The following is a 144,179-nucleotide window of genomic DNA, read 5'->3' on the forward strand; positions in this document are numbered from 1 at the left end:
GTTGGAGGGTCAGCCAAGGTCAAACTATGTGATAGATGCCAAGAAAGATAGGTGAAGCTATCCTGAAACAAGTGCCACTGAAAAGTTAAAATGTCAATGTCAGAATTCCAGCTGCAAGAGCAGAAGAGCAGATGGCAAATTGTCTGTGAGATCATATTAAGAGTAGTTTGTAAATCATTCCAACAATAAACAAACCAACAGAGAATTTTTTTCTTTGCAATTTCTCGTGTTCTCGTGTTCAAATTGAGAGACTATGACAAAGAAATTCCTGTAGGGAATTTCTCGAGGGCAAGAAATACACATAAGATAAATAGAGGTAGACCATGACATTTTCTGTGTCTCTTCATAACTTCTGTATATCATGTTTCTCATATAAAAGGCAGGATAAGGACCTGGAGAGTGCTCAGTGACAGAATGCCTGTCTTTCAGACTTAAGGCCGAGTGTTCCTTTGCTGTACTGACTTCACAAGCTGTGAATAATCATGGTGAGTGATATTTGTGATCCCTGACCGCACAACAAAATGTATGTTCTCCAGCAAACACGGTAATTAATTATGCAAGAAAATGCAACCAAAATGCAGCCCCCTGAAAGTTCTGCAGCTAAAAAGTAAACAAGTACCACAACTAAGTGTATGCAACAACCAAAGGGAAAAGAAGAAAAGAAAAATAAAGGTGGGGAGGAAGGTAAGAGACTGGAAAGGAAGGGAATGAGAGGGAAGGGCAGGGTCGGTAAGGGGAAGAAAAAGGAGGGTAAGGGTAGGGAAAGGAGATAAGATAAAGGGCTATGGGAAGGGGAGGAAAAAGGAAGGAAGGGAGGGAGGGAGGGAGGGAGGGAGGGAGGATACTTCAAGGGACTAGGGCATATGCTTTGCATGCATAAGCCCTGGTTTTTGTCCCCCAAAATAATACCCCAATATCTACACAATACCCCAATAACTGCATAATACCCCAATATCTGAACCAGGAGTAACCTCCAAGTGCCAACAGGTATGGCCCCAAGACACATCAAAAATAAATCATTGACTCCCCCCACACACACACTCTGCATCAAATCATTATTGTTTGCTCCTCTGATGCAGAGGTGACTTCCAAGGCCTCTTTATAACTCTGAATTCCTCCATCGCCTCCTTGGACACACTTGGAAAGAATAAAGTAAACTTGGCTCTGTTCCTTCCATTTTCTTTCTTTCTTTTTTTTTTTTTTTTTTTTTTTGGTGGGGCGAGGGAGGTGGTTCCAGAGGAGCAGGGCAAGAGGGGTTGGACAATGCTCAGGGGCTCTTCTCTGCTTGATTCTAGGGGTCATTCTGGGAAGTAGTCAGGGGACCATTCAGTGTTGGACCAAACTTGGGCCTCCTGCATGCAAAGCATGTGCTTCTGTCCTTTGAACAATCTCTCCAACCCATTCCTTCCATTTTCTTGCAAGTAGATAAGCCATAGAATCATTGGTTCCAAGAGTCTTACCTGGCATTTCTCACCTAAACTGGCCACCCCCCAGACAGAGGTAGCCAGGGCTGAGGGGTGTATCTGCCTTTTCAAGTTCTGCACCAGGCTCACTGGGAGCTGATATTTAGACATCAACTCACATTTGATCTCTAATAAAAGTTATATCTTTATTTCCCATATGTGTTTGATTCTTTACCTTTTTCTTGACTCATTTAGAACCTAGAAAGAGAAAAAGAAAGACTGAGTATTGTGTTCCTTGGATTTCTAAGATATTATAAATGTGTACATTCATGTTATATGTGAGGCTGGGGAGATAGCTTGGAGGTCTGTAGCACCTGTCTTAAATAAGGGAGTCCCAGGTTCAGTCCCTCACACTATGTGGGCTTATGTGTTTTTGGCGTGTGTTTGTAGCCACTCCAAATCTTCTGCTAATCAACTCTAAACCTGTGCTTTGGGAAAGCCCTCCTAGCAGCTGTGTCCTCACTGCCAGGGCAGGTACCACAGAAGGCCCGGTGCTCTCTCCACTCTGCGTCTGTGATGTAAGAGTCAGAGGTTTCTTCCAGTTAGTGAATACAGTTATCCACAAGCACTTCTCCAGAAAGTGAAGAAATGTAACTCAAAATGCAAAAACTTTATTTTTGATTAGTCAGTTTTCTTTTTCTGCTATATCTTTGGTAGCTTCATAAAGTATAACTGGTATGCAATAAAAAGCAGAGCTAAAATTAAGTGTCTTTGTAAAGAGAAAAAGAAATAAATGATATTGGGTCTTGAGAGAGAAAATGAGTAATTGGATCTGAAATATGATAGGAATGATAAAGAGGATCTGGAGCAATAGCACAGTGGGTAGGGCATTTGCCTTGCACATGGCTGACCCAGGTTCAATTCCCATCATCCCATATGGTCCCCCGAACACCACTGGGAGTGATTTCTAATTGCAGAACCAGGAGTAACCCCTGTGCATCGTCAGGTGTGACCCAAAAAGAAAAAAAAGGAAATAATAAAGAAACACTTTATAAATTAGCATTTTGGTTTTGAATTTCAGTTTTAGTTTGGCTTGATTAAAACAATGTTGGTTCACAAGATTGCATATGTTTGTTGGGTATAGTTTCATGCCTATTCAAATGTATGTGACCATACTACACCCACCACCGAAATACCGATATTCCTCAAACACAGTCCACTGGACTCCCACTACCCTTTGTTTCCTACCTGCCTCCTCTCTGGTAACCTCAGTTTTGTGGCCAGAATCCAAGAATTTGTTTTCATTTGTCTTTGTCTGTTTCTTTGCTTAGATTTTTTTATTTCTCACAAATGAATGAAATCATTCTTTGTCTTTCTCATACTTCACTTAGAATGACCCTCTCTTGCCTTGTGTTGTTGCAGACTGCAAGATTTCACCTTTTTGTATAGCTTACTACTATTCCGTTGCATAAAGACCATTCTTTTTTTTAAATGTAGGACTACTGTTATTTATTCAGCCATTGTTTAAACTGAACTAAGACCATGCTTTCTTTATTAAATCATTATTGGGCACATGGTATGTTTACATATCTTGGTTATTGTAAGTGCAGCAACCAACATAAGTGTGCATATATCTTTTAGATTAATACTTTTGTGCTCCATAGGTAGATATCTCAGAGTGAAATTGCTGGGTTATATCATAGTTAAATTTTTTATGTTTGGGAAAATCATACTGTATGATATAGATTTTGGACAAGCTTACTCTGTGTATTTTAAATCATGAGAATGTATTAATTATTCAAATTTGTATAAAAATATTTACCATTTTAAAAATATTGTTTATTATTTTTATTGTGATTATACTTATTCAAATTCTACCTTTTAAATTTTTACTTTGTTCCAATTATAACTCAGTTAATCTACAGATTATAATAACTAAAGGATTGACTATTCAATAAATAATATTGGAATATTAGGTTGTCATTCCAGGAAAATTAATTTAGATTCCTGGGATGAGGAGAAAACTTAAAACTCTAGAGAATATGTTTTGTATGTACGTAGACTGGATTCAATTCCCAAAACTCTATGGTCCCCCAAGAACTACCAGGAATAATTCCCAAACATATCAGGAGTAATCCCCCCAAAAAAGCAAACCAAAAAAGATTAGATTCCTATATCACAGCAGATATTAAAAATAAAATTTTACTTGAATTAGGGCTAGATAAAGCAAAAACTCTGAAAGAAAGCAATAGTGAAGTGCTTTTTTAACTTTAGAATGGGAAAGAATATTTCAAGAAATATTCAAAACTGGAAATAATGGAGTAAATATGACAATAGGACCAAGGAGTTGACTTAAAAGACCAGAATATATGTGTCATGCATAGAACAATGGGTTCCATCACTGACACCCCATGGCCTCCTTAGAAATACTGGGTGCACCCCAGTGGTCCTGAGCACTGCTCCCTAGGCCCCCTGAAACAAACAAAAGAAAAATAGAGTGAGGGGCTGGAGCAATAGCAGAGCGGGTAGGGCATTTGCCTTACAAGCAGCCAACCCAGGTTTGATTCCCAGCATCCATATGGCCCCCCCAACCACCACCAGGAGTAATTCCTGAGTGCAGAGCCAGGAGTAACCCCTGTGCATCACCAGGTGTGACCCATAGAGCAAAAATTAAAAAATAGAGTAAGAGCAGCCCTCACTGCCTGAAATGCAGAACCTCAATAAGAAAAGGCACCAAGAACAAAGATTATAGGAGGAGTCTTCTATAGCCTGAGCTGAAAACTAGGATAAGGGCTTTGGACTTCTAGGAGAAAGGAGGGGACTCATAGGAAGGGCAAAGCTTTACTCAGTTGTGGAGGACCTGCTTGCCATGAAGATTGGCTTCTCTGCAGGAAGACTTTTCTGGTCAAAATGCTTGTTCTGGAGTAGGATTCCCCAAAACCTCTCACCGATTTTTCTAGGGACTGAAAAAAGTAGTAAAAGTTCCTACTGAGCCTGCAAGGCCTTGAGTGACCTCAGCTTGAAATCATCTACCTGTTTTGCTAAGGTCTGTTCTGGGCATCTCGAGGAGGCATCTCTGAACATTTGAGAGAAACCAATCCTTGCTTACAATCATGAGTGAAGAAAGCACAAATTTCATTGACAGGTTAATGAAGATTAAGTCGCAATGTTATTTTTTCCTGGCATATTCACAGATTCCTGCGTTTTCCTGATCCAAACTTTAGGGAAATGCTTTTGCACAGCCTCCATAGGCAAAGTGCAAAATGCAAAGTCAAATCAAGCACTGTAATTCCTGTGAGGTAGTTTTAAGGCTCCAGTCTGATTTGGAAGTCAGATAAAGAATCTCAGCTCCAGGGAGCTGAGTTCTGTTACCACCCAGTCCACCACACAGCCCATTTCTGGCAGAGAGACTGAGCAGTTCAGCAGCATATTTCCCGGAAATTCTGAACTAGGGTTGGGAGGAACCTTCCAAAAGCCAGGACTCTGAATATGCCTGGAGAGAAAACATCATGAGTTGGTTTTCATTAACCCTTCACTGAAGTTCCGTGACTTCTTCCATTAGAAATGTAGGCAAGGACGGGCCTCCCCAGACTATAAGAGTAGCTTCCCCAGCTCATTATCTCCCATCTCCAAAGGAAACCTCCATGTGTGGAGTTTTCCTCAGTGCAGGGACAGCAGCCAGGCCTCAGTTCTGCTGTGGCACATCAATATGGCCACCACAATCTCTGACCAAGGGTCCACACAAGATTACTGGCAACATATAACTGAAAACTTAAAATATTCCTGGGGAAAGCAACCTCAAAATAACTTGAAAGATCGAATTATTTTCCCAGCAAGAATATATCTATCTCGGGGAAATACAAACCCTATGCTTGTGTGTGTGTGTGTGTGTATACATATATATATATATATATATATATATATATATATACACACAAAGTGGTGTGATGATCTGCTCTGTTAAGTACTTAGAATTTGAAGATAATGTTATATTTTAGACAATACTGTTTCTTCCTACCTCAGTTCATTATTTTCCAATTCCTCCATATTTTCTCCTTCCCTGGACTTGGGAGCAGTCCCTGACTATTCATTCATAAAGACTTTTTCTGTATCTACGCTCACCCAAGGAGAGGAAATTTGCCTCTTTAATATTAAGCTGCACAATAGCCCAAGCACTGCCTAGATGCTGATAGTACCAAATCTAATTTCAAACCACTCTTTCCTGAATTCATTCTCATATATCTTACTGCTTGTTCAACATCTCCACTTCATTATCACAAGTTTTGATTTCCTGCCCTGACCACACCCTACAGAAATCTGTTCTGGGTTGTCCCCAAATCAGTAAATCACAACTACATTCTTCCAGTATTGCAAGCCAAAAACCTCAGTGTCATCCTTTGTTTGTGCCAAGAAATGCTTATAAAAACTTAGCTAGCAATCTGAAGCAGAATAGCAGAGACTCCATTCAAAGTAATTTCAGTCTTTGATGTATTAATAAATTTTAATTATTGGATTCCATCCCAGATATGGAATCTTCTGTCTTTATCTACCCTCAAGTATCACCTTGGCACACTCACACATGCACACAGAACCACAGCTTTCAGTGTCATATGTATAATGGCAAGTCTCGAGTGTGGAATTCTAGCTTCATTTCTCTGGAAGTCTATTGCTACCTGGCCATCTCCAGAGGAATAGTGGAGACAATGCAAAACTGAACACTACCTTCCCCTCATCTAACCTAAACCCTGGACTCTCTTGCCTTATTTCAGATTAATTCTACTCAAAGGTCTGCTGAAGCCTAAAACATTGGTTTACTATTCTTTACTACTTCTTTTATTATCTATTGTCCAATATTTTCATCAAATCCTGACAATTCTCTCAAAATACATCACCAAATGGGACAACTTCTTACTGCCTTTATGTTTATCGCTGTGAAAAACATGCATGTGAAGGAACGATTTAAAAACAGTCAAAGTGGCTCAATGGTAAAGGGTATACTTTGAATCCATAAGATCCTGGGTTCCATCCTGTGTTCCAGGGAAGGAAATCAAAACCTGTGAAAAGAACATTTAAATAAGGTCAATGTAGACATCATAGAAAATTCCATGTATGTCAACTAGAGATTATTTTTTAAAAATGTTGTTGGAGAATCCAACAGGAAAACAGACATCCTGATCACTGGTAATTATGAACTTTTGCCAGATGATAGAATCAGTGTCACGCATAGCCAAAAATAGTCTACACTTTTAAAACACAAATTGATTATATTTTACCTTATTTCCCTCATTCCTTCCCATTACCTTCAACTTTTACTCCTTCTCAGAGTACGTTTTCAATTTCCACCCAAATGAAAATGGACACCCCAAACTGAAATTTCTATTATTTTATTTACTTACTTATTTTGTGGTTCTGGGGACCAAACCAAGGCTTCATTCATGTGCTCTACCACTGAGCTACACCCTTAGCCCTAGTAGCACTGCAGCACTGCCCTCCTGTTGTTCATCGAGTTGCTCTAGCGGGCCCAGTAACGTCTCCATTGTGAAACTTGTTGTTACTATGTTTGGCATATCAAATACGTCACGGGGAGCTTGTCAGGCTTTGCTGAGCTGTGGAGATACTCTCGGTCGCTTGCTGGGCTCTTCAAAAGGGGCGGAGGAATCAAAGCCGGCTCAGCCAGGCTGGCCGTGTGCAAGGCAAACGCCCTACCCCTGTGCTATCGCTCCAGCCCCAGTTACAAATCCTTTAATCCCACATGAACACTTGACTATCTTTCTTTACAGCTCTTTATGATTTTAGCATTGCTTTAATCCAAGTCATCATCACTCACCGGGACTTTTAAAAAACCTTCTAACTAATCTCTTTTTCATAGAAAGATAGTGCAATGCTGAAAGTAGACTATAGACCAAACATGATTATCACCCATTGCCTCTTTTGCAAACCGCAACACCCAATAAGAGAGAGAGAACAAAAGAGAATGCCCTGCCACAGAGGCAGGGTGGGATGGGGGGGATGGGGGGTGGGAGGGATACTGGGATCCGTGGTGGTGGAAAATGGGCACTGGTGGAGGGATGGGTATTTTGATCATTGTATAATTGAAACCCAAACACAAAATTTGTAAGTCTACAACTGTGCCTCATGTTGTCTCACTAATAAAAATTAAAATAAATTAAAAAAAAAAGAAAGGGAGTGCAAAATTATTTCAAGCACAGCCACGTTCTATTACAGATGGGGGGAGTAAGAAACATGTAGATTATACTAGACCTAAGAAGGAAACTCCATATCGCTTTGTTTAAATTTCTACTTTGGGAAGAAGTTGAAATAGCACTTAGGCTGGGCATTAAATCTTGGTGGGGCTTGGTATAAATGGGTATTTTCCCTACTCCCACCCTTGGCCCAGATTACACTGGAAGCACATTTTAATCACCAAAAGGCTCCTTATAATCAGCCTCACCTGGTGGCTCTAATTTCCTGGAAAAAAATTGAAACAAAACCAGCAATAAAATCTATGAGTCCTGTTGGATTTGCTGCAGGATAAATGCAAGTATTTATCAGGCGAAGAGAGAGGAAAACACTAGCTACTGTTTCAAGGGCATGAAGTATGTGTTCTGTTTTAAAGATGAAAAACAAAGAAGACATCTAAAACAAGGAATTCCCAAATACCATTTGTTGAAATTATTCATTCTTTTTTACATATGGTGAAAGCTTCTTTTGTCTGTCTACCTTGTAAATAGTAATAGTTAATCTTTCAAATATGCACACAAGTACACATACACACACCTACAGATAGATCTTCCTCTAATGAAGTAGAAAAAAGTCAGGATTTTGATCAGAGTGAGAACGGTGGACTGAGCAGTGAGTGGTGTCTGGGGTGAGAAAACAGAGCTAATGGAGCTCCTAGAATATGCGGAATGTTGCCCCCCCCCCGGGGGGGGGGGAGGGGGAGCACTGCCCTGGTAATTTCTTGTGTTTGTGTTTGAAAGAATCTCTTTCCCAACCTTAAAGGCAGGAATGATTCTGCAAAAGAATCATTCAAGGAGACCTGCTCACTGACAATGCAGGAGATGTTACTAGGCCAGAGAATGTTCAAGTGAAAAACAGCAGGGCAAGGGACCAAGGGATTAACACACGGCTCTGTACATGGTCTGTTGGCAATGAGGCTGGTGGAGATGAGCCTGTGTTCAGGGCTGAAACAGGTTTTAATAACTTGATCTATGCTCACATTCGGCCTCTTTCCTGGATGCCCCTGCATCTCTCTGGGATACTCACCTGACATTCACTGACTCTGACTTGATTCCTTCCAGGTCCTTCCACAGGAGATTTTAGCAGGCAGAAATCAATGCCAGTTTCTGTTAGGACATCCTGTTATGAGAGACTCAGGCAAGAGTTTATTTGTTATGGGTCAAGGGTGGAAGGATTTTTTTAAAGCAGTTACCTAACATTTGAATACATTCTTTCTGTCCTATGAAGATTGGGTAGTTCTTGAAAGTCTTAGAGGCCAATTGTGTTGTGGTTAGTGGTATGGCTTGCTATAAACAGATCAAAGGAATTTAGGATCCTTCAAATTGCGTTGGGCTGGAGCAATAGCACAGTGGGTAGGGTGTTTGCCTTGCGCATAGCCAACATGGGAGACCCAAGTTCTATTTCTCTGCCCCTCTCAGAGAGCCAGGCAAGCTACCAAGAGTATCTCGCCCGCAGGGCAAAGCATGGGAAGCTACCTGTGACGATATGCCAAAAAATAGTAACAATAAGTCTCACAATTTGTTGTGAGATGTTACTGATGCCCGTTCGAGCAAATCGATGAACAACGGGAGGACAGTGGACAGTGCAAATTGCATTAATACAAAACTACCTCTGATTTTTAAAATCACATCTAAAGGCTCTTTTTCAGTGCAAGAAATGCCATGACTGTATTGTCAAAGCCGCAAGGTATAATGCTGTTTCTACTTCCTTACTGCCCACTCCTCTTCTTATCTAAAACATGGTATGTACTCTATCTCTTCAGTCTTTCCTCTCATCTTTTGCCATGTATATAAATAGCTAATCTGAGATTCTTGCTAATCCTTTCACACAACTCGATGTCTTTACTTCTGCTATTTCTTCTACTCAAACTATGCCTAGCTAAATCTAAGTCTGGGGGCAAAAGTTTCACTCTTTAGAATTCCTTATGAAATGCTGCCTCTTCCGTGGCACCTCTTGTTTTCCCTTCATAACTGGAATGAATCTCCTTTCCTTGCGCACCAGGTTTTTTCGGTGACTGATAGACTTCCCGGAAATGTTCAGAACAGGCCTTCCAGACCAGAGAGAGAGAGAGAGAGAGAGAGAGAGAGCTCCAGGGATGAGCCCATGTTTTACCTGTGGGAGGCCTCATTAGATCTTCATTCTTACATCATTCCCTTGAGGACCCCAGGGCACAGACCCTCAGGAACCACCAGCTATGAACCAAGCAAACAAGAACATAAAAATCAACAACAGCAAAATTGGACAAGCCTTTGCAAGATGTACTATTGCATATGGATTGTTTAAAAACAAGATAAACTTTTTCACTCCTTTAACTACCTAGAAGAAAAAAAAATGAGGTCATTTCCCAGATGTAGATTTTATCTCTAGAAACAATCTTTCTATTGGAGAAATCTACATATATGACAAGATAAACACCTTACCACAGCACATCTGCTTCTTTTGTCATGTTGATCATCCTCTCCTTCTCATGCATATTTACTTCATCTCTTTTTGAAGTCCCAGGTACCTATTCAGTAGTTCAAGACATACTACTGCTGATGAGAATGTCACCTAGTTCAGCCTCTATGGAAGGCAATAAAGAAACCTATCAAAAATGTAGTATTAAAACTACTACATGATTCAGCAATACCATTTCTAGGCATCTATCCCAAAACGCAAAAATATTAATTTGAAAGGATATAAGCATGCCTACAGTCATCAGGGCACTTAGTACAATATTCAACATATGGAAACAACCTAAATACAGATGAGTAGATCAAGAAGTTGTGGTGTACATGCACAGTGGAATACTATACAGCTTTAAGAAAAAACAAAATCATGGAATTTGTAGCAACATGGATGGAACTAGATGATGTCATACTGAATGAAGTCAGTCATTCTCACTATGATTGAAAGGGATAATACAGATAGATGTCTCTCAGATTGGACTGAAGACTCAAGATGACTTAAAGATACACAGCAAGATTGCAAATAAGAGTCAAAGGTAATGAATGCTATGGGAGAATTTATTCACATAATGAAGTTGAACTTAGGGAAGAGGTGTTGAAGGTACAGGCATTGGGATCCCTAGGGCAAGGTTGGATATACAGGTGATGAGAGTGGTGTTGGAATTATGTACATAAGAAACCACCATGAACAATATTATAAATCACAGACTCTCAATCAATAAAAATAATTTTAAGGCATTCCAATCACTTCATTTTATCTCCATTTTTTTAGAATTTATATTCATGCAGATATGAATGCAATTTAATTTGTTCTTTCTGTACCAAACCAAAAAGGAACCCAAACAGAAGAAAATGTTCACTCTGAACTTGCAGTGGTCATTTATTTCAGTCATAAGTCTTTTTTGTTCTTGTTTGGGGATCATACCCAGTGGTTCTCAGGGGTTACTCCCAGGTCAGTGCTCGGGGTAGCTAGCTATAGACAATGCTCTGAGAACCAGGCAACCTTCAGCCTCCTACATGCAAAGCATGCTCTTCAGCACTTTGAGCCCGTTCTCCAGCCTTCAGTAATATGCCTCACCTACCATATTGTAAGACCCTTGGAGACTCAACTATTTTGTTCTCTTCTGTATAACCCATCTCAGTCTTAGGTGTGGAATTGACATTCAATCATAGTGGGAATTTAGAAATTTCAAGGACAGTCATTTTGTAGGGAATAATGTTTCCAACAAAGTAGAGTTATGTGACACTCAATGCCTTGAGTTTTGTTGTTTGTTTGTTTGTTTGTTTGGGGGCCACACTCAGTGATTCTCAAGGTTACTCCTGGCTTTACGCTCATGAATTACTCCTGGCGGACTCAGGAAACCATATAGGTTGGCGGGATGGAACCTGGGTCAGTCATGTGCAAGGGAAGTGCCTTATATGCTGTATTATTGCTTGAGTTTTGAGTGCAGGATTCCAGTCTATGCATTCCACCAACTTATAATTTTGTCTGGTTACTCATTCTCTGTAACCTTTAATTCCTTCATTTACAAAGTGGGAAAAATAAAACTTACTAACAACAGAGTAGTTATACCAAGAAAATAAATCATTTGGCACAAGACCTAACACATCCAAAAGACTTAATAAATGGTAGAAGTTATTATTATTCCCCTTCACATTAAATTTTTGGTCTTTATGATCAAAATATTCTAACCACATGTTCATCTTTTTAAATAAGAAGAGATTGGACTGAAGAAAAAATTTTTTGAGCTCTGCCAGTTCCAAATATTCCTCTATAAAAAGCTTTACAATAAATAACTTATTATAGTGTTGCCCAAGAGAAATAAATGTGAGTCACATATGTACTTTAATTTTCATGCCAGTCTATTAAAAGGAGTCAAAAATACACGAAATATAATTTGCTTAGTATATTTAATGCATTTTAATATTTTTATTAAACCCATTGTTTAATATAACATTATACAACATGCCATCAGTGTCACTGTCACTGTCCTCCCGTTGTTCATTGATTTGGTCTAGCGGGTCCAGTAACATTGTGAGACTTGTTACTGTGTTTGGCATATCGAATACCCCACGGGTAGCTTGCCAGGCTTTGCCATGCAGGCGAGATACTCTTGATAGCTTGCTGGGCTCTCGCTGTTACTGTCACTGTCCTCCTGTTGTTCATCGATTTGCTCGAGCGGGCCCAGTAACGTCTCCATTTTGAGATTTGTTGTTACTGTGTTTGGCATATTGAATACTTCACAGGTAGCTTGCCAGGCTTTGCTGTGTGGGCGAGATACTCTCGGTAGCTTGCCAGGCTCTCTGAGAGGGGCAGAGGAATCAAAGTCGGGTCGGCCATGTTGGCCGCTTGCAAGGCAAACACCCTACCTGCTGTGCTTGAGATGCTATGCCTCTTTTTGAGTTGTTTTCAGATCTAATATGTACTTTTCACTTACAACATATATCAATTTGAGGTAGCTACACTCAGTTTCAATAGTTATACAGGGCTAGTAGTATTGAAAATATTGGACAATGTCGTTTTGTAGCAATGGGTTTGAAAACATTTACTTCATAAATGAATCAAGGAGTATTCAAGATTCCACTGAATATTGTTGATATCATAAAATAACATATTTCTCTGAAAATGATTAGGAGTATTAATATTAATATTATCAGGGAATGTGAATATTAGGTTCTCCTAATACCTTTGATATTTAGTTGATTGACTTTGGGAATAGTATTTCTTTGGCATGCTTTATTTCCCATATCTGTCCTCAAGATAACAGGGTGCCATGGCTATTAAAACTATAGCTGATGCCCTATCCAATTCCTTGCCTATTCCTGAGATTTGAATCAGTACCCTTGCACATGATTTTTGACCGAAATAATAATAATAATAATAATAGTAATAAACTATATTGTTATAAAATATATTTGTTGACATTATGAACACTGGAAAATTACTTAGACCTTTCTACATCCTACCATGGGAACCCACTCAGGGTCCAACCAGGAAATAAGGAAGATAACTCAGCTCCCTCACTTCAGGTTAGGTTTACCCTTATGAGCCAGACTGCTGTTTGTTGTATCATGAGATTTTATTTGCACAAAGGCTTTCTTTAAAAGTCTGAAACCTAGCTTTTGTCTCACTTTGACTTTAATGGCAAGGACCACAGTTGGTGCCCACAAATCTCCAACTAGACCCCAATCTTAGCATCTTTTTCTCCAATGCCTCGTTGGATCCCCTAGTTTCACTTGTGATAGGGAGAGATTTTTGAAGTACTTTACTGGATCGATGCACCACCAAGGCAGAAGTGAACTCATTCCCCGGAGTTCATTTTATTTCAACAGGTGTGATCTCTGGCAGAGGCAGCTGTGTGAGCAGAAGAGGTTGGTCTTCTGTGAACTTGCAGTGAACTATTCATGAGGCTGCAGTGACTACCCTACTGGTCATCAGAGCTTAAAAAGATGTGTAATTGGAGGTTCTCCTCCCACCCCCAGTCTTTCTGTCTAAAATCAATCGAGACACTTGCAGAAGCTAAACTTTGTCTCTGCAGCATCAATCTTGAATATATGTCTTAAAACATTCTGACTTCACCCCACATTTCTATAACAGCATCTAGTGATGGAAAATTCAGGCACGATGGTTGACCTGTGTTCAAGGCCCAGACTGTTTCCACCATTCACCCTGTTTTCTCAACTCAAAGCTTCATTTTCTCTTGCTTAAAAAATTTGCATATTTTCTCAGTACTTGTTTCTGACTCACAATAAACAATGTCCAGACCTCCTGCCAAAAAAATGTCCAAATGTGAAGTAGTTGCTATAATAGTCGTTTTTGTGATGGCAACTTTGAGCTGTGTGCTTTTAAATTATAATTACTTTTTTCCTTACAAAAGATGTGTATCTGACTTGATTGCTGTAATTATGATTCTATACAGAAAACACTTATAAAAGATTCATGTCATCACTGTGCTTCATAAAACCCAAGCCCTTCAATAAGCTTCCTTTGGTGGGTGTTTATATATTTGTGTTTAATTTGTGACAGGGAAATCTAATGAGAAACTATTAATCATGGCATGCATATAAAAATGTGTCTTTAACTAAATAGACCAAAGTGGATAGGGCAAGACCATTATTTTCATGACATAATTTAGCATCATAGAATGTTTAGTCAGGAAAGTGACTTGAGAAAAACAAGAGTCCTAGCTCATTTTACAAATGGCATTCACAATCAGAAGGGAGGAACGTGTAGTTTAGTAGTTGCAAGCATAATAGGAACAGTAATTGGAAAGGGAGACTTTGTTAAAATCTTGACCTGGCACTGCAGAACCATGGCACCTCTCGAACTGACCTATACATTGGTTCTCAAGGTTTGATGATGGAATCATGGATTGAAGAAGCGCTCAGGGGATCTACCTGGGGATGGAATAGAGAGTTGCTGAAGTAAGCCCTCACTACTCCCCAATCCCTGCAATTAGAGCAGCCCCATTCAAATCTATTTGTGTGATAAAGATTTCAAAAGGAACTCTAGCAGAGAGATAGCTCATCTGGCCAGAGCACACTCTGCATGCAGGTTTGATCCCCAGCACCTCCAGCAGCAACTCCCTAAGCATGGAGAGGAAGTTTATTCCTAAGCACCTCTGGGTGTGCCCCCATAAAAGAAAAATAAATAAACAAATAAATAGAAATAAATTGGTCTCCTGTCCTTCCAATTTCCCCCTTCCTCCCCTTCCATCTATTGATGCTGTCATGAACAGGTGTTACACGCATGCTTTATGGTGGTGCTTGAAAGGAGTCTCACTTTTGGCCACAGTGCTTGCATGTCTCTTTAGGTGTGATGCTCAAAAACATCTACCTGACTTCAGTGCCAGGGATCACAGATAGCAGGACCAGGAAAGCAGAGATGCCAGGACAGTGCTCTGAGCCTGGGGCCGCCCAGGGGATCCAACACTCTCACCATCTCACTTTTCAACACTGAGCCCTCTCCTGGTGCCTTCACCCCTTCTTTGAATTCAATATTAGCTTATATCCTTTCTAATCAAGTTTTAGAATTGGGATAGATTTTTTTAAAATCTTTCTATTACTTGACTTATGTTATGTCCAGTTATTCATGCTACAACTCTTTACTGAGATTTTTCTGTAATGGTGACTGAGTCTACAGTACTAACACGGACTCTGCTGGGGATGGAGTGATAGCACAGTGGGTAGGGTGTTTGCCTTGCACACGGCCGACCTGGGTTCGATTTCCAGCATCTCATATGGTCCCCCGAGTACTGCCAGGAGTAATTCCTGGGTGCATGAGCCAGGAGTAACCCCTGAGCATCACCGGTGTGACCCAATAAGCAAAAAAATAAAAATAAAAATAAAAAATAAATAAACACAGGCTCTGCTGCCAAACAGCCAACAGTGGAGAAAAGAGATGCTGGAGCACAGGGTGGAGATCACTCTGGACACTTAAAGCGGGGGGAAGGGGGGGGCAGGTTGAGAGTACAAAAGAGTGATAATATATGCTTTCAGGGATTAGAAGATGAGAAATGTTGGATTGACTCTCCAGAAGAAACAACAGCTGGTAGGCTTTTCCTTTCCATCTTTAATGTAAAGCACTGAATTTTTTTTCTGTTTTTTTCAGCTCTTGGTATTGAAACAGGGCCTCACACACTCCTAGACGTGATGGGATGATGACAAAGGGCAGAGGGATGGTAGGGGTCAGGGAACTTCTTTTGGAAAAAGTTGCAAAACCAAAGTTGCAAGAATTAAGAGCTCTTGTCACTCAATGACTCTAATCCTGGACAAATTGCTTATTGCTTATGAAACTCCCTGTTAACATCTATAGTCTATGGGGTACAAAGAACCACTAATGTTAGAATATATCTTGTAACACTTTTACAGAGATTAAATTAGATAGTGTATGTAAAATTGTTTATTAAACTGTAAAGTCCTATAAAAATGTTGACTGTTATTGTTGCTAGCTCTCTGCTGAAGGCTTTTATTTCCAATTAACCTACATGATCTTTTCCAGCTAAACTAAGATTCTGGTTCTTCAGCGTTTGTTCATGTTGAGTAACCGGGAAAAATGCCATCTCACAACATAAGTCATAATTAATAGCAATAACACTTGTGAAATTGTATTTAACAGCAGACTCCCTTTAGTTTTAGTAAGGAGAAAATGTGTGACATTTCTTTAAACCCCTAAGGTGTCCAACTCTTAATTAACTTGTGATAATGGTTGGTAAAATTCCTCATCACTAACTTCTAATTGGTGGGGGTTCCTTTTTCCCATCTTTCCCCTAATGTTGCGGTTCTCAAGGCCTTAGCCCTTACTCAGGCCTCTTTTTCCTTTATTTTGGGGAAGGATCTCCTGAGTAGTACAATACTCAGGTGTTGCTCATACCCAGCAGTGCTAGGGCCCACCAGGACTATGCAGATGGTGTTCAGAAGATCATACAGTGCAGGAAGTAAAACCGGAGGACTCTGTCTGCTGACATGTGCTCAGTCCTTTGAGCTATTTCTCCAACATGCTTAACCCAGGACCTCACACATACAAGGCAAGTGCACTGCCACTGAGCTACATACCGATTCTCAAATCATTTCTTAAACCCCTTTATAGACCAAAAATTTTGCCTGTGCTCAAGGAACACCTTTTACAACAGTGTGTTGATGATGTGTTATGAGGGATTAAACCCAGGACCTCAACTATACAACTAAAATACTTTACCACTTGAACCTTATCCCCAGGTCCCCAAATCTATTTCTAGGGAGTCTTAGTTGGTGGTGTTGGAAGGGTGGGGGGTGGGGGGGAGTCACTCCCAGGTAGAAATTTGGAGGAGTATGTAGTGCTAGGAATACACCCAGACTTCCTGCATGCAACGCCTGCTTTCCAGTCCTTTGAGGCACCTCCCGACTAGTCCAAATCTATTTTTTTAACCTGAGTGTTAACTACCCCAGTTGGTAAATTCCCCACCCCCCGCTTAGCTTCCTAACTGACCTTCTTCACCTACCAAGTTTAGAACATTCAAAAATCAAAATGCTCCTATCTAGATCTTGTTTCATAGAAGTATTCAAAAAAAATTTTTTAATATAGTGTACTTGTGGCCCTCTGTGCATATATTGAGCTGATAACAGCTCCATCACAGAGCCCTCAGTCTTTGGTTCTGTAGGAAGAGTTATTGGAAAACAGACCTTAGCACAGAGTTCCCATAAGTGTCTGTAGAACCCTTCCCATTGGCTGTTACACAATACTTATGGGTTTGTATGTGTGGGCTTTTTGAGGAAAGGAACTAGTATTTAGAGCACATGTATTAAAGTTGCTAAGTCTTGCTGAATAAATAAATGAATGAATGAACATGAGAGATCAATTATAGTTTACACAAATATTTGGGCTTATCTGGCTTATACGGATTTACAATAAACCCAGTCAGCGAACAATCCAACTAAACAGAATTTAGCATAGTTATTTTGAGTGTGTTGTTTTACTTTTTTACCTTCAAATCAAAGATGGAAAAGATTTCAGACAAAGTGAAAGACCTACTTCGATAATTACTACTACTCCTACTACCATTGCACTTGGACACTTCCATTGGTCTTTAAAACAGGTTCCATTCATTGTCTTAATAATTTACAGTGCAGTCTGGAGCGATAGCACAGCGGGTAGGGAGTTTTTCTTGCATGCAGCCGACCCAGGTTTGATTCCCAGCATCCCATATGGTCCCTGGAGCACCACAAGGAATAATTCCTGAGTGCAGAGCTAGGAGTAACCCCTGTGCATTGCGAGATGTGACCCAAAAAGAAAAAAACTTTACAGTGTTCAAATTATAGAAGAATTAACACTAGAGGACATTCCTAACAATCAAGGTGTTTGAGCAAGAAAGACAATATGTCCCTTAAAGTTAAAAATAAAAGTAGGAAATATTTGAAAAATACTTGAACACTTTCTAATTCATTTACCTTTTCTAATTCTAGAATTCTTTTGCCTTGAATGCTGAAGTTTGACTACTCCATGTTATTTTACCGCTTATTTGTTAATTATCCTTGTTATTTATACTTCAAACTAATTAATAGAAATGATCCATGTAAGGATAGGTTAGATTTGATTGTTTCTTGTTATAGTAACATTGTTTTCTCAAAAAAATAAATATGATGAATAAAATGAATTAACCTACAACATATTTTATAATAGAATTTTCAGAGTAAAAATTTGGCATATTTTTCAACAGAAACAGCATTTACTGCAGCATTTACTGTGTGTGTCTTGTTTGGTGTTTTATTTTTTATCCACACTTGAATGCCACAATGACTATGATTCCTTGACTATGTGTTTCCTACCCAGTGTAGCTTTAATTCAAATACAGTATACAGAGGCTTGTTCATATTTCCTTATATTTCACATATTCAATACATCTATGGCATGGAGAATTTTTTTAAATTTAATTAATTAATTAATTTATTTATTGCCTTTTGAGTCACACCCCGTAATGTACAGGGTTTACTCCTGGCTTTACACTCAGGAACTACTCCTAGCGGTGCTCATGGGACCATCTGGGATGCTGAGAATCAAACCCGGGTCAGCCACATGCAAGGCAAAAGCCCTACCCATTATACTATCACTCCAGCCCCGGCATGGAAAATATTTTAATGTTCAAGGGTCTTATCTAAAAGGGAGAAGGAGAAATCTGTGTTCAGTAAACTCAAGCTGCCTTAGGGCATTATGACTGTGGCTTTCCAAAAAAAAAAAAAAGAAAAGAAAAGAAAAGAAAAGAAAAGGGCAATTTAAAGCAGCAATTCCCAATATATCCCTTAAACTAAAATTTTGTAATCCAGAGGAACTCTGAACTGAGACTCTTTGCGTCTCATTTTCTCATTAGATTTTATTACTGCCAACAAAACTTTCAGTAATGAATTACTTCCCTCTTTGGGGGGAACACCAGACTCCCATAATGGTGGTGAAAACTAAACTAATGAAATGGCTTTTAATCTAGCTCTAGGGAGTAGAGGGAATTGGGGGTGGGGGACAAGGACATGAGGTTCCTCTGTCTCAAGGCTAACCTGAAGTTTATTTCCACTCCTTTTTGTTACCTATGAAAGAAAAGTAATTAGAATGGAGAAAAGTGACTTGTCTTGAAGCTCCATTTAAAAGAATTTTAAAAAATTTATTTTAAGTTCCCTTGAAATATAAGTCACTTCACGCAAGAGGTGTGGACTAATTAGACCTTAAGTAATGGCTCAGATAGGTCCTGGTATAGTTTAAAATACTTTAAAATGTAGCCATGTGTCAGTATAATGGGGAACTGACACACACACATCTGAGTTGGGGGAAGTGAAAGGGAGGTAGGTTGGGTTCCTTGGGGAAGGGAGAAGGATACACTAGTGATAGGTGGAGTGTTGGAATCATGTCCATGAGAAACCATTATTAATAGTATTGTAAACCAAAAAGTAGCACTGTAGCACTGTCATCCATTTGCTCCAGCATGCACCAGTAATTTCTCCATGGTGAGACTTGTTGTTACTGTTTTTGGCATATGGAATACACCACAGGTAATAGTTAAAATTTTTAATAAAATAAAATGTAGCCATGTTGTTTAGAAACAATATCTATTCCTCATTCCTACACCAGGGTGCCTGCATCAAAACAAGTTAGTCTGTTCTAAAATAGCTTGAAAAGTATTTTGTTGCCAACTCTATATTACACCATCCATTTAAAAGAGTTTCAAGATCCATTCTGCCCCTCAAAGAATTTATAGTTGAGCATCCAAAACTGAACTTGATTTTAAAAGAAAAAAAAACAGTAAAAGACACCACATAATTGGGTACCCAAAAATGTGGTACAGAAGTGGTGGATGGCTAAGGGTTGTGGTGGACGGCTAGAGGGTTGAAATTGTCAAGAGCATGGAATTTCAACAAACTCTTGACATAATTCCAAATTAAAAATTGTTACAATTGCTACTAATTTGTCCATTTAAAGCATTTACATGATTCTCCATTGCTTCTGAATTCGTAGGGCATCCACAGAGTTGTTAGAGCATGCAGGAGATCATATCTGAAGAATTTCCCTGGATTTACTGAAGAGGGAGTAAAGACATACTTTGTTGTTGGGTAACTGACACAAGATTTAAGCAGATTTTGCTTGGGGAATGGAGATTTAAGACACAAAAGTACAGAACTTTGGCTGGAAGTTTTGGTTTTGAGTAGTTTCCACTCAACTCTCTTCTTCAGGTTCAACATGTTTAGGAGTTGAGTGGAAGTGAAAAACAAAAAATAATTTAAAAAATTTCTATAAGTTTTATTTTAAAAATCCAGTTTTTCTTCTTAAGTAGGCAAAAAGTGCTAGTTACATTCTTGAGGCAATAAGCTTTCTAATTCCTAGAAAATGGTGGGGGATGGGAATGCTGGAAGGAAGATAGAACTAGCATCCTTTAAAATTGAGGCACTTACCTACACAAGAACTTGGCTTTTGAAATCAAAAAAGTTCAAATGTACACTTTCACTCAGCATTAAAATTGCTAGTTAAAATTGATAATTTGGAAGGATCCTATTCTTTTTTGTGCTTACTCTTTCTGTCTTTACAACGCAGGCAGTTTGAGCTCAGCTAGATTTGTTATCCTAGAGCATAAACTGGTAAAATAGAGGCATGCCTTATCTTGCATTTTGAGTAACTTTGGGCGAGTTTAGAGAACCGTAGTAAGTTGCTGCCTTTTCTTTTCTCTTTTTAAGTGCAGTACTTGATTGCGTGCGGTGTCTTCCCAACAAATGTCAGTTATTTTCCCAATTCTCAAAAGAGAGACGCTTTCATAACAGTTGTACAATCAGGCAAAAGAGCACACTCTCTTGTTTCCTTAAAGGGAGGAAAACTGCCATAAAGGAAGATAATTAAATTTAGCCTTAGAAAAGTCTTCTTTGAAACCTTCTAATCGAGACTTGCAGCTTTCTGAGAGTGCGCACGCTTTATTCTTCGGTTCTTCCTGGTCTGGGGTTTGCATTTCTAATGAAAGTGAACTGACAAAGCAGGAAAGTGGTCTAAGCAGCAAAACAAAGCCAGCGAGCGTGCTTCGGGTGAGCCAAGATTAATCAATATTCCAGAAACTCCGGGTTTCCCCCCTCCCTCCCTGAGGGGTGTTCCTCTCCCCCCCTCCACTCACCCTTTCCCCGCCACTGACTCCTCCCCTTTTCTTAAGTTGTCCTGATAGTAACTTGCAGTTTCAGAGCACATGCATGCCGCACGCGCTGCGTTTTGTTACTCCGCTCTACCTCCTGGGAAATTTACCTTGTCATTGCCTGGGGTAGCGTCCACCCGTTCCAAAATCAGAAAAGGTAAGTCTAACGTCCTGAATCCCCGCTGAGTTTAATTTCTCCTTGCAGTTCTCTACGGGTGCATTGCATTTCCCAAGCTGAGGCGCAGGGAGAGCGAGCTAGCCATTTTGGTAGATAAAGTCCATGCTGGTCATTTAGAGTGGTGAGCGAGCGGTGCTTGGGTATGCGGGGTCCTCTCAGCGTTGACTCGAGTCGTCCAGGGTGAATTGGAGGCGGACTGTGGTTCCAGATCGAGGAAAGAATCCAGCCTGAGTAGGACTGGATTCTTTAAAAGTGACCGTTAAAGGGAATCAGATCAGATTTTTTTTTTAATCTGGTCTGAAGTCTCTCCTTGTTCACTTCCCCCTCAACTTTTCATCTGCTATGAAATTTTAAATTCAAAGTCTTCTAATCACCTACTTGCGACCTGCCATTATTTTTAAAAGTCAATTTGTTAAGACGGGTCTTATTTTTTCACACTTGGATTTGCCAAAAGCTTCTAAGAGACTCCTCTCTGCCTCCCAGTCCCCACAGACGCACACGCTGGCCACTGGTGTTGCCAGATACACTAGCCCAGGGGAGCGACAGATTTTGACTGAATTGACCATAAAATAAAAAAGATTGCGGATTAAAAATCTGTAAAGCAGCAGAGGAAAGCCCCCTCACTTCTCCCCCACCCCCCATTCACCCCCCCCCACACACACACACACACAAACCAGCTGATTTCCACTAAGGAGAAATTTTACTTAGATATATTTCAGTAACCTAAGAGCACTTTAAAAAAAACAAGACCCCACTGGCTGTAACGTTTGGAATGAAAACTGGATTCATCTCATCTGTGCTAGAAATTTTTTAAGCCTTAGAAATCAGTGATAGTTTATTTAAAGGAATCCTGTATGTTTGCCACCTCCCCCATGCTACTTGGTACTTCTTCTGGTAATAAAAATGAAAATGAATTATGATTTCAGATAATTTATAGACATACCCAGGCTGCATCACTTATTTCATGGGAAAGAATTTTTAAGTTACCCTGTAAAAGAGTCCAGTGTATTTTTCCAAGTCCTGTGAGTCCTTGTGTTCTTTTTATGACCATATTTACTATCAATACATCGCCATTTTATTTTCTTTAATAAAGAAAATAGTTAATTATTTATAATAAAAAGATGAAAATGAAATACCAGTTCATTTTATTGACCTGGTTATGGCTTTGCCATCTATATAACATATGTCATCAAGTAATTATTGAGTACTTCCTGTGCATTTAGTTCAATTGGACTTTTATTAAGGGCTCACATTGTGCGAAGCGCTGGACTAGGGTCTGGGGCTAGGGGAGAGGTAGGGGAGTATAATCACATACTCAGCTCTGATGAAGCCTTGATAGTCTCATTGGCTGTAAGGAATTTTTTTAATAGCATGTAAGTCTCTGCTTACATATTCTGAAAGTATATTCATTTTCCTCACATGGTCCAGTAAAAAGTATGTTCTAGTCTTGAACCCTGGAGCTGCAGCTCTTCAAGACCTAGATTTCTCCTGAGAGAACTGTTTGCAACTCTTGTCCTGGTGTGGGACAGGCCAGATTTCTTAAGACTGTGGGTTTAACTCTCTTTCTCTCCTCTTTTAGTTGCATTTTTCTACCACCAAAGAGGTCTGGTTTTCTGAGGGTGATTTCGAGGCATTGGAGTGCAAAGGGAAGAAAACTACTCAGAGAAGTGAAACATGACTAAAAGCAATGGAGAGGAGCCCAAGGTCGGGGGCAGGATGGAGAGATTCCAGCAAGGCGTCCGGAAACGCACACTCCTGGCCAAGAAGAAAGTACAGAACATCACAAAGGAGGATGTCAAAAGTTACCTATTTCGGAATGCTTTTGTGCTGCTCACTATCACTGCTGTCATTGTGGGTAAGTCATTTGATAACAACAACAACAGCAACACACACACACACACACACACACACACACACACGAAAAAACTGGATCTTATTTCTTGTTTCTTCTGGGCATCTGGCTGCCTGGGAACATTATCAAATGGACTGATTGGAGGTATTTAAAATAATAGCTCAGATTTGCTGTGAATTTGAAGATTTTATTTCCATTAAATAACAGTTTACTGGTATGTTTGTGGGCAATACACAGTAAATGCCTGGGAATCTGGAAGAAGCATCTTTTGACATGATACAAATTAATTGTGTTAAAAAGGAAAATGAATGAGGTGTTTCCTCAATTCATGTCAGGACAAAAGTGTGATAATTTAATCAAGTCTGAGCAGTTAAATAACAATCAAATCAAGCAACCATGATTAAGTTAGCCAAAATATGAATTTTATATAAGGTCACTTTTCATTTAAAACTAATTTACACATTGGATATACCTGAAATGAGTCCCTACTAGTAATTATAGTCTAACTGGTACTGTCTTGAAACTGAATATCAAGAATCAGACACAGAGACTGAATCTTTCACATGTTTGCACTCCCTCATCCAGTTACTGGGAAAAGTAAACTGGAAAAAAATGTTAGCACAGATCTTTCATTCATTCCTCCAAGTGCCTGCCATAAATAGCTATACCTTTTTTGAAACATTTCAGTCTTACTAATTTAGCATTGTTGACAGCAATGTGTACTAATAAAACATAATTGCTTTGTTTGATTTGTTGGCCTCCAAAATTATAACTCTTTTAGTTATGGTTTAACATTGATCCTACTTTAAAATACAAGCTGGGGAAAAAAACGCGTACTTGGAATTTTGGACTGTACCAATATAGAAATTCTTTGGGTGGTGGACAGATAAGCCAATGCTATGCTATAAAAAGTTTTCATTTAAATTTCTACTGAAGTTTCACCCACCCCCTTAAAAAAAATTGTTTTTTTCTCTACCTTTGAGTTTTGTATGCTCTCCATCCTATAGTAGATGGTGCAAAAAAAATTCTGTAGCATGTAAATATAAATAACTTTATCCCCCAAATAAATTTCAGACTCACCTCATTTTGGGCCTTGAATTGCAATCATTGTCAAGCCAAGTAATAAACTGCAGAAAGTGAGGATGAACATTTATAAATAACTATTCCAGCTACTTTCTAGGTATTTTACATTTTATAAAATATTTTACCATTCTACATCCATGAGTTCATTGGTTCATTAAACAAGCCTGTGAAGTGAATATGTAGATATAATTATAGCAATCTTTGATTTGTAGATGAGGACACTCAATATTGAGAGAAACAGCAATTTGTCCAAAGTTACATTCTAGTAAATGCTAGACCTGGAAGACAAATTCTGGCTAATGCCAGTGGTTATTCTTCAAATCATTCTGCCATCCTCCTCTCTGCTCTACTGATTGGTGTCTACCTTGTGAGAGATGCCAAGAACAGAAATGCTGTTGTGTTGTGGATACCAGTGAGTAAGCAATGATGTACTCAACAGCATTATCACTCCACTGTTTGTTTTACCCTGTTCAACTCATAATTTAAACTCATAAGTTAAACCCAATTAAGTTCACTCATATAAACTCATAGGAAAACTTATCATTCTCCTATGATTAAGTCACACATCCCTTTCATTGTTTTAACAACACCCACTTATTTTGTAATTATATGTGTAAATAATAGAATTCACTGATCAGAATGTGTTGGGAGAAGATGCCGAAATGCTTATTCAAAATGACGTTCTAACACAAGAGCTCAATTTCTCTAGAACAGAAATGTTTCATTTAAAGAATAGAGAATGGAAAGTAATAAAACTTGAACATGGAAAGCAGATTGATGTCGAAGGAAGTTCCTAAGTCATTACAAAGAAACAACACCTCTAATAAAAAGGAAGATAATGCCAGGATTTAAGAGTCCATTTTCTCTAGGAGTTCTGGGATCATTTCCGAGCACACTAAGGACTTCTCTAACTTTTGTGAGAACTGCAATGAATTGGCTGAGCTGGGGTGGATAAGTTGGCAGGATGCCCTCATGTTGGCTTTACTAATAATGGAAACTGAGGAGGTAGAATTAACAAGAAGGCAGTAACAAAGAAACAAACAAAAAGCACTCATTGACAGTCAGAGAGACCACTGAATCTACATTAAGGACTAAGAATCAGACAACTTAGCAGTAGAGTTAGGAGAGAAGGAAGACCCCTTCAGTTATCTCTTGGAGTTTCTTCCACTGTGCTCCCAGTGGATTTAATGTTTGCCACTGAGTACCATGCCTACACTAGCCCTAAAAGAAATAAAGGGAAGATCACATCTGGACATAGTCTGTCTGTCTTATGCATTTGGTACTATTTAGAGAAAAACTAGGAATGTGCTAGCAAGGAAGAAGAAAATAGCTGTCTTCCTCAAAGAGGTGAGGAGAGAACCATAATCACTTCTTAGGTCAAATTCTTAGGTTTTGATAATTTTTAGTATTAATAAAGATTGAAAAGCTTATATTTTGAGATGACACTTTTATTTAATCTGTTTTATCTTGTGAAAAATAAAATTAATGGACATTTAGTAAATAGAAATTAAAACTACTAATGATCTCCAAATCCCAGACAAAGAGGGTAGATAGTGATGTGCTTCTTCACTTATAATTTTTCTGCATTAAAATGGTGCTAAAGCAGAACACCATGAGCTTTTTTCATTAGGGTATTGTTTTTCACTTTCAGAACAATAGTCATTGAGTTTAATAAATTCACATGAGCTGTTCAACACTTTATTATAAAATAGGCCTTGTGCTAAGTTATTTTACCTAATAGTAGACAAATTTAAGTGTTCTGAAATTTTTCAATGTAGGTGCAGCTGAGCTATAATGTTTGGTAAGTTAGATGTATTAAATGATTTTTGGCTCAAAATAGTTTCAACTTATATGGTTGATTGGGGGGCACAATTCCATTATAAATCAAAAAGAGCTGTAGAAAAAAAATATTAGAGAGGAGGATTGGAGACATAAGGATCAAGCCATTTAGAATAAAGCAGAAATTGTGAATATTGTAGTACAACATCCTCTACAAGCACAAATATTGAACCATTTGCATCTAAGGATGCTGTTTCTAAGCAATGGATGTTGTTTCTAAGCATTACTAATGTCTTTTCTGAGTGATGTCAAAGACTGGATGTACCATGCTAACAAAGCCCATTAAAAAGAAAGTTAGCAGCCTGAGAGCAGGCAGTGCCAGGGGCGAAGTCCCTTTTATTTAAAAAAGAAAAAATTGGAAAATCTATCTATTGAGGGCTTGTAATCAAGTTTTCCATAAGTATCTTTCAGTGTCTTGCAGACATCTGTCTCACAAAAAAGTACAATAAGAAGAGAGGTTTCTGTCTCTTTCTGTTCTTTCTCCAAGAAGCACTTTCTCATTTCCAACCGTGGTAAGTTATAGTAGCCATATCAACTGATAGAAAGGAAAAGCCCTGTGTCACATGCATTCAAGTCACAGAATGTGGGCTTTTTCCATGGTCAGGGAACAAATAGCACAAGACAAGCAAAATGTTCTGAACAAGAATTGTGAAAAAAGCGGGCCATAAAATCAACTGCAAAGACTGTAAGTAGATTTTTGTGGAATTAAGTGAAGGAGAATTTTCCTGAGGAGTTATTAAGTAGCAAATAGCACCTTTTTCTACCTTTGGTCTAACACACACACACACACACACACACACGTTATGTTTAGATTGTCTAAAAGTGAGTTTGAGAGGAATTGGTGTTACTTTAGGAAAGAAAGCATACTAAACAGATTTGTAAGCAGAATCTCTGCCTTTCCCTATACTCTTTGACAATTAATTGAAAATGCACTCAAATTCAATATATAAATGCATAAGAAACTGGTTTTGATAGCCTCCTCTTGGGATAGGAGCTATGTGTCTGGAGAATTGGATGGAAGAAATTTGACTGTTCTCTAAAGGGTCATTAGAAATTTGACTGTTCTCTACTGACTCATCCATAGGAGAGATGGAGAAGAGTTATGTTGTGGGCTCATTAAAGCACCACTTGAGACCTCATGGTTGATTGCATATGAGAGTGAACAAAGTGGACTGCAGTGGTCTATTTTCTGGTTTTGGTAAGCAAATGGTTGTTTCTGCCATCAATATAGGTAGAATACCAAAAAAAATGATGGGGGAGGGGATGAAAAAGGACAGAATTATAAATTCCATTTCGGACATGCTGAGTTTAAAATGTCAGATATGAGTTGGGGATATGGCTCAGTGGTGGAATGTCTGCCTTGCATGTTTGAGGCTCTGGGTTTGTTCCTATCACTGAAAAATAAGTCAGAGGCTAATATTGCAGATGCTGCAGCAATGGAGAGTCAGTGGATGCAAGCAGCATAGCATATAGAGATTTGGAATGTACTCTTATGACCTCTAAAAAGGAAGGAACTATTTTGAATATTAAACAAGTAATAATCAATTAATTAGATTATCCTCCTGCATAAGTTACTCTGTCTGTGAAGCGACAAAAGCAATAAACTTCCAGAAATGTCATAGTTGTATTCTCTGCCTCAGACACGCATACACAATCTCTAATAGAATCAGTTTCATCCAGGTGATTAACTATTAGCTACTGCATTGGAGTAGTTATGATACCAAACCGATTAGCTATTGACTTCATGAAGTGGTCACAGTCTGACATACAGGGTAGTATCCTCTTGGTTCATTGAGTGACAAGCATCTCCACAGAGGTTAAAAGACAAGAATCCAGAGAATAATGAATAGACTTCTAGTCATAATTTATTGTTTCTTAAACAATTCCTGGAAATGAGAGGAGAGAAAGGAGGAGCAGGAAGCTGGGGAGATAGATATTCCCCCTGGTGTTACCAGACCTCAGAATTGGCTATCACTCACAGAAGTCTCCCTAGTAGAGGAGTGAGAGGAAAGGGTTAGACCAGAGGAGGTAAGAAACTAGAAACTAGATTCATCATTCCTTATAGCTGCATAGTATTCCATTTTGTATATTTGTCATATCTTTATGATCCATTGATCTGTTGTAAGACAATGGATTCCAAATATTAGGTTGATTCCAAATATTAGCTATTATACTGAGAACTCACCATACAATTTTTTGTTGGCATTGAACCAGACAATATTCTCACCAGCAGTGATGAGAGTTCCCTATTCACCACTTCCCTGTCAACATAGATTGTTCTCAGTAATTTTGATATGCACCATGCTCACTGGTGTGAGATAATATCTCATTGTTATCTTGACTCAGATTTCCCTAATAATAAGTGTGGGTGAGCATTTTTTTCATGTGCCTATTGAATTCCATCTGCTGGTCTTCCTCAAAGAAAGCCCTGTTCATTTCCCATTTTTGATGGAGTTTTCAGATTTCTTTTATTGATCTTTGTGAGTACTTAAATAACTTTTTAACTCCCAGTACTTTAATAAAATAAGATTTGCAAAGTGAAAAAAGAAAGAAAGAAAGAAAAGAAGGAAGGAAGGAAGGAAGGAAGGAAGGAAAGAAAGAAAGAAAGAAAGAAAGAAAAAGAAAGAAAGAAAGAAAGAAAGAAAGAAAGAAAGAAAGAAAGAAAGAAAGAAAGAAAGAAAGAAAGAAACCAGATTCACAGTGCTTGCTCTGGAGACAAGATGCAGAGGTCGAGAGTTAAGAACTAGAGTCTGATTTCTCCCTGCTTCAGCTTCCCCCAAGAGGAGATATTCAGAAAAATTATCCAGGACTAAAGCAGAGAATTCACACTTGGCTCCTGGTCTTCTCTCCTGCCTTCTTGAAAAACTGGAGCTGCATCCTCTGTGTGGGTTATAAACTAGTCTGGTGGAGAGGAGCAGACCAGCCCTGAAGGTTCTAGAGTTGAACACATTCATCGATGTCCTGAAACTTAGCTCTGGAACACTTCGCCTCTGTTTCTTCATGTGTAAACTAGGATGATTATGTCAACACCAGGGTAGCATCCTCTTGGTTCATTGAGTGAAAAGATTATGTCTGGGAGTTGACACATCCCTGGTTTCTCATTTCTGTCACCACCATCAACCTTAAATAATTGCTCTAAATATTTGGCAGGTAAAGTTGCCATAAAATGTTATAGCACTGAGGGGAGGCCTGGGGGTGCTGAGAAAAGAAGGGTCACCTGGTTTGGGAGAAGTGGCTCCAATTTCCTTGGCAAGAGAAGAGAGCCAAGAGAGTTGTAGGAAAAGACTTAATATGTGTAAAGGGCTTTCAGGGCAGAGATGAAAGCCTGAGGTAAGTGATCTGTCATTATCTCTTTTTTCCTACCTGGCCTGCTGAGTGGAAGCAGAAAGTAATTCCCAGGGAGCTCTTTTCTACCAACGGTTGGGCCAGGGAACACCTCACATGAGCTGCCTCTCAGGATTATGGGAAGTTGCTCAGGGGGAAAAAAAAAACCACTTTCAGTATAATTTTTAATGTCATCAATATTGCATATCGGTTCCTCATACTTGGGAACTGTCTGGGAGTTGACACATCCCTGGTTTCTCTTTTTTCTCCCCTTTTTTTGGTTTCTAAGGCTCCTTTACTGCCACTTGCCTTCAGAGTGAGGGCAGGAGATTTGAGAGACTATCAAAAGGTGGGAGAGGGACTGGAGAGTTAGTTCAGCAGGTAGGGCACTTGTCTTGCAGCCAGCCAACCCGGGTTTGATCTCTGGCATCCCATATAGTCCCCTGAGCTCCACCAGGAGTAATTTCTGAGTGCAGAGCTAGGAGTTACCCCTGAGTACCACCAGGTGTCCCCCCACCGCTCCGCAAAAAATAAATAAATGAATAAATAAAGGGTGGGAGAAACGTTGCTCATTTCAAGCAGAACTGGTAGAAGTGATTTTAAAGTGGGGAAAGGATGAGATAGAAAGTTTAATGTTTAAGATCATCTCTGGATTGTATTTTGCTCAATTTTATTCCCATTTGTTCAGATGAGAAAACTGAGCAAGCAATTGCAAACCTATTTCTCTTTCAAGAGAGCAATCAAATAAGCAGATGTTAAGAATAATTACCTACAATAACAATACTACCTTCCATTGTTGAAGTGTTACAAGTTACTAGGGGCTTTCCTGTTTCACTCTATAGCAATGGATGCCCATGGCAGCCCTGTTCCCCACTCCTCTCCCCCACCCCCACCCCCACTTCTGATTAGTATCTGGAAATGCCTGGAATGCAGCTGATAAAGCATTGTCAATGTAAAGATCCAAGTTGCAAACCCAGCTCCACCATCAAACTGATTCACTTTAGGATTTAAGACAAATCTCTGGGTCACATATTTCTTCATCAACAGAGTTCATTTGAGTGAATGTCTACTTGATATTCCAGAATTCTGTCAGTTTAAGTCAAATCTACCTCCTTCTCTCTAAAGCATCAAGATATGTGGAATAGAAGCACGAGTGTTTTCTTTCCAGTCTATGGCACTCCATAATCTCAAGGACCTTTATCCTGAATTGAAATGGTGGGAAACCCAGTCTAGCCAGTCTCTCCAATCTAGCCAGCAACCTTGTCTCTAGCCCTATGACTTCCCTGGGTCTACCAGTTCCTGTCCAGGAGAGTAAGAGCCTACATTCCCTAGCCCCTGTGTGAGGTCACATGTGGGACATGCCTCTGCCCAAGCCACTTCTGCCCTTCAGTCTCCTGCCCGTCTCACCCAAATCAGGGAAATTGTTTTTGCTGTTGAATAAACAAAAGTGGTGAAGCATTCCCACTGTTTGGAAGAGGCTGCGGGAATCTAAGCACCATCTTTTCCAAGTTGTGCATTCCAGGTGTTTGAGTGCTTGATATTTCTGGAACACTGGGGTGCTTTCATCCGTCAAGTATTTGGTCTGGCAGCTAGGTGCGCTGTATCATTGCTGTGAGATGAGGGAACACATAGAGCACTTCAGGGCACAAAGTTGAAGCCATTTGCTCAGCAAGTATAAAACTTCAGTATCTTAGGTCATGCTTGGACTCTACCAAAATTGCCCTAAGCTTCTTCCCCAGACCAAGAATATTCCCATCATTAATCTCACTCAAGAAATGAACTCAGGTAGACTGGAAACCAAAAAGACAATAGTCACTTTAAAAAAGAAACTACATTAGGAAAATTACCCCTGGATGAATTAAGACAAGGTGGGGGAACGACACCCCCTTTTTTTTGCATTTTGGGTCACACCCGGCGATGCTCAGGGGTTACTCCTGGCTTATGCACTCAGGAATTACTCCTGGCTGTGCTCGGGGGACCATATGGGATGCTGGGAATTGAACCTGGGTCGGCCATATTGGCTGCATGCAAGGCAAATGCCCTACCCGCTGTGCTATCACTCCACCCCTTTCATCCTCTTTTCTCAAGGATTTGAAGGCACTTTTGGAGGAGCAGGGAAGTTGAAAGGCACTAGTTTTGAATTTCAAGACCCAGTTCCTTTCTCCAGGGAGGGCACCTCCATTCTTCCTGTCCCCAGAGAGACTTCTCCAGTTCTCCACCAATGATTCCAGGCCACTGACTGCTGCAGCTTCCCCGAGAGAAAACAGCAGGCTATTAGGGAGAGATTTTCTATTCAGAATCTTGTAAGATGATGCTCATTTATCCCTAATGAGAGCAGAAATGAACAGTGGCTGCCCTTCTCCACCTAAAAAAGATGGCCCTGGCTTTTAGACACATGACATCACTTGAAATTCCATCTGTGAAGCTGCTCAGGCCAAGCCCCAGGGGTCCATGCACTTGCTGGTGTCTGCAGCTTGTCAATGAGTATGAAAGCAAAGGCATCAAGAAGCAAATTAGGAGTCTTCTTTGAGAATCCCTGAGACCAATGTGGTCTTCTTTTTTATATCTTATTTTTGTCTTCTGGGATTTATTTTTTAAAACACAAATAAAGTAGCCATGTAAACAAAGCTGAGATTCGTTAAATTTCCCAGGAGTTTGTAAGCTCTGGCACAGCAAGGCTTTAGCTATGTGAAGGATGATGAAAGAGTGGGTTACCTTCACCGAGTGGTTTACAATGTTGTTTTGCAGCTTTGGGATATTTGTAACTCCAGGGCTCACTGGGAGCTGCCCATGAGCCTAGAATGACTTCAGCATTTTCAGATTCACTTCCTCCTCTTAAGAAAAAGAGGAGTTGGGTTGAAATGTGATCCTCTCACTATAAATTCAAACACAGCTCAAGACTTTTTTTCTCTCCATGGTCCAAATGAAGTAATCTCATTGTTATAACAAATTAAAGCAAGATCAAGGAGAAATCCAGACCTGAAGTGACTCTACAGAAATATCCAAGCCTTTAGCAGACATGCTATAGAAAAGAATTCAGCCTGATGGTTGTTTTGTGTTTTGTTTTGTTTTTCATTATGGGTAGGCCTTTTTTTTCTTTTTTGGGGGTTTATTTTGTTATTTCATTTATGAAATTAATAAATTACAGTGCCCTAAATAAGAAAGTACAAAATGATATCAAATGAAAGTACTCCGCACACCCACGTCCCACGAGGATTCGGTTAACTTTGTTTCATGAGTAGTTATGAGTCCATTTCATTAGTTGTAAGTAAAAAATAAATATTGGGACCAGAGAGATAGCTTAAGTGCCACGCATGTCTGAGCCCCTAATTCTTTTCCACCTCTGGGTGTGGCTCCCACAAAAAGAAGTACATATTTATTTTTTCCATCTTTTGATACAAATAGCATAATAAATACTGCCAGCTTTTGTAGAGAGAGTCAGCTTTATATCTTGCTTTCTATGTTTTGTTCTGATGGGCCTTGCAGGGCTTGGGGGTTGGGTATTTGAACTAGCCCCCAAGCAAAACTTGTGCCCAACCCCTTGAGTTATCCCTACCCTGCTTCTTTTGCTTAACAATAGCCCTTAGCTAGCATTCTTTAGTAGCCCTGGAAAGCCTCGTTTTCTCGGCACTGCATTGAAGGGGAATACCCATAATTTATTTAAACAATTCCCAGTTTATAGATACTTAGGTTGTTCCCAACCTTTTAGATATCTTTCAAGTGGCACAAAAAATGATCATTGTGTGAAAGTTACTTCATCCAGCTAAAGTATACCTTTGGGAAACAACCCTAGAAGCAAGATTGCTGAGACAAAAAACATACACATTTGTGATTTGGGAAATTTAGTGAATTTGCACCCCATGGGAGTTTTTGTAATTGATTCTTCCAAATTGTAGGATTTAAAAGACTGAACTCAGCTTGTGCTGTTGCCAGAGATATGGATTGGGGGGGACCATGAGGTGGCTTAGTGAATTGGCAGGCATTGAACACACAGGCAAAAAAGCACAGAGAGGACTTGTTATGAAATGTTATTTTATTTGGGGGGGGGGGGGAGCACAGTGCTCGGAGTTTGCTCCTGGCTCTGTGCTCAGGGAGAGATCCCTGATCACTCGTGATTCAGCTTAAAAGATCATATAGGGTGCCAAAAATCGAACTAAATTGGAAATTTTAAATATCTTTCAATATATTTCATTCCCAGTTTCAACTCACTCACGAAAGGGTAAGGATGCTTCTCTTTATTTTTATATTTCATTTTATTTCACCACCAGGCAAAGTAAGAGGTTCTGATGAATTGAGTAATTGTTCCCCTACTAGAATGCTTTTTATATGAGAATGAGTTGGTCATTAAAAGAACTGAAAATCATTTGTAAATTAAGTTACCCTTTCACTAGCTCTGCTTAAGCAGTTTTAGGAAGAACACATCAGAGTTTCCCAAACTACCAACTTTATTCTGACTCCATGTCTCTACATGACCTGGTTTTGCTCCTGAGCTCCTGAACCGGCACTGGCACCCTGCTTCGTCACTCAGGGGGTTTATCTGCGTACCACTGGTGGAATCACTGGGGAGCAGGTCTTTTCCACCTCCAGCAACAGGAAATACCAAAGGACAAAAGAATGAGCCAAGCCAGGACCCAGATCTCTGGAGGATGTGGGAACAGAGCAGTGGGGGAGGGTTGAAAGTTTACCTTCAACACCAAGTAACTTCTCACCAGGAAAACTCAGCCTCAAAGTCTGGGGCTGACACAAAAGACCAGGGACCAGCAGACCTTTTCGCAGGTAAAGTGGCCATTATGCTCAGGTCTTTTTTTTTAGTAAAAACAAACTAATGGAACTTTGCGTCCACTGCGTCATCGTGCTGTGTGAGAGAGGTTTATGACTTCTCCAAATTGGGTCACACAAAGTCCTGGAACAAACTTTCATGTGATCTCACAAATGATTATTTATTGCACACCTGCCATAAAATCTGTAAAGGACTGATTGGGCAATCACGTTTAAAATACTCATTAGGTATTTCCATGTGCACTATCCAGCATGTTAGAATTCATTAGAACTAGACGAATACATAATAGTAGTAAGATTTATATTTCATTGGATTTACTTGGTTCTTTTAAACTAACAACAGTTGGCTGAGAATATTAATGTTCAAGAAGATTTTAGATTCTGCCAATCCCAACTAGCCCTCCCATTTTGTAGTTGTTTTAAGAGTGCCAAAGAGATTATGTGATTTGAAGATATGGGCTATGAAAACAGATTTAAGTTTGAAATCTCATTCTGCCAACACCGGGAATTAACCATGTAAATTGGGTCAAGTGGATTATTATTTTTTTATGGCTCTATCTCCTCATCCATAAAATGGCAATATTTAATCCTGTCAGTTTGACATGAAGTTAAATCTTTAATTTTATTTGGGATTTAGCAAACACACCTGGCGCTTCTCAGGGCCTGTATCTGCCTCTGCGCCTAAGGATCACACTTGGTAATGCTCTGGGATTATGCATGGTGCTGGACATCAAACTGGTCTCAGCAGCATGCAAGCGAAGCACCTTAATTTCTGTACTATCTCTCCAGCCCAAGATTAATTTTTTAAGTACTAACTGGTATAGTTTATTGGCAGCATCAGCCCAAAACTCTCATCTCTCTAATCCTCTGTGTCTGACCTTTCTTGTGCCTTCTCTCCTTCATTCTCAAAAACAAACAAACAAACAAACAAAACTGTCTTAGGGAGGGATATAGGGATCAAGACCTATAACTCCTAGTTTGAGAATCTAGAGAACTATGCAGAGAGAATGGATAGTTCAGTTACCTCCAATTTCAAAGATCATGAAAGAGAGAGACCAAAGTTCAGAAGAGAGGGAATTCTTCAGGTCTTGTTGATCAAAGAGTCCAGGAGAATGATGATTTCCTGGGGAACATAGAGTCAAGTGATTTATCTAGTAGTGGAGGAACATCTTAGGAAGTATGTTCAGTGCCAGTTAGATGCAGACACTGGTGGATACTGGGCCTCTGAAACAAAATAAATCATGGTATGTGTTTATTCATTTAATACTACATTGAGCATTAGCTATATATTAGAACTATTTAGGCGCTTAATATTCATCACAGGAAAAAGCTGACCAAAATGAACCCAAACCATAATTTCATGAAGTTTATGTCAGAGATAATAAACAGCAAGTCTGTTTATAAAATGACACCTGAAAAAAGACATAAAAGAAATAAGCCTTATTAATATTTGGGAAGAGGGATCGGAGGAATAGATCAAAGGGCTGGAACACATACCTTGCGTGCTGGGACTAGAGTTTCATCCCTAGTACTGCATGGTCTCCTGGGAACTGAGCTGGAAGTAGCCTTGGAGCACAACCAGGGGAGACCTCAAAGCAAAAATAAGTAATAAATAGGAATAATGTTCTAGGCAGACCAAAAAACCAGTACAGAGGCCATTAAGTGTGATCATGTCTAAAGTGATATAGGAGGAATATGGGGAGAAGGAGAAAGCAGCCCATGAGCCCTGGATATGGTAGGGCTTAGGGATCCAGCCAGTGCAGCCAGGCAAGGCCTGAGGCCTCTCTCTGTGCTGGTGAGATGATGCCAGTAGAGCAAATAGAGAAGAGGAGATTCAAACTTGGGTTCAAAAACGTGCTGGGAACAGATTGCAGGATGATGAGGTGGAATCAAGTAACCCAAGTAGAAGCCTACTGCAGGGTCCAGGGAATGTTTGGAGCATATCCCTTGATTTTGCCAGGTCCTGAGTTCTGTTCCCAGCATAACCCTCCTTCCTTCCCCAGTACTTTGAGAGTAGTCCCAGATCCCCTACCTGGTGTGACCCTGGTGGCCCCCAGCACCTCTGGGCCTGAGTACCATCAAATCACCAGGCCTGAGCATTAAACCACTCTATCTGGTTTTCCACTTCACTGGGAGAGGTCCCGGGGCTTCCTGAGCACTGCTTGGGAAGATAACAAACACAAGAAAGTAGGCAGAAGTGGGACTAGAATTCCAGCATCATTCACTCACCAAACATGTGTAGAATATCTGTTCTCTAAGGACATGTCCCCCAGCCTAGAAGTGCTTAGTGATGAGGTCTAGAGAGCCCTGCACGGTAGACAGATTCCTAACTGCCCCCACACAGCTCTCTTCCTGAGTACAACCTTGCTTCATGGCCAAGGTGATGGATGTCACTTCTGTGATCTTTTTTTGTAACCAGAACAAGATTGTTGTAGCCGTAGAACAGAGAAGGGTTAGTGATATTTTGCATGTTTGTGTTTGACTAGCAGGTTTTGTTTTGTGATTTACTACATATTTTCATTCACTTCAAAATACACTAGCTGGATATCAGACTTATTGGCATAAAATTAGATTCACAGGGGCTAGAGAGACTGAGCATGTGCTTTGCATGCAGCAGGCTCAGGTTTGATCCTCAGGACTGCATGGCCCCCCAGACATTGCTAAAAATAGCCTCAGAGCACTGCTAGGTGTGGTCTCCCCAAAACTGAAACAAAAAATAAATACCATACTCTTTCACTTCCTCAAGCTTTCTTGCATAAAAGTTCATACAACCATGGTCCCTTTTCTGCCTAAATATCTGTAAGCCAAGTTTTTGCTAGGTAAGAGTTTGAATGCTCTGGGACTGGTTTGCAGAAAATGCAATCTTAGGGCTGTAGCAAATAGATGAACAGGTAGGGTGTTTGCCTTTTACATGGTCATCCTAGGTTCAGTCCCCAATATCCTCTACCATCTGCAGAGATCCACCAGAAATGATCCCTGTGTCCAGAGCCAGGAGTAAACCCTGTGCATCACCAAGTTGGACCCAAAAACAAAAAAGAAAAGAAAACTAACAGTGATCTTTCCTTTAGTGCCCTAGTCGGTGGACTCTCTCCGGGCCCAGAGTGTGTGGTCTTTCTGTCAAGATTAGTGCCACAGTTATTTTGTATTTCCTTTGGCATCTGATCTCTCGTGAGGCACTGCCTCTTTTTCTGGAGAGGTTTGCATGGTGGTAGAAGCCTTCGGTCTGCCAATCTGTTTGTGACAGAGTATGCAGATGACAGAGTGGGAACTTTAGTAACATTTTGCTATTTCTAACTTCAGCATTTAAAAAGGTCAACAAACCTGGTCTGGTAGAAATTTTAATTCAAAAGGTGCCTCATATTTTTAGGCTTAAATACTTTCTGGCATCAAAGTACTTCTAATTATTTTATTAGATTAAATATGGACCGACTTTTTAAAAGTAAGTCTTTACTCTTTAACTTGAGCTTGATTGGCCTGCAAAAGCAAGCTTGTGATGTGTTGTTTTGGAGGCTCTATCGGGCATGCCCATTGCATCTTAGCTAAAAGTGAAGTGATATTTAATCTTCCAAAGAAGTGTTTGTTGTATAAACTCCCGAGAGGAAACAGTCAACCTCAGAAGGATTCATTTCTTGGGAGCATTTTGCATTAGAAAAGAGAAAGCACTTAAACAAAAATATATCTTTTTTCAGAGCATCCAACCAGCTCACTTCATTCAGCTTAACTTTAGTTCAGATATTTATTGATTTCTTTCTAGAAATTCTTTATTTGATATTTTGTTAAAACATTAAAACAAGAACAATACTGGATTGCTGACTGAGTGGGCAATATGAATATTGCTCTTGGCATATTTATCAAGACAAGTTGGGGCAATGTCACCCAAGATGCAAACTACTGCAGCTCTAGCAAATCCAGATAGGAAGTTATTTGACTTTTTTGTTAGTGGAATTGCACAGATGAGTGGGAAGGAAAGAGCATCGAGGACTCTGAGAAGTCTGTGTTACAGGCAATGAGAACGTTTCAGGTTAAGTCATCAGAAACCTAAGCTGCTTGCCCCTCACTGTGGAGAATTCCACATTTGGAGCCTTGCTTCCTGATTTGCCTCTGAGAGCTTACTGGCCTGACCAGTATGAGCAGAGCAGAAAACTGAAGAAAACGGGTTTATCTTAGACATTCAGCAAATGAATTGACAAAGCGCTCTATATTGACTTCATTCAGTTAAGTCAACAAAACGGTTCCCCAGCTTTAAGCTCTATATTTAGGTATCTTATTTCAAAACATGACAAAGGGTAGGCAAAATACCATGTGGTTAAGTTAGGCTGTTTCCACTGTGTGTGTGTGTGTGTGTGTGTGTGTGTGTGTGTGACTGTTGAGAGACTGTGGGTGCAGTATAGTGTTGTACAGTGTGTTGTATAGTGTTGTACAGTATGTGGGTCCTTTCAGTTTTCACCTGACCTCACAGAAGTAGTTTGGCCTCTTTCTGCCAGCCATGGTTCCAACCTATGCTGCTGTGGTTCTGGCCACTTAGCCACCCTTCTATGACTCTGACTCTTCATCTGTGAGCTGGAAGTTATATTAGTCTTAGCTCTCTAATGCTTATGAGGCAATGTCTCTTAACATCTTGGATCTGCTCAACCACCATTAAAATTAATTGGTGCTAAAAGAACAAAAGCAACAGATGCTGGTGCGGATGTGGCGAGAAAGGGACACTTCTTCACTGTTGGTGGGAATGCCAACTGGTTCAGCCCTTTTGGAAAACAGTATGGACGATTCTCAAAAAATTAGAAATTGAGCTCCCATTTGACCCAGCAATACCACTGCTGGGAATATATCACAGAGAGGCAAAAATGTATAGTCGAAGTGACATCTGCACTTGTTTGTTCATTGCAGCACTGTTTACAATAGCCAGAATCTGGAAAAAAACGTGAGTGCCCGAGAACAGATGACTGGTTAAAGAAACTTTGGTACATCTACACAATGGAGTACTATGTAGCTGTTAGAAAAGATGAAGTCATGAAATTTACATACAAGTGGTACTACATGGAAAGTATCATGCTAAGCGAAATGAGTCAGAAAGAGGGGGATAGACATAAAAAGATTGCATTCATCTGGGGGACATAAAGTAACAAAATAGGAGATTAATACCCAAGAATAGCAGAGATCAGTACCAGGAGGATTACTCCATGGCTTAGAGGCCAGCCGGGCATTCTAGGGGAAAGGGCAACTCAGATAGAGAAGGGAGCACCAAACAAAGGGTGTTTGGAGAATCCTCCCAGGAGGGGAGATGCATGTTGAAAGTAGACTATGGACTGAACATGATTGCCACTCAATGCCTCTTTTGCACACCACAACACCCAAAAGGAGAGAGAAAACAAAAGGGAATTCCCTGCCACAGAGGCAGGGTGGGATGGGGGGGTTGGGGGTGGGAGGGATACTAGGATCCATGGTGGTGGAAAATGGGCACTGGTGGAGGGATGGGTATTTGATCATTGAATAATCGAAACCCAAGCACAAAAATTTGTGGAGCTATAGCACAGCGGTAGGGCATTTGCCTTGCACGCAGCCAACATGGCCGACCCGATTTCGATTCTTCCGCCCCTCTTAGAGAGCCCGGCAAGCTACTGAGAGTATCTCGCCCACACGGCAGAGCCTGGCAAGCTCCCCGTGACGTATTCGATATGCCAAACACAGTAACAACAAAGTCTCCAATGGAGACATTACTGGGCCCGCTCGAACAAATCGATGATCAACGGGAGGGCCTTTACCTTTACAACTGTACCTCATGGAGTTTCACTAATAAAAAAACATTAGTTGGTGCTGTTAGCAGGGAAACCTGAGCCTACTTCTATTTTATATATATATTCCACCTTTGTTTTTCTTATAACTTTTCTTATTTTTGTGTGGGCCATACCTCGCAATGTTCAGGAATCCAAAACTACTCCCAGGAGGATTGGGGGTCATGACTGAACCCAGGGTTTCACACATATAAGGCATGTTTATTTCTTTACTAGTTATAGCACTGTCTTCCCGTTGTTCATCGATTTGCTCGAGCAGGCACCAGTAACATCTCCATTGTGAGACTTGTTGTTACCGTGTTTGGCATATTGAATACACCAGGGATAGCTTGCCTATCTCTGCCATGTGGGCGAGATACTCTCCGTAGCTTGCCAGGCTTTCCAAGAGGGACGGAGGAATTGAACCCGGGTCGGCCATGTGCAAGGCTAATGCCCTACCCGCTGTGCTATTGCTCCAGCCCTACTAGTTATAAAATAAAGTAATTCCTTGTGACTTGGTCTTTCCTATGAACAAGTTTTCAGAAAGAACCAGATTTAGCCAGATAAAACCCTTTATGGCTCTTATGTGCTATTGCTGCTGTGTGCACACTAGAAGTAAGAATTAAATGTATTTTCCCCCAAAATTTTGTTCCAGAAAGATTAAGGCGCTATATTTTGAAACAAAGTAAATAATCAAAGAAAAAAGTTGATTTATTTTTAATTTTGGAAGAGAAATTAAAATTCAAGTTTATAACTCTTGTGTGGGGAAACCATCTATTTAAAAGGGTGCAGATACTATTTTATTAAAATAGACAATATCGAGAGAATATGGTTCCATGGTTTGGTGAATGTCTTACATGCAAGGGCCAAGTTTTGGTACCCAGATCAGCAGAGGAAACAAAAGACAAAAATATAAAACATCTCGTGTATGGGTGTATGTATATCCTTTACATATATATGTATGTATATGTATGTGTGTGTATATATGTACATATATGTATATATAATTCCTCTTTCTCATCCCATCATTGGAGTTGCTTCCACTGTTGTGCTACTCACTTTCACGTTTAGTTGTAGTGCTCACACATCTGGCAGTGTGAAAGGTTGAAGACCTTACCTGTCTCAGACAGGACAGAGACAGTAAAAGTGAAAAACTGGGAGAGATTTTTTTTTTTTGCTTTTACAGGGGTTACTCCTGGCTCATGCACTCAGGAATTACTCCTGGTGGCTCAGGGGACCATACGGAATGCTGGAAATCGAACCTGGGTCGGCCACATGCAAGGCAAAAGCCCTACCCGCTATGCTATAGCTCCAGCCCCAGAAATGGGAGAGATTTATTGGGCTGAGCTCCCAGGCAGGATCCCATGAACCTCTGGGGAGGTTGAGGCAAGTTCTCACTGTAAGAAAGACTAAACATGCTTTTAAGTTGTCTTGGGTGGGAAAAGAGAACAAAGACCAAAGAGATGGGTGAATTTGGTCTGGCCTTCTGTTGTCTGTAGGGGGTCGATGTGAGGAAGTATGAAATGCAGCCTGGTGGCTTCCTGGCACTAGGTGGGCCATAAATCCTGTCCTCCACATTGGGATGGGGGTGAGGGGAGGGTGATCTTTGATTCAGGGAGTTTTGCTATCTCACTAGCCGATAACCATTTGGTTCTGAGCAGTGTCATTTCATTCAAGCAAACCTTACATGAAACTCTTGCTGTGCCAGGGATCACAGACAGTAGAGCTGCCAGGATTGTGGCAAACATTTTTAAAGCTCTGCCTAAATGGTGGCATTGGGGGTTGAACTCCAGACCTTATACTTGCAAGGCAGGAGTTCTGAGCCACTAGACTATCTCCCAGGATATACTTGCATGTATATTTACACATGGAATCACATGAAGTTTTTGTTTTTGTTTGGGGGACCCAGCAGTGTTAAGGGCTTGCTCCTGACTCTGTGCTCAGAGATCACTCCTGGAGGAGCTCAGGGACCATATGGGATACCAGGGATTGAACCCTAGTCAACTGCATTCAAGGCGAGTGATTTACCCTCTGTACTATATCTCCAGCTTCATAACTATTCATTTTTAAGTAATAATGCTTGACTAATAAATTAGAAAAATAGCTATATCAAATACTATTTAATCCATTGGTAAAAGGTAAATATTCTTAATATCTAAAGCTCAATACCAAATACATGCATATAGAAGTCTAGTATATTATATAATATATATATTATATGCAATATAATATATGAAAAAGTACAATATTCTGGAAAGAAAAATTCACTAAGGCTCTACTGAAGCATGAGTTGGTCGAGAATGTGAGAGCAGGATCCGAGCTCAGCACAAGCTTCGTATGCAGGAGGCCTAGGTTCCATCCCCTACACCTCAGGATTGGAAGACTGAAGGAAAGGAGCTCCCAGGACAGAACAAGGAGCATCCTTCAGCTCTACCGGGTGTGGCCTCAGAAACAAAAACAGAAAAATGTGAAATCCAAGTCCAAATTGCCTGAGTTTAGAATCCAATTCTGCTATTTGAATAGATATTTGGCTTCAATAGTGAGGCACTTTGACTTGAGCCAGTTTTAAGTTCACTGTGTTAGATTTCTCTATGAGAAAATGGATGATAAGATAGAACTTACTGCCTAGGGGTGGGGTAAGGATTAAATTTACTAACACAGGTAAAGTGTAATAATGATGTTCAGCAGAGAGTGAAAGCTCAGTAAACATTAGCTCTGTTATTTCAGTGGTGTAAACAGTATCAGTCGGCTCTTGAACTCACTTTCCTATATTTTCCAAATACACTTTTCTCTCTTGAACATATTACTGTTCTATTGGGGGAAATCAGTGTTTTCCTAAAAGGCCTTAGAAACTGGGTCAGCCAGGTTTTCCAGTCCCACAGAGTCAAGAGTTTTAACCCGTCAAGCTACCGAGAGTATCGCACCCGCACGGCAAAGCCTGCAAGCTACCCGTTAGGTATTCCATATGCCAAAAACAGTAACAACAAGTCTCACAATGGAGACCTTACTGGTGCCCACTCGAGCAAATCGATGAACAACAGGAGGACAGTGCTGCAGTGCTACCATAACATAGAATTAGAGTAGCTACATCATGGTGATGAAAACCCAGTGATGAAAATTAGAGTTGCAATGACAATGGAAATGAACTATATGTCCTCTTTCATAAGAGCAGGAGCCCATTTTAAAAAGAAGTTAAGGGGCTGGAGTGATAGCACATCAGGTAGGGCATTTGCCTTGCATGAGGGCAACCCAGGTTTGATTCCCAGCGTCCCGTGTGGTCCCCCGAGCACCGCCAGGAGTAATTCCTGAGTGCATGAGCCAGGAGTAACCCCTGTGCATCACCAAGTGTGACCCCCCCCCAAAAAAAAAGCAAAAAAATTAATTAATTAAATAAAATAAAAAGAAGTTAAGACGGTTCTGCTTCCTTAAAGGATCTCTTGCTTCCTTGGAAAAGAAAAATGGTCTGCTCAATAGTCTGTCCCTCCATGCCAACCTCAAGCTTCTAGATGACTCAGCACTTCTGTCTAACTTAACTGATTTGATTTTCCCCCCACTAATGTAATCAAAAGTTTTCATAAGAACAAGGCAAACATTTTTCAAATATTTATAATATAGGAATATGTGCTCTTGGGAGGAAAGAAAATATGTTAAGGAAAGGGAGAAGATTTATTCAATACTTTTGCTAATTTCTAACCATTCAAAAGGTGTCATGAATAATTTTATTTCCATATAAAGTTAGAATTCTAAAAACATGTTTTAATGTTTCAGGAATAAAAGAAAATTAAGAAGAAAATCACTCTTTCATTGCCTAAACCCCCCACCAAATTTTTCAGAGAAAGGTTTTTTGGGAAAGATTTCTGCTCTTTTGAGTTTCTGCTCATTCTCTTGCCAACAACTAACAAGTACATACAATTAAGTCGCCAAGGCAATTTCAGGACCCTGTAGATAGAATTTGTGGTATGCAGAGGCAGGGATGATGGAAATACATGAGCAATGTGAATAAGAAATTTTTTAATTAAAAAAATTAAATCATACTACCCTGTATAAGTGGTTACTCTGGCAGTTCTGACATCTGTTGTTGCAAAAAAATAACTTTATAATGATAGTGTTTGTTTATCTTGCCTTATTTATGGACACATGATTTGTCTCCTAGTTATGCCCTAGTCTTTGTAACTCTGTATTGAACAATCTCAAAATTGGTTCTACTACATTCAAAACAGACAAAGAAACTTTTCATTTTCCAAAAGCAGGAACATTTAAAGTTCCACTTGAAGTCCCTAGATTCAGCCAGACCTGCAAGACAATGACTGAAAAAGACAACATGCCCCTTGCTCCAAAAGCAGCACAAATAAATAAATATATTTATTTATTTGTGTTGTCCAAATAAATTTAATGCTGCTTAAATAAATGTAAGACAGGAGAATTGCTCATTTTTCTAGGTTTGACTTTTCAGTTTCAAAAGAGACTCAGTTCTTTCCCCCTTTCCCCCCAAATTTCAGGTACCATTCTCGGATTTACACTTCGACCATACAAAATGAGCTACAGGGAAGTCAAGTACTTCTCTTTTCCTGGAGAACTTCTGATGAGGATGTTACAGATGCTGGTGTTGCCACTGATCATCTCCAGTCTTGTCACAGGTACTATAGGCTGATTTATTATATCATTCAATGTGTGCTTATTTATTGTGAAAACTCATTTAGAAAAGCAAATGCTTTAGGTCTGCTGGATGCATGCTCTATTCTAGAAAAAATAGTCCCTTCAAAATGTTGGAAAGGAGGCTTTAGTAATGCATGAATAATTTTAATGTTCATATTTGACCAATCACAAAAGGAAACAGATTTAAAACATCATGTAATCTGGTCAACCTCACTATGAACGTGGTGCCCTGCTAAACACTACACACCAGCCTTCTCTGACCCCAGCGATGTAGTACAACAGCGTACAACAGGTCTGTTTTCTCACCCTCTTATCCCACCCAGATAACATCTGGTTGGACAGCCTATTAGCTATTGATGCAAGAATGCTTGTTCTCAGAGCCACCAGGACTTGAGCGGGAGCCTTCTTGGAAGCCTCATCAAGAGGTAATGCCCACGACACACTCACCAACTCTGCTGCCACCAACACTCTTTTCCTGGTGAACCCGCATGATTTCATTTCCTTCTACAGTTGCCCCCCACCCCACCCCCATCCCATTACCTTTTATGCTGGTGGGAGAATGGGGAGGGGGGGGAGACCGCCCCATCTGGATTGTTTTGTTGTTGACAGTTGGATTGTCAACACTTGGAAGCTCAGCAGGATAGGATTTTATTTTCCATGACAACAAGGTTAATAGTTCTTTTCCTGCATGGAAAATGGGAAGGGAGTCCTTTGTCTATGTGCTTGGTGACTTGGTGACTACAAAGGGAGCCAAGAAGTTTGTGCCTGTGCAATTCCTTCTTGCCCACTCTTCTCTTTCCCCACAGCACATCTCTGACCTGGAGAAGGAATTTCATCCTCCGGCAGGATGATTTCTGAGTTTGTAGCTAAAGCCCAGAACTCAGGTATTACTGATCCTACTCTTTCCACCTTGGCTCACTGTCCTCATTAAGCAGACCGTTCAACCTCTAGGTGAGCCAGCTCTGAGCTTCTTGCCCACTTCCAGGGAGTTCTCAAGGATATTTATAATATCTCCTTTTTTGAAAGCGATAGCACAGCGGGTAGGGCGTTCGCCTTACAAGCGGCCAACATGGCCGAACCCGAGTTCGATTCCTCCGCCCCTCTCGGAGAGCCCGGTAAGCTACCGAGAGTATTCGATATGCCAGACACAGTAACAACAAAGTCTCCAATGGAGACGTTACTGGGCCCGCTCGAGCAAATCGACGATCAACGGGAGGGCCTTTGAAAGACCTTGTGTAATAAGAGCTTCAGAGTAAACTCAAATCATGGGATGAGATTCCAATTTTTACATGCCTTGGAGAGTTGGCCATTACTTGGACAGAAACTGCGTCATATTTTTCCCCAATGCCCTAGATAGCCCCAGCTTCCTCCCGTCCAGGGCCTGAACAAGTTTTTGCATGTACAGGACACGCCAATTAGAGGATAAAAGGCCCATAAAATAGTCATGTAGACAGGATGATTAGGGGCACTTGATTTTGACTATTTATTTAGTCAGCCCATTTCTGACTAGGAGTTATTGAAGCCCTGGCAATTCTCATCGAAGCTGGATTAAATCTGACACCAGGATACGTGCTTATCTTGTTATCCTTCGGCTGCCATTTTCTGGGAAACAAATTCTTTGCAATAAGACAAAAAAATGTGACCAACCCCACATCTGCGGGTTCCTTCCTGGAGCAAGCCTTCCCCTTTCACCATCTCTACTAGCCCAGAATTTAATCAAATATCTTCAGTTTTCTGGAACACAGGAAAATACACAGTATAGAGGTAGTGTAACTTCCCTTATACCTTTTCAAGAGTGGCACCTGTAGTTAGAGGTTTCTGAAGTTGTGGTAAATAATACGCAGAGGAAGGCCTTCATTCAGTACAATTAGAAAAACACTTTGTAGCAAAATATCCTGGCTCTTTCTAATACTTTATACATCAACTTTAAGAGAATTTGAGTAATTTTTCAGGAGGAAAAAGCCACTATGACGAAATCCTTTTGCATGATTAGAAAGAAATGTGTGGGTAAATCTTGAAGAAATTACCCAGCTGCAAGCAGCTCTATAAAGTGAACTTTTGCAATGAAACCTAATTATAAGTGGGAATGCTGCCACTTGGGACAATTAAGAGAGTTTCTCCACTTCTCCAGAACTGTGTTAAGACAAGAAGCCTGGAAAGGGGAGAGATGGGTAGTGGGAAGGCCAGAGGGGAGACCGGGAGCATGGCAACAAAATTTAATTTTCCAAAGATGTTTTTAAGGTGTTTGTCTCAAAGGAGTAATTCCCAAGCTCCCCCGTAATTTAAGTACTTAATCAATTGGAGTGAATGATTGATTCAATATGAATTTCCTTCAGGGTTTTAACCACAATGATTTTTTAAAAAAACCACTAAACAAAAGGGGAGATGGGGGAGCATATTGGCTCAATGAGAATGAGGAGAAAGGAAGGAATCCTGAAAATTACACACATCCTTAAGGATCCTCGTGTGTGCATGGGAGATCTACATGGTAATATGTTGCCTGGGGAGGTAGCAAAGTCAGAGTTCTCTATTTCAGAATGGAACAGCAAACTTAGGTGCCCCTAATGGCCAAGCACATGTCACACAGAAATTTGTCCTTTCAAGCTTCTTTTATTTTTCTATTTTGATGAAGTTGTGTATACAGAGAAATATTTCTCAACAGGTGACGTTTAACAGGAATTCTTGTAATGATCCATGGGGAATGACCTAGCTGCAGAATAGTGTAGACAGAGGACACTCAGAGTCTCTTGTGACTCTGATCATTTATGTTGCATGTCAACAAGAGCCAAGCTTTCCCATCATTATTGTTGTTAGGGTTCCAAGGGTTGAACCGAGAGCCTCACTCATCCAAGACTTGTGCTGCACCCTTGAACCATGTCCTTGCCCCCACATCTTCTAATTTTTCAAAAGAATTCAGAATCCCAAACAAAAAATAACCTTCAAATTATTAAAGGTTGATAACATTAATAGAAAAAAACACTGCAAGCCAAACAAAACCTGTCTGCAGACAGGACTCAATTCTCAACTCCCAGTACTATTCCTCAGTATGTCAGTGCTGTTGATGATGAATAATAAACATGTGTGAGGCTAGAAGCAATAGCAGAGCGAGTAGGGCATTTGCCTTGCACGTGGCTGACCTGGGTTCAATCCCCGGCATCCCATATGGACCCCCAAGCACCGCCAGTAGTAATTCCTGAGTGCAGAGCCAGGAGTAACCCCTGACCATCGCTGGGTGTGACCCAAAAAGCAAAAATAAATAAATAAATAAATAAATAAATAAATAAACATGTATGTCTGTCAAGCCACATGACGTTTCATATCCCACTGGTAATAATTTCTTGCCAAAGTTTAGCATGTTATTAGCTACCAAATTCTGTGTTTATTGCCAACTAAGCAAAGAGGTACTGAAAAATATCTCTCCTTTTTTGGAGTATTGCCACATTATTTTTAATCACTAAACTTGTCTTATTTTTTTTTGTACCAGACATGTACACCTGAATAAAAAAGCAGAGGTGATGCTCTCATAGAAAACATTTCCTAGTGAAAAAATTCTGGGAGGCATAGTGTTCTTAAGTTCAAACTTTCCAAAGTCTATGCAAATAGAAATAAGAATGAATGAATCTGCATTGTCTTTTTGAAGTCCTATATATTTAATTGTATTAGAATCATTTTTTAACTCTGAGAAATCCACATTAGTTTTCCATACTTGGAACACACCCATGAGTGACTTGAGGCACTATGGCCCCCATAAATGTTGTTCTCCTTTTCCTAAATTTGAAATGCCAATCTTTCCAAACATCCTTCTGTGTTTATTAGCATTCCAGAAGCTGCCAGAAAGAATCTGGGAGAAAGCCTAATGGCTGGACTTGTACTCAAGTACCTATTTTTATGAACAAGAAAAATCTGTTTGTGCCAACACCCCACACAATAAAATAGGGGTTTGGCACTGGTCTCTATTGATTTGGTCAGGATAGGCAGCCAACCCAGACATTTCATGCCAGAGTTATGACTTGGTTTGACTGGCTTAGTCTGATTCCATTCACTAGAGAATAATTAAACTCCATTTCTGCTGTGCTGTTGAACATAACTTATACCTCCTCCTCACTTTGAAATCTTATTTTAAAAAATTAATACCTTCTTTTTTCATTTTTGAGGTGTATGTCCTTCCACTACTCAATATAAAATGTTTGTATCTCCAGTTTTCTAGAAAGGGTGAAGTGTTTTTTTGACCAGCCCTTTCTAAAGAGGTGGGCAGATTGTAAGTCAGCCTGGGGTGGTGCAGGGAGCATCAACAGAAGTAGTGAAAATAGCAACAGTATCTAGCACCTGTGGCATAAAATGGATGAAATTTATCTTTTAACAGTCATTCATTAATATCTATTATTGGGCTCTTTTTATGTGGGACACTGAGCCAGGGAGCAGAGTGACATGAGTATAATGATAGAGATCTTCAAAGATATGTGATGAGTGGAGTTTAGGGAACGTCTATGAACCCCCTATATCATAATACATAGGTAAGAAAGTTCCAATTCCAATTTTGAAAAAATAAACCTGTCCCCCGTGTTCCCAACAAGAAACAATTTGCTCCATTTGAAGATCATTAAATCAGATCTGATTTTTAGCACAGCAGGTCGGGCGTTTGCTTTGCACGTAGCCGACCCGGGTTCAATTCCTTTGCCCCTCTGCCAAGCTACCAAGAGTATCTCACCCTCACGGCAGAGCCTGGCAAACTACCTGTGATGTGTTCAATATGCCAAAAACAGTAACAACAAGTCTCACAATTTGTAGTGAGACATTACTGGTGCCTGCTTGACCAAATTGATGAACAGCAGGAGAACAGGGCTACAGTGGTACAGCAGTTGCATCCTAAGGTTACATGAATATTTCCCTTCTTGTCATAGACTTAATATTTTTTTAATTTATATTCTTTTATTAGTTAAAGGAAATGGAAACTCTTGTGAAAGAGATAATGGATCACTATGCAATGAAATGCTATTTCTCTTTGTTTGAAAAGGAGGTTGCAAATATTAACAAAATGTTGAACACACATTGACACCAAAGTAAGATTTTATCCTTCCTATAATTCAAAGGATTCTTACTAAAAAAAAAATTAAATCGTTTTCCTTTAGCTGGTTCTCACCATGTATCTTAATATTAGTTAAGGAGTATGTATGCACAACAAAAGTTATTAATGCCACTGTAATTATCCAATTTTGGGAACACTAAATATATCCTGTCCAACCATCCTTTCTAAGCCACTGTCCACTCTGAAAATATTTGAGGACAAAAGATGTTTGCCAAACAGTTTTCTGCCTACAACCCCTTGTTCATGTGACAAGTTCCATAAAGTGTCACATAATTCTTAGACACGTTCCTTTCAAATCTGTAGGCAAAAGAGCTCAGTGGACATGGCACTTGTAGTAGAGGCCAACAAGTTGCATCCCCCTTGCCTGAGGGTCCTCTTGGCTGAAAAAAATAAAAGTAAAAGTAAAGACAATCAACATTACACCTCAAAGTATGACTCTTTGGTTTCAGAGAAATGACATTAACAGTGATCTAAAGTTGTTATTTAGTTTAATATGAAAGAGTGAAAAAATGAGCCAGACAATTCTAATTCTTGAGCATGTGAATAGTTTGTTAGAGGCACACAAAAATGAGGATCAAAATCACTGAAGAAAAATTTAATATTTTAAGTTGCCCATCACTGTGACTCTGATGTGTAGTTGAGTTCTGTTTGAAACTCCAGGCACTTATATAAAAGAAAAGTGACTTCCCCTTTTCCTTTACACATGCATTTCATAGAAAGAAAGGAAAGTTTCCATTGGGTGAGGAAGAGTATCTTTGGATAATCCTTTCATCCACTATACACTGTGAGGAGGTGAGGAGGAGAACTGTATCACGAATTATCATGAAAGTTAATACCTGCCACATAGCTGATATTCACTTGATGATAGCTATCTGCAGTAAAAGCAGTAGCAGTCAGAATAGCAGTCCTGGTGGTCCTCATTACATAAAGGAAAATTCTGGAGGAAGAAGTAAGAGCTTGCCTCCAGGGGCACTGTGAAACTAAGCCTCCCAGGACCATGTGACTCCTGTGTCTGGATTCTTGCAGGGATCACTTTCCTATTAAAGGTAAACGAAAGAAACCATGAAGTTAATCAAGTAACAACATGGGAGCCAGGAAGAATTCCTGCCTTGCCACTGGAAGGGATTGGTTTCTGCCCTGCAGCCTGGGATGTGATTACCTTATCACAGCCACATGATTCTAAATATTATCATTGGTTATACAACGGCCCAGCCTTTCCTGAGCGACTGACCCCAGTGTGTGGTGGCACTGTGGATTCCATAAGGCAGCAAATTCCACAGGCTGTTCACATGCTGGGAGTGGAGCCTTTCTGTCTCACCAAAACTACGGACACACTGGGTTTTTGTCACCACATGCTAACAGTAACACTCTTCATGGCAGCATAGAAACAACTGAGGCAGAAAGAGGCATCAGAACAACACATTTGAAACCAACAAGCTGATTCTATGCAGCCTGTTGACCAACTTGGGCAGAGAGGTGAAGTAGTCTCCATTTAGAGAGGGCCTCCATAGGAGGGAGATAAAGGAAGATTCCTCTGGGGACTAAAGAGATCACTTGGTTTTGAGGCATCACACAGAAATGAAATCTAGATTCAATGCTTTTTCTTTTTTCTTTTGTTTTGTTGTTGTTTTATTTTGTTTGGAGGCTATACCAAGCAATGCTCAGGATCACTGCTGACAGGGCTCAGGCAACCATAGATGGTGACAGAGATTAAACAAAAATCAGCTACATGCAAATCAAGTTCCTTACCCACTATCCTATCTCTCTGGTTCCTCAATGCTTTTCTGTTTCCTCAGCACACTATTCATTAAAACTAAATCATAGAAGGAAAGATGAACAGATATTAAGTAGGCAAAGAGCTGCTATCTGCCACATGTGTAGTTTCAATTTTATATTTTTCATGATGGTATTATAGTTTCCTCTTGGTTAAATCATGAATCATTTGTGAATTCTTATGAAAACAGTGATATTTACTTAATTCCCAGAGTTACATATATAAATTTATCATAATACTCCTATATGTTCTTTTTTATTGAATAACTGTGAGATACACAGTTATAAGTTGGTTATGGTTGGGCTTGAGTCATACAATCTTCTAATACCCATCCCTTTACCAGTGTATACATTTCCTGCCACCAATGCTTCCAGTTTCTCTCCTGCCTGCCGACACCCACCCCCCCCCCCCATCAGCCTGCCTCTGTGGCAGATAATTTTCTTCTTTCTCTGTAACTCTCTCTCTCTTTTTCCTTTTAAGCATTATGGTTTGCAATACAGGTACTGAAAGGTTATCATGAATGTCCTTTTTCCTCTTTTCAGAATTCAGTTCTTGTCCATAGAGATCATTTCCAACTGTCATTGGCATAGTGAATGCTTTCTGTTTTATGTTATACTGTGTTTTTTTATTTTAGTAAGAAATAATCAAAATGATTAAAGTCTATTTGTCCCTAAAAAGGTTCCCCACTCCATTACCACCATACTCACTGATCATTTGTTGGGGCAGGCTTATTCCCGAACCTGAAAGCAAAATGAAGAAAAGATCCCTGATGTCAATTTGTTTCAAGTCTGATTGAGAGGCAGACTTGTGATTGCAATATCACAGACTAAAAGTGACTCAGATAGTGTGAACATGGTGGGGACACAAATTAGGTAATCAGCCATCCTAATGGAAGAAGGTGGTCCCATTGGTGGACAGTCAGAGGGAACAGACTTTTCAAGCCCAGAAATGTTCCCTTTCTCAAGGGAGTCACTCAGCTTTCAGGGACCTGAACAGGAAGCCTTCTCCAGAAGTTGTGGGAGGTGACATTCAGCTTTGCCCAGATTCTTGGGTGGTCCAAACTCTTGATCTGAAGTCTTCCTCCTGACAGGTCTTCCTGATGGTCCTAATAGTGCTGTCTGGAAGATAGGAGCCAACATTCTTCCAGTGCTTTCTGAAAGCCATCTGAGTCCTGGAAGTCCTGCCTCCCACCCTAGCGTGTTTCCAAAACTGGATCCCTGCCCCAGTTGTCCCACCATTGGAGAAGGGGGTAGTTACCTGGGACAAACCCTTTGCTAATACCTACTGAGGTTGGGCCAGCTCTTGTATTAACCTCAACAACCCACTGACTCTGAACATTTGAGCTTGTGGTTGCCTAACCCTTAAGAATGTAATGTGTACGGGACATTGGTGAATATTTGAGCAGTTAAAGGATCAGAGCCCCAAGGCTCAAGGTCCTGTGTAAGGTGTGACTTTCCTAAGGTCTTAGACCTACACAAGTTGGGAAATTTTTTCATCTGTTGATTTCAGCAGCTTCATGTTAGCTGATGATTCTGTTCAGTTCTGTTTTGTAAGACAGTTTTGAAAGATCATTTTCTTTTTAATTACCAAAAAAGAAAATATTAAAGGTTCTTTTAGCATAAAATTATTTTTCTAAGATAAATAACATTTCCTTTCCTTACATTACCATCTTGATACTTTCCTTCAGTTCCCTGTAGAGCTGCACTGATGAACTCTAAATGGAGGTTTGTGCTTGAACTCTGGAGATGAGGGATGGAGCTGACACTGATGTTTCTGCAGGGATTCACCATTTTATGTACTTGCAATTTCTGAAGTTCACATTCTGGGAGTTTGTATTTGCTTTAATGAAGGGAAGTGGCCCCTTTCATCTCTCCGGGTTCTCCCTATTAATTGATCTAGAATGGATGTTTCTTAGTTGTTGGGGTGAGTCTACTGTATACCCAAGGTTGAGAATCACCACTTTACATTGTTTCTAGAATCATTCTTTAGTGGCATCACCACTTAATTCAGATCCTGATTAAACACTATCACTCCTCTAGTTTCCAGACAGTCTTCCCTAGTTTTCCCATAGTTCTTACTAATATAAACTCCCAGAGACAGAGGTTCATTATTTATACCATTGTTTTATTTGAAGCTATTTAAATAAAATGAATTGTTTGTATTACTGAAACAATATAAAAATATAGAGTAAAATAGGAAAGTATGTACACACACATACACACACTCAATTATTAAATCGATTAACTAAATAAAATGTCTATAGGTGAAATCTTGTCCTTAAAAGCTGGAAGAGAAAGAGAAAGAGAGAGAGAGAGAGAGAGAGAGAGAGAGAGAGAGAGAGAGAGAACAATGGTTCTATTGCTAGCCAAGGTTTTCTGTGACAATGTCATGGATTGTATGCTTCTGCAGACAATACCCTGTCTCCACTGTGCTCAGTGTTTGGTAGGTAAAGGCATTCTTTTCCATAAAATTGGTCTGCATGAATGATCCAGCCAATTTTGAGTTTTGGGTAAAATCTAAATTTCTAAGTATTATGTTTCTGCAGATATATTCCACTCAGCAAATTAAACATTTTTGGCTTTTTCATGGAGACGATCCTTACTATAACCTCACACCCCCAGGCAAATAGCCAAGTGCCCTTGCTTCACTAGCCCATCAGTATCTGTACTACCAGCCTAGCTCTGCTTCCAAATGTTCACTTTCTAGTTCCTCATATGAGGAAAGAGCTTTTGCTTTTAAAAAACAATTGCCTGAGTTTCCAGCTGTGTTTTTTCTTGGAAAAGAAACTTCCCCTAATTTACCAAGGGGGTTTCCGCTCAAAGCAGATTGATTCACAGTGGTCAGTATCTAAACTCTGTGATTCTGGGGCTAAGAAAACGTGTCAGAAAGCCAACATAGGAAAGTAAGATGAGATTCCATAAAACCTCAAAGGAGATCCCCTAAATTCAACCTGTTAAAATGACATCCACACTACCAGTCTTGTTAAGGGAAAAGGGGGAAATATACATATAAGTAATCATATAGATCTAATATGTATACCCATACATACCCACAATCATGTTTCATTTATATTAAGTTGGACTAGTTTGATAACAACCAGATATTTCATCATATTTCTAAAATCAAAAGAAAATAAGCCAAGTGTAATATTTTAAGATTATATAAACTTATCTTGTTTCTTTACTATCACATACACAGGAAATCACACACACACACACACACACACACACACACACACACACACACACACACACAAAAGCTATCTGAATAATGTGTTGCCAACCAAGCACCTTACTTTCTTTCCACTTTTGGTGGAAATTTATCTACTGATACATTTGTTTAATAAACTAAGCTCTTCTACATTTAGAATATGAAACCTATGGAATAGGAAGTAAAAAATAAAATATCGATGCTATGAAATTTGGGGACAAAATTATTCATTGTGGTGACTACAAATATGTACCTGTGTTTATAACTTCCTTTCCCCCGAAAGATATGAAAAGTTTTCTAGTCTGACCTTATTTCTAATGTTAGTACTCTTATTTAATTTACAACTTTTTCAGAAATGTTTTTTCTATACATGGTTTCTCAACTCGATTTTTTTCCGCTGGCTATAACTTGAATGCATTGTTCTCAAGGGTGTTTATACTAAGAGCTAAAGTTTTGTTATTTTAAAGTTAACTTTCGGAAAGTATGTCACAAAATTTTTCAAAATTGCAATATACTTGGAAAAAGTAATATAAACATACCTAAATGATACACTAAGAAATTTAAGGAAAAAAATTGAAACAGAAGAGCCTTCATACTGGAATCTTGGAATTTCTTTCTTTTAAAGTAGAACCCAGTAGGAGCTAGACAGATACTACAGGGATTAAAGTGTTTGCTTTGCTTGCAGTCCACACCCATTCTATTGTTGGCACCACATATGGTCCTCTGAGCACCACCAGAAGTGATCCTTGAGTGCAGAGCCAGGAGTGATCCTTGAGCACCACAAGGTGTAATCTTAAAGTGTAATTCTAATCTCCCACCCAAATGATAGAAATCCACTAAAGAAAGAGAGATTCTTTTATTTATTAAGACATTTCTAAAAACATTTCTTGGTACATTGGTTGACTTTTATTTTATTTCAAGACAGCATTTGTTTTTTTAACATTTTTATTGAAAGATATATATAGTTATATGGGTACAGTTTACCTATATTAAGTATATAATTGAGTTTTTTATTTATTCACTGAATACCTAGATTCACTGTCAATTCTAGAATATTTTCATTACCTCAAAAAAAAAATGCCTTGACCACCACCTCCTAATGGTCCCATTGCCCTTGGCAAACACTAGTCTATTTTCTTTCACTATAGATCTTTCTGTTCCAGATAGTTCACATAAATAAACTTCTATAGCATATGGTCCTTTGTAAATCATTTCTTTAAAGGTCCAAACCTTTTATGACATGTATTAATATTTCATTCATTTTTATGGTCAAATAACATCCTTTTGTACATATTACGTTTACAGCAGTAGGGCATTTGCCTTGCACGCAGCCAACATGGCCGACCCGAGTTCGATTCCTCCGCTCCTCTCGGAGAACCCAGCAAGCTACCGAGAGTATCTCGCCCGCACGGCAGAGCCTGGCAAGCTCCCCGTGACGTATTCGATATGCCAAACACAGTAACAACAAAGTCTCCAATGGAGACGTTACTGGGCCCGCTCGAGCAAATCGATGAACAACGGGAGGGCCTTTACCCTTACCTTACGTTTGATTTATTCATTTGGGGACTTTTCGGGTTATTTGCTATTGTTGCTATGAACACGATCACGATTTACAATTGCTGCTGTGACTATGTAGCATATTTTTTTTTCTTGATATTGGAGTAGAATTGCTAGGTTATATAGTAAGTCTGATTAACCTTGTGAGGAACTGACAGTTTTCCAAAGTAGTTGCAGTATTTTACACCCCTACATATGTTTCAGTTAAAATGTTTGACATGTTAATATATATAATCAGACTTAATATAATTGTGACTTTTACATTTCAAAAATGGTAAATTTTATTTTATTTTATTTTTTATTTTTATTAGTGAAACACTATGAGGTACAGTTATAGACTTATAAATTTTTGTGCTTGGGTATCAGTTATACAATGATCAAGCACCCATCCCTCCACCAGTGCCCATCCTCCACCACCACGGGTCCCAGAATCCCTCCCATCCCCCATCCCCCCGTCCCACCCTGCCTCTGTGGCAGGGCATTCCCCCTTGTTCTCTCTCTCTCTTCTTTTGGGTACTGTGTTTTGCAAGAGAGGCATTGAGTGGCAATCATGTTTGGTCTATAGACTACTTTCAGCATGTTTCTCCCACCATGAGAGGATCCTCACAACACCCTTTATTTGGTGCTCTCTTCTCTATCTGAGCTTCCTTTTCACCTAGCAAGGATGGCTGGCCTTTAAGTCAGGAGCAAAATTCCTGGTACTAATCTCGGCCATTCCTGGGTGTTAGTCTCTCGTTTTGTTGCTTGATGTTCCCCAGATGAATGCAATCTTTCTGTGTCTATCCCTCTCTTTCTGACTCATTTAACATGATACTTTCCATATAGTACCACTTGTGTGTAAATTTTATAACTTCATCTTTTTAACAGCTACATAGTACTCCATTGTGTAAATGTACCAAAGTTTCTTTAACCAGTCATCTGTTCTCGGACACTCAGGTTTTTTCCTGATTCTGGCTATTGTAAAGAGTGCTGCATTGAACAAACAATTGCAGATGTCACTTCGACTATACCTTTTTGCCTCTCTGGGATATATTCTCAGGAGTGTTATTGCTGGGTCAAATGAGAGATCAAATTCTAAATTTTTGAGAATCGTCCATACTGTTTTCCAAAAGGGTTGGACCAGCCGGCATTCCCACCAGCAGTGAAAGAGGGTCCCTTTCTCGCCACATCAGCGCCAGCACCAGTGGCTTTTGTTCTTGTGGATGTGGGCCAGTCTCTGTGGTATGAAATGATATCTCATTGTTGTTTTGATCTGCATCTCTCTGATGATTAGTGATGTAGAGCATTTTCTCATGTGCCTTTTTGCCATTCGGATTTCTTCTTTGCGAAAGTTTCTGTTCATTTCCTCGTCCCATTTTTTGATGGGGTTGGGTGATTTCTTCTTGTGGAGTTCAACCAGTACCTTGTATATCCTTGATATCAACCCCTTGTCGGATGTGTACTTGGTGAATATCCTTTCCCATTCTGTAGGCTGTCTTTGTATTTTGATCACTGTTTCTTTTGAGGTGCAGAAGCCTCTTAGTTTAAGATAGTCCCATTTGTCTATCTCTGTTTTCACTTGCTCGGCCAGTGGCATGACATCTTTGAAGATACTATTAGATTCAATATCATGGAGAGTTTTGCCAACTTTGTCTTCAATAAGCATTATGAATTCCGGTCTGATGTTGAGGTCATAAATCCATTTTGATCTTACTTTTGTGCATGGCATTAGGCAGAGATCTGAGCCAAAAATGGTAAATTTTAAATACCAATTCTTTAGCTATTTAAAATGATTGTTGAAAACCTTTTAAAATACTTTGATTAATTGTAATTTTTATTACATCAAGATATAATGCGTTTATTCCCTCAGTTATAGTAAATGAAAATTAGAATTTAGAAAAAAAAGATGACACCATGGTTCGTTCCAATTACATTTCTTTATACAAAGCTTTCAAAGTTTACCATTAATTCAGTAACTTTCTCTCTATATCTGTATTTCACTTTTGGAAATATGTACTATGGGTACCCGGATTATTCAGAATGCTAGTTGTTGAGGGTAATGAATGATCAGATAACCTCTGAATTGAGGCATTCTTCATTTCTGTTGTTGCCTAGGAGGTGAAGTGAGAATGAGGGTAGGGGAAGACAGATTGAAGCTAGAGACCCCCTGGATAACGTACTCAAATTCCCTCTCAGGAATGTGGGCACTAAGACTAGGGTGTTGATGCAAATCTTAGTGGTATGAAGTAGATTTCACAAACTTCTTCAGTAGCTTGGAACATGTCAATTTGTAGAGCAGTTCCATTGCTAGAGTTCTGTTCAGATCATTTACAATGCTAGTAGTTTATAAATACAGTATGATTCTTTTTATTATAATGCAGAATTCCACATTCGTAACAAAGACATTATTTTCTCTCATATCCCTTTAGATGTCTACACGTCAGTGATTGTCTCACAGGTTATTCCCCTTTTCGTAGACCCTCAAATCCAAATTTTAGACTCTAGGTCTTAGAAGAATGACTTCTTCTGTCTTTTGGCCAGAGGTAGGAGCCAAAATAAAGCTTGCCAACTGGCCACTCAGTAATTTTAGGGTTGTTTCATTCTCTCTTATTCGCAGCAGCATTTCACTTGATGAGCTAGTTTATCATGATACTGAATGTTGCTCATTTTTATGCCTGAATGGAGCTACAGAGTTCTAGCACCTTCTTTCATTATGGATGTTGACATGCTCTTATAAGTAATGCTTGGGCTAATTACAAGTCCTTCTTTGTGTTCATTAAAGACACCCCCCGCCCCCAGACTCTTTGGTGTAAGCTAGACTTAAGTTACTGAATGCTCTTTCAAGAAACAAAACTACATTGTTAAGGAAAAGCTAAAGATGATTGTGGTTTTTGAAGCAGATGTCAAGGAGGCCAGACGGTGTTGCTGCCAGAGAAAGAATGGATTCTTGGTCTAGCCAAGGGAATTCTCTGTATGTTACAGGTCACTGACAGAGTTACAGGGATTGTCCTTGATAATAGGAGCTGGCTCCCGATCCCCACCTCCTTGCAGTTGATTCACTTTGTTTATTTTGCTGTTTCAGATTATATTTTCTGTGTTGAAATCCACAAAGGAAGCATGAAATTAAAACCCTCAAACAAACAAACAAAATAATCTAAGACTTTTGGAATCTAGATGTTAGACATTATTCGTTAATGTGGTTAAACCAAGCCGTGCTCTGGTATGTGTATTGGATTTGTTCTTCAATCCTGTGATTGCTTTTTGTGGCTCAGGACCACAGATCACTCTCCAAGTGTAAGCAGCATGAAGGCAGACAGTGTGTCTCTGCCTTGATTAAACTCTACAGTCAGGGACTTTAGTAGGTCTGCACTGGCAAAGTGCTGGCTGACTGCAGGTAATGCCAATAATAACAATTTAACCTAATGGGAAGAAGATTTTAGCCATTAGAAGGAATATCCTATCTGTGTTCTCTTTAAGAAGAAAATTCCAAACAAGTTTTTAAAAGCATTCTCTTTCAATATTTCTATTTCAAATGTACTTACAAATAATGTCCACAGGGATATTTTAGAAAAAGGAGCCCTTTCAGAAAAAGGAACCCTTGAAAATGTACCAGTAGAAGTTATTGTGGCCTCCTGATGTACAAATAGAATTACATAAGGAAAGCTAAAGTATAGGCAGGAATTTCTCCATCTATTGTGCTTTGGGAATATTAAAAATCAGGGGATAGAATTGATCCCATGAGGCAATTCTTATGGACATCTTCTCTGCCCCAGTCCACTGTCACTAGTCAGGATGTACTTCTTCTAATAAAATAAAGATCCCATGTGATTCCCCTTTATAAAGTACACGTGTGGGGGAGCTATAATGGAGTTGCTCTGTCTGTCTTATATTCATAGAAGATTCAAAGGGAAATTCATGACTGCATATCTCAGTTTTAGGTTTTTATTTGTTTTTCTTTAATCACCCTACTGAAAATGTGTGTTTCTCCTTTTGCAGTTTCAAGAGTCTCAATTGATCCTTTTTCTCTTAGGCTGCTCGATGAGCCTGGTGAGCACTCAGCAGACACTCAGTTAACCAATTTATATTTTCAGCCATGGGGCAATCAGAGTACAACATAGTAAGAGATCCTGAATGAGATAATTTAATTATTTTCACTGTACAAAAGACAAAATTAACTGCCATGAATTTCTCTGGAGCAAAGCATACTTGATTTTTCCAAATAAATGTTTTAATTTTTGACATTTAGTCAAGATCTACTCAAATTCAAATATATCATTTGATTAGAAGACTGTTTCCTTTGGCATTTGGTATGATTTCAAACTTTGCTAGGAAAAAGAGAGAGAGGGAGATCAAATATATTAAAGCACATTTAATCCATTTGTTTTGGCAGGTCTTTCCTTTGGTTAACCCACCCAGGGCTCTACTCACACTGAGAAATACATAATAAAAATTAAGATAGAATCAGTGATTCTTTCATGGAATGAGATTTTTGTCAGCCCCAACAAAAACCAAGTTTTGGTCAAATTTCCATTAGAGTCTATCATTTCTCATCCGCATAATCATTGCACCCTATTTTTCCCCCTGTAATATTATCACTCTTTGTTTGGTTTTTGTTTTATTTTGTTTTCTTTTTGAGTCACACACAGTGATATTCAGGGGCTACTCCTGGCCCTGCACTCAGAAATTACTCCTGGCGGTTCTGGGGGACCATATGGGATGCCGAGGATTGAACCTGGGTTGGCTATGTGCAAGGCAAACGCGTTACCCGCTGTACTATCGCTCCAGCCCATTTTTTTGTTTTTTAATTTCACAATATAGTCACTTCTTTTGCACAAAATTTGTCATGAAATATGCGATTAAATATAGTAATTTGTAAACAAATATCTAGAGTCCAGATGTCCATTTTACTGTATTTTTAAGAAAGAAATCAGTTTTGAGAGTTATTGCAACAATCATACTTCAAAAGAGGGCCATTTCTGTGGTCATGATGTATAACAGAAACATCATGACTTTTTTGTTTATTCTTGTTTTAAAATTAAAAACAATCTTTATGGTAGGGCATTTGCCTTGCACGCAGCCGGCCGAGCCAGGTTCAATTCCTCCGCCCCTCTCAGAGAGCCTGGCAAGCTACCGAAAGTATCTTGCCCTCATGGGAAAGCCTGGCAAGCTACCTGTGACGTAGTCAATATGCCAAACACAGTAACAAGTCTCACGATGGAGACGTTACTGGGCCTGCTCAAGCAAATTCATGAACAATGGGAGGACAGTGACAGTGATGGTTACTAAATTGGGCTCCAATTATTTGGGGATCCCACTAATTGAATCCTTCATTATTTCCCATAAACTGTACCAAAGTTTATGTTACATAAAATAAGTATCCTAATTTTTATGCATTATTTCTTTACATTTCTTAATCACTTGATCACTTGACTTCCCGTTAATCGTCGATTTGCTTGAGCGGGTGCCAGTAACGTTTCCATTTGTCCCTGTCACGTGCTAGTGTAGCCCAATGACGTCTGTTCGCTCTAGGAACACGAAGAGCCTCAAACCGTATACATTTCTATCCCAGAATTTTTCTTTTAATTAAAAATTAATTAGGGTCAAAATTACCACTTGGGTGGAGGGAAGTGGACACTGGTGAAGGGACTGTTCTTGGAACATTGTACACCTGAAACTGAAAGCTGAATTAGGAATAACTTTGTAACGTTGTCATTCACCCTGAGTTGATTAATAAATAATCATTTTGTTTATATGTGTTCTTTTTTATAGCTCCAAGTACATAGATCTATAAGAAATAGTGTTTTATTCTTCTAAAATGCCTTACCATTATTACATTTCAAAAAATTATTGTATGGCTAGCACTGTAGCACTGTCATTCCATTGTTCATCAATTTGCTTGAGCAGGCACCAGAACATCTCACAACAAATTGTGAGACTTGTTGTTAGTGTTTTCAGCATATTAAATATATATATATTTAATATATATATATATTTAATACGTCATGGGGAGCTTGCCAGGCTTTGCCGTGCCGGCAAGATACTCTCGGTAGTTTGCCGGGCTCTCTGAGAGGGGCGGAGGAATTGAACCCGGGTCGACCATGTTGGCCGTGTGCAAGGTAGACTACTTACCTGCTGTGCTATCGCTCCAGCCCATTGTATGGCTAACAAGGTTTTTTTTTTCTGGTTTTTGGGTCACACTTGGCGATACACAGGAGCTACTCCTGGTTTGGGCACTCAGGAATTACTCCTGGCGGTACTCGGGGAACCATTATGAGACGCTGGGAATCAAATCCAAGTCGGCTGCGTGCATGGCAAATGCCCTACCTACTGTACTATCATTCCAATCTCAGGCTAAAGGTTTTTTTTTTAATTTTTATTAGTGAAACACCATGAGCTATAGTTCTAGACTTAAAATTTTTGTGCTTGGATTTCAATTATACAATGATCAAATACCCATCCCTCCACCAGTGCCCATTTTCCACCACCACGGATCCCAGTATCCCTCCCATCCCCTATCCCCTCCATCCCACCCTGCTTCTGTGGCAGGGCATTCACTTTTGTTCTCTCTCTCCTTTTGAGTGTTGTGGTTTGCAAAAGAGGCACTGAGTGGCAATCATGTTTGGTCTATAGTCTACATTCAGCATGCTTCTCCCATCCTGGGAGGATCCTCCCAACCCCCTTTATTTGGTGCTCCCTTCTCTGAGCTCCCTTTTCCCCTAGCATGTGTGGCTGCCTCCAAGCCATGGAGTGAACTTCCTGGTACTAATCTTGGCTATTCTTGGATGTTAGTCTCCTATTTTGTCACTTTATATTCCCCAGATGAATGCAACCTTTCTATGTCTGTAGCCCAATGGCACCTATTCGTTCTAGGAACATGAAATGCCCCAAACAGATCGTTCAGGGTCTTGACGAAGAAGTCTGACAATTTGGTAGGTGGGCGGCCACGCGGTCTTTTGACGTCCCGTGGAATCCAGTCGGTAACAGTTCTAGTCCAGCGGTCATCTCCAAATCTCATTACATGTCCAGCCTATCTAATTTTCGATGCCTTAGCAAATGAGACAGTGTCCCTGATTCTTGATCTTCAACGGAGGTCAGAACTCTGGATTCTTTCTCTCATTTGAGTGAAACGTGATACTCTAAGCATAGCTCTTTCAATTCCTCTTTGGGAGACCCGAATAGTCTTCTCATCCTGTTTTCGTAGGGCCCAGGTCTCTGAGACATACAGGAAGAATAGTGAAATCAAAGAGATGTGCCCTAAACTGGAGGTTCTTCTTCCTCTTAGCTATTTCTTCAATGCTCTGAAGGCATTCCAAGCCGCTCTCTTCCTCCTGTGCAACTCAGGTGCCAGGTCATTTGTCATGTTGACTTCTAGACCTAGGTACACATAACTGTTGCATTTGGAGATGTTTGTCCCATTGAGAGTGAATGGAACGTCAGGAACGAGACAGTTTCTCATAAACATTGCCTTCATGAGATTCAACTGGAATCCGACCTTTCCACACTCACGGTTGAAGTCAGCCAGCATTTGTGCCGCTTGGCTAATGTTTGGTGTTATTAGAATGATGTCATCAGCAAAGCAGAGGTGGTGTAGTTGCCGACTATCTATCTTCACTCCCATTCCTTCCCATTCCAGTCGTCATATGATGTTCTCGAGGGTGGCACTGAAGAATTTCAGTGAAATGGTATCACCCTGCTGAGCCCCTCTCTTGACATGGATGATTGCTTCTTTGTAGAATGGTGAGAGCCTGGTAGTGAATCCGTAATACAGCTCACGGAGGATCCTGATGTATTGAGTTTGAATGCCCTGATTGGCTAAGGCTTCAATGACTGCTTCTGTCTCAACAGAATCAAAGGCCTTCTTTAAATTAATGGACGTTAGACAGAGCTGCATCTGGAACAATAACCCCCACGAATAGCTAAAGCAATTCTTGGAAAAAAGAATATGTCAGGCTAAAGTTTTTAAAGAAATTTTTCTTAGCGAATCAAAATAGTTTCAATTGAAAGAGAGCACAGTCTTCTCCACAGTGGAGAAGAGGAGCAGAGGAAAGAAAGCAAGAAATGCATGTTCAAGAGAGAACATGAGTTTCTCCAGAATGGGAAAAAAGCCTAAACCCTTTTTAAAAAGATTTGTATGATCAGTTATTTATGTATATGCATGACTAAGCAACCAACTTGAATTTCAAAACTTCACAAAAAATTGAATACTTGCTTCAATAAACCTTCTTTACAGATGACTAGTATAATGTAGAACAGAGTTCTTAAACTAATTAAAGCTTTCAAAATTTACCATTTCTTGGTCTTCGCACACTGTATCACTCCTCTGACAGTTTCCTGCTTTGGTTACCCTTGGTGGTCAGGAACCATGTGGTATTGGGGGTCTAACCCAAGCCTCAACATGCACAGCATGTGATCCAGTCTTTTGAGTCCTCTTCCCAGCCTCAGTATTTATGGCTTTGAAGGTCTCTGTTCACAATCACAGAGTTCTTGTGGGATAACCCCCTGACCTTCTTTTTCACTGAGCAACCGATATCAGTTTCCCATGTGTACAGATACTCAAAATCTACATCCAAAAGTGCAGACTCAGGAGAAGTTATTGCAAAGGACTTCTTTAGACATGAACAGACCCAGTCAGTATGTAATGGCTGGTTAAAGATGGTGATTCTCTCTATCTAGTTTTCCTTTAAACCACATTGTAAAGCGACTCACTAGAGAAAAATATAGAAAAAATTTTATCTCATGAACTGCATGAGAGCAGCTCATTCCAACAAGTCAGTGGCTCAAATGTTTAGATCCCAATAGAAGAAAAAAATATTAAAAAAATTCCTCAAAAGAAATACACATGTATAGAATTTTATATTATGTATAATGAACCATTCAAATTTTATATCACAAATAATGAACATTCCAACAATAGTTCTTAAATTCTTTTTTTAAAAAAATTGTTTTCTAAGTATACTTTACAAAGGTTTTAACTGTTTATTTTTTTATTTTTATTTTTTTTTTGCTTTTTGGGTCACACCCAGTGATGCACAGAGGTTACTCCTGACTCTGCTTTCAGGAATCACCCCTGGCAGTCCTCAGGGTACCATATGGGATGCTGGGCATCGAACCCAGGTTGGCCGCGTGCAAGGCAAACACCCTACCCGCTGTGCTATTGCTCCAGCCCCAGTTCTTAAATTCTTTATGTAAGTCTAAAGTCTGTTATAGCTCAGTGAATTTATCTAGTTGGTTAATAAGTAAAAGACTCCATAAGAATTTTGTTATCTTTATTAGAAAATAAAAGGACAATGGGCTTGAATTCCTATTGCCAGATTTCCCAAAGTAAAAAAATACAATCCTATCTTCTGTTGGTTGACAAAAAGATTCAGATTGAAAAGTGACATAAAAAGCCAGGCACCAGCATTTTTGTAGCCTGTTATGTCTGTAAAAAAAAGAAAGGTAACTTCTGTCTCTTTTAAGAACTTTGTTCTAACAGATTTGTTCTAAAAAAAAAGTTTTGACTGTACTGAAAGGACAAGGTATAATCCATTTTAAGGAAATACCCTAAAGAAAAGTCCAGATCAATGTTTCTGATTTCTTTTTCAGTCTGAACATACTTAAGAAATAAAGTCATTCTTCTTAGTAATTAACCATAGTTATTCTAACTTCTTGGCTTTGTTTTTATTGGGTGAAGAACTCAGAAGAAACTGTAAACTTGAATAGTTTGAAATAACTCTCCTGTGGGGCTGGAGAGATAGCGCACTTACCTTGCTGAGTTTGGTGCCTGGCACCCCATATGGTCCCCCAAGTTCCACCAGAAGTGATCTATAAGTGCAGAGCCAGAAATAAGCCCTGAACACCTCCAAAGGTGGCTCAAAAAGAAAAATCACTGGTAGCTTGGTGCACATCTCCTCCCACTCCTCAACCCTTTCCCACTTGAGAATAAGTGTGTTTCCCTAAGATAATGAAAGCTGAAATGTTTCACCATGAATTATTGTAGAGTATTTAAAATTCCAATGAAACTTACAGGAACAATGATTTCACCTTTAGGAATACATTAATGAACAACTGTGAGAGTTGAGTTTGGGAATGTTATTTTAGCAGAGACAGGTGGGAACTCAGAATCAATGTTGGTGAACTTGACCACTATATCTTCCTTGACCTTTAGCTCTGGGAGGAGAATGAAAAAGTCTTCTGTCCTAGAGACAGGATAGGAACTTGTTATAATTTGAGGGAAAGACTGCTTCATGTTAGAGTCATTTATGTCCAGAACAAGAATCCCTTTCCCTAAGTGACCATCATGCCTCATATCATTTGTTTAAAATTTTAGAAATCCCTTAATAATACCATCCTTCTCATATCCCCATTTCTGTCCTCCCTCCCTTTTTAGAGTTTGATAGTTTGATTCAAGATCCACCTGCGTTTTGAAAGTATTCTTAAATCTTTTGTCTTTTGTTCTGAAGCTTAATCTCTCTCTCTCTCTCTCTCTCTCTCTCTCTCTCTCTCTCTCTCGCTCGCTCACTCGCTCTCCATTTTCTCCACCTTCATCCCAAACTCCAACCCTATTACTCTTTCCTGCCATTTTCCTTTGAAGTTTATTTTGTTTAGTTTTTGTTTGGAGAAGTATCTATCAGTGCTTGGAGGCTACTCCTAAGTCAATGCACAGGGATCATCTTCTGTTGTGCTCCAGGCACCAAGAAGTACCTAGGATTGAACCTGGGACTAATGCATGCAAAGCATGTTCTTCAACTGAGCCTTCTCCCTGGATCCTCTTCTGCAATTTATTTATTGACCAAGCTTTTGCAAGACAAAATTAGTTTCTCACAATTTAAAATTTGCTGATTATGTCTACCTAGTGCTTAATATCTTCTATCTGTGGAATATAAAATGACCAGAGATTCACAGAGCCCTGAAAGCATGTAGCTGACATAGAGGTGAGGAACCTTACTGCCACAGCTTTTAGAAACTGGTAAAATTTCATTGGGCAGAAAGAAAAAAGAATTAAATTAACCAGGATCACCCTTTGACAATATATTACTACTTTTTAAGAATCTCTGGTTCTTTTTTGTGGTTGTTTCAGAATGGAATTGCTCCAGTATGAGTTACCAGATATATGAATAATTAGAAATGTATGCAAAATAAATCTTATAGACACAGTAAAGGCGGGAGCAATAGCACAGCAGGTAGGGCATGTTTGCCTTGCATGCAACTGACCTGGTCAACCCAGGTTCGATTCCTCCACCACTCTTGGAGAGCCCAGCAAGCTACCAAGAGTATCTTGCCTGTGCGGCAAAGCGTGGCAAGCTACCTGTGACGTATTCGATATGCCAAACACAGTAACAAGTGTCACAATGGAGAGGTTACTGGGTCCGCCTGAGCAAATCAATGAACAGTCACAGCGACAGACACAGTACAGAAAGTCCACCTCCCTGCCTTAAAAGGCTCCACTGATCAAGTTACTAAGATTTGTTTTTTTATTATGAATCATAGTTGGCATATAATTTTTGATAAATTTAAAGTATGTTGAAATTTAAATAAGTAAATTTAAAGTATAAATGAGAGTGTTAGTTCATTTGTGAATACGCAATATGATTGTTGTTGTGCAATATTTACACTAAAACCACAGGTACAATGTCACAAGTGATTATAGTACAGATTCATTGTTCATATTCAAGTTACTATGATGTTTTGTCTGTTTGTTTGGGGGCTATATCTACTACGGAACTACTTCAGGCTCAGTATTCAGGGGTCAATCCTGGCAGTGCCTGGGATCCAGCCCTTCTAGAGACAAAGCCTGTGCCCCAGCCTGTAAGCTATCACTTATACAACTTTCAAGTTACTAAGATTTTTGCAGTACTGATTCACTATATGAATACAGTAAGTGCATGTACAAATAAATGTATTTTTGGAGAAAGACTATACACATGGGGAGAAATTTAGCTATTTTCAGTTGAAAGAGTAGTAATGCTATTGAAAATACTTTTATTTTATCAAAGAAAAATGTGAAACTAGAAGCTAAACTAGAATTGTAGCCTCATCTTCAACTCCTTCATTACCTGCTGGCTTGTTGATTTCACCACTTGAACTTCCACTTCTGACTTTAACCTCCACATCCACCCAGTTCCCAATGACACTATATCAATCCTAATCTATACTCACAGCCCCCTACTAGCCTCGCATTCCCCCAGGGGGGAGCCCTTTCCTGCCCAGCCATTTAACTTGAGTTTATCTCTCTCATTCCTTTCGGAATAAAGATCAAACTTCCAAGCTTCACTTCTTTTACCCCTGTACACTGTGATCGCTCCATCTCATTTCTCACCACCTCATGCTCTGTCTGCCTCTCCAGCCTGTTCACCTGAAAGCCCTCCTGAGCCTCAGGTCTTACCTCAGATGTCACTTGTTTCATGGAAACCTCTCCTACTCTTGCCATGTGGTTCCGTGGCCTCGGAAGCATTCTCCACCTCCTCCAGCCAACTGTAAATTTCATGAAAGCTGGGATGTTTTGTTTGGCTTATCCATCCACTTCATGGGTAGCAATCATTCTGAGATTGCTTGCATATAAAAAAATTAAGTATTTTTTAAATACTGTATGACATTTTTAGAGAACTTAATATAGAAAGGGTAAAGGGCAAAGTTCCAAGGTGCTCCATCTCCTCTTGAAATTATTACTCTGCTTTCAGGACCAGTATCAGATCCAAAAATAAAGTCAAAAGTTGGTCTCCTGACTAAGAAATCACATCCTACTGCAAATTAGTCAGTTGGCTTTTTCCTTTTCTTCTCTTTTTAAAATAGGCAAAGAGAACTTTGCCGTGCTTTTCCTGGAAAGATTCACGGATTCAATTTTTCAGTTAATGTTTGGTGCTGTGCCTGCTAAAGCCATGGCATGCAATTCTGCCCCAGGGCATGAGAGTGTGTGCCCTTTTAAACAGTAAGGATTACATGGGCGTTTTCTGGTTGCCAGCTAGTTTGCTTCCCTGATAGGCATTTCCGGCTGTGAGGAAAGATTTATTTTGGCACCCCCCAGCTCCAAGTGGTATGGAACCACAGTGAGAGCACATACATGCATGAGCGTGCGTGCGCAGGGGTACACACACACACACACACACACACACACACACACACACACACACACATCTAAACTTACTACTTCAGCTTATCTGTCTTCAGAGTTTGGAAAATACATCTACATTATAGCAATATAACCAGCTTTTGTTAACTTACCGGGGGAGAAAGGGCATCTTTCGCTCCTCTGGAGCTGGTACAACAGCTTAAAAATAGAACAATGTGTGTTTGGTGTTTTCATCCTCTGACTCAATAACAGGTATATAGTTACATGCACAAAGAGCTAGATTCATGTCTCCTGCACGCCCCTAGAGAATTCCCAGAGTCACCCAGGGAGCTAAAACTGGGCCTAAAACTATTTTTTTTATAAAAAGAAAGTAACCTGACCAAGCTATGTGTTACTAACACTGCTATATCACGTGGCTTTATTATCCTCCTCCCAAAGTGACTCTAGGATGGAAATGCACAGGGAAAGAAAATCATTTCATGAAGAATGAGTCTTAGGAACGAGACCAAAAACAGAAAGTTAAAACCTCTTAAAGTACACGCCTACCGCACATTGCCAGCTTTGCAAAGGGGTGAGGAGATTGAAAAATCTAACTGCATCCACTGGACGACAGACACACAACTTTGGACAACAATGTGAGATGTCAGACTGATAGCTGGGTTGATCTCTGATAGCTGGATTGATCTCTAATGCATTTTCTAAGGTGGACTTCTGGAGTTGTTTCATGGCCTCTTGGAAGCGCTGGCCTTGCAGGTGCTCTGCGCGGAGCACCTCATCCATTCTGCAGCACCTCCCTCAGGCGCAGTGTCCTGGTTTCATGAATGAGTTGGCACATGCTCTTGCCGTGGGGAAGCGGCATCTCCTGCTAGCACACCGCTCAGCAGCTGCTTGCAATTCTTTCGCCTTCTCTCCCGAAGGAAATGGTTCATAATAGATCTGAACAGATGCTAGGTGTTTGGCAGCCTTATGAGGGGTACTCGTTTTCAAAATTGGGGTTATTTCATGTCTCGTAATTAGAATTTCAACAGCCTCTCTGCCTTTGATAGGTTCCAGTGCTCACATAAATGCCGAACTCTTGACGCCACGTTTCCCCTCACAAGTTTTCCTAACCCATTTATTGGTTCTGACGGCATCCCTCCTAAATCCTTGGCTCGCCCAGTCCAATCTGGTAAACATGCACAGGCAGATCTAACTTGGCACTCAAATTGCTCCTTTTCTCTAAATCTGCTTTTGCAGTTGTCCCCGACAGTGAAGTCCAGAGCTGCCAGAACTCCAGCTTCTAAGTTCTTATGGCTCCCCAGCTCCCCTTGTCAGGGGCCTCTCACCTCTCTTTCTAACTCCGCTCTGTGGCTAACCCGAATACCTCTATCCGTGATGCGTGGTCCCAGCTCTGAGCCCTGAGAGCAGAATTTCCACCTGCCCTGACCTCTCAGACAATAAGTGCTTAATATTTTATCTCTAATGCACCAAAGCTGGTCAACTAAGTAAAAGAAACAGGTTCACACCATCTTGTTCTTCTCTTAATGCTGGACTTCCAAGACTGTAAGGAGCCATCAGAATCCTATACAGGCAGGAATGCACTGGGTAGGGCTAACCCAGGCCTCTGATCATGCTTCGGATCATGTTCGAGGATTCCCTGCTCTTTTTTGGCACTGTTTATCTTTCTGCTTGAAATATTTAACATTTCTACACCGAGTGTTTCCCCCAGCATCCAGTAGGCTTTGTACACATGATGCAACCTCTGTGAGTCTTTCTGTCCCCTTCTCCAGGGCACACACTGTACCATTTCCTGTTGGTGCTCTCTTCTGTCAAACCTCATAGAGTTCTGTGCTTTCCCTGGACCTGCAGTAAATCGTCCTGACAGCTGCTGCCATATGGTATCATGCTTCATTCCCCTCCTTGTCCTCATCACATCTGGGCTCCTAGGCCTGCCCAGCAGCTATTGTCTGCTCCATGGGTTAATTTGTTCATTCTGGAGGGTCTCCTGGCAGCATAGTTCTGGGAAGAAGAATAATCGCACGGCCTTCCAGGAAAACCCTGTTCTCCCTCTCCCTCCACTGCAGGGAAAGTAGATGTTTATTTACACCTGAAAGAGGAAGAGAGGTCAGGGTTTTCTCTTCAGCTTCAAGTGTGTTTGGTTTATTCCCCTTCCGATATTAATATCAACTTTGGGGCTGGAGCAACAGCACAGCAGGTAGGGCATTTGCCTTGCATGTGGCTGACCCGGGTTCGATTTCCAGCATCCCATATGGTCCCGCCAGGAGTAATTCCTGAGTGCAGAGCCAGAAGTAACCCCTGTGTGTCACCAGGTGTGACCCAAAAAGAAAAAAAGAAAAAGAAGGAAAAAAAAGAATTTCAATTTTGGGACCTCTGGGCAGTTTTTATACCCATGCATGGAGGACAGTGACTTTGGCATTCAAGACTCATTTAAGAGCTCAAAACAATGGTAGTGAGAGTAATAGAAATGGTTACCTTCTGTGACTTGTGGGGTTAAGCTCAGTTTTGACCGTGACTGTTGAAGCCTTGATGGGAATGGTGAGACTGAGTTATGACTGACCCCATAAGGGCTAAAAGCATCCACTTCAAAGGTGCTTCTCCCTGCTTGCCTCGGAGGAGCAGGTGGAAGGCCCTTACCGGTGGGTGCACCAGGGTCTGCCAGGAGAGGGTCATTTCCTCCTTCTTGGCCAAAGTCACCTGACTGTGAGCTCACTGACCATGCCTCAGCATGTTAGCTCACTAGATATCAGGTTGCATGTCGCTCTCCTTTTGGCTTGCTGGTACTTCTCCTTATTTCCAGAGAAGTGCTTGTAGATGACTCTGAGTAAAGGTGTGTACGGCGCTGTTTCCCTGCTAGAAAGGAAAAACATTCCACCAGGGGGCCAGAGGGACAGTACCGGGGATAGGGCATTTGCCTTGCATGCAGCCAAGTTGAGTTGGCACTCCATACAGTCCTCCAAGTTCACCAGGAGTGATTTTTACATACAGAGCTAGGAGTAAATCCTGAGTATTACCAGGTTTGGTCCCCAAGACACCAGAACAAATAAAAAATAATTAGATTAAATTTAAAAAAAAAAAACACCAGCCAAGAAAGCTCCTGACCAGCCAATCCAGAGAACTTGCTTATTTTAGTCCCAAGTGTGTCCAGTTTCAGGTGAGCCCCAGGCCCTCATGCTCTCCTGGCTTCACCACCTACCAGCACCACAGTTTGTTACCTCTTGGATGTTTGACCTTACTACCAGTCAAGCCTCAAGTCCTCAGCCATAACTTAGCCCCAGTTGCAGACAATTTTGGTTTTTTGATCACAAAACTGGATTTCTAAGGGTGTTCACAGATTCCCTGTGGGGTTATGTCCTCTACTATCAAGTTTTCAACACACTAAGATTATACAGATTAGAGACAAGTCTCTATGATTTTCTCAGCCAGGGAGTGAGACATTCATATTCCTCAGGGATTCACTAAATAGTGTGTAATTTATAGCAGAAGCTGAAAGCATATGTGAACATGGGTATCGCTGGTGGTTCAATTTACTCTCTTCTACCTTGAAGTGGTAAAATGATCCTCTTGATTATAGATTCTTCCCATTGGTTGCTTCTATTGTCACAGTGGTCAGGACTTACCCTATAAGCTGTCTGCTCACACAGAGCTGCTGTGCTTGCTGACCCTTACACCCTTCAGTTGTGATGCTTCCATACTTTTCTGTGACACAGGGGATCCAGACTGCACTCAACTCAGTGGGGCAGTACTAGGCATGGAACCGAGGCCTTATGGTGCAAGGCAGATGTACTACCACTCAGCCTCATTCCCAGGTGTCCCATATACCAGCAGTCAATTCTTATTTTGCCTGCCATAAGCATTGCTAGTGGTTGTGGAGTAGAGAAGGCATACTAGTCATTGAATATACATATTCATCATCTTTTCTGCAAGGCTGTTATTATTATTCTATTTAATAAACGATGAAAGGGGATCTCATAGAAATTACACAACTTAAACCATCTTTGTGCTAGTGAGTGGCTGGACCTGGATTCAACCTCAGCCCTTCATGTCACTAAACCCCTCTCTCTGCCATACCATGCAAGTACTTACTGGTATGGCCTTCAAATTTATATTGGGTAAAATTACAATGTCAACTTGCATTTGTTGCCTGAATTTTCTGCTTGTTTTTGAGTCTTTTTTTTTCTTTTTTGAGCGAAATAATTTCTAGAATTTCCATGCATGTGCTTTCCCTATTATGTGTGGTTGAACAAACTGATTCCTTGGGGAAAATAACTTATCTATTCAACAAAAGAACTGCTCAGGAAGGAACTCTGTACACTTGTATCCCAGTACAAGTTTCAATGATGAACTCAAGTTTTAATAGATATTACATAAATAAATTACCAATTTGTGCATTAAGTACAGTTGCTTCATTATTCTCATCTACTAAATTTGCAAACTTTGTCGTTTATCAAAAGTATCACAAGTACCTACTGTTATAGTCATTGAATATATTCATAATTCATACACTAAATGAATTATACACAGTATCATGTATATCTATATCTATAATTAAGGTCTGTAGCCTGAAAAAATCACAAATAGATAATTTATTAGAGTAGAATAAAATGCGATGATAAATTAAAAATAGACTTTTAAATCATGAGGTTTTATTAGCACATTCTGATTATTTTTGTCTTTTTTGTCTTATGAACTTTCCCAGAGTATAAAAAAATTATTATATTATTTCTTATTCATACAAAAATAGCTAGGTTTGTATTAATCCATGGTGTCTGTGCATCTACATATAAATCAATTATATATTTTCTCTTTTTTAATTTTTTTTTGGTACTGAGGGGTCGCCATGCCTCTCCCTGGAGGTATGTGATGGTAGGGGATCTAATTTACAGTCCTGAGCATATAAGACATGTGTTCAACCCCTAATACTATGTAGTAGAGGTAATTGTCAGTGTACTTGTCAAGATTGATACTACTGATTCTTTGAGGAGAAAAGGTTTTTTCCTAAAGTCACAAAGTCAGATTTACTGTAGTTTCACAAACTATCTTTTAATAGCTCTATGTGCTACATGAAATTCTTTTATATTTTAAAACTACTTCCTATAATCACTCTGATTTATGGAATTCCTGGTACAGTTTGTTTTAATTATTCTGAAAATCTTTTAGTATTCTGTACTGCTTTTGGCAATAAAATAGCACCTGATAAAATAGTGAAGTTGATTTAAAACTGACTGACCCTTTAGTGGCCCTAAAAAATAATTAAGAAAATGTGTCAACTTGGAAAGACTCTTAGTGAAGTCCCCCATGAAGCACTGTTAAAATCTCGATCTTGTTCCGTGTTTTTGTCAACAACTTAAAGACCTAGAAGTCACCTATATTGTGTTTTCAGAAGGCATAAGTTCAAAAAAGAGACATTTTTACTACTATATTTCTATGATCATAATTCATAATTATCTCAGTAGGCTGAAGCATTGGGTGCATGCTAACAAGATGAAGTTTAGCTGGGATAAATGTATATTTCTGCTTATAGATTCAAAATGCAATCACAATTGCAGAACAGGGGGCAACTGAGCTGGACATCCATTCACATGACAAAACAACATACCCTGAGTCCATAGGAGGATAAAAATAAGAATGAATGTAATTGTGCATCTTCAGAAGCATCAGTAGTTGGCTATATTTGATATTGGTCACACTGCATAAGAAGAGTAATTTATGTATATTTGAACACCTTTAGGAGCAACTTTGACAAGCAGAAAAACTACTAAAAGTGGGGCCACGGGGGGTGCTAAATCCAATCCAAAACACACGTATTCAGAAGCAAACAGTTCACTTACAGATGTAGGGACTGAAGCTATGAAGTGACATTGCCTGTCTCTAATCTCAAGTGCTGGATTTTTAAGTGTAAATCAAAATAGCTAAGCACCAAACTGTAAAACAAAGCAGACTAAAAAGCCAGGAAGCACAATAAAAGTGCTATGGACATTCAGAATGTAACTAGCAGTAGGATTTCCACAGGAAATGAGAGTGAAGGCACAAGAATCTTTTATAGCAAAGATAAAAAGACAGGAAAACTCACAGCATGACTTGGGAGTAGCTGAGGATGTCTGGACCAATGGGTTAGACCTTAGTACAAAAAGAAACTGTGAAAAGAAGGTTTGGACAAAAGTATGAGAGCACTGACTGGTAGCTAGTGGGAGGGATGACAGCTGAAAAGAATAATGTCTGAGAATAAGCTGGAAAAATAATATGCATTTAGTCCTTAGAAACGAAGAGCAAGGTCCTTCTGGTAAAGGTGGACCAGACTCTCTCTGGTTTCCTCCAAAAGCAAAACTTTGTCTGATTTGGGGAAGAAGGGTTATAAGGAACCATATTTCATTGTATTGTAAGCCCTGATTTTTAACAATCAAAGCTACTGGGCAATTAGGAGCTAGACTGGGAGTGGGGGTGGGGGGAGGGATATTATCATCAGGGATAGATTCGGCAGTGTTTGCAGATTTCATGGAATGGGCATGAGGAAGAGAAAGACAGCTTCACAAGCGATCTGAGAAATCCTGGACTCTCCCAAGATTTGCACAAGGCTTTCCATGGCTGTGTTTCCCTTCTGTCCTCTTTGATTTCAGCTACCCACCACCTTCTCAATGAAGCTAGCAATTTAGGACTCCCCAGTTCAATGAGATGCCAGACTTCCCAGGACTTTGACTGTAGCCAATCATCACCAATCATTTACAAACACATGCTTTATTCTTTTTTATTTTCACTTTCCTTTATAACTGAATCTAAATATAATTTTGTCAGCCTTCCTCACTAGATGAATCAAATGCAAGTCAGCAATTGATACAAATCCAATTCAAAGAAAACTTTATTTTACACTCTGTAGGACGATGGATGAAGGGATTAAACAGTGAGTTCTGGAGACTCAAAGCCTTGAGTCAAATGGCAGCAATGCCACTTACTCTAACCTTGTGATCTGAGGTAGTAATTAAGCCTCCATAAATACTGATCTCTAAATGGGAATGAATCTTTGTCATTTCTGGTCAGGCTAATTATTTGGAAATTTAAATGATATAAGGCATTCAACAGAATGACTGGCATAATATGATCTAATTTTATTTATTGAGCTCCTCACATACTAAATATTAAAAAACACTTTTTTAAAACAAAAACAAACACATCTCCAATCATCCAACTTACATTTGCAGATATTAGCCTACAGTATTACAGAGTGAACTCATTCAATCATCCAAACAACCCTGTGGAATAACTAGTTTTATTATCCCTCACTTACTGAATAAGATTCTTTATCTTTTAAGGCCAAGCAACTCTAGAGTTACGATCATTTTCTTTGAATATGTCCCTCCTGATATTGTTTCAGTTTCATCCCATATTACTATGCCAGTTTTATGTGTTAATTCTTACATATAATAAACACATCAGGGCCATAATGATTACCTCTTTGGCCTGAGCATTGAGAAATTTCTTAATAAAGTAAAAAAACTCAATGGGAGGGCACATGTTCCTCAGGTATAATTCCCTAGATTAGATTTCTGGCACCCTGCAATAACAACAAAAAATGTGGAATAAATGCATGAGTCAGTAAAGACTTCTTCAATTGTAGAAGCAGCTAATACACTCATTTTTCAAAGAAGCATGCTAGCCTTAATATAACTTCCCTGCTACCTGAGACTTTCCATTCTTTGTAATGGGGCAGTCATAGCCATGTGAATCATTCACTTAAAATCAATATTGTCCTTTACCTCATTTATCTTTTCAACAGCTATGTCTTCATCACCCACCACCCCTTTCTTAATCCACCTCAACTTTCTGTCTCTCACGGCATTTAATGTTACTGGACTTTACTTAGATGTACCCACCTACCAGTTGTGCTTTTGCCGACACTGGTGACTGCACTGTTACTCACCCCTTCCCTAAAGTTCAGGTTTAAAAATAATTTGCACTGACCTAATCCTTGCAGTATTAATCTCAAATCAAACAAGTATCATTCCCAAATTCTTTTTTTTAATATCCAAGATCCCAAGTCTATTCAGTTGACCTAAGAGGCTGCTCACACTTTTCTTTGGAGAATTTTTATGAATCCCTACATATTCCTTGGAAGAAACATTAGAACACAAAATTGAGAAGCACATAGAAATCATGTAACATAGACATCCACAAAAAAAGAACAGAATATGCAGAAATTACACCTTCCTGTAGAAGAAAAATAGGCTGTAAACGTGTTTCATCATTCTCCCAGAACATGGAATCTCTCAGAAAGGATTGAATGCCTTTGTCACCCTTGGCCCCAGGGACCAAAAAGTGCAGCTTTTCCTGTTCCAAGGAGAAAATGTTCTCATTCTAAGTTTGAGGGTAAAGCAGAAAGGAGGGAAAGCAACCAATTTCAGAGTTTTTCACTCTGTGAAATGATACCGCTTTATTGTTAGAGCAGGTAGCTGCAAGCATAATCTCTCTTCCCTGGGTGCGACTATTTCTCTATAGATTAGATAAGAACAATTGATGAACTTTTTAAATGCTGAGAAAACTAATCAGAGCTGCAAGGGGCTATACTGGCCCCAGCCCAAGAAATATGCTGACTGAGATAAAAAAAAAAAAACACCTTTTTCTCCACTCACATTTCTCTGCATTTTAGCCTCCCCCTTTTCACTTCTTTTCCTTCCCTCCCTCACTCTCACCTTTCTTGTCCCTAAAGTCTCCTCCTCTCCTCCACCCCAACTCTACTTCCAGAGACTTAACTTGGGGCACTCTGTTTCATAACAGACCATAATGTTAAAAACTTTTTTTAACTTTATTTTTTTCTGTAGTGTATAAGAGTCTACCTCTCTGGATTTAATTTAGAAAATAGAGGCAATGGACATATTTGATCCTCAGTTTTTGTTTAATAATAAAAAGAAAAACTTTTAAACAAACAAACCAAAAAATATTCTGTGCCTGTGTAAAGTGAGCAGCCAGTTTAACCTCTGTTTGTTTTCAGTTTGTTTCCAGTGCTCAGATTGGATTATGGGTCCTGAATCTTTTGATGGCAGTGAATGAGGGGAGGGAGGTGGGCATTCCCAGCCCCAGGAATTTCTGATGCTTCCAGGTCTCATTGCAAGGCATGGAGTCCCTTTTGGGCTTCAGCTGGTGCTTTGGGAAGAAGGCCGGGCCGAATTGATTTTTAATATCCATATGCTGCTTTCAATTTCTCTGAGGCATTCAATTACTTTTCTTCTGTGAGGGACAGGCCTTCCAGGGAAAGAAAGGACACCCCTTGAGTTCTACATGTGGTGCAGTCAATTTGAAACAGTCTTTGATTCACACTGGATGAGTCTGGCCCAGTTGGTATAAAATTCAGTCCCATTCGGGTCCCTGCCAGTTAGGAAACGTGCTGTCTTGACCATCACCCCAAGTCTCTTGGGGCCCAGAACATAAAGGTCTTTCCACGACAAGCCATAAAGAGCCAAAGGAAAGAGGGCCGCTGGGGGGAAATTGCAAACTATTCATTCAGGGGTTGCTTGTAAATCATGATTCTTTGGTGGGGAGAAAAGGCAAAGGGGGCTGAAGCTCTGGCCCTCAACGAACTTCCTCTCATTAAACCAAAACAATTTGCCTCTGTATGCAAGTTGTTTCTAATCTGGGTGAACGCGAATATTTTGCCAGTTTACATCAGTGCTCCTGGTGGGTGCAGGTGGCAGATCCTGCCTTTCCAGATGCTGCCAGTTTTGCTTAGGAAGCCCAGCGGTTCAGGTAGGAACCAAGAGAAGGTCTCATTGGCTCCTTGCCCTCGCTGCACATACCCACAATTTTTCTTTGAGCTGCTATTTTCTGTGGTCCTGGCTTTCTAAATCTTGGCGAGAGGACAGTCATTCCTTTGTGCTCGGCTGTTACAATGTGGTAACCAAAGAAAGGGTCTTGGTCTGAGACTGTCAGCTGTTCCTAATCACTACTCCCCAGCTCATCATGGGTCCTGCGGCTCGCCTCTCCCTCTTGCTCTGCTTAGCACACATAAAGAAGATGAATTACTCCCTGGTTCCTCTTCCAAAAAGCATATTGTACAGCACATTCCAACACCGTGAGCAAAGGATGGTCTAATGGGCTGGGTAAATGGGTATCTCAGTCATTTCCCTGTGGGTCTTGCACTAGCAGCTGTGGACCTGTGAGAAGCGAATGTCCGAGCTGGCCCTCTGTGAGTTCCTGAGAGCTTGAGCAGAATGAGAAGTCTTTCCTGGACTGGATTTTCTGGCCAAAGGCATGACTGGAGTCATTGCAATACTGTGGTAGGCTGGAAGAAGAGGCCATTGTGTGGTTGTCTAAGTGTAGAGATTGCAAAACTTGACCACTCAGAGGTCCTCACCAACAGGTTACCACAGTCGAAGCGGTCTTAGCCCCAGTGGCAAAGGTCGTTAGGAGCTCTTTGCTTTTCGAGGCAGCATCCTTGAAGGTGCACCCTTGCTGCTTCTCTGTTTGGAGGCTCATTTTTAAAGCTTACCATAGCCTGGGATAAAGAAACTGTTGGCTCAGTCTTGTTCAAGGGTGAATAAAAAGGTGATTTATGTGTTTTTTTTTCTGCCAGTAATAATATTGTCTTTTCCACCCATAGTTCTATTTAACCATCTTTCAAAAGAGAATGGTTCCTTTTTGCCTTGGCACTCTTCACTGTACTGTGAACAAGAGTTCAAAGGAAAAGAGTCTCGTTGACAAGTTTTAAGAGTTGTATTAAAAAATCAATTTGTCCAACAAATTATATTCCATCACAAGCAGTAAATTTGTAAGGAATTTTCTTGGTCATTCTCATGCAACATAACCTCATAACTAAGTGCTATTGCAGGTGACGAGAGTGTCAAGTGTGTGATATTATGACAGCCATAATGGGAAGAAAATGTTATCCAGGGTGAAAAACCCAGGTGAAAATTCTTCTGATTTAATTGACTGTGAATGCCACAAAATTGTTCTCGGCTCTTTGTAGATATGATTTAACTCTCTTCTCTAAGAATCACTGATTAAATATCCCTCTTGGCTCAAAATTCCATGAAGCAAACATTTTCTGAAACATTTTTTTCTCTGTGGTGTGTTTTTAGTTTCTGTTCATTACGAATTAACCCAAATACCAGAGCTTTGCACTTCATTTCCTTGATCCCCCGCTAGCTAGATGGAAGAAATTTGGGAGTATGGTGGAGAGTCAAAGGCATGAAAGAGAATATGAAAGGAACAAGACCACATATAGCTCTTGGTTCCTTTTTTACAGTCACTACTATTAACTGAATGGGGTTTTATATCAGTGTTACCCCAAAAATTTTACTAGAACATACAACTACAAATGTAGTTTACATTGTAGCCATACACATATATGCATACAAATCAATACTTACCTTTACTACATATGACACACTCGAATACTCTCTCTTCTGTTCTTTTGTAACTACAGAGTAGGGAATCATTTTACTTCCATGGATCATTTGGAAATTTTAACATCATTCATAGACTATAGAATACATAGTAAGGGGTTGTAGGCAGCCAATGAGAAGCACATGTGTCTGTCCCATCATGTACCAGAGCCAGACCACAGGATTTCATGGTCCTAAGTAGCTACATGCTGGATATCCCACACCCTTAAATTAAAAGGTGGAAATACCGTTCAGAACCCACTAAATTGACTTTGTGAGTTGAGGGGGGAAATATGGATTTCAGCATCACCTGACTACATGATTACTTGATAGCACATCACTGTTTTTGCATTAATTGAGGGATGATCAGCCAACATTGGTGAAAACAGAATTTCAGAGTACAGTCAATCCTTGAACATAGATTAGAACCGTGAAAGTTCACTTATACATGGAATTTTTCTGTGTTTTCTGCATTCTAAAACAAACAGCAGATGTGTATGAATGAATCTGCTTAGGGAATTCACAGAGACAAGGAACACTGTTGCGGGAACACTGTCCTCCCGTTGTTCATCAATTTGCTCGAGCGGACCCATTATTCAATGATCAGCTAAGTGTTATACAAGATTTCCCCAACAGAGTGGACTGCCATTACTCTTAACCTCTATATTGTTCAAAGATCAACTGTAATTTAAACAAAAGCAGTTTTAGTACTGGTAATTCATATAGTAATGTAATATAAGTGGTTTTTCTAAGTAATGATTTTTTTATCCAGTCCAATAGTAAAAACAGTTGCAAGAACACTATTCAAAAAATAATTCTGGGGTGTCTTTCTCTGTAAGCCCTTTTCTCAGATCATAAGGGCTAAATCAATGATGAAAACAGGTGGGTAGTTTTGCTCTCTTGGCACTAAAATTCTCTAGAGGGACTTATAGTGATCATTGTTAACATTTATCAAGGACTTTCTTGCAGATTTTGTAGATTCTTTATGTAAGTTTTCTCTTAGCTTGCAATGTAGGTATTATCTTCTTGTCTAGAAGAAATGGAAGTTTACAGCAGTCAAATAGCACTTTGAGAGTTATTTATTATTGATCGTTTCTTTAGTAGTAAAAAAAAAAGTCATGTGTCAAGCACCATGTTAAGTATCTCCTATATGGCATCTCCTTTAATGTCCATGAAAACCCTATGAAGGAGTTTTCATTATTCACATTCCACCATTGAATTTAAAGTATCACTATCACTATCGCTATCACTGTCATCCCGTTGTCCAACCATTTACTCAAGCCGGCACCAGTAACGTTTCCATTCATCCCTGTCACATGCTAGTGTAACCCAATGGCATATTGGGGGCTCTTTCAGGGTCAGGGGAATGAGGACCATTATTGTTAGTGTTTTTGGCATATCGAATACACCACGGGTAGCTTGCCAGATTCTGCCGTGCAGATGGGATACTCTCGGAAGCTTGCTGGGCTCTCTAAGAGGGGTGAAGGCTTTTGGGGCAGCCTCTAATCACCTTTACACGTGTTCCCAGTCAGGGCATATATGTGGGCAGGATACTCTCGGTAGCCTTTCAGGTTCTCTGAGATCGAGAACTAGACAATAAGAGGTCGCGCAGCTGCAAATGCGCCCACGCTCTTCTGGGAGCTTGATTTTATAGTCTCTAGATCTTGGCTGTTGATGGGGTTACACGGCAGTTGGTGGGTATAACTGTCTAGCTACTAGAAGATGGGAGATCTGGGTGGAAGAGGCCTAGTCCTGAACCGAGGAGGCTTGGAGATCTGAGCCCCAGGTCCTGCAGACCCGTGTTCCTCTGCCGGTTCCTTCATGCATGAGGATCATTCAAGCATGTGGAGAGTGGTCTTAACATGGCTATGGCTGGGTCCCGGAGTCCTCAGCTGCTGGCGCCCTGCTTGGGGCAGAGAGGGAAACTCAACCCACTAATTTTATTATTTTTTATTTATCTTATTAATAAATAAAATAATAAATAAAATAAAATAATCACTGTAGCACTGTCCTCCCATTGTTCATCGATTTGCTTGAGCGAACCCAGTAACGTCTCCATTGTGAGACTTCTGGTTACTGTTTTTGGTATATCAAATACATCATGGGTAGCTTTCCAGACTTTGCCGAGCGGGTGAGATACTCTCGGTACCTTGCTGGGCTCTCCAAGAGAAGCAGAGGAATTGAACCCGGGTCGGTCAAGTCAGCTGCGTGCAAGGTAAACACCCTATCACTGTGCTATCGCTCCACCCATTATTTATTTATTTTATTTAAACTCAACTTTAAATCAATTTAAAGTATATGATTCTATAAATGTTCAAAGTTGACCTTAAGTAATTTGAATATCATCCCTTAGAATCAAGATGACCCAGTGTTTCCCAAAATTAGAGGTAGCAGGATGGGGGAATGGCAGAATGGAAAAGCAGATTTGCTGTTTGTGTAAAGGAAAATTTCCCATGGCACACTGAGGGGTCTTTTTGTTTGCAGGTGTTTTTTGTTTGTTTTTTCTGAAAAGGGAGTGATAGACCAAATAAGTTTGGGAGCCTTTGTTAAATTCTGAGGTTAACAGAACTTAACCTGCTTTCTATTTTTGATGAAAAATTGTGGTACAGTGATTCTTTACCAACCATTTCTAACATTTTAGGGGATTGAGAGTGGAGCTTCACCTAGCAGTTCTCAGGGGTTACTCCTGTTTGGTGCCTGGGGATCATTTATGGAGGTGCTGGGAGACCATGTAGTGCTGGGCATTAAACTCATTCAAGGCCCCCACATGCAAACCTTGCACTCAAACCTTTGAGTTATCACTCCAGCCTTAACCTAACTTTTAACTATATGTTCCAGGAACCAAAGAAGCACGGAACTTTTCTTCCCAGTTCCCCCCACCCACAGACATACACACACCACCACTACCACACATGCACAAACAACCCAGTCTATAAAAGGGCCAAAAGAAAAGATTTCAGAGAAGAAATAGTTTGATATAATTTTAGACATAGATTTAAATTGGTTTCCTGCTCACTTCCCACCCCTTCAATGGCAACTGTACAACCCTCCTGTCTTTTTTTTAATTTATATTAGTGAAAGACCATGAGGTACAGTTGTAGGTACAGTTGGTTTGCAAAAGAGGCATTGAGTGGCAACCATGTTCGGTCTACAGTCTAATTTCAGCATGCATCTCCCATCCTGGGAGGATCCTCCCAACACCCTTTATTTATAGGTGCTCCCTTCTCTGTCTGAGCTGCCTTTTCCCCTAGATGTGCGGCTGACCTCCAAGCCATGGAGTAAACCTCCTGGTACTTATCTCAGCTGTTCTTGGGTGTTAGTCTCCTATTTTGTTACTTTATATTCCCCAGATGAATGCAACCTTTCTATGTCTGTCCCTCTCTTTCTGACTCATTTTGCTTAGCACGATTCTTTCCAGGTAGTACCACTTGTATGTAAATTTCATGACTTCATCATTTGTAACAGCTACATAGTACTCCATTGTGTAGAGTACCAAAGTTTCTTTAACCAGTCATCTGTTCTCGGGCACTCAGGCATTTTCTAGATTCTAGCTATTGTGCTGCAATGAACAAACAAGTGCAAATGTCACTTCAACTATACATTTTTGCCTCTCTGGGATATATTCCCAGGAGTGGTATTGCTGGGTCAAATGGGAGCTCAGTTTCTAATTTTTTGAGAATCATCCATACTGTTTTCCAAAAGGGCTGAACCAGTCAGCATTCCCACCAGCAGTGAAGAAGGATCCCTTTCTCGCCACATCCGTGCCAGCACTGGTTGCTTTTGTTCTTCTGGATATGGGCCAGTCTCTGTGGTGTGAGATGATATCTCATTGTGGTTTTGATCTGCTTCTCCCTGATGATTAATGATGTAGAGCATTTTCTCTTGTGCCTTTTAGACATTCGGATTTCTTCTTTGAGAAAGTTTCTGTTCATTTCGTTGCCCCATTTTTTGATGGGGTTGATTGTTTTCTTCTTGTGAAGTTCAACCAGTTCTTCGTATATCCTTGATATCAACCCCTTGTCAAATGTGTCTTGGGTGAATACCCTTTCCCATTCTGTAGACTGTCTTTGTATTTGTCACTGTTTCTTTTGAGATCCAGAAGCTTCTTAGTTTAAGATAGTCCCATTTGTCTATCTCTGTTTTCACTTGCTTGGCCAGTGGTGTGACATCTTTGAAGATACCATTAGCTTCAATGTCATGGAGGATCCTCCTGTCCTTTGAACTCTACAATCCTCTTTCTTTCTCTTTTAAGGGTTGCATTGTTGTCAATTTTTCAATTTGTACATATGAAATTTAATGTATTTTAGAGTTTTATTTTTCATATTGTATTCAGATGAATACAGTATGCATTAGAGTTCATCCTTATTTCCTTGTACATTTGCCCATCTTGAAATTCTAGAAGGGTTGAGAACAGACAGTTTTCATTATATGAGTATTTGAGGAGCTCATTGTGGAGAAGTATTATCTAAAATAAAATAAAAGCCGAAACAAAATAATATTCTTGAATCAGCAATCACGACCAGCTCTTCTCTATTCTTTCTGGGCCTGGTCTAGTGACTCTGCAGGAATAATGGCACTATGAGGATGTGTGGAAAGATAATTTATAGTAGAAAGCTTGGGTAAGTTTCATGTTTCAAATACAAAGACAGAAATTATTAAGGAAAGTGTACTGAAATATCCTAATGTATAAGAGAATTTTAGCAGATGGGAGAATAAACCTTATGAAAATAATAGATTCTTGGGAAATTAATATTATTTGCATGTTTAATATCTCTTTAATATCTCTATATGTATTTCACTTATACAAGAAGCCATGTGAAATATTATACCAAAAAATTTATTTTGCATTACAGACTTACAGAATTCAACTGTCCTATTAAAAAGAGAGAGAGAGAGAGAGACCAAAGAGATAATTAGTAGGTAGGGTACTTATCAAATATTATACCAAAAAAGTTATTTTATAATGTAGACTTACATAATTAAACTTCCCTGTTAAAGACAGAGAGAGAGAGAGAGAGAGACCAAAGAGATAGTAAGTGGGTAGAGATTTGGAATTTGCTGATCTAGGTTTGATCCCTGGTACCCTATATTGTCACCCAAACCTGCTACAAGTGATCCCTGAACTCAAAGCCAGGAGTAAATCCTGAGCACACCCAAAAACAAAAAGAAAAGGAAAAAAATTTTAACAACAAAGAAAACATTAATTTGATATGTTTAACTGACAAAATATCATCATAAAAAGGTGCATATGCTCATTGCATTAAGAATCTCTTTTCATCCCTTCAAAATGACTGTTGTCCAGAATACCAAATACTTGAAGCAGAGTTTTAACTTTCTAGAAATATCTTGTTTTATCTGTTAAATGTTTAGCTCGTTTGGTAACATGTTGTAGGTACATTAGAAGTGATGCAAAACATACTGAAAATATACAAAACATCTCAACTTTAGAGCTCTGTCATTTGCTTGGAAGAGTTAGAAACATAGTAACAGGGTAGCAATAGTACCAGGTAGTATTTCTTTGAGTTTCAAATGGATCTAATTTCTGACTAAAACTTGTTTTTATAATAAAGATGTCAGGATGATGTCAGGATGTCTTGAATGGGGATCACTTAGATAAGTCCAGTTCAAATTAAGAAAAAGGGCTCCAGACAAGATCATTATCTTTACTACTTGCTCTGAAATGTGTTTCTTAAATATGAGTTTAGATGAACACATTGTAACATACTCCCACACCAGCCTACATAGCCAAGTGACCTCTTCACTCCCCCTTGCCCCCATGCCTTGTCTCCTATATATTTTAGTGACAAGGCTCAAGAAACACTCTCGCCTTCTCAAACATTTAGAGTACTTCCTGCCAAAGTTTCCTTTTCCTCGAAGTGATTTAGTACTTTACTCTTGCCTGTAGACACTATGACACTTGTATGTTGCCTTTGATATAAAGCTTTGTCTCTTGAATTTCACAAGGCTGGGGAAAGGAGATGGTCTGTCTGGGCAAAGAGGTAGAAGAATAACACACTGCTCAGTGGGGTTGTGTCCTTCAGACCTCTTCCTCCATTATTTCAGTTTCTAGACCAGTCTCTTTCTGGCTCAGATTGTCTACATCTGGTCTGATGAAGCCCCGATTACAGAGCTCAGTCTTATTTCCAATGGTCCCTTGAATTTTACAAACCTATCAGAGAAAGGGAGAATGGGAAGTACTTAGAACTAGAAAGAGAGGTAAATGCTGGAACATCTGGGCAAGTTGCACCTTATAGAATACCAGGTCCCACTTTAGTGTAAAGACCTAAAGAGTGAAGATACCCACCACTCCCCTTTCCTTAGCTGAAGCAGTAGTAATTATTGTTGTTTGGTGTGTGTGTGTGTGTGTGTGTGTGTGTGTGTGTGTGTGTGTGTGTGTTTATGTGTATTGTGCATTTATTCCTCTTCCCTTTCCTTTTGTTGTTGTTATTGTGATGATCAGAGATCACACATAGCTGTGGTACCAGGAATCCCAAAAGGCAGTGCCACAGTGATCATACTCAGAGCAGTCAGGGCAGTGCTGGAGATCAAGCTCTTGCAAGGCAAGATCTCAAGCTTGTAAGGCAGGTGTTTTGTCACTGAGCTGTCCCAATTCCTAGTTGCTTTATTCTCTTTGAAAGAGAAGGGTCAACATGAATAGGTTTCTGAGGTCTCTCTTTAGATTATCCATCAGGGCTCATTGCTATAAAAGTGTGCCTCAAGGGTTCCCTTCAGCTATTCCAATTCTTATTTTAAAAAAAGGAAAAAATACTTCTTATGTCATTTTAAAAAAAATAATCCTAATATATAAACTTTAATTCCTAGGGTTACTAGCCCAATAGTTGTGATTCTGGGATATTTCTCTTTTTTCCCTGGTGGTGGGAAGACGGAAGATTTAAGCCTCTTTCTTTGTTTGCCACTGTAAATTAAAGCCTCTTGCCTACAGGCTGGGAATATCAGCAGGAACATCAGAGAAGAATTGGTGTGAAAACAGAACAGCTTCTCAGACTAGAAGGCAGAGAGGAAGGAAGTATCCCCAAGAAAGACATTTCTGCTGCCTGGTACTTCTCAGCAGATATATCTGGCCTATTGTACCTGCATCACTCACCGACTGAAGAATTGCAGGCTTCAGTGGTGACAAGCTTAGACAATGATAAAAAAGACAGTGGAGCCCTTCTGGGAGAAATTATTTTAAGTACAAGATATTTTGAGATGTGATTCAGACCTGAAAATAAAATGGGAGGATGGGACACTTTGTTTTTTGAAAAGAGATCAGCCCATGTTTAGCATTGGTGAAGTACTGAAATATCATCTCCTAACCAATAGATACTTTACCCATGGCTTCAAAACCATGGACAAGGACAAAAAAGCTAAATCCATGCCTGAAAGGCAAAGGTGAAGGCACTGCGTTGGCTTTCCAGGAGACAGAAAATATAGTCAGCTTACAAAAGATCATGTTACCACTACTTTGTGTTAAGTAAGACCTGAAAAAATATCTGAATTTTGTTTTTAAATTCCTTAAACATTATTGTTAAAAGTAGAGCATATTGGGTACTAAGGAAGTGCTTATGAACTATGAATGATAATGGTTCAAATGCAAATAGAAGGTAATATTGAAAATCAACTCTTTAGTTATCATATCAAAATGATTACCACTGCATCAAAATTTGGGGGAAATCCCAATCACAGAACTGAAAATCATGGGATCTGCTTTTTTTAATATTCACATTACTCTAAATATGTTGATATGAACAGAACATTGATAGAAAATCACTACTGGAATCTGATACTGGGCATTGAAATACAGTAGACTCTTTTAATACATTTATAGAACAAATTTTAAATATAAGAGAAACTTATGTGTTTAATCATAATTGGATAATTCAGTGATTGGATTTTAGTGTTTTGGTGGTATTAGGGAGGAAAATGAAGGTAGAAATTTGATGAGATAGGTAATGAATAGTTAATTCATTAATGAATAATTAATCCATTAGATTATATATGATCTAATATTTGATAATTTTGTCTCACTTTTAATTTTTTTCCATCAAGAGAGGCATTGAGATGTGTTTCATTTGCTAGAGCAGCTAGGGAAATCTTAAAAGTCATGCCTCCTTTTTCACCTAGGATAACAACTTGCCTGAGATAGACTTTGAAGATGGCCTGAAAAGGGAAGAAGAATGTTTAGCATGAGGTGAGGTGCTCCAAGTCTGTGGGACAAGGTGGAGGAAGGCAGGGTGCAAACATGAAAAGAACCTTACCATTACTTTAGTATTAGATGAGAAGAAAAGGAAACAACGGAGATGCTATAAGAGATTTGTTCTTGCTAATCATGTCTCCTTTAATGTAAATTGAAGGATAAATCTGTAGGTAATCAAAATTATACATAAAGCATAGAAGAGTACTACAAAAAGGGCTGGAGAGATAGCATAGAAGGTAGAGTGTTTAAGTGCTTAATGCTAAGTGCATTAAGGGCTTAATGCAGCAGGACCTGGATTCTGTCCCTGGTACCTCATATTACCACCCAAACCCCCCCAAGAGTGAAACCTGAGCAGAGTCAGGAGTAAGTGCTGAGCACTGCTGAGTATATCCTATATCTCCAGCAGAATATGGATAAGGAATATTATATAATTAGATGTTATATGACTATATAATATATATATATATATATGGGCTGGAGCGATAGCACAGTGGGTAGGGCGTTTGCCTTACACACAGCCAACATGACTGACCCAAGTTCGATTCCTCCGCCCCTCTCGGAGAGCCTGGCAAGCTACCGAGAGTATCTTGCCCGCACAGCAGAGCCTGGCAAGCTACCCATGACGTATTCGATATGCCAAACACAGTAACGACAAAGTCTCATGATGGAGACGTTACTGGGCCCGCTCGAGAAAATCGATGAACAACGGGAGAACAGTGATATAATATATAAATATTTTATATATACGTATGTGCGGGCTAGAGCAACAGCACAGCAGGTAGGGTGTTTGCCTTGCACATGGCTGATGCGGCAGAACCAAGTTCGATTTCTCCGCCTCTCTTGGAGAGCCTGGCAAGCTACTGAGAGTATTTCGCCCGCATGACAAAGCCTGGCAAGCTACCCGTGATGTATTTGATATGCCAAAACCAGTAACAACAAGTCTCACAATGGAGACCTTACTGAGCCCGCTCAAGCACATCAATGAACATCGGGGAGAACAGTGCTACAGTGCTACGTATGTGTGTATTTTTAAAGAATTTAATGACAGTTAATCTGTGTGAATCACCACAGTGCTTAAATTTATGATGCATTTAGATTATTCTGCTAGAAATTTTTTAAGGATTACCTTTTTTGTCCTTTTTTAAAATCACACCTTGTTAAAGTGTAATTAAAAAAAAAACTCAAGGGGCCACTTGTAGAGATTCTCAGGGGATCATGCAGTGCTAGAATCAAACCTGAGATTCCCACAGGCAAAGCATGCACTCCAGCCCACTGAGCCATATCCCTTAGCCCGAACTACATTTTTATTTATCTATAATACATTATTTTCTAACATGAGGCAAATATCCCCTTTCTTAGGATAAAAAAAAACTTTTCAAGTAATCTTTATACACACATCCCTCCTCACTGTTGTCTCTTGTAGCTTCCCTAACTAATAGAAACCTAAGAAAGAATTTGACTTGCCTTTTCAAACAATTAGAGAACTGTGTGAAAACAACTCTTGGGGTAGAAAATGGGTGATCATGTGTCTTTTATTTTCTGCCCATTCTATGTTTTTGTTTCTCCTTCACTTTTTATGGTGCCCTAATTAAATTCGTTGCCAACTTCATGTACCATGTATAAAATCCCATTGTTGGGTGGGGTGAGGTTAGGGAAGTAGAAAAATAAATGTTTTTCTCATGATCTTTCCTGGAGAATTCCCTGAACTGACTGCCTGAAAATCTTCTGTTTGCCTTCCCCAGGAATGGCCGCCCTAGATAGTAAGGCATCAGGAAAGATGGGGATGCGAGCTGTAGTCTATTACATGACTACAACCATCATTGCTGTGGTGATTGGCATAATCATTGTCATCATCATCCATCCTGGGAAGGGCACAAAGGAAAATATGCACAGAGAAGGCAAAGTTGTACAAGTGACAGCTGCAGACGCCTTCCTGGACTTGATCAGGTATGTCTTTCCCACTGTCTCCCTTTGGGTATGTTTTCATCACTCAGCTCTCCTTTTGGAGGGCTCCTCAAGCCTTGGAAGAGGGGTCCAGACAAGTTTAAAATGAAAGTCATATCTTTACTTCTCTCTAAAGTAAGAATTCATGTTCTCATCTCATGTGTAAAATATCATAAACCACTACTTCTAGGATGAAGATTTGACAATGCAGTTAATTTCTCAGCTTTGGAATATTAATAACTCTTTTTTATAATGTTTACAAAGATATTACTCTCATGAGTACACACTCCATAAGTACAGACTCCATGAGTACATACTCCCGAGTGTGCACACTCCTAAGAGTACACACTCCCATGAGCACACGCTCCTGTGAGTACACACTCTCATGAGCACACACTCCCATGAGTACACACTCCCGTGAGTACAGAATCCCGTGAGCAAACAGTCCCATGAGTACACGCTCCTGTGAGCACACACTCCCGTGAGTACATATTCCCAGGAGCACACACTCCCATGACTACACAAACCCATGAGTAAACACTCCCATTAGTACACACTACTGTGAGTACCCACTCCCATGAGCAAACACTCCCATAAGTTGCTTGTCCGAAAGTGCTGTGCCCTTCTGCAAAAGTCTCATGAGTACACACTCCCATGAGCAAACACTCCTGTGAGTACACACTTCCATGAGCACACACTTCCATGAGTACACACTCCCATGTTGAGGTGGTATTTTGCAAGTGTTGGATTAAATAGACTATTATGAAATGATTGCCTCCAGCATTTACTTGTGGTACAATGCGGCAACCATCACATTTATGTCATATGTGGTTGGAATATATTTCTCTTAAGCAGTGCTGAGCTAGAGTGCCTTGAAGTATGAGCCCTGGGGAGAGAACTGGGTGCACAAACGCAGTGCTATAGTTAGAGGGGAGAAGAATCAGAAGTGCAAAGTCTTGTGAGGTAGAGCTCAGGGGTGGCGATGGGAATGCTGGGTTGGGGCAAAAGTGTTTTGAATGCAACACATCTGAGGCTCTAGCAGCAAAGCCAATGTGCCCGAGTACTGAGAGCAGGAAGGAGAACAGGTTGAGCCAGACTTGGAATGAGTCTGGATCTATGATCTTATCCGCTGTGAGAAAGTTACTGCTGGTCCCCCTCACCTCCAATCTTCTTGGGTCACATCCAGCAGTGCTCAGGGCTTACTCTTGGCTCTGTGCTTGGGGATCACACTACATGGGGTGTGTGGGATCGAAACCCAGCCAGCAGTGAGCAAGGCAAAGGCACTACCCACTACACTATCACTCCGGCCCCTCACCTCCAATTTAAAATGGCTCTGACTTTTGTGATGAACGGGATTGGAAGGTAGAAGAAAGTGATCAAGAGGACCCTTGCAAAGCATTTGTGGCCGTCCAAGGTGAGCACTCCCCTGTGATTATCCACAGGTGGGGGATTTGCTTGTCTGAATATGCTGCGCCCCTCTGCAAAAGTCATAGTAAACAGGGCCCCCAACACTTCATTTGATTCTTTTTCCACAGCCCTCACTTTGACTTTGCTTTAAAACATTGGGAATTAGGGGCCAACCACTTCTATTTATTTAAAACAGCTGATTGTGGCAAAACTGCAGTGCCCGGGGAAAATGAGCAAGCATTTGCGCAGGACAGAAGTTAGTCATAATGGAGCTTAGCGGCAGCTGTACTCCAACACTTCCCTTGCTGTCCCATTTGGAAAGACTCAACTGTAGTTGGTTGATGGACATTTGATGCTTGACTAATACCACTGAAGGATCAAATTTTAAGTTTTATTAATTTCAGTTAATTTAAATTTAAGTAGCCCACGGAACTGGTGGCTACCATATTGGATGGTGCTATTCCAGGTCAACTTTAGTCCATATTCTGTCCAAATGTATTCCTGACACCATAAATTAGCATAAATGGCCCTGCAACCAGATGAGTTGTGACCCCTCCATCTCTGCTACAATGACTACAAAAATTCATTTTTGCTATGTGGTTTTCTTTATAAAAATAAACTGCAATAGGTACTGGCCATGAGAAGATAATGCTGGTAAAGGGAAGATTATTTTATATTTCTATATGGGTGTTCTTGTATTAAGTTTTTTAAATGAAATTAATATAAACATTGTATTAGTTACAGGGGTATGGTGTAATGACTTGATATTTGTATTCTATACTTGTATTCCATATGATAGCACAGTGGGTAGGGCATTTGCCTTGCAAGTAGCCAATCTGGGTTCAATTCCTCTGCCCCTCTCAGAGAGCCCAGCAAGCTACCAAGAGTATCCTCCCGATTGGCAGAGCATGGAAAGCTCCCCATGGCATTTTCAATATGCCAAAAACAGTAACAAGTCTCAAAATGGAGACGTTACTGGTGCCCACTCAAGCAAATCGATGAACAACAGGAGGACAGTGCTACAAAGATATTTATGATTGAATCTCAGTACAATGAGATTCATTCCTTTCACCAGGGTCCATTACCTTCCACCAATGTATTTTACATATGCGAAAAATCATTGTAAGTCTATTACTTTCTCTCTGACTGATCTCACTCAATATGATACTCTCCAGGTCCATTCATGTAGCAGCAAATTGTATGACTTCATCTTTTCTTATGGTCAAATAGTATTCCATTGTATGTGTATTCCATTGTATATGTGTACCATAGTTTCTTTATACAGTCATCTCTTCTTGAACATTTTGGTTGTTTCATATTGTGGCTATTGTGAATAGTGCCGAAATGAACATAGGAGTGCAGATGGAGTATTAATAAATCTTAACCTACTTTTCTCAAGTCTTACTTTGGCATTTTTAGTTTTTTATTCAAATACAGTGTTCTCATTAGACTCTTCAATTAAAACTTGGAATTTATATCTTTCTTGATTAAGGCCCTCCCATTGATCATCGATTTGTTCGAGCGGGCCCAGTAACGTCTCCATTGGAGACTTTGTTGTTACTGTGTTTGGCATATCGAATACCTCACTGGGAGCTTGCCAGGCTCTGTCGTGCGGGTGAGATACTCTCGGTAGCTTGCCGGGCTGTCCGAAAGGAATCGAACTTGGGTTGGCCATGTTGGCTGCATGCAAGGCAAATGCCCTACCGCTGTGCTATCACTCCAGCCCATCTTTCTTGATTACTACAAACAATTTATTTTCAGGAGGCACTTGAGAAATAATTTGGTCAGTCCCAAGGTTTTCTCTTCTTACTCATTATGAAGGATTTGGCAGATCAGTAATTGAGGACTAAAGGACAAATTCTTTAACATTTTTTGTACAAGCCACATGCTAATTATGAATGAGTCTATCTGACACTTGAAACATACTAGAGCGGGACTTGCACAGAACTGTGAAGTAAGCCAATTTGATCCTGTCTCTGCTCTTCAACACCTGCCTTCACACCAGTCAGGTCCTGGCAGGAGACACATTCATATTCAAAGGAATCATTGAAGAGGATTTGCAAATAAATGGACAGTGTTAATAAAACAACCAAGGAGCTGGAGGCACCAGGAACTAATAATAGGAAGCTATTTTTTGACCACCCTAGATCTGTGAGGCAAAGTAAGGAGCTATTACTGGAACTCCAGAAGAATGTGTTCATGGAAAAGGACCTTCGAGATAGGGCTCTATGGCTCTAATTTGGAAGAAAGGGGCTGCTATTTAACCTGGCAAATTAAGAAAAGTGTATATATATCTCCACTTTTCTCTCCCACTACCCTACAATCTTCAGTGCATCCCTGTGGACAAACCCAATAGGAAGTCAGAATGTAAGAAAGTCCACATGCTTCAGTCCAAGAGATTAGCTTCCCAAACATGTATTGAGCAGCAAATAGAAGGGCAACGGGACCTTATTTAGATTTCCTACCTATTAGTGCTCTTCTACTGAGTAACCCTTACCCTGTGTTTACTCCCTCAAACTAGCCCTTTTCTCCCATTTTAACAACTTACTTACCTAGTAATTGGTAACTAGTCTTAGATACTTGATAGGGGTCCCCACTGGTCCTCTAAAAAAGAATATCTCCTGGGGGCTTAATTTCACAGGAGAACTCAAGGAATCATTCTGTGGCGGGTAATTCGGGAGAGATTTGGAAAGTAAGGGTTTTCTTTGCAGCTTTCTCAATTCCCACCATTGGGTGACTTAATAATTTGTAAACACAAACCACTTCACAAATTCTCCTTTTTGTCTTTTTCAGACAGTTAATCATAAAGATCAAAATATAACAAGTTACCCTACAATACTGATTCAAACCAAATTGTCACACAATAACTATTACCTAACTTAGTTTATGCAATTAATCAAGGCTTTTGCAATTTCTAAAATGGATATCACCCACAGGTACTTTGGATTAGAAATATTTTCTTTATATGTAATTTCTACACTTGCTTAAAAAGTTAGAATCTCCCAACCTGGTGGGTCCATAGGAGCACCCAATGTTTCTGCCTTTCCTTAATTAGGATAATTAATCTATCTGTCTGCATTTTGATTGAGCATTGATTCTGGAATCTCTTGAAGTCACATTTCTGTCAATATAAAATTAATAAACCCATAAGGCATACACAGGAAAGAAAATAAAATTGGAGGGTTAGGAGTAGAAAGAGGGAAATATAAATTCATAACTGTAACAACGTACAACTGGTAGAATCTTGGGCTCTTCAGTGAAACAAGTCATTCATTGTTCCTTCTCCCAAAAGATGAGTCAACTGAGACCTAAATAAACGCCATACTTTGACCAACATCATGCAGCAGGCTTGGGATTCTTCTGTGAGAGTGTTGTCCCTTTACTCCTCCCCCACATACATGAACTCAAACGCTGCTCTGAGGAAGTGACAAATTTTCAAGTCACACGGGCCTCAAATTTCAGTTTTGCAAATCATGTACTCTCTAGTAAATACAGAACTCAAGAGATCAGGCAATGTAGTTTCAATATACCACCTCCCAATGTGTATTTGTGAGGACTTTTCAGAGATCAAAATTCTATACTCCAATCATGACTTTTCTCTTTTTTTGCAGTGCCTGAGATTGAATCCAGGGCCTCACACATGCAAAGCAAGTACTCTACCAAGCCACAACCCTAGCCCCTGACCATGACTCTTGATTCAGAACATTTGATCCCTTGACACATGGCACATTATCAAATATTGAAGAAAATTCTATTGACCAGAATGTATATTATAGAAGAAAATTCTGTTATCACTTTGATTCTTCCTAGGAGCAGATTTTGATGATATCTTAGTTGAACAAATAATTCTATTGTCTGACAAGAGAACAAATAAATTGAATATGGGATCTCCCCTGAAAAAATATAAGCTGTAACAGTTGCACTTAAGGATGACAATGCATCCCATTTCAAGTCATAAAATCTACCAGAATTTTGTCTTTTTTCTTGTGCTTCTTGGTTCAATGTATCTTTATCTTAGACAGTGCAAGCAACTATTTAAGGAACAAACTTATAATTGGGAAATATTTGAAGTAATTATTCTTTTCTTTGCAGGAATATGTTTCCTCCAAATCTGGTAGAAGCCTGCTTTAAACAGGTAAATAATCTACAGCCAGAATTCAGTTTTCAAATTCTCTTTGGAATGTCAGAATGGGATCCCCTTTTTTATTGTATTTTTTACATTTCTCTGTAATAAAAAAACAATTATCTTACCAACAAGATTAATGTGCTCAGGATTTCTGGGAAGTTTATACTAGGGAGGTGTGTTTTAACCTGTTTTGAAGGTTTATTACTTGTAAGATGCTGTTATATCTTATTTACAACTAGCTCATTAAGTCTCTATTAATCGTTTAAAGGCAAATGAGGAGACCTTCTCTCTTCTACACCCACATCTTATACATAAAAGCCATCCAAACATGAAAACTACAATGTAAAATAAATTTAGAACTTACATTTTGGGAGATGAGGGGGCAGAGGAGCATACCTGAAAGTGCTCAGGGGCGACTCCCAGCTCAGTGCTTAAGGACTACCCCTGGAAGTGATCAGGAGACTATCTGGTACCAGATATCAAGTCTGGGCCTCTGGAGCACCTAACTGCAAAGCATGAGCTCAGTTTCTTGAGCAATTTCTCCAGTCCTTCAATTTACTACAAAGATTAGGAATATTATTCAGTTTTCTAAGTTTAGAAAAAAAACAAAGGACTGTTTTTTAAAAGTCTACTGAGAGAGCCTTATTCTAGAGGAGGAACCATATCAGAAAGCAATGACATCATTTATTAAATGCCTGCTATATGACAAGCACTATGTTATATTTAATTCTCATATTCATGTGATGGGTATCTTTGTCTCCAGTTCATTAATGAAAGAAGTCACCCACTAAGGGGGATTTTACAAGATCTCACAAGTAATCATTGGCAGACCTAGAAATCATAGCTTTTATATTGAATCCAAAATCTTGCTATACCTATTAGTGATATGAGACTCCTACCTAGAGGTTGTTGTGAGATCCTATTCCATTTAGCCCCATATGCAAACAGCTCTGGAGTCTCAGTGTTGTGGATACAAGTACATTTTATTCTTAAAGAACAAAATTGGTAAAGTTTATTCTAAATTCATGTAGTGAATGAATCTTGCTGCCCAAATTGTAAAAGGGAAACAACTTGACCTTCTTGTTAATAATTGCAAACATTTTCCAGCTCCTATGCTACTTCACCTTTCTGTAATTCCCCATACATCTGTTTAGAATCCATTAAAACAAACAAAAAAATGTGCTGACCTCATGAAGATCCAAGTTTTACAATAAAAGTCACCCTTCAGGCTGTTCTCCACTTTCATAAAATTTTATTGACTGTTTTAATATGCAACTTATGCAAAATTTCAAAAGAAGGCTGAGGATAAAATACAGTGGGTAATACATGCTTGCCTTGCATCAGGCTGACCAAAGTTTGATTCCCCCTACACTACATGTATGGTCCCCGGAGTCCTGTCAGGAGTGATCCCTGAACACAGAGGCAGGAGCAAGCCCTGATCACTGCTGTGATCCAAAAACAAATAAATATTTAAAAGAAATCTAACTTCAAAAAAGTAAGAGCCAATTTTTTTCTTTATTCAAAAACAGCTGTAACTATAAATAATAAAACCTTTTCAGTATGCCCAACCAACCCCAGCACCATGGATCCCATATAATCAGCTGGCACTGGCCAACATTAAAAACGCTGATTTCTAACAGCACTAGAAAAGTGCTGACTCATGCAGATTTATTGTGTCTGGTTTTGGATTGCATTTATAGGATTTTGAAGGGGAAGCACTGCATCTTTCCAGATCTATTTTTCTTAGGCCAAAATCCAAATGAGTTTGCAGTCTCTGTGTAGGCTACAAACTGTATCTCAGGGGAAAGAGTCAAAAGCACAGGAAAGGCTAGTCATGATTGAAAAATCTATTCTAAGCAAGCCATAAATTGTATATGCCCCCCCCAGTGGAATATGGAGATTTTAGAGTTGACAAGAATAGATGACAAGGAGGGATCAGTTTCTGTGTTACTTGAAGTTACCAGCAGTTACACTGATTATTCAAAGATGTAGCTACAGTATAGACAACTGACTGTGACTTTCTCTGGAAACAGTGGTTTCCCAATGGGCAAGACAGTCTCCCATTTACTCTTAGTAAAATTGGACTGAAATTTTATGTACAGATGTGTTTTCCTTCCCTAGATTCTAGATCAAGTCAACATTCGTACATTATTATTCTCTATGTTGCCAATGGCCACCAGAATCAAGACCAGGAATTCTGTTCTCAATAAAAATCATAGAGGGATGAACTTATGATAGAAACAATTATGGTCTCAGTAATGAACTCAGCATCTCCAGACTGGGACATCTTTGCAGACAGAATATGGAAAAGACCATCTCTTGAATAATAATAGAAATAACTATAGACCTGAAAAGTGGGTCATCATCATCAATGTTAATCAAGCACTTATTCTTAAGAATTGAGGCTGCTCTGAAGCACTGAATATAGTTTCACTGTTCTAATCATTAAACTTTGATGCACTAAAACAGAGGTTAAGGGTGAAGATAGGACAGAAGATGGTATTACTCTATTCATTTTTCTTCCAGCATATAAAAATGGAAAAAGAAAAAAGAAAAACATGAAAGGAAAAAGTGATTGATATTTAATGCCCTTAAGATTATCATTTTGAGAGTTTGGGTTTTTAATATCCACTGGGCTTTATTATTGACTAGCATTAGCCAAGATTAATATAATGCTTCAAAATTTGCACAATGTTTTATATTCTGTTTTATTATATTATCACAACCCTATGAAGTAGAATTGGCACAGTTATTCCTGTTTCTCCATTGTAGAATATAAGTAAAATAATGTTAGGAGATTTTTTTTCCTATGATCCCATAGCACGAGCCCATAGAGAATAAAGGGACTATTGAGGATATTTGAATTTGTAGGTTTTTTTAAACCCATTTTATGAGTTTCAAAAGAAAGTAAAAGCATATGTGTATGTGAGTTCAACATCTTGAACTAGATATTGCTTTTCTGTTATGATTTGTTACATATATGGATGTGTTCCTATTTGTACAGAGGAAGTAGTGAGCATTTATTAGATTAGATAATAAGTAATAGCTAAAAGATAATGAATTTTATCTATTGTATTTTCTAAAAATAATGCATTTTCCTAATACTATTGTCTAAATACAAAAAAAGTTTATCATTATAATGCATTTGAACTATAGAAAAGTCCAAAGAAAACAAAAAACACCTTTAAATACTGTTGTGTTCTTTCTTTTTTTAGTTTAAAACCAACTATGAGAAGAAAAAATTTAGAGTACCTATTCAGCCCAATGAAACACTTGTGGGTGCTGTGATAAACAATGTGTCAGAGGCCATGGAGACACTTACAAAAATCAAAGAAGAGTTGGTGCCAGTTGCAGGCTCTGTGAATGGAGTCAATGCCTTAGGATTGGTGGTCTTCTCCATGTGCTTCGGTTTTGTTATTGGGAACATGAAGGAGCAGGGCCAAGCCCTGAAAGACTTCTTTGATTCTCTGAATGAAGCCATCATGAGATTGGTAGCAGTGATAATGTGGTAGGTATTTCCATGTGCTTCATATGCTTTTGACTAGATGCTTACTGTCAGCAACATGTGGAACATGTGACAAAGAGAGTGACCAATTGCAATGATCTTATTCTGGTCAACACAAGAATATCATAATTTTCTGAGCTTATGGTGGTCTTGATGCCATGTGCAAATCTCTTAATAAATTAATTTTCTTGCTTTTAAACAACTAACAACTCCTCACCTCTTTGCTGATGGAATCCTATTCTTCATTTCTATGTTCTAAACCTCTTCTGCTAGCCGTTTAGGACATGTTTTTTGAGTGTCTGCTATATGCCAAGTATATCATGCCAGGCACTATGAATATATAACTGTGACAAAAAATAGATATGGACTTCCTGAATTCTACGTTATTTTATATCAAAGAAAAACCAAACAAGTCAACTACAAGTACTCATTCCATGTGCTATAAAAATTCAATAAAATGAGACAAAGTAATTTAAAAAATGAGTTGGAAGAAGGGATAAAATTTGCCTAGGGAACACAGCAACAAAGGAGAAAACCGGCTGGGGGGTCCCACAGCTCCCAGAGAATGCTCCAGGTCCCAAACAGAGCCGATATCACCGGAAGGTCCCAGATGGGGTAGGTGCTGCATCCCTCCTTCTCCAGATGGAACCCCAATGACCATGAGCCTGCAAGCGGGCACCAGGACATTCTTTCCATGAATATCATGATTTTCTGACATCTCCTTATATACAAAGTGATCAATGGAAAGTAAATCATCCAACGTTTCTCCCTGAAAATCAGACTTAACTCTTTTGCAAACCACAACACCCAAAAGGAGAGAGAGAACAGAGGGGAATGCCCTGACACAGAGGCAGGGTGGGATGGGGGGGGGGGGGGTTGGGGATGGGAGGGATACTGGGATCCGTGGTGGTGGGAAATGGGCACTGGTGGAGGGATGGGTATTCGAAATAAATTAATTAATTTTAAAAAATTGCCTAGAGAGATAGTTCAAGATGTAGAGTACAAGCCTAGCATATTTGAGACCCTGAGTTCAGTCCCGAGTACTATATAAGCTCCCAGAATACTTCTGCTTGTAATTCTAGTGATTCCTAAATATCTGTGCCACCAAACCATTGCACTATGGGGCTTGACCCTTACAAATTTGTAAATTTTAAACCTTTCATTTATTGATTGATTGATTGATTTGATTTGATTGGCTTTTTGGTCACACCCAGTGATTCTCAGGGGTTACTCTTGGCTCTGCACTCGGAAATCATTCCTGGTAGTGCCTAGGGGTCCATATGGGATGCCGGGGATCAAGCGGGGTCAGGCAAATGCAAGGTAAATGCCCTCCCCACTGTACTTTCACACAGGTCCCAACTTTATAAATTTTATAAGGCAAAATAAAATTGCCTTGAACAGTGCCGAAAAGCCTCTAAGTAGGCAAACTTTATTGGCTGGTATATGAATGATCAGGGAAGCCAGCCATACTGATGCTAACCCAGCATTCCTAATAGAAGGAAAAGCAAACATAGAACCCTCTACACCATTGGGAAAGCAATGCTCACCTCTCCTCCATTCCAGTTCTCTAAGAAAGAAATGTAAACATCCATTATGCATGCCTGAAAGACTCAGGGGAAATATTCTAGAATGCCAAGCCACAGTTTATAACAAAACTCTTTTCAAATAAAGTTGAGAACTAGGAAGGAAAAGACTAAATCCAAAGAGGAACGTTAACCTTGGAAAGGAAATTGTCTCCAGCAGGGAGAGATTCTCACCCCCACCCCCCCACCCCCCCGCCCCTTAGATTGGTTTAGGCTTTATGAAGGGAATGCTTTTTATTTTAAGTCTTTAGTTTTAATCCAGATTCCTTCTTGGCACCTGGGGCAGGAAGGCATCATTTCTAAGAAAGCACTCACCAATATGATTAAAAATATCCTTTGTCTTTAGAGGCTCCAAAGCCCAGAGAAATCCATTTTTAAGGAGTTTGTGCAAGATGGATATGAACTTGGGTACAAAGACTGATCAGAATGTGATCTCCACAGGAGCCCCCAGTTGAAATCCTGGGGCCCTCTTTTGAAATCCTGGCAGGACTGAAAGCAGACATTTATCTTCATATTATTAAAATGCTTCCACCTTTCACCTCTTGTATGAAAGAAGTCTATTCAAGGCGCTGAATGAACCTCACATGTAACTTTTCTAGCTGTACATTTGCCTGCACATGCAACATTGAGTTATTACATTTCTGAAAACAGGTACTCATAATTTCCTGGCCTGTGCTTTTCAAAGACTTTGAAAAGCAGCATTGTATTTTTTCGTTTGAAATAAGTTCTCCATACACCATTCCCAGCAGATCTTTGTCCTGAAGGATGATTGATCTCTGTCGTGAGTAGCGAGAGTTTGGTGGTCCTTTCTACAGGCATCAGACAAAAGCAGTTGAAGCCATTGGAGTGTTTCCCTAAGTAAAAGTCATTTTGTGTCTCCACTGTTGATTCATGCCAAACCTCTAGGACCATCACTAATGACAGTAGCAGCCAATGAACAAGGATCATGTCTTTAAACTACCTGTTACTTGACTGTGTGACTATGGGTATAGCGGTGACCAATTCCAATCGCTCTGAATTTACTTTATGGTTACCTTCTAACTATGCCAAGAGTGGGATCTGCTTTCCATTTGCACTGTGACATAAGCTTTCCTCTTAATGTCTTCGTTTAAGTAAAAGTTGAGTAATGATATAAGCAGGGGAAAATAGCAAAAGGAGCCTTTGGAAAAGAATACTGGCAGCTGATCTAAAACCCTGAAAGGGCATGAGGCACTACTTTCTTTAACCTGGGATCAGACTCCGATGTGGGGAACACCCCTAAAAGTCTGAATACTGGGTCAGTGATTTTGGCACTGCGGAATACCTAGGGCAGGGGAGACAGAGTGGGTGGAAGTGACGAGACATGGCAAAGGGAAAGTTTATTTAAGGAAAAGAAAAGGAGTTGTCACAAGACTTCTGTGCCTGCCTTTTATTTTATAGGTTTAAAAAGACCAAATTAAAAAAAAATGACGGAAGTCAGAGAGAGGGGCTCAACATGCTGAGCAAATACTGGTTATATTTAAATTTTCATTTAAAAGAAAGAAATCAACCATTTCTACAAGTCCTAAGAGTATCCTGGGAAGAAAAGCTTTCAAATCCCCTCACTTGAACTTTTTCTTCACTTGGTAGTTTCTGGAGAACTTGCTTGTTGGAAATCAGACTTTCAATTGTGTATCTGTTGCTTCTGCATAGGTACGCCCCTCTGGGTATCCTCTTCCTGATTGCAGGGAAAATTGTGGAAATGGAAGACATGGGTGTGATTGGGGGTCAGCTGGCCATGTACACTGTCACAGTCATCGTGGGCTTGCTCATCCATGCTGTCATTGTCCTGCCGCTTCTCTACTTCCTGGTAACACGGAAAAACCCCTGGGTTTTCATCGGAGGGTTGCTGCAGGCACTCATCACTGCTCTGGGAACCTCCTCCAGGTTTGTAGCTAAGAGTGACCACCTACTCTAAAAAAATCAATTCAAACTTTGCTTTGAACCAGAACCTTTGGGTGTGGGAGAGCAGGAGTCTGGGGGGACAGGTGTTTAAATGCCAGGCATCTCTATTGGCTTTTTGACTTCTGATGTCACTATGATCAATTTGCGGAGAAGGGGGGACTGGCCCTATAATACAGCAGCTAAAGCACTTGCCTTGGCCGTGGCTGACCTGGGTTTGATCCCTAGCACTTCATATATTACCTTGAACCTCACCAGGAGTAATCTCTGAGTGCAGAGCCAGGAGTAAACCCTGAGCACCAGCGACGAGTATGGCCCAGAAGCAAACAAACAAGTCCAGTCTATTTCGGGGAATGGCTGACTCTGTATTCTGAGGTGACAAAGTAGAAATCAGCTATTCTTTCCTGCCCACCACAGTCTCCCTCTTCTTGACTTTTGCCTAAGAAGTGATGCCAGTGATTCAGCACAAGTTGTTGGTATCCAGGAATGTTTACACGTGTTCACAGAGGAACCCAGAAACAAGGGTGCTGCCAAACCAGGGGGGAACTGCGCGCACTGTTCCTAACCCTGCTCCCCTATTTACACAAGTGCTGACTTAGTTCCCTTTAAATTAGGACATAGGAGAGGAAGGAACTCTGTGTCCAAAATACCCAATCCCCAGACACTGTCTGAACCATCAGGGCAGTCGCTGACAAATCTTTTTCACTCTTCCCAGTTCTGCCACCCTGCCCATCACCTTCAAGTGTCTGGAAGAAAACAACGGCGTGGACAAACGCATCACCAGATTTGTGCTCCCAGTGGGGGCCACCATCAACATGGACGGGACCGCCCTCTATGAGGCTTTAGCTGCCATTTTCATCGCTCAAGTCAACAACTTTGATCTGAACTTTGGACAGATTATTACCATCAGGTACATGGACAATATGACACATTTTCTAAAGAATGACTTTACAAAGGGGCATGGTGATCAGGGAATGGGAAAGGAACTGATTGGTAAGGGACCACATAGAAGCAGGCGTTTAGGGACAGCTGAAATAGTTTTATCTCTTATGCTTATATTTTTATCATTTTTCCCTTTAAATTATAGATGTGGTGTAGGGCAGATAGCGTGAGTGGCAGAGTGCATCTCTTACCTATGCAAGGCCCTAGTTTGGTTCCCAGCATACAATATGGCCCCACTCCTTGCTGGCACTCCTGATTTGTTGTAGCCCTGGTGGCCACTCAGCACTGCCAGCTGTGGCCTGGTGGCCCTCAAGCACCAACCATCAAGTCTACCACTGGACTTGATGGTTGGTCCAGGCACACCAGCACTTCTGGGTGTGATCCATAGAAGAAGAAAAATTTCAGGGGCTGGAGAGAAACTACAGAGTTAGGGTATTTGTCTTGCACGTGGCCAATCTAGGTCCAATCCCCAATACCACATGTAGTCTCACTGAATATCACCAAGAGTGACCCCTGAGCATAGAGACAGGGGTAAGCACTGAGCACTGTCAAGTGTGCTCTGCCCCCCAGTGTCAAAAAAGAGGAAAATTATTTATGCACATATTCCTGAGTAACAAAATTCTAATATTTAGAAATGGATAGAGTAAAAAGTGAAATTTCCTGGCCACTATTAGTCCTATCGTTTGATAGGTGATCACTATCGTTTAATGTATAAAGGCTTTTTTTAAGCATAAATGTGCTCACACATTTTTTATAATAAAGTCACGCTATATATATATATTGCTTGACATTTGGTGGATTTACTTAACATTATACTACTTATGAGTATATTTAGCTCATTATTTTTTAATTTGCATAATACATGGGTTGGGTATTTTTCTTTTTTATTTAGATTATACTTTTTAAATTTTATTTTATTTTTATGAAGTTGTTCACAATGATTTATTATATTTAATATTTCTATACCAATCCTACTACTATTGCACTTTCCCACCACCATTATTTTCAATTCTCCAAACTCAAACTACCACCCAAGCCTGCCCCGATAGCAGGCCCTAAATAATTTATTTTATATTTTTTGTAATGAATAATTTGCTAAAAATGATCAAAAAAACTTCCTCCATATTTTGGGGTATGTGGTTATACTTATTTAGAAATATGTCATGTTCTCAACTTAGCTCAGTCAGTAAAGCATGAGATTCAAGAAATAAGTATCTCTAGACACTGTGTATATGCTTTGTATTGATGGAAAGTGATAATGGTTGAGGGATGCATTGGGGTTAAAAGATGAGGCTGGTTACTGTGAGAGGTGATTGACCTGGGAGTTCTTGGAACCCCAAGCCAGTGGGGCTCCAATCTCAGCTCACCTGATACCTGTCACTGGACAACATTGAGATCCTCATTGAAAAGCTCAAGTTACAAGAAACAGTTAAAACGAAGTGGAACTGGGGTTTAAGGAGCTTCCTTATGTGACTCACCTAGGATTGACTCCTAGCACATGGTCCCCTGAGCATCACAGCACCGCATCTCTCTTCTCCAGCATTAAACTATAGGCCCAGTTAGTGGGGAAATCACCAAGAGGAATCCCCATATCTTCTGAGTATCATTTGAAAATCCTCGCCTCTCCAAACTAAAATAAGAAGAATAACTTCAACAAGATAAAATTGTGTTTCTCTCTCAGGTGGAGTTCTGCTCCACCAAACCCTGAAGACATTTAAGTGTTGTGCATTTTCAGGGACCAAGAATCACCTAGTTTCATCATCCCTGGAGAATTACCCTCATACATGTGGCCCAGGGGGCTCCTTCCACACTTCTACCCTCTGAATTTTATACAGTAGGAAGAAGATAAGAAGGAGTAAAGCCTGAAAATTGCTTAATCATCCAGATCTTATCAACCAAACTTGATATAAGCTACAGGGGAGATCGGGAAATATTGCTTTCAATCTGAGTATTCAAAACCAGCTAAAAACTCTAATCCTATAGAAGAGGAAGATGTTGGAGGAGCCACAAACTTTCTCTACTACAGACTTACTACTTTGTTAATACCACTTTGTACCTAGCTCATACTTGACTATATCTAAATCACTTTCACACTCATATCATGCTCTCAAATATGTATTTAGCAAGAGGAGTCCCAGGCTATGTGCTCAGTTCATAGTACCCTTCATTTAAAAAAAAATACACTGCTATTATAGAAGTTTTCTCGTAAGTCGCTTTGCTTTTAAATTAATTTCTTTTCTCAATAATACAATGATTTTTTTCTCAATAATACAAATTTAGTGTTCTTTTTTACTCCTCAACTTGGTGAGAGGAATGATTAGAATCAAATTGCTATTGTGAGTGAAGCATTTTTATTAATTTTTTAATTGGGCCATTCCTAATGGTGTTCTGGCCCAAAGAAACTTGGGGTTGGAGGGTCCGGGGGAATGGAAGGGTGAGAAGGGATCATACAGTGCTGGGGGCGGTCAATGTCAGGGCCTCACATATGCAACGCTTGTGCCCTCACACTACAGCCACAATTCCAGTCCCTCCACAGCATTCCAGATTTTCCCAAATACTTTCAGGTGCATGTCGAAGAATATCAACATCAATTTCTTCTTTTAAAAGTATAGTGGTAAGACCAGCTACTCTAAAGACCCTGTGAAAACTGAATGAGAGAAGCTATGAGAAGCATGTCAGATGCTGCTGATCAAATAAGTTGACAAATATTAGTGAATAGTATCATTAGCTCAGTGGTATTTTTGCCATCTCATTTTGTTGTTGGGTTTTTGGGGTTTTTTTGTTTGTTTTATGTAGAGACTGTGATTTTACATTATTTGCTTTTTCACATCATCTTCTATTAATGTGGCTGGCCAGGCACTGCCATCACCGGGTTTTGAGGCACTCTTAGGGGAGATTTGTCTGACTTTTCTGTCTTTGCATTTGTTTGAGCAGCATCACAGCCACAGCCGCCAGTATCGGGGCAGCTGGGATCCCTCAGGCAGGCCTGGTCACCATGGTCATCGTGTTGACATCTGTGGGCCTGCCCACCGACGACATCACTCTCATCATCGCTGTGGACTGGTTTCTGTGAGTATACTGGAGGACTCCCCTCCGAATGCTCATTATTTCAAGTAGCTTGGCACTGCATGTCTGCCAAAAGCAGGAGGAACTAGCAGCCTTGACCCAGTAGGGGTAGCTCAGCCCATACTTAAATTGTCCTCATGGCCTGCATCCTGCTGGGAGACCAGCCCAGGATTCCAGGCGTACTCACTCCCTTATCATCAACCCACGGGCACATCTGGCTGCTATACTTCACACTCCATAAAGCCATTCAGGGATTGGGCAACTGGTATCTGCAAAGCCAGCATAAATCAGCCAGGCCCCCAGGCCTGAATTGCACAACACATGCCCCCCAGCACTGGAAGCAAGCTGCGGGCCTCACACGCTGGCTTCAGCTCTTCTTGTGCTTCCCATTCCAATGGCGTAATGTGGTGCAGATGTTCCCGGCTGCCCCACCAGAAGAGGCGTGTTGTGCAGACAGCGAGCGTCATGCGTGGAAATTATTTCAAGGTCTGGAGAAAGTGCGAGGAGAAGTACCGTCTGCACAGTCCAACCCTAACACTTCAGGAACCTTCCTCTGTCTGCTGACACTCCCTGCCTTTTCCCTTCTACTTTCAAAACTGTGCCCCCAGGATATTCCCCAAAAGACACTAGGTGCTAAAGCTGGCACATGCTCACTTCACTAGACATAATAATATCTATGGAGTATGCAAAAATGTGCTTAGAACACAGAAAATGGGAGGGGGAATCCCATGAGAAGAGTTCCACAAACACGTGGATCTTTGTGCCCTGACCCTGCATGACAGAAAGCAGGCTCCCCCAACACCACCTCTGCAAAATCAGGACACTAATGCCATCCATCTCCTGATTTAGCTGGAAGGATTAAATGTAGCTGAGGTCAGGAACATATTCAGTCCACAGTCTTGCCTCAGCCAGTGCTAACATCATCATAGTCTCCCAAGATTTTAGTCTAAGGACCCCTTACACTTAAAAAAAATTTGTGATTCAAAAGCTCTTATCTATGCGGATTCTAGTTATCAATATGTATCATACTAAAAAAACTTCAAGGTTTTTTTTTTCACTTTTAAACTCATTTGAAGATGATAATAATAATTTTGTTCAAAAATAAATAAAGCACTTCCAAAACTAAAACTTAAGGATAAGGATGATACCATTTTATGTTTTCAGAAATATTGGCAATGTCTGGCTTAGTCTAAGAGAGCTAGAGTCTCCTAATTGCTTCTGCACTCAATCTGTTGTGATAGCTCTTGTGTTGTGTGATAGTCTTTGCAAAACTTAGCTAGACATACACAAGAAAATGAGAGTGAGAAGCAGTATCTTATCATTATAAAAATCATCTTGACTTTAGGGACACCAGGGTATTGCTTAATCACACTATGAGAAACACTAGTATAATGGAACTTGAATTATAGGAAGGAGAATCCATAAGAAGTTTTAAATAAGGAGAGAGAGGGAAGGGCAATTCCCTACTGTTGACATTCAAACTAGATATGTCAGCTAATAGTTGAAAATCGATGCTTTCAGGGTTGGGGAGATAGTACAGTAGGTAAGGAACTTGCTGGGCATGCAGCTGTCCTGGGTTTAATCCCTGGCATCCCATATGGTCCCCTGAACACCTCTAGGAGAGAACCTTGAGTGCAGAGCCACATGTAAGCCCTGACCACCAGTGGGTATGCCTCCCTACCCCCACCCTACCCCCCCAAAAACAATGATCTCTTTGATTCTTTAGGGGTAAAAGGGAGTTAGACCCAGCCATGCTCAAGAAGCCATGCAGTTTCTGGGGACTGTTTAGTTTAGGGTTCCTGTATGCAAAGCATGTGCTCCAGTCCTTTCTGCGATCTCTACAACCAGATCTCTGTGATTTTATACCTTTTATTAACTACTAATTTGAAAACTGTATTTTATGTAACCAGGCAGTTGGTGGATATACAAACTGAAGATTTAACAAGCCAGATCATAGCTGAAGTTGAAATTATGCAATCATTCACAGAAGCCTCCTTCTGCCCCCCTCTCTTCTTCCCCACCCTTTTTTCAGGGACCGCCTCCGAACCACCACCAATGTGCTAGGAGACTCCCTTGGAGCTGGGATTGTTGAGCATTTATCTCGACATGAACTGAAGAATCAAGATGCTGAAATGGGTAACTCAGTGATTGAAGAGAATGAAATGAAGAAACCATATCAGCTGATTGCCCAGGAAAATGAAACTGAAAAATCCATTGACAGTGAAACCAAGATGTAGACTAACATAAAGGAAATGCTTTCTTGAGTACCAGGTGTTTGAAAACCATTGTGAAATTTTTCTCTCCCATTACAAACTCATTCTCTCCAGTAAGCCTCTTATCTCCCTTTTTTGCTTCTCTTCCAGGCTTAGGAAGTAGTCGTCCAAATATAAGGGAGGATTTTGGGGTGCCAAATTGTCTATATTTCATTCACATTTGAAAGTTTAAGTCATTTAAATCATGTTGGTCTATGAAAGAAGGTACTGAGGTCAAAAATAGTCTTGATCAGATCTTGCAAGTTTATTGTGTGGCATACAGTCCTGTAAATGTGATTTTTTAAATATAATTTTAAGAGTTAAATAATAGGCAAAGAATGCTTTTAAATAAATCTTTTAATTTGTAAAAATTTTCAGAACATAATTCCATATTGGTATCTAAATGAAACAACTTGCTAAATGACAATTGGTTATCAACTGGATAATAGCAGGTTTTTTCCCTTTCTCTTCTGACTTTTGCCCTCATTTTGTGAATAAGAGGACAAAGGCATACACACACAGTGTAGCTATGAAGAGGCATATTAAGAGAAATTTCTATGTTTCAATGGGCAATTCATGTCCTTCTGCTAGGCCCTTGGTATCCTCATCTATAAATTGAGTGAGTTCCCTGAGATGCCTTTATGAACTCTTGTAGTTTGATCATCCTATGGCATCATGAAAAAGCCTGCACTCTCTTTCCTCTCCCACTTCCTGAGCAAGTATCATTCCATGGAGCATTGGACTTTCAGAAACTGCATTTATTGGAAATGGACACTTCCAACTAGGGGCAGAGTATTTGTATAATTCACCAGAACCTGTGTCCAAAATGTTAGATGTGCAAAACATCAGGAAGGAAGCCATCACAGGAGTGGCATTATTCATGAAATTCTTTGCATAGTTTTCTCAACAAGGGAAGTATTCCCATCTTTCCTACTCTTCCCAAATTGAAGGAAGTGCTCTTGGAAAGATGTCCCCCACTGCTCCTCAACTGACACTAGACTTTTAGGAAAATAAACACAAGACTAGTAGTTAGCAAGTGTGCTCCTGGTCTTACTAAGGAACACTACAGAGCCTTCCAGGACTGAATGGAGCACAGTTGACATTATAGAGGATTTTAGAATACCAAGATTAGAGGTCATCTCTAAGAAAGAATGCATTTATGACCTGAAACACTTATTTTCTTGAGTTCAAAAACATTCACCAAGGAAGTATGCATAGCAAAAGATAAAGTCACTTCTGATATATTTTAAAGAAGTCAAATAAATGATCTCTCTCAATAGAGGTCCATGAACTGAATGGTTTTCTTTTATTTGAAGGGTTGTGTAGGTTTCTTGCTTTTTTACTGTAATCAGAAGTTGTAAAATTAAATAAGATATGTCTTTATATTGGAATTCCATTTACCACATCATTCAAAATCTTCACCTCCGTAGGTTTCAGTCTCGTTGTTGTCTCTGAGACAAATGGTGGAAAATAAAGCAATATGAAATGTTTTTGGTGTGACTGCAGAAGACAGCATTGGGAGCATTTGTTAAAGGTGATGGGTTTGGAGGAGATTAATTTTTTTACCCCCTAAGAAATATCTAGCCAGCCCCACAGAGTGGAAACTCTCAGATAATACCAGTCATGTTTGAGCTTCTGACTGAAAAGGGGTGAAGAATGGAGTTCATTATGCTAACAGACTGAAAATCTAGACGTGCATCCTCTGATGTCCAGTTAGAGATTATTTTTATATAGATCCTAAGCATTTTGTATGTACAAAGGTTAACATTAGGCTGTGGTGCAGAAACAACTTAATGCTGAAGCTCTATTTGGGAAGTACACTACAGAAGTTAATGTACATGGCTGTCATCTCATGAAACCACTAGAGCAAAATTAATCATTTCAAATTAATTCTGTTACATAGTGTGATCTGTTTTTATACTAACCATTTCTTATGGAAAGCAGGTCCTCTAGTATGATCCTCTCACCAGCCCCTCATAGGTTCTGCATCTCTGTGCAGCCAGTGTGGACTGAAAGCATTACTTTGTAGAAGTATTTTCAATAAAGAAAAATTAGTTTTACATTATATTGGTGTGCAGTTGTGATTTTTTTCTTTTACTTCTGAAGAAAAGTAAAATTTTCATTCATGGAAGTCATTTGAGGGGCTGGGGCAATGCCGGGAAGATTGTCCTACAGCAAGGTCAAATCTTGGAAAAAACAATGGAGGAAGCCAGTCACAAAGAAAGAAGGCAGAACATAAGCTGTTCTTCAGCTTCTGGATCTGAAGTTGGGCACTAGAGGACAAGCAAGTAGCGTTTTTGCTTAGAAGCTGATTTGCTTTTGTTTTCCCACTTCAGATTCAAATATCTCAGATCAATTGAATCATTTTAATGTTGGGGTGAGAAAATATAATATGTCACCACTGTTTCTTCCAAACAAATAATTTCCTGTCTGACCTTCAAATTGAGTAGATTTATCTCGGTGATGACTACCACTATTTGTGAAAAGAGCTGAATAAGATCTCAAGGGATAGTTCAGAGACAGCCATTATGCAAACGAACAGTTGTAGTCATGAAGAATCTATGAACAACTGCTTTTTCTCATCATGTTTCATCATTGATGCTCAGATGAGCTTCTGTTAGCTCTACTTTCATCTGACCACCTAGAGGAGAGGCTGTTTCACCTCACCCCACACCCCTACATCTCAGACCAGGGATCAAACCCAGGGCTTCAAACATGCGAGACAAGAGCTTCACTACTGAGCTACATCCCCCAGTTGGAGGACAGGCTCCTCAACTAAAAGATACTCCACTTAGTCAATATAGCCTATTTTCAAGTCATTTATAAGATTTGGATGTAGTTGGGAGAGGGGAAGGAAGTTGCACACAACCTGAGAGAAACGGCAGCTTTGGTCACTTGAAGGGAATCTCCATCTCTTACCTACAGGATCACCTGTGGCTTGTTCTGGACACTAATTCATAGGAAAGTTCCACAAAGACTGGACCCTCTGCTAGGGGCCACTTCTTCCTGCCGTCCCCAGTCTCTTTTCTTCCTACTCTGAAGGGAGGATTTTGCATCCTCTCCACACAGCGCCAGCCTGAGAAGCTGGTTGTCAGTCAGTCTGAGGAAGATGTGTAGGGACGGCCTCGAGCACTTACAGGACGCGGCAGCTCTGTTCATAAAGGAAACTTTCTCCGTTAGAAATGTTTCCATTGTTTCTGGGAAATAAATACATTCCCAACAAACGGATAATCCTGCCCTTAGAGAATGGGGTTGTGGCGTGTTGTCATGTGCTCCTCTTCCCGTAGTTACCTCTTCACCCTTTCCCCAGCTGAAGAGACCCCCTTTTCCTGTAAGGTCAACTGCGCAAGTCTTTGTTGACCACAATGAAAACAACACATTGAAAATAGGTTTTAGCGTTGTTCGTTGCACGGGTCTGAAGAACACTTGGAAGAGCGTTCCCCCTGCCGGCTGGAGTAGGGAGGGGGGGTCGTGCCGGAGGGCCCGAAGCCCCGCCCTTCTTCCGGGCGGCCCTCTGGGCACTGACCAGGGCTGCCGTCAGTCAACCGCCCTCCGGCGCTCCCACCCGGGTGGTCCCAGAACTGAAGCAACAAAGCCCAGCTCTGTGTGGCCTGTTCCCCCGGGCCAGCGCAGTTGGGAGGTGTCAACTCCCGGCTTGTCGGATGAATAAGCTGACAGAGAAAGAACAAGGAGGCCAGAGTGAGGGAAACTGATGGACAGTGTCCTAAGAGAAAATGAGACATGAGAAATCTCGGGATAAAAGAGCCGTGTCTGGGGAGGGAGCGATACCCACACTTGCCGCCAGAGGAGAACCAGGAGCTCTTCGCCGGGAGCATTGACCGTCCCTCCTAAAAGAGGATCCAGGAGTAAGCACCTGGAATTCCAAGTTAAGCATTGCAGAGGGTGGATCAATATGTGAAAGCTGTCAAGTGGTTTATAACTCTTTACAGCCCCGCACTGCCCTTTCTCTCTAGTTCTGCTTCTACAATAATCTCTGTAAGGCCTCCCACCTCCCCACCTCCTCCTTTTTTTTCCCCTTCTCTATCCTGTTTTGGAATTTCATCCTCCCACTGTAGATTTTACACTGCAGTACTCAGAAAGTGGCATCTTTCTGCATCCCCACCCAAAATTCATTGTCTCAACCTTCCATTTGGAAAACGGGACATGCCAAGTAGAATTTTCACATAAAATACAGACCAACCAAATAAATTTGAATTGCAGAGAAGTAGCAAGTAATGTTTCAGTATAAGTACTAAATAATAATGCTTCAGAGTGGAAGCATGTCCCAACAAATTGCTTTAGGGTCACCTGTATTTTATTTGTTAATCTATTAATTGCAGATACAATTGAATTGAAGCATTCAAGACAACGTAAGATTGCCTCAATGAAGTACATGTTAGGTTGAGATTTTGTGTGAATATTAAAAATAATCATCCTGATTTTCTAATTGGTCTCTGCAAACAAAAATAAGCTTTAAAAATTAGTCTGGGACATTCCCTACTATTTACTTGTTCCAGGGACATTATCATTCATTATGTGCTTGTAAATCTTACGATTATACTTAAAAAGACTGATCAAGCATCTTTAAAACTTCACAGAAGGTCTTAAATAAATTACACAGTGTTTCAGTTATCCATGCTTGAAATATTTTAAGACATCTGTTTTTCTTTTTTATCCCTCCCCCTTCTCTCACTCCATACTCCTTTCCCCACCCCCAAACATAAAATATTTTCTGTAATCCATTACAGGACTGAAATTTTTGGCATTCACATATTGTTTCCAATGATTGCACATTTTTTTCATTTGGAATGCTTCTTTTAGAAAAATGTTCATATTTTTTTCATATTATACCATATCCTAGTCATTGTGAGGTTGGAAATGAGGTCCTTTTTGGGGTCTCTTCTGGAAACGCCTGCCTACATGAAAGGACAACACTCCCACAAAAAAACCCTTCTTTAAGCCCAGGCTGAAGAAAGCAGGCCTAAAAGCAGGGCCCAAGAAGTTATGAACGAAGAGGAAAATACATTCCCCTTACAATTACAATGATCAGCAGGTGTGGCCAGGTATAACAATCAATCTTGGGGAAGATAGCAAGTTTGGTATTTTTTCCAACTCTAGGTTCAGGGATCATAAAATATCCTGGATTCAGTTAGCTAGGAGCTTGCAGATCATTGCAGGAGGAAAATCAAGTCTGTCCAAGAAGAATCAGCTCAGTTCTGAAAGAATCTGATGATGGGTCTACCCTGGGGAGAACTTAGCACTCAAAGATTCTGTCAGCGGCACAAGACTGAAAACTATGACCAAATTCCACAGCCTTGGCACTATAGCATCTCCATGAAGCATTGTTGCATTTTAAACTGCCGACAAGCTGTTAGTCAAAGAAGAAAACACACCAGAGAAAGTTCACATGTGTGCTGGGAAACTAAGATAGCTGAAGTGAAAATAGTTCAGTCATCCTAAAACCTAACGTGCTTCAGTTTGTGATGTAATCTTCTTCATCACTGTGATGTAATCACATTGGTGATTACATCAAACATGTACATAGTCTGGGCAGAAACCAAGCCTGTTGCATCTCAATACTTATTTTGTTTGGGTTTTGTTTGGGGGCCTCACCTGTTGGTGTTCTGAAACTTCTCCCAGGATTGTATTTAGGGAGGTTCTTGGTAGTGTTTGGGGGCCATGCAGTACCAAGGATCAAACCCAGCATTCCTGCATGCACAGCATTTGCTCCAAACCACTGAGTCACCTACCCTGGAACGCTTAAATTTTCAAGCAATATTATGCAGGTCCCTGGACTGTCCTAGTTTATAGACTTGATCTACTGACATCATCGTAAAAGCAGTTTTAAAATTACCTCATTGGGTATCTAGAATAGAAAGTACCTTAGACAAGAAAATGTGAGTCCTCGTCATTGACTGTAGGATAACATTGGTATGCCTATTCTCCTCTGCCACAGGGAGCTTAGGTTTTTAGATGATACCCATTCCTGTGCTCCTGAAGTACCTCCATTCCTCTGTGTTTATTGGAAGGTAGCTCTAAACAGTTTAGGATGATATTGGTATGTCCTGTTTCCCTTGCCACAAGGAACTCAGGTTTATTGCAGTGCTCCTGAGGCACTTCCATTCCATTGTGTTTATCTGTAAACTCTTCTCTATGCTCTCCTCCCCAACCAGTTAATCAGCTTTTTCCCTAATCAGACTCTGTTAACTTGTAAGGTCAAATTCCTCAGAAATCTATGATTTTATATGTATGAGTGAAATATTGTCTTTCTTCTCTCCTTATGTCTTTTGAATTGTTTACTTTAAAGCAATGTCCTTTTTGTATAGACACAGGAAGACAGTTATTATTATGCTTTTATAAGTTGGGATTTAATTGGCTTTGAATATTATTCACTCCCGGGCATCTACTTCCTTGACTTAAGCCTCAGTTGCCCTTAGTTCCTATCACCCCAAAAGCAGGGCCCAACGAGGAACTGAATGGACCCAGGGTAAGCTGTGAACTACCCTGACATCAAAATGGGCCAGGCCAAAGCACCACGATTCTTAACTATAAGTTAAGAGCTTGATCATGGACAAATGTTGTCATGATCTAAAAGTAACGACGAGACTAGGACCCTGCTAGGGTTAGGAAAGACTAATCTGGCCTGAGCACTGTAGTCTGAGATCGAGATGACCCCAGGAGAGCGATTCTATAAGCTTAATGTATCTCTTACTGTTTCCATACAAAATTATTAATATTATGAATGTTTATATGTTTGTTGAACTAAGGTGAGGAAAAACACACCCATATTTGCCTTTAGGCCAGTCATCTTGCTGGATAAGAATCTGTCTGTCCTGGAAGTAGCTTCCCCTAAGGGAAGGACCTTACATCTGATTGTATGATAATACCTATGTGTAATTGTTACCCCAACCCCTCATCCTGGGGGATTTAACTAGACTGTAAGAGTGGGCTGGGGGACCCAAGAGTCAGAGCCAGAGGAAAAATGAAGGGGGATCGAGGAGGAGAATGATGTAGCATGGGGGAGAAAGAAGCATGAGGAGAATCAGAGAAGAATGGAGAGGAGATTGGAATAAACTGCAATTGAGACCAACCAGCCTAGCTCTCATTCCTTCCTACGACTGCCCATCGCCATCAACCTCAACGGGGTGAGGGAAGCCACGTGAGACTACGGAACTCTGAGGCAGGAGAGATAGAGCACCTAGAGCACCGCTGCCCCCTTTTGTGTTTACACAGTTGACTTGCCTTTCTTTTTTCTTTTTTTTTTTTCTGTTTTTTTTTAATTGAATCACCATGAGCAACACTTACAGAGCTTTCATGTTTGAGTTTCAGTCATACAAAGACTGAACACCCATCCCTCTACCAGTGCACATTTTCCACCACCAAGGTCCCCAGTATCCACCCCTACCCCTATCCCACCCCTCTCTCTGCCTCTATGGCAGACAATTTCCCCCATAATGTCTCTCAACTTTTGGGTATTAAGGTTTGCAATATAGATACTGAGAGGCTATCACATTTGGTCCTTTATCTACTTTAAGCACACATCTCCCATCCCAATCGATCCCTCCAGCCATCATTAACTTAGTGGTTCCTTCTCTATCCCAGCTGCCTTCTTCCCCAGCTCATGAGACAAGTTTCCAACCATGGGTTCAATATTCCTGGCTATTGTCTCTACTGTCCTTGGGTATTAGTCTCATATTATGTTATTTTTGTATTCCACAAATGAGTGCAGTCATTCTATGTCTGTCCCTCTCTTTCTGACTCATTTCACTTAGCATGATACTCTCCATGTCCATCCACTTATAATCAAATTTCATGACTTCGTCTTTCCTAGTAGCTGCGTAGTATTCCATTGTGTAGATATACCAAAGTTTCTTTAACCAGTCTGACTTGCTTTTAACCGATCAAAATTTTAACAAATTTAACTTGACTCAATCATTTAGTCTCCCTGAACCCCAGTGTCCTCCTCTGTACATGTTGAGATTCAGAGGAACCCTGAAATCTCAAAACAAATTTACGCATCAGGTACCAAAAGTTAGAGAAGGGTGCCAATCAGGGTTCCATGGTAAATTAAGCTTGGCAAAAGGTAACTTCAACTTCAACCACCTCATTGTAAATCATTTAATTTTTTTCATGAGAGTTATAGCGATGATTCAATAAAATTCTCAACCTAGTTCCTGGCACTTAAAAAAGGACCTGAAGATATTGAGAACAAAACCAGTTTTGTAAAGGAAGTTCTTGGGGGGCAGTGTGAGGGGGGCGGTGCTCTGAAAAAGGGGAGAGTGGCTCCTCCCTCCATCTGACCCACCTTGAGCAGCCCGGAACTCCCTGAAGAGACCACAGCAGAGTACAGCTTCTGGGAGAGCAGTTCTGTGGAGGTCAGTCACCCCTGGAAACCAGAATCATGAGAAATTGCCAGGCCCCTTCAGGAGGGGCCCAAGCCTCTGCCCGGGCCATGGAACCCCCTGCCAGTCTGCTTGAGACCTTTGTCAGGCCAGACTCTCCCAGCAGCCCAGCACCGCATGGTGCTTTTGTGAAGGGGCACAATTCCACACTCCAAGCAGACCACCCAGCTTCCTCCTCCCTCCTCCCGCAGAGAATAAACTGTCACTCTGCAAGCCAATGACATTCCCCTCTGCCAGGCTCCCTCCAGCCCTCCTCCCAGCCAAGAGGAAAGGAGAGGCAGTCTGCGCCCAACTCTGTGGGAACCCCAGGATAGTGTGCTAATGAGTGACCCCGCCAGAGGCCAGACACTCTGTATCTAGGACACTGCTGCCACCCTGTGGCAAAGGTCTCAATCCTGGCCCCTGCTGGCTGTGCTAGATCCACCGGGGTGGGAGGAAACTCATTGCCAAAGACTCAAACAAAGGCTACAGAGACATAAAACAGTTCAGGAGAAAAGAACTAGAAGCAGTTAGTGTCTGCAGCAAGGCTTCTCCAAGCGTAGTTTCTGCAGGGTCTGTATCCTCTGCAACTGACTAGAAATACGAATTCTCAGATCTCACCTTATACCAACTGACTCCCAAACTCAGAAGGTAACTCAGCCCTCTCTTAACGAATCCTCTGATAGTTCTGATCCACAACTGAGTTCAAGGACCACTGACCTAAAGTCTGAAGAAAAGAATTGGACTTCAAAGTGGACAGACTAGAATGAATCCTAATCTTGGCTTTGCTATTGAGCTGTATGACCTTGTGTGTGTTACTTAAGTTAAAATGTCTTGGTTTGTTATCCCTATAATGATGGCTAGTAATTATTTCTATCTTCTAGGGTGGTCAGGGATAACATCATAAACAACGGTGAAGTACTGGCACATATACTTGCCTGATAAATGATCTTGTCTTTAGGGTCATTATAATATATTCATATGGCTTCTGGGGTGTACAAAGAAAACACAGTTCCTCCATTTGCTCAACAGATATTCCTGGAATAACTACCCTAGACTAGGCACAGCAATAGTAATGTACATATAATCTTATATAGAAATAGCTGGAGCGATAGCACAGTGATAGGGTGTTTGCCTTGCACGCGGCCGACCCAACAGACCCGGGTTCAATTCCTCCGCCCCTCTTGGAGAGCCTGCAAGCTACTGAGAGTATCTCGTCCGCATAGCAAAGCCTGGCAAGCTACCCATGATGTATTCGATATGCCAAACACAGTAACAACAAGTCTCACAATGAACACATTACTGGGCCCACTGGAGCAAATCGATGAACAATGGGACAGAGACAGTGACAGTGATAGAGATAGCTACTCCCTTAACAATGGCAGCACTACATCGGGGGCTGGAGAGATAGTACAGCAGGTAGTGCTTTAAGAAGGTAAAATAAAAGGTTAGCTGAGGGCATGGGCGAGGGACTCTCTTCCACACACAACAAGGAAAGGCCATGTAAGGACGCAGGGAGAAGGCTGCCATTTTCAAATCAGGAAAAGAGCCCTCACCCAAACTCAACCACATAACACCCTGATCTGCTTCCAATCTCCAGAACTGCGATAAAATAAATTCCTGTGGTTGAAGCCACTTTCTCATTTTGTTATGGCAGCCTGAGCTAAGGCATAGGATCAAGTCATAATTATTGTTAGAGAGAATAATAAAACCGTTAAGGGCTTGGAGCTGGATTAATCAGAGTTCTGTATTGGGGGGGTCAGGAAAGACTTCAGGAAGCTCCTATGTGAGAGACCTGAATAGAGTTAAGAAAGCAAATCTGTGAACTCAAAGACAAAAAAACACCCTTGCCCAGACCTCCAGTGAATGGCTGGAGCTATGCAGGAGGAAGAACCAGAAAGCCTAGATAGCTGGAGAAGAGTGAGTGAGAGAGAAGCTGGCAAATCTTCCAGACCAAGGTAAGAACTATGGACTTTATTCTAGGTGTGATAGGGTGTCACTGAAAGCTATAGGAAAGTCTTTAATTTTTTTCTAATTTTTTTTTTTTTTTTGCTTTTTGGGTCACACCCGGCAATGCACAGGGATTACTCCTGGCTCTGAACTCAGGAGTTACTCCTGGCAGTGCTCAGGGGACCATATGGGATGCTGGGAATCGAACCCGGGTCGGCCACATGCAAGGCAAATGCCCTACCCACTGTGCTATCTCTCTAGCCCCTAATTTTTTCTAATTTAATTGTTCATCTTCAGGTTGACCATCCCAGTCTTTGCCTATCTATGGAATCTCCTTGGGTAACATTTTATTTAAACCCTTAATGTCTTTCAGTGCAATTACCTAGACATTTCATTCCCCCCTTTTCCTCCATATTCTTTATCTAGCCCTGGGACCTATTCTCACCAAGCTTGGTTCCCTATTAGGCCTGCTGGCACTCAACCTGATAGTCCTACTAAACAGGAAATGGGTGGGTTGACAGATATGCAAACCATGGCCTTGGCTGGCACAGGGTAACCCAGCACAGTAAAGGAGAGGGGTGCGAGTTCTCTGATCAAGGGGATCCCCTCAACTTTGGTAACGCCTGTTTTCTTGAACAAAGACGATATGTCAGAGCCTCGTTTATTATCTCCTCAAGATGAACGAGATGGGATTGGGCCATATACTATTTTTCTTGCTTGCCTCTCCCTGTAAATCTCTTATGGTCTCCCTGTGAAAAACCTATGGTTTAGTTTGCCAGTCCTGGAGGCTGGTAAATGAAGAAAGGAAAAGAGGGAATTTAGAAAATCTCTCTTCACAATGTCTGCTCTCAAGTCTATAGTCTTGAAATAAGATCCTATTTTGAGAATACAAACCTGAATACTATAGATTTCCTTCTACTATAATTATCCCAATTTCTCTAGGCAGATGAGTGTCCTTGACTAGATTGGCAGAAAGTATATTCAGAAAAGCAAAAGAGTAAAATCATGCCCAATTTTTGCCAAGATATTATATAATTATTATAATGAGAATAATTATTAGAGACAAATGAGGCCTAGTGGCAGGGAAATAACCACTGGGTTTCTTCTTCATTCTATGGGTTTTTCCAGTGTCTTCTCAAAGAATGACTGAATGACTTTTCACTACCACTTAAGCCCTTATTTCTAAAAAAGAAAAAAATTCTTATTTCTCTTTTTTGCCCTCTCCCTCCCTCCTCCCCCCAACCCCTATTTCTGAGAAGTATTTATTTATGAAATTCTAACTCCTTTGAGCTTTTGTGTCTAGTCTAGCTTCCCTGCCTCAGGCCCTGCCACTCCTATTTCCTCTCTACATACCTCCAGTGAGGTTGTGACATGCCCCAAGATCACCCTGGACCTTTTCATTGTTCTCAGAGTTTCTACTAGAGTCCAGGGAATAGATTCAAGGGCATATTCCTATTATGCCAATGCAATAAGTTCAAACACCAATACTTATAGTAGCCTCGAAGGACCTGAGCACCATTCAGTGCGTCCCATGGTCTCCAACACCACTGGACCCCAGCAACAGGACATTGCCAGGCCCTAGTCTTTAGCCAGCCCAATTCTTCATTGACTGCCTAGAGTGGACTTCCAGGTCTTCTGAGCAGTGCTTGGGAGACTCCAAATTTATTAATCATCTTTAATTAAAAATCAAACTCGAAGAGGGAAAAGACCACGAACCCACACTGGAGTCAGAACTGGTAGCTCAGATTCTGTGCAGGAAGCCACACCAAAGCCTGGAGCCCCCAGGAGACTCAGACCTTGGTCAGGTCTAGCCATTTCCCTCAGGTAAGAACCTCCTGAGCCAAGGAGAGGTTTGGAGTAACAATAATGGAAATGTGCTTCAAATTCACCCCACAAAGAGCAAGAAAGTATTAACCGAGGAACGTGGTCACCATTTACTCTTGGTTTCCTGCCTGAACGGAAATCAGAGGTAATATTGTTTTATAACATATCTGATGGCAATATCATTTCTCAAAGACCTTTATTGGAAGAAATCAAGGAATCCAGCTAAGAAGAATAGAAAAGATCTCCTTGTCCACAGGTCTCAGCTCCTTAGATTCCAAAGCAGATGTTCTCTTGATCCCATCATTTCCGTATTATCAATTTACAGGAAAAGTGACTCACCCCACAGTGGCATAATCCAAATTTGACCGCTGTGCTCAGGAGCAGTTTCTGGCTCACCTTAGAATCTTGGGATTTGAACGGGGACAATAACTAATTACTCTAAACTCAACCTGACCCCCTCCAGCAAAGTATTATTGTTGCTTTGTGGTTTTATGTGGATTTAGTGATATAATACTTCATTCATGCTCACACAGACCCATGCTTAATAAACAGTCATAATTCCCAGGCAATACCCGGAAAAGACTCTGTAAACCAATTCATGATTTGTTAGCTTTAGCTAATATTTTGGTAAAATTTCTTTGTTTCACCTCTGGCACTTGTTATTATTGATTTCATGATAGTAATTATTGATGGATATGCTTATTATTGATATTGTTGCTACTATTCCTATTCCTGTTACTTTTGATTTCATACTGAGTCCAGAATAGTTCAAGTTAGAGAAATCTTGCTATAGGAGAAAAATCCTCCCAAATCCTTGCCAACTCTCAAGAGTCATGAGATTAGGAACAAAGCACATTGCTGAAATTGAGGTAGGCCATGAGGACAAAGTTTGAACACAGACCAGTTGTTGCAGCCAAGGACACACTGGGCTGTTCTCCCCACCTAAGCAGCATCTGCAGTATTCCTTTACTAAAGGGGTAGTCGGGGTGGGGGTGGGGGTTCCCATGCTCAGAGCACTTCCCCACCTACCTTTTCTTGCCCCCTCATCACTCACACACCTCTTTAATCGTCTACATTCCCTTGTTTGCACGTAGTTGATCCCCTCTTCTCACTCTCTCTTCTGCCCCTCAGACTTAAGGACTTACTGGTTTCTACTTTTATTCCCCCCAAGACATAACTGCTTGCAGTTCCACCCTGCTGGCTATGCTCTGAAGTCAAACTCTCAAGGCTTAAGTCCCGATCTTTGAACACTTCTTTTCAACCTGGTCACAGCAATTCAGGTTCCTACTTCTCTCAAGATAATCAGACCAGACCATAAATATGCCAACCAACAAACGATAAGCACACTTGAGGATGGGGATACTTCCCGTGTAGTGCTCAGTTGCCCTGGGAGATCTGGTGAATTTCTGCCAGATGAAACAGGGTTCATTGTGAGAACTCAAGACTTCAATGCTGTCCAGACCCTGCCACCCTCGTTATGTTCAGGAGTTCTAGGGCTGGCGATGACTTGTGATGCCTGGAATCAGATGGGTCAGTCACATGCAAGACAAGTGCCCTGACTCCTGTACTATGCTGCAACACATACATTTTAATTTTGCAAATGAGATAAATCCTGAATTAGCTGCTATATGGAGCCAAAAAGAAAAGAGGGTCCTTGTGCGCTGTGAATATATTCTCTGCTTGGTCCTTAGAATAGTGAGTTTGAATCTGATTTGTCAACTGCATGACCTGGCGGAAAAATTATACCCTCTCTTAGCCTAAGTCTTCCCTCCCGCATTATGAAATTAGAGCTATATCAATCTTGCTGTGATAGCTGGGAAGGATAGGTGATCTTGCAAATATCACTATTATGATATCACAATGTCATAAGAGGATCAAGAAATTTGCATTCTAATGGAACGAAGAGATCCAAATTCATCACAAGCAAATAATCTGCTGGTGGTGTGATTAAGCCAGGAGTCAGAGAAGCTAGATGCTTGGAAATCAGTCACATCTTCAGGTGACAGGAAGCACTCATACACTGAAAAAATATGTATAGGTAGCTGCATTATAAAACAAGTTACAGTGCCTTAGGAATGAGGATTTTTGAGAATTTTTAGATGAGTGCTCTCAGCACTTCACATTACTCTATGGATGGAATATTCCATTCCATTCCTGACCCATCAACCCTATTTTTATTCCTAATTGGGCAGCAATTTTACAATCTTTTGAGCACCTACTGTACACCAGTCAAGCACAGATCCTAGTAGTAAAAAGTAATAGGTGATAGTATTTATGCAATGAGTAGGATGAGATCATACCAGAGAACTCCAGTGAGAACATTACTGTAAACTAGTCTTATCTTCCTGCTCTCCAGCCCTAAAGAGGCATAATTCTAGCACTCTTCTCTGAACACAATTATGTCTAAAACACACACACACACACACACACACACACACACACACAGAATTATGCTGTTCCTCTGCATTTTCAGTGCCTGGTTTTAGTATTGATCTCCTTTTCACTTCAGAATGGCCTTTCATATATACACATGGATTTCTCCTACTACATCTAATAGGAAAACCTTCAAGTCCTAAAGGAAAATACATTTTGACCACTGTTCTATACTGAGCAGTCCTGTGAGAGGGCATTATTATATCTATTTTATACTTGAGGAAGTTGAGGTTCAAGGCAAGGTTGCAATTCAATTCACATTGATACCCAAATTAGCTGACTTCCTCTTTAGATTTCTTTAACCCTAAAAATTAATTCTGATCAAGTACTAAAATCCCAGGATTCATCCTGCTGAATAATGTACTCGGTTAGTATCGTTCAAACTAGGTCATCATATGGTGAGTCCAAGTAGCATTTTTTTTTAAAGAAAGTAGAGAGCAGAACAGAAAATACAATAGGATAGAATATGAAACATCAGAATATCTAAAACATAGTTAAATATTGCTTTAAGAAAATTTTATTTTAAATGTGTGTATAGAATTGCATCCTTAATAAATTATATTTCATAATAAATCATATTTCATAAAATTTTTAATGGTATGGAAACATAAAATTTAAAATCATACAATCCAGCAAAAATACTTGTTGAGGCATTTATTTTAAGGATATGAAAATGATAATTGGAAAGGATTTTATACCCCTATGTTCATAACATTGTCATTCACAACATTTGGAATGCCCATCAACATTTGGAATCAATCTAAATGTCCATTAACACATGAATAGATAAAGAAACTGTGGTACAGACACTTGAGATACTTGATGAGATCCTTTGTCATTCAAAAAGATGAAATTATTTAGGACAAAAATGAATGAATATTGAGGTAATTATGCTAAGTGAAATAGGTAAATGAGTGAAGGACAAGAATCAGATGGTTTCATTGATATGTGGACCATGAATTACTAAAGCAAATAGACTGGAAAACAAAACAAATCACAAACAAAAACAAACACTGTCCTCCCATTCTTCATCGAGTGGGCTCAGTAACGTCTCCATTTTGAGACTTGTTGTACTGTGTTTGGCATATCGAATATAGGGGTCATGGAATCAAACCCAGCTCGGTTGGGCTGGCTGCACGCAAGGCAAATGCCCTACGCTGTGCTACTGCTCCAGCCACATACACAAAACTCCTAGAATTAATGAGAACTAGTAAGTACTAGTTACTAGTTACAGTCTAGTTACTAGTTACAGTCCATTAATGGTATACTGGTATACTGGTATGTTTATGGTATAATGGTATGTTTCCATACCATTAAAAATTTTATGAAATATGATTTATTATGAAATATAATTTATTAAGGATGCAATTCTATACACACATTTAAAATTGTAACTAGTTACAAGTTACAGTCTCCTGCCCCCACGCCTGGCTGTCCTTGCCGGGGCCCCTTGAAGGGGAGCGGGTTGAGCTTTCCTCCCCGCCTCGACCAGGGCTCCGGCAGCCAAAGACCGCCAGGACCAGCCACCACCATGCTGAGACCACTCTCCGCACACATGAAGGTACTGGCAGAGGGACAAAGTCACGCGAGTTCCGGGGCCGAGATCTCCAAGCCTACTCGGATTTGGGCCGAGCATCCTCCACCCAGATCCTCTAAATTCCAGTAGGTGGGGGTCTCCTCCAAATTCCAAGACTCAGAGACTATAAAAACCAGCTCCCGGAACCGCTTGGCCGAGACATCTTATCAGGACATCTTATTATGACATCTTATTATCTCATTCCTACTTTGACAAACTGGCAGGCTACCGAATGTAGCCTGCCCACAGGTCAGAGTCTGGCAAACTCCCCTTGGCATACCCAATATGCCAAATACCAGTAACAATAATGGGTCTCATTCTCCTAAAGAGCCTTGAATATAATCTCAGGGCTAGGATGAAGGAGACATTACTGGGGCCTGCTCGAGACAATCGACGAATAACAGGATGATTTGTGATTTGTGTTTTTGTGAGTAAGTACTAGAAGGGAAGGGGTGGAGCGTAGAAGTCTGAGATTATTTTGGTGATAGCTAGTAGAAATGGTAAGAACTATATACAAATGGCAATATGAAGCTAGATCTCTACAGTGCCATACTATGGTAAGCCGGTAATTTTAAAAATGAAAAACATTTAAAATAACTTTTTCATATCATGAATTCACGTATGCATGTCTTCCTGTTTCCACAGCAACAGTCACTGTCACTGTCCTCCCCTTGATTATCAATTTGTGCGAGCGGGTCCAGTAACATCTCCATTGTGAGACTTTGTTGTTACTATGTCGTCATGGGTAGCTTGCCATGTTTAGCCCTGAGGGCGAGATACTCTAGATACTCTCTCTCTCCGTAACTTACCGGGCTCTCTCCGAGAGGGGCGGAGGAATTGAACTCGGGTCGGTCGGGTCCACCTCGTGCAAGGCAAACGCCCTACAACTGAGCTATCTCTCCACAGCAACTGTTCTCAAAATTTTATCTTCCAAATACCAATAGTTTCTTAGTGCCGAAGAGAATGAGCATTTTTCTAACATGCGTGAGGTTCCAGGTTCAATCCCTGGTGCTGTGAAACAAAAACAATCAGTCCCTTAGGAAGTGATTGTTTGGACTTTTTTTTTTTTAAGCCAGGTGGGCTACCACGGTAGGATTGCAATCAGCACCGGGCTCTGGTACACTATGTTCCCTTTGGCTTCAACCCTCCAAAATCACATTCACTCCGATGAATTTGAAGATGGGCTACCCTGCCAGCTGACACCCCTCTTCCGTAGACAGATCTGGCAGTGCTGCTCGGGGCGGTGGGGAAAGAAACGCACCCTGACACACTCACTCGGAGAAACCGAATCAAGGGATCAAGGGGAGGAATTCCTTGTTAGTGCTGACATCTGGTGGTCGCTGGAAAGCCGGCACCCGGTGTGCTCTATACAGGACTGTGACCTGGAAACCAGACAAGAGCCCTGATTTCAGAGGACTTGCTTCCTCCTGCCTTCCTGCTCTGTTGCCTCCCTTATAGATGGACTGGGGGGTGGGGAGGGGGGAGGAACGAGGAACTTAATTCAAACCTGTCTGGGACCCTTTACCTATGCTAAGTAATCTGCTTAAATTATGGAAGATTTGTTGCAAATGTGGATAAGAACTATACAGCCAACTTACTGTGACATGAGGGTAACTTAATTCATTTAACCTTCAAAATACCTTTGATATCAAGTTCCATATACTTAAGAAGCATTCAGAAAATATTAGCACTCTTTCTCTTATTGGGTACCTACTGAGAGCTACCTTGTTCTGTTTTGAAAGACACATGCAAGATCCTGTTTTAATTTATGAGATTACAGAAACCAAACTCTTTTGTTCTACTACTTTCTGGGCTCTTCAGCAATTTATTGACATAGTGTGTATGTTTCCATATACCATATACACATATAAATTCAGATCAAGTGCTAACATCTAATATAAGAGCAATTCAACTACCTTTTGAAAAAAATGAGAACTTTATGTCATAGAAGGACTCCTCTTGAGGTATACAATAGGACAGGAAGGGGATCAAGGGGTGAATAAGACAACATAAGAACATTGATGGAGGGGTTTATGTGGTGGTGAAATATGGTTAGTGTACACATCAAAATGACAAACACTAACACTATTATAAACGTGTGATCTAAACTATAATAATTAAATATTTTAAACTAAAAAGTGGGAAAAAATAAACTACACCCATTTCCTGTTTTGGCTGCAAAACTTTACCACAAGTTTAGTGCTTTAAACAACACTTTTTTTGTTTGTTTGGGGACCACACCTATCAGTTACTGGGGACTATTTCCAGCTCAATGCTCATGGGTCACTCCCAAGGATGCTCAGGGAATCATGAGGTACTAGAGATCAAACCTCAGCATCCTGCATGCAAAACATATGCTCAAACCTATTTCTACAGCCTTTCACCACCCACCATACATACACACACAAACACACACACAACTCTGGAAGTCAGAAATATAAAATTATGAGGTTGGTCAAGATATACTCCTTCTAGGGAGTCCAAAGAAGAGTCTAGCTCTTTGTGTTTTTCTATTTTTAAGAGTTACCTATATTCCTTAGCTAGGATCCCTTCCTCATGTCACTTCATTCTTTTCGTTCCATTGTCAGACCTCCTACAACTAATTCTAATCCTTATGCACTCCTCCTATAAGACTTCTGTGATTACATCAAGTCCATTCAGAAAACCAAGCATAACTACCCACTCATCATTAACGAAGTCCTTTTTTACCATGTAGGGTAACGTGCTCATAGTTCTAACAGTTGGACATGGAAATCCTTGGGTGGACATGATTTACTTTACAATGGAAGCATGGGCTAAGTTTCTTCCCACAAGGTATCTTCCAAATTAGGGCTCTACTTTACTAAGGAATGGTACTTGGAAACTCCCTAAGGCCTGGGATTACACTCATGAAGCGAACCTTTATTCTCTACAGTAAAGTAACATGGTATAATTCTTCAAAAGGATAGGATTTTGGGATACAGCAATTGTCACTTTTCATCAGACACATCATGTCCAGCTCATTGAATCTCACGCAGTCTCTGTTTTGTCGTGAACTAAAACTGTCTCTTGCTCTTCGGGTAGATGTGAATACTGAAGATCAGCTCTGGTGAAGGTTGGGTTCATAGTAAGAGCTTTGGGATATCCTCTTTGGTGACATTGAACTGCACTTCCCAGTGAGAGCATTGATCTGCCTATGATACAGATGGAGGATGAGGAAGGAGAAAGAGTTCAGAAAAGAAAATGTTCACATTAACTAGGGCAAAGGATGAAGTGATAATCTTTTTCTGTTTGAATGACTTTGCAAAACCAAAATCCTGTTCCTGTTTTCTCATTGTCTCTTAACATCAAGCTGTACACCTAATTAAGCTCTAAGTCAGAAACAAATGATTAGTCTTAAAAGATGCCTTAGGTGTGTTTGAAGATGGTTCTGAGATTTAGGAGACTAAAAGCTATGTTGATCATTCAATTCTGTACTACAAATGGATGGGAAAGTAGAAATTATTCATTATTGGTCTCCAAATGGGAATTTTTTTAAAATGTCTCTTTTTCCAAAATATACCTCTTATTCTAATGGAATAGAACAAGGAAGGAAGAATTTTTAAAAATACTAATAAATGTGCCCTTCATATTTCTATTTTGAAGAATAATCATTGCTTAAATCAGGCTTTGTATCTGGTTCTTACTGCCCACCCCACTCCAACCCTAGCTCCACCACCACCAAAGAGTTCTGTAAAGAACTGTTATGAAAAGACATGTAAAATTCTGCCATTGCTTCCTTTTATATATTCATAAGACTCTGATCACTTTAATCAAAGATAAGAATAAGACACCTTGCTTGAAACAATTAGTTTTGACAACACATGTATAAGCACTACATTAAGTTGTAAATGTGTTCATTTTCTTCTCTACTACATATATTAGATAAAAGAGACAAGAGAAGTAGGTGGAAAATGATTCCAAGTAATTTCAAGGCATTATTATCAAGTGAGGTTAGGGAGACTTTTGTCTTTCTGACAAATTGAAGGAAGCCAGAAGTACAAATCTTGTTTTGGGAGTGCATTTTCACTTAGCTGTCCTTTAAGTGGAGATGCATTACCTCAGAAAGAAAAATCAAAATTCTTCAATTGCTGCAGATAAAATGACAAATTTGGCTCCCAGCGATACATTCTTGACAGCTACTAGAGTTTTAGGAAGAGAAAACAAGAAAATTAAATTCGACAGGAATGATAAAAAAGAGAAAAGCAGGAAATTTTCCCCAGTTAGCATCTCAATGCCATTTATGGAATTTGAGGGCAATTCAATAGAGATCACTTAGGCATCCCCCATGGACATGAATGTTATTTTAACAGAGCTGCATCTGTATAGACAATAGGTGGTATCTATATATTTAGTTCATGAATTGATTTCATGATGAGTTGCTGAGGACAATTTGAGAAAAAATGTGGGTGACAACCTGCCTAGAAATGAATTGTATAGCTTTCTATCACACCTCATTTCTGTACTTAAGAAAACTCTTTTGTGGAAATCCTGCAAGAGTCTATTACCTGAGGTTCAGACTGAGGAACTTGTTTGTTCCATATTTGGAGAGCTGTGCTATCCAATATGATAGATCATTTAATTAATTTAATTAATAAATTAATTTAAGTGGTTTATTTAAATCAATTACTAATTAACTGATTTTTATTAAAATAAATTTAAAATTCATATCTTTAGTTGCACAGGGAGTTCTCTTCTTAAACTTTGCAGCCCTTTCTCCCTGCTCCGTGAAGTAGAATTTCGCACGAAGGAGACGGTGGTCCGATCCCATTTGGAATTTTGGGACAACAGCAACATCGGTCAGGCAAAACCGTCAATTGAATATGATGTGGTCTATTTCACTGTGGAACCCTCCACCAGGAGACTCTCATGTCCAACGTTTAGATTCGGCCTTCTGGAACTGTGAGTTAGCATGGATGGTCTTGGTTGACATGATGAACTCAGACAGTCTGTCACCCTGTTTGTTCCATTCTAGGCCATGGGTCCTGATGTGGAGTTCTCCAACTGATCTTCTCGGTCCTATCTTGGCATTAAAATCACCCACAATGATCTTGTAGAAGGTGTGGTCTTCTTTATAGAACTTCTCCAGCTCCATGTAGAACTTCTCAATTTCTCCTTCATCATAATTGGATGTTGGTGCGTAGACAACGAAGATAGAAACTGCCGGCAGTAAGCCACATCTATTAAAATGTAAACATTCGATTCGGGTTGTTAGGCATTCGAGTGAATCAATGTTTATGGCCAAGTTCATGTTGACAAGGACACCAATGCCTCAGACGCCTCTTTTATCACATGTTCTGAGGAACAATTCTTCTCCAGTGTCGAAAACAGTGTGATGTAATTGGTGCCTTCTTGTCTCAGTCAGACCAATGATGTTGTACATGATCTTTCGTGCTTCTACCATCAGGTCCTCGATGGATGCATCCGATGCTAGTTTATGTGCATTGAAAGTACAGACGATCATTTCTGTCTTCCTTCATTTTGGCAGCCTAATTCAGCCTTGAGATTTTATCAGCCTCTCCTTTCTCATCGTACTCAATGCTCCCATATTGGTGACACCTTCAGGGTCAGGGGAATGAGACCCATTGTAATTATTGTTTTTGGCATATTGAATACACAACAAATAGCTTGCGAGGCTCTGCTGTGAGGGCAGAATACTCTTGGTAGCTTGACAGACTCTCCGAGAGGGATAGAGACTTTTGGGGTGGCCTCTAATCGCCCTTGTAAGTGTTCCCATGGTTCAAACCATATTTGAACCCTATCAAATATGGTACAGCAATTCTGGAAGATGGATATTAAGTGTCTTATAATGTGTCACAGCCACGCGGTCTGGAAAGCATCCTGGAGTGTGGTGGCGGCTGGTTAGTGGAGGTAGTGGAGGTAGTGGAGGTAGTGGAGGTCCCAGACAACCACCAACTGGGAGCTCTTTGGCACTATTGCTGCAACATGGGAAGATGCCATTGTTGACAACATTGACAAGGAATACGATAGACTGGTTCAGTACCTCCATGATTGTGCGAGGAATGCCAAGAGAGAGATAGCCACAAAAAAATTCCTGTCTTCGAAAACTCTTGAGTTTATTCGCCAACGTGGTTTGGCATATGGCTCAGGCAACCGCAAGTGAACATCCGAGCTTGCAAAGCAATGCAGAGATGCGATCAAGGAAGACCTCAAAGAGGGAAGAGCAGAAGTGTTGGTAGATACGGCAGAAGCCAGGAAAAGCATTCGTAGTGCCCGCCTGTCCTTTGCCAACTACAAGACCAAGATAACTGCCCTCCGACGTCCTGATGGATCTATCACATCTTCCAGAAGGGCAATGGAGAAGATTATCCATGACTTCTACTCAGATCTCTTCAATAGCCATGTCCACCTGACCACATACGAAATTCCACAGGATGGATATGTCGTTCCCAATGTTCTCCCTTCCGAAATTTGACACACCAGTAAAGAAACAAATAGCATCTGGCCCAAACAAGGTCAGACCTGAACCCCTGAAGAACCTGCCATCAGTACTCATCAATACTATGGCTCGACTCTTCACACGCTACCTGTCTGAATGCAAAGTTCCATTCCAATGGAAAACCAGCAGGACTTTACTACTGTACAAGAAGGGAGACATCCACGACATTGACAACTATTGCCCAATCCGCCTATTGTCTGTCATCTACAAGCTGTTCACTCAAGTCATCCTGAATAGGATTGGCAGAACACTAGATGAAGGACAACCATGCGAGCAAGCCAGGTTCTGAAAAGGATTCGGCACCATCGACCATATCCACATGATAACTAAGCTCATTGAGATTTCTCAGAAGTTCAAGATGCCACTCTGTCTAATGTTCATTGATTTAAAGAAGGCCTTTGATTCTGTTGAGACAGAAGCAGTCCTTGAAGCCCTAACCAATCAGGGCATTCAAACTCAATACATCAGGATCCTCCGTGAGCTGTATTACGGATTCACTACCAGGATCTCACCATTCTACAAAGAAGAGATCATCCATGTCAAGAGAGGGGCTCAGCAGGGTGATACCATTTCACTGAAACTCTTCAGTGCCACCCTCGAGAACATCATGCGATGACTGGAATGGGAAGGAATGGGAGTGAAGATAGATGGTCAGCAACTACACCACCTCTGCTTTGCTAGCACAGTGGGTAGGGCGTTCGCCTTACAAGCGGCCAACATGGCCAACCGGAGTTTGATTCCTCCGCCCCTCTCGGAGAGCCCGGCAAGCTACCGAGAGTATTGGATATGCCAGACACAGTAACAACAAAGTCTCCAATGGAGACGTTACTGGGCCCGCTCAAGCAAATCGACGATCAATGGGAGGGCCTTTACCTTTACCTTTACCTTATTGTTTTAATAACACCAAACATTAGCCAAGCGGCACAAATGTTGGCCGACTTCAACCATGAGTGTGGAAAGGTCGGACTACAGCTGAATCTTACGAAGACAATGTTTATGAGAAACAGCCTCGTTCCTGACGCTCCATTCTCTCTCAACGGAATGACCAACTCCGAATGCAACAATTATGTGTACCTAGGTCGAGAAGTCAACATGATAAATGACCTGGCATCTGAGTTGCGCAGGAGGAAGAGAGTGGCTTGGAACACCTTCAAGAGCATTGAAGAAATAGCTAAGAGGACCAAGAACCTCCGGCTCCGGGCACATCTCTTTGATTCCACTGTTCTTCCTACATTAACATACACCTCAGAGACCTGGGCCCTACGAAAACAGGATGAGAACGCTATTCGGATCTCCCAAAGAAAAATTGAAAGAGCTATGCTTAGAGTATCACATTTCACTCAAATGAGAGAAAGAATCCAAAGTTCCAACCTCCATCAATGATCAAGAATCAGGAACGCTGTCTCATTTGCCAAGGCATCAAAAATTAGATGGGCTGGTCACATAATGAGATTTAGAGACGACCTCTGGACTAGAGCCGTTACCGACTGGATTCAACGGGACATCAAAAGACCGTGTGGCCTCCCACCTACCAGATGGTCAAGCTTCTTCAAGAATGATCGGTTTGAGGCTCTTCACGTTCCTAGAACAAACAGACGCCACTGGGTTACACTAGCACGTGACAGGGACAAATGGAGACATTACTGGCTCCCACTCGAGCAAATCAACAATTAACGGGAAGTCAAGTGATCAAGTGATCAGTTGCACAGTCACATTTTAAATACTCAGCAGCCACATACGGCTAATGGGTGCCATGTTGGAGAATACAGATGTAATACATGGTCATCATGGCAGAAAGATTTATTCACTGAGTTATCTTTCAGCTCTGAACAATTTAGGCTAATGGGGGAATGATAGCAATTGGGAAGAAGTGATACAACAGGCAAACAGTTAAAGAAGAACAGTTGCAGTGACTTCCATGAACCATAGGGGATTCAAGTCAAGAAATAATTGCTTGTGTCCTACTTCATGAGCACTAACCTCAAAAAAAAAAAGATAAATAGAAGATAAATAAACCACAGAGTCTCAATCAATTTTTAAAAAGAAAGGAAATGGGGTACCAGTCCTCAGGAAACTCAGAGAAGAACTAGGGAAACAAATATACTTTCTAAAGCTACTTTAACATCAGTTATAACATCAGAAGGAACAGGGGAGAGCTGTGGAGATGCTCCAGGAGTTCTTAGTGGAAATTTTAATAAAAATATTTAAGAGCTGAAGAGATAGCTCAGTGATCAGATTTACATGCCTCGCATGTGTGGGGACCTATGTTTAATTCTCACTCCCTCAATACCTGAGCACTGCCAGGTGTGACCCTAGTGACCTCTAGCACCACAGGGCCAAAGCTGAGCACCCCGTCCTCATGTCCTAGCACTGAACTCTAGGCCCAGTAGCCAAGTATCACCAGCAGTGACTCCAGGTCCCATGAGCAACACTTGGTAATAAATAAATTAATAATAGAATGACATATTAATTCATTCCCATTAAAGATTTGCATGATAGAGCACATAGTAAACCATAGAAGTTGACTTCATCTTATTCACCCTATCTGCTGAAAGCCGTACTCACTATCTTGTGTTTCCTTGAAGCAATTTCTATTTTATGCCTGTTTTATGTTTGGGTTGCTTGATCCCTTCTGGATCAAAGATTTCATAATTTTATTAGTAAGAAGGGTCATTAGATATACTCATTTGTATAATAAATTTAGGAGACCAGCTCTGAAATAGGGGGCTATCATCAGTAGATTAAGTATTTTGTGCCTGCCTTTTTGTTGATATTGACATATAGATTTAAAAAAAACTCTCCTAGCAGAGATGACCCCAGATGCTGCCCCAGGCTAACCGTTCATCCAGACAACCAGAGGCAGGGTGGGCGAATCCCTCCACCTGGCTCAACAGAACCCTGGCAGCCGAAATTGCTACCACCCTCACGGCTGATCTCCACAGGCTCAAGTAGAGCCCCTCACACATGAAAATGAGTTCGATGAAAACCCCAGGCATGCCGCTTTTGTGACCCCACTCCCACCCCAGGCTTGTGCAGAGTTGGGAGTGAGTGACCTCCACCCATAACCCTGTTTTCCCGGACCTCCACCCATAACCCTGTTTTCTGGATGTCATGCCCACAAAACACCTCCGTGCCATTAAAACTCATTAACGACCATGATCCAGAGACTGACAAATAGATCTCCGCAAGAGAGAGTGGTCACATGAGTTTTCATACTCCTCTCCACATGACAGGCTTGGGTGGCAGGGAGGGTAATTAAAGGTGGTGGGAAGGTGTTATGTGGTGGGATTGGTGCTGGAATACTGAATATGGTAAATTACTGTGAACTGTAGCACTGTCCTCCCATTGTTCATTGATTTACTCTAGTGGGCCCAGTAACATCTCCAATTGTGAGACTAGTTGTTACTGTGTTTGGCATATCGAATATGTCATGGGTAGTTTGCCAGGCTTTGCCACGCGGGCAAGATACTCTTGGTTACTTGCTGGGCTCTCGGAGAGGGGCAAAAGAATCAAACCTGGCTCAGCCAGCCAGCCGCGTGCAAGGCAAATGCCCTACCACTGTGCTGCCGCTCTACTTTATTAAAATAAAATCAAACAGGGAAAAATAAATAAAAATAAAAAAACCTTTCCTTTGAATGTGCATTTGGAAGGGGTTTGGAAGTGGGAGGTAGATGGTAAGAACTTTGGGGTTGGGTAAATAGGAAGGAGGTTAAAATCCTTACTGCTGTCTTTGTAAAATCTGACAATGAAAGACTTGTGATGAAGCCTGTCTTTTCCTGCTACAGTACCAGAAATTCTGGTTTTTAGTTTAAAATATAATCACCTAGAATACTACATTTTCCATCTGCATTGTCCATCCTTCCTTGTATCCAAAGAAACATGAGCAAAAATAAGAGGTGTACTTCTATCTTAGTATACATTAGGGGTATACTTTTCCTACTCTCTTCTCTCCCTTTCTGTTTTTCACACGACTCTGGGAGGGAGAGATCTTGAGCCATGCAGCTTTGGGCCACACCACGGGGAGACAGAGGAAGGCAGCAGAGGAGCACAAGCTACGGCAGCTCCAAAGGCAGAGCCACCACACCAGCTGAGAGTGCACACAAAACCACGTTCTCTCCTGCTTGAGCCACTAATTGTTTCGTGTCTCTTTCACAACAGTCAAATCTATTTCTTATTGGAACAAGGAAGTATTATGCTATGACTTAAGATGCTGCTTTGAGAAGTAGATTGACTAGCGTGAAAGAATGTTTTTGATATGTTAAGTGGAGAGAGAGGAATATATACATAATCTCTGCAATGTTCAAAGTTCATGGTAAAAACACTGGAAGCACGTAGAAATAAAATTATTTGACTATATTTTCTTTCTACCTATCTATATATTTCCAATTTTTTTGCAGTGTGCTTTCAGTATATTGGTAATCAATGAAGGATAATATGTAAAAGTTCTAGCCCTGGGCCAGAGAGATAGCTCAGTGAGCATTGCCAGGAGAAACAGTGGGACACAGAGTTAGAAGTAGCTTCTGGCACCAATGGATGAGGCTCAAAAACTAAGACAAGTAAATTAAGTTAAATTAAAAATAACAGACCCATTTTAAACATTTTTAATAGTAAAAATCTTTTCAGTGAGTCATTCGATTCTATTTGTTAGTAGTTTGTTGAGGATTTTTGTATTTGTGTTCATCAGATATATCAACCTGTAATTTTCTTTTTCTGTGGTGCCTCTGTCTTCTTAGTTTTTATTTTTTCCTCTTATTGATATGGTATATTATGTTGACTGACTTGTGATTGTTAAACCATCCTTGCCTCCCTGTGATAAATTCTAGTAAGTCATAGTGTATGATTTTTTTAAATTTTATTTTATTGTTGTAAAGTTGTTCACAATAATTCGTTACATTTAATATTCAAACACCAATCCCACCACCATGCACCTTCCCACCACCATAAAAGGAAAGTGGTAAAGACTGTTGTATTTCATCCTGGAGCCACTTAAGTCATTGTATGAAAAATTACACGTATGTATATTAAAATCCAAACAAACGTGTGCTACTTTTGGTACAACAGTAGGCTAGAGTATGAGAGTTTGCAAGGCCACAAATGCGACCCTGCACTCCAGGTATTCTGAAATTTAGAATATGATCATAGAGCAGATTCACTCATTTTGCTCTCTTCTTGACTGTTGATGAGATTATATGGTGCCAGGGGCAGTTTGTGGGTGGGTGGGTGTGACTGCCAAAACTTGGGACCTGGGGGGAGGAGGCCCAGTCCCACTAAAGCAAGCTTGGAGATATCAGTCACAGTTCCCACATACCTGGGTTTTTCTGCAGGTTCTCTCATGGGTGAAGCTCTTCCAAGCCTGTGGAAAGTAGCCTTAACCATGCAGTTGGGTTCTGGAGGTTTTCAGCTGCTAGGGTTCTGCTGGGACAGGAAGGGAAACTCAACCCATCCCCCTCCAGCTTGCCCTGGTGAGGACATTGTCTCTTCCCTGTATGATTTTTTTTTATGAAATGTCAAGCTTATCAGAAAACACAGAAAGCCTGAGAAACTGCCATAGTCAAGGACCAGAGAGATATGGTAGTGGTTAAGGTTCTTGCCTTGCATGCAGCCCATCTGGTTTAATCCCCAGCAACCTATGGTCACCCAGCATTGCTGAGCACAGCCCTGGAGGCTCCTGAGCACTGTTGGGTGCAGCCCTGAAGATCTCCCCAGAATTCCCAGAGTGGCCTGGTATCCCAGGAACTCCAGAACCCATCAGCACAGCATCCTCAGGTCCTCATATTGAACCACAGGTCTGACTGGCAGAAAATCACCATGAGGGACCCTGGAGTAATATGCGATTAGAATCTTGAAACATAAAAAGTGATTAGATGAAAAACTAAAGTAATATGGGCCAGAGCGATAGTACAATGGCTAGGGTGCTTGCTTTGCATAGAGTCAACCCAGGTTTGATCCTTGGGCCCCCATATGGGCCCCCAAACCCTCCAGGAGAGATCCTTGAGTGCAGATCCAGGAGTAAGTCCTGGGTGTGGCCTAAAACAAACAAAAAGAAAAACTGAATTAATATGAATAATGGCTTTAGTAATGATATTTAAATACCAGTTTATTGTGGGAAAATATAATACTGTAAGATGGTGATAATAATGAAAACCAGGTGAATGGAATTGTTTTACTACTTTTGCAACTTTTCTGTAAATCTGAAATTTTTCTAAAATTAAAGTTTTTTTTTAATACAAACACTTGAAAAAGTTTCAAACAGAATCAGAGTATAAGCTGATCTGTTATTTGTTTGTGCTAAGCCAGGACATTAGGATAAGCCTCTGGACATTGCCCTGCAAGCAGGAAGCAGAACCGAGGCCCCATTTTCACGTTAAGTGGGCAAGCTAAAACTTGTGAGTCCAATGATCTGGAGAAGTACGGCATGCTCTTATATGCCCGCCTGATCATACCTTATCTTGGCAGTACAAGGCAGCAGTTTTCTTCTCTTACACATCCTTAATCTGGTTTGACCTTCAAATATCAGTATGAGCCTACTCTTTCCCTATGTGTAACCAACCACAAGAATGTGGGGGATGTAATCTGTAGAGCCTACATGTCCAGCTCCATATCTTCCTCTGACTTTTTAATCATGACAACATAGCTTTGACTACATAACTTTGACAAGACAATGTATGCCCTCATTTTTTTTTGAGGAATGCTCATCCTATAACTGTTTGTACTCTTTTGGTGATTCTTTCTCTGTAATGAATTCATTAGGATGTAACTGATAAAAAATAGAATAAAAGGTGGCCTCTGGCAGTCATTCTTTGCCTTGAGCCAGATCGATGCCTTGGCCCTATGTGCTCTCTACATTCCTCTCACATGTCTTGTCTCTATGCCTCTGACCAAAAGAATTACACAACAGTTATTCCCGTGATTCCTCTTCCACAAGCATGTATACCTGACAATTCTTTTTTCTTTTTATTTTTGAGGTAATACCCCAGTGTCACTTACAGTTTCTCACACCTCAGTACTGAAAACCATGAAGTGGGGAGACCAAATCCAGGGCTCCTTTGAGCCTTCTCCCTGATGCAATGCCAATTTCTTGTGTAGAAACATATAGGTTTTTAATATTTTCAGTAGAATGGTCTAAGTTTCCAAGAATCTAACTCAGGCCACAGAGAGAGTATAACGAATAAAAACACTTGCTTTTCACATGGCAACACGCATAGGTTTGGTCCTTGGCACCCCATATGGTTCCCTGAGTTTGCCAGGAGTGATCCCTGAGCACAGAGCCTGGAGTAAGCCCTGAGAACCACATGATGTGTTCCCACCTCCTCCCCAAAACTAATCTAACTCACTCATTTCAAGTTAGTTAAATGTTACTTTCTTCTGGTTTTTGAAAATAACAACTGGAGGTTAAATCAATAGAAATGTATCCTCATATAGTTCTGAAGGCAGGAAGTCTGAAATCAGTATTGCTGGGCCAAAATCAATGTGTCAACAGAGTCATGCTTTCTTGAAATACCAGAACGGGAGATTCTGGTCCTTCTTCTCTTCAAGGTGTGGGGCTGCCAGGCTTCTTGGCTCACGGCCACATCCCTCCAATGCCCGTGCATCATAGGTCTATTACCATCACTTCATCTTTTGTGTATCAAATCTCCCTCTTAAAAATGATGAGACTGGTTGCAGAAGACACAGTAGATGAACTAGGATAATCTCTCCATTTCAAGATAATTAATTCAGTCACACACCTTGGTAGACAAAGCTTTTAAACAAGAAAACGTTTTAGGTCCAGAGATTAAGATTTGATATTTTTAGGAGCTTTTATCCAGTCCCACCACAGAAAGTTCATTTGCTAATAGTTTAACACTGAAATTTTTCTTCACAATTAATGACAATAATAACTGTTATCTGGACTTAATTCATGGCAATAGCCCTATGAAAGCTAAATATTCCAATGAATTTCTGTGATCCCTCATACTTTCCCTCTAGGTGATTTAATTATATTTTCTATATGGTTATTTTAAGAGATGCAGGTGAAACGGTCACAGGTAATATGCAGCTAGTAATTTTAATTTTATGCCTCAAGATATTGTTTTTAATTTTCCTTTCCGTCTTCCCTTTCACAAGAGTAACTTAACTCCCAGGACTCCCAGCCCCTTCCGTCCTGTTGCATCAGTTTTCAACCGTGGTTGTTCCAACCTCATTGTCAGGGCAACATGATGAAAGCTCTCTAGCAACTGATGCAAGACCATGCTCCCTCGGTGCCCTCATGCCCCTACAAGTTGGCTCTGTGCCCCTGTGTGAAAACTGGGCTGCCTGACTGGGGAACTGCTGCCAGTCCCTGGAGCCCCAGATTCTGACTCTGAAAACAATCTATAGGTCTTACCTGTGCAGCAGAACTCTGGAGAACTCTACACACAAGTGACTTCCCTGGGTCGAGGGAGAGAGTAGAAGGTGATGCACAGTACAGAACAACACAAAACTAAAAATCCCTGCCTCCAAGAACCTGCCAACCTCTCTTGATTCACGTGCTCCAACCCAAAAGGTCAGACTTTCCTGAGACAGCCTGAAACATCCTGCCCATGGTCTGTGCAAAACAGAGACTTTTGTTTCCTTGTATGATGAAGCACTGAAAAAATAATGGCTAATGTTGAACCTATCGGAAGAAGCTGAATTCCAAACAAAGCATTTTTCTACATCTTATGTGCTTACTCATCCTTGCTGGGTATTTACTTGTTTTACTGCCAGGAAGGAAGCAGTTAAGTTTCAATATGAAACAACTGCTCACAGTACTTTCATTTACTACCAGTAATTACTGCTCAGGAAAATGATTTTCAAATATATATTTATATATCAAGCATAACTCCAATTCTCCATGACCTACCTGCTAGTTCCTATGTAGTCAACATCATATTTATCAATAAATGTTAAGTCAAGCATGAAAAAATCACAAGGACCAAAACTTTGTTATTTGGACAAAAGGCATAATGGAGCTATTAAACACCACGTCTGGCTGGGCTCATTACACAAATATGCCCATCCTCCTGGAGGGCTGTTGGGAGGAATGAGTGAGGTAATGTATCTAGGGTGCTTCGCACGGTGCCTGGCAAGTGGTAAAGGCTTGATAAATAGCAGCTATGACTATTATTAGCACAACAGTGGGGCCCACATGGAAACTTCCTCCAGTATTAGGCAAAGGGAGAAGAAGGGAGGAGCACAGTGTGGAGTGGAATGGAAAGAGAAGAACAATCAAACAGATGAGTTCTTCTCTCCACATAACTTGCACCCTAGATACAGTTTCTATCTGGTCTTTAGATGCAACCAATCAAACTAAAATTACCATCCTTTTTGTGTATTCCAGAAATGTTTTCCAACTAGAAATTTAGTTCATTGTGTTTAGCACTTTTTTAAATGAAAATATAAGATTCAGATGATCAATTCTTTCCGCCTGAGATTAAATCCTGGTGTGCAGAGGTTATGGACAATTTGCCTATCCAGAAAATATGAAAAATGTGCCTGGTTGGATAAATAGGGCACAGAGGGCCACCCAAGACTTACTTCATTCAGGATAGTGAAGTAAATGAAATCTACTCCATCTTCCTTCCCTTTCCCTGTGGTGGAGTAAATACACAGCAGACATTCATCACCAATTTTTTGATGATGCTGGGAAAAGGCACATCAATTTTACCACCTTATTTTCACTTATTCTTGTCCTTTATTAGTCCAAGAAGTATTTGAAGAACAGGAACAATTGAAATAATAATAATCAAGAGTAGGAAAAGGCTATGATAGCTTAAATAGGGCCTATAATTGTACCTCCATTTTATCTAGAGAGAGGTTTCCAGGCAGCCAGAGCTGCTGCCTAGGAGGCAAGACCCAGGGGACAACCTCAGGCCAGAGAGGAAGGAACTGCAGGTGTCGCTGGAATCAAAAGAATGAGTCTAGAGTATGAGTAACAAAAGGACAAATCTGAATGGGACAGAAAAGGTGGCTGGTAGCAATCAAGCAAACAGAGAACCTCGATTTAGACCCATCACTGCAACCTAAATTCCACACCCACTGAGTGTAGCTTCTGGCTAACATCCCCAACCAGAACTGGTGCCTTGATAGTCAGAAACACTGGTGGCTCCAGATGCTTTTAAGTTCAGATGAGCAAGTGGGTAAGTGAGCATCTTCAGAGTATCCATGGACAAAACAAGGGATCTCCTTGAGATACAGAGTTCTCCCCAGAATGACAATGAATAAACACTAAACTTATGGCTTAAGGCTTTAAACTATGCTTAAAGCAGATGCTAACAATCATGTATTAAGATTTAAAAAATCAGAAATACCCCCCTGAGCAATACCTTTGTGCTGAACCACCTAGATGAATTGGCTGTACAATGTGCCCTCAGAAAAACTAGATGAACTGGTCTGCAGTCATGGTTATTAGATATGAAGCAAGAAATTTTAGGGGACAACTCAATTTTTTTTTATTTAGGAAGGTTAATTCCTAGTTTCTCTTGAAAAGAGAACAAAGAGGCCGAGAGAATAATACAGAGGGTAGGGCACTTGTTTTAAATGTGGCCAACGAGGTTTAATATTCGGTGACACATATGAGCCACAGAGTACCACCAGGATAATCCCTGACACAGCTGGGTGTGGTCACCTCCCTCCCCACATAAAAGAAGACATAGATCAGCAAACTGGAAGGTTTGTTTGTTTATATTCTCCCTCTATTCTGCATCTAGCAAGACAGACAACTGCAAGGAGGTTTCCAAGCATGAAAATGTGACTGTGGAAAAAAAATGTGAAAAGTGGCAAGACTAAGAAACCTCAAATTATCTAAGCTTTTAGCTACCCCTTTGGCTAATCCTTCGTCTTATGGAAGTGTGACTATACAATAATAAAGCTACCCACCTCACTGGATAAGCACTTTGGTAGGTTTTATTTGCTTTAAGATGCTTACAACCACCATCAAATTGTCTCTTCTGACTCAAAGAGTATGGAATGGGCTATAGAGATAGCATAGGGGTTGAGGCAGTTGTCTCACATAGGCTGACCCCACTTCAACCCCGGCACTGTATATGGTTCAAAATACCATCAAGAGTGACCCCTGAGTTCAGAACCAGGAGAAATCCCTGAGCAGTGCCAGGTGTGGCCCCAAAAGTGTGGGAAAGAAATCCTCTAGATATCTCTTCAGCATGCAAAATTATACATGTCCCCCCCAAAGATATCCATTTCCTAATACCCAGAATTGATGGATATGTTGCATTCCACATAAATGAGGGATTAACATTACATAGCCATTTTACAATCACCTAGATTATCTGAGTGACTCAATATAGTGATAGAGTTCATAAATTTGGAAGAGGGAGGCAGAATTGTCAGAATTGTCAGAACTAGGGAAATGGCATCATGAGACTCAACCAGCTTTCACTGATCTGAGGTTGAAACAAATCTAGAATGAAAGAATACAGCCACACATGCTAGGGGAAAAGGGAGCTCAGATAGAGAAGGGAGCACCAAATAAAGGGTGTTGGGAGGATCCTCCCAGGATGGGAGAAGCATGCTGAAAGTAGACTATAGACTAAACATGATTGCCACTCAATGTCTCTTTTGCAAACCGCAACACCCAAAAGGAGAGAACAAAAAGGAATGCCCTGCCACAGAGGCAGGGTGGGATGGGGGAATGGGGGGCGGGAGGGATATTGGGACCCGTGGTGGTGGAAAATGGGCACTGGTGGAGGGATGGGTATTTGATCATTGTATAATTGAAATCCAAGCACAAAAATTTGTAAGTCTACAACTGTACCTCATGGTGTTTCACTAATAAAAATTTTAAAAAAAGAGAATACAGAGAACATTTAGCACTGCACTGTAGCACTGTCATCCTGTTTTTCCTCTATATGT

The 144,179-nt window shown here is 40.3% G+C and overlaps 1 protein-coding gene across 1 annotated transcript; it reads left to right on the top strand.

Moving 5' to 3' along the window:
• The first annotated feature begins 21,236 nt into the window (after positions 1-21,236).
• On the top strand, positions 21,237-111,731 carry SLC1A3 (solute carrier family 1 member 3). The gene is made up of 10 exons (XM_056112048.1): positions 21,237-21,376; positions 22,977-23,252; positions 44,545-44,682; positions 90,664-90,868; positions 96,365-96,407; positions 99,614-99,906; positions 103,158-103,391; positions 104,122-104,316; positions 107,283-107,417; positions 109,447-111,731. The coding sequence occupies exons 2-10, from the start codon at positions 23,072-23,074 to the stop codon at positions 109,649-109,651; spliced, it is 1,629 nt and encodes a 542-aa protein (XP_055968023.1). The 5' UTR covers positions 21,237-21,376; positions 22,977-23,071; the 3' UTR covers positions 109,652-111,731.
• The last annotated feature ends 32,448 nt before the right edge of the window (positions 111,732-144,179 follow it).

The sequence above is a fragment of the Sorex fumeus genome, unplaced genomic scaffold (assembly GCF_029834395.1).
Source record: "Sorex fumeus unplaced genomic scaffold, SorFum_2.1 ptg000015l, whole genome shotgun sequence".
In the NCBI taxonomy this organism is placed as follows: domain Eukaryota; kingdom Metazoa; phylum Chordata; class Mammalia; order Eulipotyphla; family Soricidae; genus Sorex; species Sorex fumeus.

Excerpts from the sequence above, each read along its gene's own strand:
- SLC1A3 (XM_056112048.1), top strand. The coding sequence starts at position 23,072 with ATGACTAAAAGCAATGGAGAGGAGCCCAAGGTCGGGGGCAGGATGGAG. Across the intron at positions 90,869-96,364 it reads GCCTTCCTGGACTTGATCAG|GAATATGTTTCCTCCAAATC; the intron begins GTATGTCTTTCC and ends TTTTCTTTGCAG. Across the intron at positions 99,907-103,157 it reads TTGGTAGCAGTGATAATGTG|GTACGCCCCTCTGGGTATCC; the intron begins GTAGGTATTTCC and ends GCTTCTGCATAG.